This window comes from Varanus komodoensis, unplaced genomic scaffold (assembly GCF_004798865.1).
Source record: "Varanus komodoensis strain SLA01 unplaced genomic scaffold, ASM479886v1 scaffold42, whole genome shotgun sequence".
NCBI lineage: Eukaryota > Metazoa > Chordata > Lepidosauria > Squamata > Varanidae > Varanus > Varanus komodoensis.
In genome coordinates this window covers 1,352,337-1,479,757 of record NW_025335972.1, presented here as the reverse complement: position 1 = coordinate 1,479,757, position 127,421 = coordinate 1,352,337, and the positions used below count along the sequence as shown (strand labels likewise).

General features: G+C 47.7%; 3 protein-coding genes across 3 annotated transcripts in view; all 3 read left to right on the top strand.

The window, feature by feature from the left end:
* The window catches only part of FAM50A (family with sequence similarity 50 member A), an 11,159-nt gene extending 5,117 nt beyond the window's left edge, over positions 1-6,042 (top strand). The window contains exons 5-14 of the mRNA XM_044443766.1: positions 175-320; positions 484-560; positions 733-799; positions 958-1,019; positions 1,701-1,777; positions 2,570-2,624; positions 3,890-3,938; positions 4,614-4,684; positions 4,943-5,053; positions 5,864-6,042. Of these exons, the coding sequence (XP_044299701.1) occupies positions 175-320; positions 484-560; positions 733-799; positions 958-1,019; positions 1,701-1,777; positions 2,570-2,624; positions 3,890-3,938; positions 4,614-4,684; positions 4,943-5,053; positions 5,864-5,872 (724 nt within the window). The 3' untranslated portion in view covers positions 5,873-6,042. The remainder of the gene's footprint in view (positions 1-174; positions 321-483; positions 561-732; positions 800-957; positions 1,020-1,700; positions 1,778-2,569; positions 2,625-3,889; positions 3,939-4,613; positions 4,685-4,942; positions 5,054-5,863) is intronic.
* A 6,304-nt stretch (positions 6,043-12,346) lies between these two features.
* Positions 12,347-95,239, top strand: PLXNA3 (plexin A3). The gene is made up of 33 exons (XM_044443756.1): positions 12,347-12,402; positions 13,502-13,627; positions 17,387-18,625; positions 18,981-19,163; positions 31,722-31,850; positions 33,877-33,977; positions 35,549-35,672; positions 37,582-37,732; positions 39,133-39,232; positions 40,712-40,826; positions 43,089-43,289; positions 51,582-51,678; positions 52,543-52,733; positions 53,799-53,944; positions 68,286-68,406; positions 68,658-68,794; positions 69,343-69,516; positions 70,373-70,466; positions 71,919-72,158; positions 72,754-72,897; positions 73,775-74,009; positions 76,147-76,289; positions 77,339-77,595; positions 78,460-78,526; positions 78,891-79,037; positions 79,821-79,980; positions 80,100-80,203; positions 80,976-81,072; positions 82,590-82,783; positions 89,999-90,168; positions 91,321-91,533; positions 93,039-93,189; positions 94,277-95,239. Exons 3-33 carry the CDS (start codon positions 17,444-17,446, stop codon positions 94,370-94,372), a joined length of 5,664 nt encoding a protein of 1,887 aa, XP_044299691.1. The 5' UTR covers positions 12,347-12,402; positions 13,502-13,627; positions 17,387-17,443; the 3' UTR covers positions 94,373-95,239.
* On the top strand, positions 60,623-70,713 carry LOC123030127 (pollen-specific leucine-rich repeat extensin-like protein 2). Its single transcript, XM_044443765.1, has 2 exons — positions 60,623-62,958; positions 70,703-70,713. Exon 1 carries the CDS (start codon positions 61,804-61,806, stop codon positions 62,860-62,862), a length of 1,059 nt encoding a protein of 352 aa, XP_044299700.1. The 5' UTR covers positions 60,623-61,803; the 3' UTR covers positions 62,863-62,958; positions 70,703-70,713.
* Positions 95,240-127,421: the final 32,182 nt, after the last annotated feature.

Genomic DNA, 127,421 nt, shown 5'->3' with positions numbered 1-127,421 from the left:
TCTGCCATTGTATTTGCTGGCTGAAGCTGATGGGAGGTACAGGCCAAAATATCTGAGGGCCACACGTTGACCACCCTTGTTGTTTTCCAGTTCCCTGCCTTCCTGAAGAGATCTTGGAGTAGTTTATTTCCCTTTCCGCAAGTGTGCTGTGTAACTTTGCTTCACCCCTCACAGGAAGCTGGAGCGGATGCGAGAACGGGAGCGCAAGCAGGAGCAGAAGCGTAAGATCTCAAGCTTGTCCTTCACTCTGGAAGAGGAGGAGGAGGAGGAAGATGATGGGGAAGAGGAGGAAGACGAGGAGGCAGAGTTGGAGCGAGAAGGTGAGGAGCAAATGTAGAGGGAAAACTGGGGAGGCCTGAAATGGTGATGGGGCAGCGGCAGGAGCACAAGGGGCAGCCATGAAGGACATGAGGGTGGCTTTGAAGGTCTAGTAGGGTGTCGAGGTAGTTCTTCATTCATGCCTCCTTCTCCCGTCTCCCTCAGAACTGCCCCCCAAGAAGAAGAAGCTGGGGAAGAATCCAGATGTGGACACCAGCTTCCTGCCTGACCGTGACCGAGAGGTACGTGTTGTCCTGCCCTCTGGGCAAGGGCCAGTCAGGAATCAGGTGCCATTGTTCCCAGGCTTCCCAGCCACACTGCTCCCTCCTTTTGCCACCTGCATAGCTCCATTTTGCACTAAAATATCTGACCACTTTTGCCTCTCCTTCTCACGTCCGCCTTGCTGGCATTCAGGAAGAAGAAAACCGCCTGCGAGAAGAGCTTCGGCAGGAGTGGGAGGCCAAGCAGGAGAAAATCAAAAGTGAGAATGGGCCGGGATGCTTCTCTGGCCTTTACAATGGGGAGTGAGGGGGAGAGGGAAGGTTACCGGAAGATGCTGGAAGTGTTCCCACAGGTTGAGGTTCAAGGGATTTTGCCTCTGCTGTTCTCTTAACTGTTCTCCATCCTCTCTCTGGGTAGGTGAAGAAATTGAAATCACCTTCAGCTACTGGGATGGCTCTGGGCACCGCCGAACTGTCAAGGTGAGCTTTGCTCTCTGCCAAAGTAGGCTCTGGTTGCAGCTTTGGAGAAGCAGCTGATGGCTTGATGGGTGGGCTTCCGAGAGCTTGGCTTGCTGTCTTTTTCCATTCAGTACAGCAGCTGCTTTGAGGCATTTTGGGTCCTAGACAATTTCTGAAGGCTGCTGCTCTACCACTGCCTATTCCCCTACTGCTCCCTTTGATGATGTTAGTCCAAAATCTTGTATGTGAAATATACATTTATCTGTATCTATAGACAGGAGGAGAGCAAGCCAATGCAGTACACTGATTAAAACAGCTTTCTTCAACCCGGTGCCCTGCAGGTATGTTGGACTGCAACTCCCATCATTTCCAACTTATTTGCAGTCCAGCACATCTGGAGAGCTGGCCTAGAACTGGGATGTGCCAGATTCAAACCCCTTCTTGGCCATGAAACTTTCTGACCTCGCACCTGTCACTCTTTTATCCTAACCTGCCTCACAGAATAAAAGGTGTGTGTGATTTTGCTGTGGGGAGGTGGGAGAGAACCAAGTACACTGGTTTCAACTTCTGGGAGAAAAGGTGGGTTATGAATGTAATATACATGCAGACACAATCTTTGAAGATTAGGCAGGTGATATTTTGGGTTGGGTGCAAGTGAGAGAAACCCACTTCAGACTGATTCTTGTTCTCCCCGCAGTGCAGATGAAGAAGGGCAACACCATTCAGCAGTTTCTGCAAAAGGCCCTGGAGATCTTGCGTAAGGACTTCAGTGAACTCCGGTAAAGATCTTGGCAAAGTCGGGTTTGTTCCCGAAGGGTGAGGTGGTAAGGAGATTAGTGGCAGGCCTGCACAGCTACACATCTTCCTCTCTTACATTGTGGCCCTTTCAAAGTGTGAGCTGCTGCATTCTGGGCATCCCTGGTAGACCTGAGTCCCATTTTTGGCCTTGTGCAAAGCTGCTGCATCTGCCGTCTCCCGTCGTCATCTCTAAAATAGGAAAGACTGTCCTACATTAGGTACATCACATAAGGTCATTGAAAGCCAGCAGCACTGACTTGTAATCGAATTGACCTATGTAAATTGTAATAGCAAGGAGCCTCATGGCATGTTCTAGGCAAACTCATGTATCTTGACATAAGCTTTTTTGGATCCACTCCACTTCATTAGATGGCACAGGGTTATCCACAGTTGGCAGAGATATATGCATGTGTTTGTTGGAGGGCTACTTAAGAGTGAGGCAGTGATAACTATCTTATTAACAGAGGCCATTCGCAAAGCAGATGCCGAGTTGTAGTATAGGCATCCTTACACTGACGAACTGCTGAATGCTTGCGGTAGGATAGCTAGATGGTGACACTATTCAAGCTGCATGAGATAGAGTTGAATCTCTTGATGAATTCTTGTTAAGCCATTTCACTGCACTGGAATCTGTCAGATTGTGACAGTAAGCAAACCTCTGGTGAAGCAAATGGGATTCTCGATGACGTTCTGTTTGAGGTTTGCAGGGTGCTGGGACATGAGATGTGTGAAAAAGTGGAGATGCTGGGTTCAGTAAGTGTCTCCCCCTGCAGGTCAGCTGGTGTGGAGCAGCTTATGTACATCAAGGAGGATCTGATCATCCCACACGTGAGCAGATATCCTGGCCCACTGTGTTACCGCCTCTGCTACTCAATAGCCCTGTCTTTCCTTTATGTAGGGGACCCCCCTTACCTCGGGCAGATAATCACCATCTCTGTCCTAGTGGTCCAGGAGCCAGGAGTTCTGAATCTTCCTACCTTGCCAGTCCTAGAGCATTAGTGGGGAAGGGGAAACAAGACCATTCCCTAAGCCCTCAAGATAAGTTTAAATTAAAATGAGGTGAAAACAGCCAACTTGGCTGTACATTTGCTCTGAATACTCCACCAATTCTCTCATTGGATAGGGTCAGGGCCATAGGGGAGAGAATTGGGGACTTCATTAAAAACAGCAAATGATCAGTTAACGCATTCTTACATTCTTACTGCTATAGGTGCTATCTAGATTTTTTTTTTAATCCCTGCTTTGCTCTCACAGTCTGGGTGCTGCTGGACACATTTTCAGTCTAGCTGGGATGGGGAGCATGCAAACAACCTGCTGTTCTCATAGAAACAGGACATGCATTGAACATTTCCAGACAACCTAGAGTGTGTGTGAGAGAGAGAGACATGTACATACATACCCCACACACATGTTTATATATATATATATATATATATATGTATGTATGTATGTATGTATATATAAAAAAATACAATTTCACAGAGAAATCGTACAGAGTGAATTTTTCAGAGGTAGACAGATAAAAGGAAGGCTGTTTTTGTTCACTGATGCTCCTGGAAAATGGCTGTCACTCTTTGCAGTCAAGCAACATGGAAAGTGTGGAGGGGTGTGGTCTTGGCTAAACATTCCGCCTCTTGAACTAGTCAACAGCCAGACATGGACTGGGTTGTGGAAAGGATGGGACTTGAGTGAGGCAGATGCTGCTTCTCACAGTTCCTTTTAGGGCAACTCACCACCCACTCTAAGAAGAATGCATTTCAGGGGAGCAGACCCCAACATCCATTCTGACCCTGATTCCCTGCATTGCTGTGTGATCATCCTTTGGCCAACCTGATGCCTGGGCAGAGGGGGCGGGTGTGTTAGGCCAGGCTCAGTCACATCCACCGGAAAGGAAATAGGACAGTGTTCCACACACTCCCAGACCACTTGGAGTACTGGACTCATACGCGGATTCCCGTGTCCTTGGTGCCCTCCATCTCAGCACCTGTTGCAGCTATTGCCACTGACCTGAGGCTCTCCCCTGGCCTCTTGGTGTGGGTTGGGAAATACTTTGGAGCACTTCTCCTACTAATTTTTTCTCTTCTGCCCACCAGCATCACAGCTTCTATGACTTCATTGTCACCAAGGCTCGGGGGAAAAGCGGTGAGACTTCTTTGCCCTTCCCCCATTTCTGTCCCTAGCCCTCGTTGCATCAGAGCCCACTTGGGGAGGGTCCAGGGTAGCTGTCCTAAGGGAGTCGTGGTCTCTGGGCTGTGACTGCATGTTGACTGAGAAAAAGGGTGCAAGGGTAGATGAGTGATGGGGGCAATTTGCATAGACTCTGACCTGTGATAGGCTGAAAACTTGCAAGTGCGGTGCACAGATGCAGAACCTCAGGTTCAGCGTGTCTTTGTTCCCAGGGAGACACACCCCTTTCTTCTGCCTGGCTACCTCTGATACAGTGGTTTCCTAGCATTTGTATCCCCCCACTCATTCTGAAAGGATGACATGGCCCTCCTAAGCCCTTAGTTACTGGCAATACAAGGGTAAAGCTAATATATGCTGATTTGGCCACACTCACCTCTGGAATGTGGCCCCCAGGAGCTCCTCTGAAATAGAAACCAGCCTCTCAGCTGAAGGGATTTTGCACTTCAAGTGTAGTGACTGGAGCAGTGGTGGAGAGGGAAAAGCTAACAACTCATCTAGATTGAACTGTGAGCGATGATGCACTGGCTAATCGGTGAAAGTTGGAGAGAAGGGGTCAGTGGGGCGGGGGGGTAGGCAGCACACATTGTGCTGTGAGTCCCCCTGTTCTCATGTGCACACTTCCTAATTCAGGGCCACTCTTCAATTTTGATGTACATGATGATGTTCGGCTTTTGAGTGATGCCACAGTGGAGAAAGATGAGGTAAGCAGAAGGACGTCTGACTTTGCCAAGTCTCTGGACTGTATAGGCCTACCTTGAAAAATCCTCCTATCCAGCAAACGAATAGAGCTATTCACTGTAATGCTATTAAATCCAGGCAGTCCATCTGTCCCTCCGCACTTTCCCCAGACTCTTTGAGAGTAGGCTTCCAGCTGCCTTCTCCATTCAGAACTGGTTGGGAAATGATTTCTTGGCTGTGGTACTTCGCAGACTGACTCCTCTCTTGTCTACCTTTCCCAGTCACATGCTGGTAAGGTGGTGCTTCGTAGCTGGTATGAGAAGAACAAGCACATTTTCCCTGCAAGCCGATGGGAGCCATACGATCCGGAGAAGAAATGGGACAAGTATACGGTAGGAAATGAAGCAAGTTGGCTGGGCTGGGAGGCTTCTGATGAGAATGGGATGCTCTGGAGGAGGCATGTTGACAGCAGGCAGGTGCCAACTTTTCTTTGGTTTTTTTATACTAGCTGAAGACATTTTTATTTAAAGAAGCCTTCCCTGACTAACCAGCCATGGTCGCATTAGCACAGTGTGATTTGAAAGGTCCTAATTTATCCTCTTCATCACTGAATTTCCTTTTTATTGTGCAGTGCTCAGATATTGTATCTATGTGGAGCAGTATATACTTAATGTAAATGAATAAATATACCCAAAGCACAGGGGGAGAAAATGGGGAGCTGATCTGGGCTGTATCACTTGCTCTTAAAACTTTCTGTCATCCTTCCATCAGATGGCCTTGACAGTCCACTTCCTCCTGTTGCAGCTTCATTTGATGGGTGTCTTGTAACTAGCTTGTGATTATGCAGGGCCCTGTGATTGCTTTCCTTCTGTGTTGCTTCCCCAGTCGTTACCAGAAATGATGATTCTTAACCCACAAACTTGTGGCCTTGTCCTCTGCATCATTACATTTCCTTCTCTGTATTGTTTTTTGTGGTCCATGAGGTCATCCACATTCTTTTATAAACGATGCAGCCATTTGCTGCTCTGGAGTCAGCCTAGGCACAGACAGGTACCTTGAGGTTGAACTGGGTGAGGGCGATGCCCAGGGATGAGGAGTGCCACACCCCTTCATTCAGATTGCCCAAGGGATTCATGGCAGACGGAGCTTCCTACGATGGCCTGGTGAAGGAATAGCTCTTACCCTCTTCTCCCTTCTCGCAGATCCGCTGAGCCACCAGTGGAGCTGGTGGTGTGCTGTCTGTGTTGTTCGTGATTTGTGCTGCCGACCCGAGCCTGCTGCAGGATCTCCTTTTTACCGAAGTCCTTCCCCCAAACTCTGCAGCTGTACCTCATCCTTAACTTTATCATCCTTTGGTGAAATAAACATGGCCTTGCCCAAACTGGAAGTGTGTTTTGTTGTGCCTCATGGTAAGCTTGCCTGAACTCCTGCTCCAGTTCTTAATCTGCTGAGTCAGAACTTGATTTGGGACGCCATTTAGCACTGGCATCCACTTTCAGGGCTTAGGTTTTAAGGTGCTTGTAGAATTAGAACAAGTAAGGTCTTTTTTGTTTTAGTAGGTCTACTCTAAGTAGTACTAACGTTAGATAAAGCACTGCAATCTTGTTGTCACTCACTTGGGAGCGATTCTAATTGAAGTCAGTTGGATTTACTTCTGAGTAGACATATATAGGATTGCCCTTGTATCTAAGTAGCTGGATTTGAGGAAAGGATATTAGGATACATTTTAGTTTCCTACATTTCCATTATAAAATTAAGCACTATGTGTAATTTAGCACAAAATCTGACAAATGGCTTAATAACCAATATGTTGCTAAAGGCCAAGAAGGCTCAGTTTGCATTGCGGCATTTTTTTCCTGAATAGATTGGCTATCATCTGCTCTCCTAACTTCTCTCTACCACTTAGGGCAACCATGCAAATAAGTCAACAGTAATTATTAGCTTGCAAATATTTATGCTACTGCCCCATCCATATAAGTTAGTTATTTGTGACACAAGGCCATGCTGGGGACAGAAAACTCCTAATTTTCTTGCCTATCACATGTGACCAGGCAATTGCCTATTTTTAACTTTGAGTACAACTCTATTAGAAAGGTAAACCTAATCAAGGCTGATAGGGCACTGGTGCAGGACCTTAGGCTCAGGTCAAATCTAGCATGCCAGGCTTCTCCAGAAAGTGATATACACTCCCTCCCACCATGAACTGCTTAGGGGTTTCCTGACAGTTGTACAGTTTTTCCCATTCTGCTAGACTGAAATGCCTCTTCCTAGGCAAAAATTAAAGCTAAAATACCCTGGTGTTTTTGGCTTCACCCCATTTCTTGGTTCCCATCCACCATTGCAGTGCAATTCCACTCTGTAAAATGGAATTTGGCCCTTGGAGTGAAAGTTCTGCACCCATGTAAGGTTTTGCCTCAAGGAATGGTCTATTAACATTTAGATTCCTTGATGAAAAATTGCCCCCAAGACAGCTAGTGAAATACAATCAGTTTAAAAATATGTACATGAAGTAAAAACGAAGAACAGGTGCAGTGGGGGAGCTGGAGAAATGGACAGTTCCACAGAATGTTTGCATAAGATAATGCTGAGGATTTCTTTAAAAATAGCACAGGCCTTATAGGACCCAACACAAATACTGTTTATCCCTGTGAAGTAAATCACTCTTCCCCACTGCACACCATTTCACAGATGTTCGACAGACTCCTGTGCATCTTTACTCAGAAGTAAGGCCTTTGGAGTTTAATGGGGTTTGCAAGCTAATGTTTAGGATTGCCAATGAAGATGTAATGAAGAGCCAAGTTACACCTCAGAAAATCAAGTGGGACCACTTGATTGACCAAGTTGCAGCTTTGCTTTTGTCCTCTGGAAGTTCTAAAGATATAATCTGTGGACCTCTACAGTTAGATTCTATTCCTATGCCTAGAGTCAGATGGATTGGAGAGCTTCTAGAGTAGACCAGAGGTGAGGAGAGACAAGAATATTGGATTCCTAAGAAATGCAGTGGATTATCATTTCATCAGCAGCACTTCCCACCGCCCAACGGGCACAAGGTGGTGCTGTAATCCCATTGCAGGGTAGCTCAGTCTCTCTCTGTTCTATGTAAACAGGAGTAAAATGCATACCTCCATAGTAAAGCATTTGGGCATTTCACCCACAGTGATGCCATGCATCACATTAAAGGAAATAGAGATTTCCCTGCCCAAATAATTGTGCTTTTGCTTAGGCCAGGCACTTTTCATTTTGAATACTTCAGAACTCACTCCTTAGTTAGTTTTGAGTGCTCCCACTTAGGTTTGAATTATGCCCTATGTTCTTTTGCATGCATGTAACTGAGCATGGCTACATACATTTGTGTAGAGTGTGTGCAACACACACAGCACCATTTTGCTTGTACCTATTTGTGAATATCTTGTACACGTATCATTGTTGCCCCTGTATTTCTGCTAGCATTTTTGCAAATACCAAAACTGTACCCACCCTGTACCCACCTATGTATGTACACTCTTTGCAAACATAGTTCACCTTTACAACATGGGCAGTCCCTATATTCTATTTAAATGGTATTCAGTACTTGAGAGCAGGTCATTTTAAGATGATACATTATTTGGAAGTCTCTAGATCTAAAGTGCAGATGAGGAACATGTGTCCCTCCAAGTGTTGTTGGATTCTATCTATCTTTAGGCCCAACCATGTCCAATGGAAGGTGATGATGGGAACTGTAGTCCAATATCATCTGAAGAATCACAGGTGCAACCTGACCTAAACCAGGTATGGGCAAAAGGAAGATTTGATGTAGTTGTTTCAAAGTGCAGAGATACTGGGCCAGGGTTCTATATTATATATGCCAGAAACAGGAAGATTGTGGCCATCCAGATGTTGTTGGACTCCCATCAGCCCCAGCATGGCCAGTGCTCATGGATGATGGGAACTGCCATTCAACGCTATTTGGAAGATTGTAAGTTCATCACTCAAATATAGAAACAAAAGCTCATAAAAAACTCCTCATGGATACCAACAATTCTTGCCAAATAAAACAAAGTAATGAACAGCACCTGTCTCAATGCGTTCTCATCGAGATGGTAAACATGTATGTGGGCTGTGCCCTAACAGACTGCAGGTACGAGGAAATAACTGGATGTTCCATACAATGTGTGGCATAATGGTGAGAATGTTGAACTGGGACTTGGGAGAGCCAAAGTCCTCATTCAGCCATGAAATTCACAGGGTGCATTTGGGTCCATCACTGGCTCTCAGTCTAGCCTACTGCACAGGGCTGTTTGAGGATAAAATGGAAAAGAAGACTGCTTTGGATCCTTTGCAGGAAAAAGGTGGGACATAAATATATTCAATAAACTCCCTTTGTACATTTAAAAGAATATTAAATTTATTTAAAAGCCACTTGTTAGGAACATGCAGAAGCCAGTGCTAGATCTTGTCCTAACATGTCACTTCCCACATGTAACTTCAAGTGATACAGCTAACGTGACCAGATGTGAACAAGGAAAGGGCTTCTGTACCTATACCTCCCATTCAGGAGAGGGAATTTCAGCAGGTGTAGCTTGCATTTCAGGCTATACCTACTGAAGTTCTCTCTTCTTTACGACAGTTACAGATGTGGGAGCCTTGTATCCAGAGGCAGCCCAAAACATTTTGCTGCCTGAGGTGAAGAACAAGAGGGTGTCCCTCCCATTCCATGCACAGAAGCCGACTGGGCTGGCAGTGCGACAGTGTCACCCATCACAGGTGAGGTGGCAGGCTGGGTCAAGAGTGTAGGAAAGGCCCTTCTCTCTCCTCTGGCAACTTGCTGTCCCCTTCCAGCATCCACCTCACCCTGCCTCTGGTACAGCAAGTGCTACTTGTCTTCTTTTGCAACTGGCCACCTTAGGCACAGCCCAGACAGAAGTTTACTCTTGCTTGGAAAATAAAACTTTTGAGAACAGAGCTTCTACCAGTACTGTTGATTGCAGGAAAATTTCAGCTTGATAGTGCAATGGAAAAATAAGAGACTTCCATCTAATCATAGTTGATTTGGGGCCTTTTGATCATGGTCAAAATTGCTTCCCAAACTAGGAATATAACAAACAACTCTAGATCAAACCACTATTGAGAGAGATGATTCCCATTTTTGTGGTATATGAAGGATAAAACAAACTTTTACCAAAAACACAAAACAACAACAAAAACCCACCAAGACTTTCATTTACGTCAGTATATTGAACATCTATCTCCCGTTGTACAGGAAAAAATGACTATGCTGCTATTATGTACTTATTTCTATAAGGTCCATGACAAATTGTCTTCTATACACATGCCAATTTTGAACTCTAAGAATTTTCTCATATAAAACATTCCTTTTCTCCAATTATTTAGAGAGTCTCTCTGATTTCCATCTTCTTTCATTTGATGTACTCTACTTAATCCTGTGCTGAATTATAAGTTGTGGGGGGGGGGGGCATTCTTTTTCTTGAAGTGACATACTCAACTCACCTTTTCTTCTTCCCTCACTGTCCCCCATTAATATCTAGAACTTCTGCTATGCCACAGCACCATGCAGTTGCACTGTAGCTATCAATCACCAAGAGGAGCACAAGGGCAGTGCTAACATGTACAGAGGTACTTCTCAGTGAATGATCCATGTGTTATGATGCATGAGCTGAGCCCCAGTATGGGAACAAACAGCCTCTAGCATGACTTTGGTTCAAACACTCACAGGCACTGCTGCCCCCCCCCCCCACTTCCTTGCTCAGTCACTGCTATGAGTTTACATAACTCAGTATTCTTCTATTGCCTGCCTGCGGTGACCTCCTCCTCCTCACACAGAGTTGTTGGATCCCCTCACTGGCACACCCACAACCCCTGTTTGCTCCCTTACCACATGCACGCACACCCAGCCTTGCACACCCAGCACACGTGGCCCTTGCCAGGCTCAGTAGCTGCGCTGACATCTGGTTTCCATCAGAGGCCTCGGGCGTGTTGAGTTTCAGTGGTTTCTGTGCATTCGCAGTGCCAGGCAGCATCCAGGCCAGAGCTCCCCCTCCCCGCCCCGGTTTCTCTTTCCTTCCTGGATCGCAGCCCAGGACGGGACGGGACGGGACGGGACGGGACGAGCCCTCCTCCCTTGTTTCTTCTCAGTCAGGGCAGCCGCACAGCTCCTCCCCCAAGTCCTGGTTTATGACTCACTGGGAGCGAATAAATGCACAGGAAGGAGCCCAAGGAGGAGAAAGAGAGTCCCAGATGGGATCTAGCATATATTTCTGTGCGGCAAAGAGAAATACTGTATAGCCTATGCTCCCATCCTGTTCTTCTTCCCAGCATACCTGCACTGGACCCAGCCCCACCCACGCTCTGACCTCGCCCAGCCTTTTGACCCATCCCACCGCTCTGCATCTTCATCTTCATCTTCTCTCCCGCCCCGCCACCCCTGGGGCGTCCATCATCTCTCATCTCCTGACTCCCGTTGCCATGACAACGTGCCCTGGATGGTACAGCGACAGCTACAGCAAGGGGTGGGGATGGGGCGGGGATCTGTGGCGGGGAAAGGCCACTTGCAGCTTGAGAGAGAGTGGGATGTGGAGGCGAGAGGATGGGGAGTAGGGTGGGGAGTTGTTAGGCGCAAGTGTGGGTGCAAAAACTGATTTCCGCGTGCGCAACTAGTGTCTTGCTAATAAATAAACAAACAAACAAACGACTATTTCAAGGAGCATCGTTCCTCCTCTTTTTCCGCTAGGGGGCGCCTTGCGCATGGCAACGTAGACCAGGGCCGGAAAAGTGAGTGTGAGTCGTCGTAAGACGTGAAACTGGGAATTTATAAACTAGGGAGCAGACCCCTTTGCTTTCACCCAGCACTTTCCCGGTTTTCTTCACGAGATTCGGGGATGGCAGCTTCCAGGTCTCTTTTTCTTAGAACCCCTCATACACGTGTGCGAGCAGACAGACAGACAGACAGACAGACAGACAGAGGACGCTGGAGTTCCGGCAGAGAGAAAGAAAATTGGATCATTTATGATCATATAATCTTCTTCCCGTGAATAAGCCATCGCCTTGCACGCTCAGGCTGTTTGTTGACGTCTTATCCCTCTCAAGTGAAATTAGTTCCTTGTAAGCAAAAAGGCACACACATATTTATTTACAAAACAAATGGATGAGAGGCCCGTGTGTGTGTGTGTGCGCGCGCGTGCAAAGACGGGAAGGTTTATCTTGCACGCTTAGCCAGAGTGAGGGTGAATTTTCAGCCCGGTTGCCACTTGCACTCCCGAGATCCGCCAGTGTTCCCGCCTACTTCCTCCAGGCTCTGTACTTTAAAACACAACACAACCGATGAAGCCTATGCGGGAGTAAATGTCGTTTGCAACACACCCCGAGTCTTACAACCGGCCCCTGCTCAAGGGTCTCGATGAATGAGTTCCCGGGCAGTACCATTTCAGGGGCCGGGTGTGCAAGTACTTGCGCATGGCGAGTGTTCGGTGGGGAGGAGAGGCTCCTACCCTTTGCCAAAAAGGGGGCTGGGCATTTAAGCTAGGACTAACAAGGAGAAGAGAGAGAGTTTTAAGAACCGGGTAGAGAAAGGGAGGGAGTGTTACTTTCCCTACCCTCCTAATCTCTTGCCTCTCCCCCCCCCATGTCTCCAATGGTTCTGGCCGCGTTTAAAGGGCTCAGACCGATTGGGGCGGGAGCAGACGCCGAGCAACAGCGGCGGCTGGAGACGGAGCGAGGGGCGGCAGCGCAAAGCTAGGAGCGGCAGGTAGAGCCCGTATCCGTGCAAACTGCAAAGGGTTTGGGAGATCGGAGGTGATAGAAGAATGGAGAAATACGCCACACGCACCCCCATCACCTCCTCGATGCTAGGCAGGAGGGTTTTAATGCCACGAGAAATATTGTGGCTGCGTGTGAGGAAGAGCTGATGGTCTTGCTAGACAGGGCGGGGAGCCCGTGCCTGATTCTGTGCCAGAGTAGACAACCCATCTGTTTCCCCCTCCTTTGTGGATGCGGCTCTTGCAATGCTCCCCCCCCTTTTTTTTTAAAGCCTACCATTCTGGGAGGTTTTTGCCCCCCCCTTTTTTTTTCGTCTCTGGATTGGGAAAGAGGGCTTGTGTGCGGCCGTCACAGGAAGGAAATAGAGCCGGGGGGGACGTGGGGGGAGCGGCGAGGCGAACAGGTAATGTATGTGAGAACGCAAAGTGAGGGAAAATGTAGGATTTTGAGAGTGTATCAGTCTGGATGGCGAGCGGGGTGGGGGGGAGAGAATGTGCGCGCGATGAAATATCAACTCTTTCCTTCCTCCTTTCCCACAATGGCTTGGTTCCTTAACCCTCGAACAGGGGTGGGGAAGGCTGGCTAACGCCCATCATACTCCAGCTGGGGTTGATTTGTTGGTGGGGGGGTAGTAGATAACATACATCACCATGCTGCCCCTTCACCCTGCGGAATTTGTCAATTGGTACCTTTGTTTGTCTGTGTCTGGTGCTTTGCTTTTGTAAATTAAAAAAAAAAATGATATCCTCGTTCCTGGAACCCAAAATCTACCATTTCTCTTGGAGGAATTTCCAAACACCTTATCTTTATGGGAATGTGGCTTGTGCTGGAAGCCAGAATTCTTCATGCTATGCTGTTGTTATAGCTGTTTGGGGCTCAAGGGAGGGGGATCTAAGCATTTGGGGAGGAGGGGTCTTTGAGCTCTGGGAATTGGGTCAACTTGATTGATGCTGGTGTGTTCTGGAAAGGAGGGATTCTCGGTTCTCTCCTTACCTTGAATTTAATTTATTCCTCAGAATTTTTCCTTGTTTCATCTGTCCCTGTGATCACTATTTTGTGAGTCAAATTAGTTTGTTCCCATTTTGCAGGCTGGAAATACTGAGGGCAATCTCATCCTGGACGATCTGTGGCTGTGGTGCAGTTTTGAACTTGGATCTCAGCAGCCAGGGACAGTGTTGTGTTTGATGGACAACTCAGGAATGTGTGTGTAACAGGTTGGTCACTTTCTCTATTACCAGGAACATTTGTGTATCCCAGGCTATTTCCCTCCTGCATGCCACTCTCCCCAAGCCACTTGGGACCTTAACCCGTTGGGTGTTGTGGAGAATGGCCCTGCCTGCCATCCTGTTCAGGATTTCTGTTTTTCTTCCAGGCCTTTCTGGGAGGGGTCTGTTGATATCTCTTGTCCTCTTAGGAGCATTAAACAGATATAAAGGAAGTGGGATGCAGAGCATGGGGTTTTTTTCTATGAGGTGGTTGATGGGGAGGCTAGACTTTGGGGTGTTTTGGGGAGAATGAAATGATGACTCTGCCTTGTAAGGATGCATTCGGTGGTCGCTCTGAATGGGTGGATGTGAGGTTCCATTGAATAAAAAGCGGAGATCTGTGTATGGTGGCCAGCTTATATTTGCGTGAAGGGAAGAAGTTGACAGGCTTGTGCATGCCAGTGTCATCGTTTATCAGGCGTTACTGCGGGGCATCCTAGTGGGTGTGGAAGACTATTCAGTGCTTTGGTGTGGTGGAAAGGGACAGGAAGGCAGTGGAGAAAGATGTGTTAGTGCACTGAGAGAGCATGAGAGGGAGAATATTGTAGGGTTGGTGTTTGTTTCTATATTTGCTCTGGTTTAACTGTAGAGCGGAAGTGAGGTGGCTGAACAGCCCGTATTTTTAAAAACCTTTCCTCATTCTGCTTCCCAGGAACCATCAAACATTCTTTCTTGTTTTTAAATAAAGCCTGCAGCTCCATCTCTGTTGAATGTCCGAGCATGAGTCCCTTGCACCTCTGGACTAGAGATCTAGTTCGGCGTAGCTATGTAGAGCCAGAGTGGCATAGTGGTTAGGCTGCTGCACTGGCACGCTGGTGACCTGGGATCTAGTCCCCACTTGGCCATGACGAAGCTCCCTGGGTGACTTCGGGCCAGGCACTGACTCTCAGCCTAACCTACCCCACAGGGCTGTTGTTTTGAGGATAAAATGGAGACGGGAAGGACCACATAAGCTGCCTCAGGCTCTTTGAAGGAAAAGGCTAGGCATATGTGTCAGAAACAAAAAATAAATGGGGACTCTCGGGGGTTGAAGCTGGTCGGAGGGGCATGTGTGCAACTGCTCATCAGAAGAGACAATGCTCTGACTGAGTTCGCTCATTCATTCTGTGGCTGTCGCAAACTGGATAGGTGAGAGGGTCAAACACTGGGTGGGTGTTTGTGTGCACACATGCACACTGAATGTTAAGGCTTTACCTGTGTGATTTTAATAAGAAGTCCAGAAAGTAGATTTGGGGTTCTGTGTGTGTCTGCTTTGGTATTCTCCCCAGCTGCTCTGTTCACCTGGTGACCCTTCATGATAAAATCTGCAAGCACTTTACGCAGCTTTCTTCAAGTGATGGCCATGCAGAAGCCTTCCCCAATCTCATGCCCTCCAGCTGTTTTGAACTTCTGTGCCCATCAGCCCTAGTCAATGTGGCCAGTTAGGAGATGTAGTCCAAAAAATCCAAAACATCTGAAGGTTGGGGAAACCTGAATTAGGGCATTATGTCAACAGAATCATAACATTAAAATGTAAAATGTTGGTTTTATTTCTAAAAACATTATTTTCTTATGAGAAGCTGAGCACATATGACACCTTGAGTCACATTTGACAGGGCTTTCAGGAGGCAGAGAAATTGCTTTCATTAGCTGGTTCTGGCCTAGGGCTACCCCCCCCCCCCCCCGCTTTAGTACATACTTTAACCCTCAATGTGTACTTGCAATCAGTGGTGAAAGGATAAATGCCCCCTCCCCATTTTACCACTCCACATCTCCATTATTTACTAACGATCATTCTTTGCTTCTATACCACATCCATGGGCCTGAGGAAAGTATGTATTAATTTTCTTGAAGTTTAGAAGGTGTAACCTTGCAAATGCCGGCTGGGAAACAATAGCTTTCCAAATGTTTGTGGAGATCAATTTTGGGACTGTGGCATTGTTGTCTTGGGGAAAGGGGTGAAGAAAAGGAATGGTGTGGAACGCTTTTGAGTTATATGTGGTGTGCAGTGTGCAATAGCAGGCTGCATAGATAAGGGCTGATCTGCACTTGCATGTGCATTGCTTGACTTTGAATTATTTGGTTTTCTAGCTGAAAATGTGGTGAGCTTGGTAGAAAGACTTGTGTTTGTGGTGGGTATGAGTAGGTGGGATTTAACGTCCATTGGCTTTTTCACACATGCAAAATATTCCCTTGTTGATGGAGTCCTAAAGTGATGGGCATATTTGCATGAAACAGCCCTTCTGGCCCAATCTAAAAACGGGCAGCCTGAACTAACTTTCCATTCCAGCCCCTCAATGAAGCTGGGCTCTGAGCCCTCGTGTGTTCATGCCAGGGATCCGTTGCCCCGTGTGGCCACCGCATTGATATGCTAACATTGTACAGGTAGCACTTGAGGGCCCGGTTGCAATAAGTCTCCTGGGGATATACATTGTGTGCAGGAGTGCCTCTGCCTGTATGAACCCACCCAAGCATTATGTCAGCATCAGGGGAACTGTTTGCTGGCCCACCAGCAAGAGCCATTAAGCTAGAAGGTAGCAGGGCTTTCTCAGTGGTTGCCCCACGCTTTGGAACTCACTCTCCAAGGAGTTGCACCAGGGCTGGCTTTTAAAATAAAACTAGCCCTAAAAGACCCCTTTATTCCAATCTGCTTTTGGTGCTTAAAAATTGTGTTCTGTTCTATATGCATGTTCAATTGCAACATAAATGTTCACACTTCTGAAATATGAGGGCAACGCACCCAGGAAAGCAGGTTAAAAATCTATGAAAATGAAGAAATAAATAAACAAGCCATTATTACCGACTCATGTTCAGTGGGGCCTGCGGTTTTTGGATTGAGGCACCATTGTCATGAGGAATGCTTGGTAGATATTTGGGTGAGGGAGGAGCCTTGCATGTGAGAAGGAAGCAATGGCTTGCATGCGCCGTCTTTGCTCATTTTGTGTGGCAGGTGGCATTGCTGCTTTTGGCTTTTTTGAGTTGTTGCAGGTGTGTGCGTGCATGCAATGAGACACGGCTGTACCTTTGCTTCTCAGTCCTGCAGGTGTTGCTTCTTGCTGTTTGGTGGGTGCTAATGAGAAACTGGGAAGGCTGTTGGAAATGCAAAGTGAAAACGGGGGTCCTCCCAGGGGCTTTTTTAATGTGCTTATTTTTGGAGAAGCGTGACTTCTCATCTAGGGCATTGGTGGAAATGTTGCTCATTCAGAAATTTTTAGGTTCCACCAGGGCCAACATGGGGCCCATTGAGAGGACTGCCTGGACTTGCTCCTCAGCCGTTGCGAGCTGCCCATTCCCCTGCCTCAGCCTGTCAAGCAAGCAGAGAGGACTAGCAGGGGGATGAGGAGCAATGGCAGCGGGTAGCAGTGGCAATGAGCAGCTCCCTCCCGGAGGGACAGGCTCCATTAAGAGTGGCTCGCCGAGGGTCCCCCCAAAACCTTGCACTGCACGCAGCTTTGCAAGAATGTGGCCCTACAAGGGACCGTAATCATTATACCAGAAATTGCCTGTGCTGGATTTTCACAAGCTCAAGAAGCGCTGCGCAGACTGACTGTGCAGTTGTGTCCTCTGTATGCTTTCTGGACCTTGATAGGGATGACGCTCAACGCACTTATACCTAGGCTGGTAGTCTTGACTGTCTTTCCCTTGTTCTCTGCTGCAGAATTGCATTGCCTTCTTACCTTGTAATGCAAGGCTAGCCTGGTCGGTAATCACGCTCTCTCCCCCTTGCAGGCTGGATGAGCTGCCCGTGCCTGGCCCTGCCTGACCCCAGGCAACTCCCTGGAGATCATGTGGTGGCTGCTGCTTCCCGCCACCACCATGGCTGCTGTCCTGCTCTCCGCGCGGCCTCCTGTCTTGGGCATCCTGCCCACACGTGCTATCTTCACCACCTCTGACATGGCCCTCACGCACCTGGCTGTCCACCATGACACAGGCGAGGTCTACCTTGGGGCCATCAACCACATCTACAAACTTTCGGCCAACCTGACCCAGCTGCGGGTTCACACCACGGGCCCGGTGCCCGATGACCCCCGCTGCTACCCGCCTCCTGGAGTGCGGCTCTGTGCCCACCACCTGGCTCCTGCCAACAACATCAACAAGCTGCTGCTGATCGACTATGTGGGCGGTCGCCTCGTGGCCTGCGGCAGCGTTTGGCAAGGGGTGTGCCAGCTCCTGCGCCTGGACGACTTGGCAAAGCTGGGCGAGCCACACCAGCGCAAGGAGCACTACCTCTCTGGAGGGCGAGAGCCGGATGCCATGGTTGGTGTGATCGTGGAGCAGCAGAGGGAGCCCACCCAGTTCTTTGTGGGGACATCCATCGGGGGCCGCTCAGAGTACTTCCCTACCCTGTCCAGCCGCCGCTTGACCCCTGACGCTAACAGTCCTGAGATGTTCAGCCTCGTTTACCAGGATGAGTTTGTCTCCTCCCAAATCAAGGTCCCTTCGGACACGCTGTCGCTGTATCCAGCCTTCGATATCTACTACGTGTCAGCTTTCGTGTCTGGTGGTTTTGTCTATTTCCTCACCTTGCAACTTGATACCGCCCAGACACCCCTAGAGCCAGCAGGAGGACCAGTGGGCCCCGGTGCGCCTGGCGGTGAGCGCTTTTTTTCATCCAAGATCGTGCGTCTGTGCGCCAATGACACAGACTTCTACTCTTACGTGGAGTTCCCCCTGGGCTGCTCCAAGGATGGTGTGGAGTACCGCCTTGTGCAGGCCGCCCAGCTGGCCAAAGCAGGCCGGCAGCTGGCCCGGTCGCTGGGCATTGCTGAGGGACAGGACGTGCTCTACGCTGCCTTCTCCCAAGGCCAGAAAAACCGGGCCGCACCACCCCGGGAGAGCCTGCTCTGCCTTTTCACGCTGGAAGAGGTTAACCAACGCATCCGCGAGCGCATCCAGTCATGCTACCGTGGCGAAGGCCGCCTGTCACTTCCATGGCTTCTCAACAAAGAACTGCCCTGCATCAACACGGTACTTTGTGGTCAAGCAATCTTGGCTTTCTGTCCCCTCTCATTTCCTACCTGCTGGCTTCTGTTCCCCCTGGTAGGGACAGAGCCCACAAAGTCTTGGCATGTGAAGCCCTCCTGACCCTTTCCTCCATTCTCTTAATTCATTTGATCCTATTTTGTCCCAGAGCTGCAAACAAGACCTAGGAGCTCTTGTTTTGGCTCTTAGGGCACTGTGTTACTCTCTTTCCTTTGCAACTGGGACACAAATGCACAGTGGGATATATTGGGGGTGGTGCTGGTGTTAGAATATCCCTGCAAAAGAGGGCAGGGTCCCACAGGATGCTGACCCTTACATCCCCTTCTCTCCTTCCTTCCAGCCCATGCAAATCAATGGAAATTTCTGTGGGCTGGTGCTGAACCAGCCCCTAGGGGGACTGCAGGTCATCGAGGGGCGCCCCCTGCTGGAGGAGAAGATTGAGGGCATGGCCAGCGTTGCCGCCTATACCTATCACGGCCATTCAGTTGTCTTTATTGGAACCCGTGCTGGTAACCTCAAGAAGGTGAGAGGTACTCCTTGGGGGTGTTGGAAAGGACAAGGAGTTGGTGGGAGGGTGCAGGCTGTTGCTTAGGGGCTGCTTATATACAAGCGTTACAAGCTTTCCAGTTTATTCCATTATCTCCCCAGGTTGGGAATTAAATAGCCTTTGTGCTTCCTCTGTGGCTGGGGATGCATCAGCCTCTGATGTTCCAGGGTTGAGCAGAAGTGGTTTTTTGTGTGGGGGCAAAGTAGATTCATGGACTGGGAAGCTCTGACTCCTCTTTGTGAGTTATTAACTGAAAGCAAACCAAAAGCTTTTTCTTTGTTGAGAAGCTGAGTTTCTAGCCATGGTAGGCTGAAAACACCAGCATGGGGTGAGATGGCAAAAATTGGCCTCACATCTCCCCCAGTAAGCTCCACACGTGCCTACATATGCATCTGCTTTTCATGCCCACTTCATATGTTTCTCAGCAAAGGGAAACACACGGTCAGTACAGCAAGGCCCTGGCTCTCTCTGGAATGCACAGGTAGGACTGAGAGGGAAACCCCACGAAACCTTGGAAAGCTGGGCCACCCCCTGTCAACAAGTGTGAGCTAGACAGTCTAATGCTGAAACTTGGTATATTGTGACCTAATTTATGTCAAGGCTCTGAGAATTAACATTTCCTGAGAAGTGTCCCCTAGCAGGGATTTGCCTCCTCAGCATGGCCACCATTTTTCTAGGAAACACTTTCTATTACTATTGATTGTGTTCCTGTACTGCTCCTTAGCCAAAGCTCTCTGGGCAAGTCACAAAAGTCCAAACCACAAAATGCAACAAATAATATAAAATGTTTAAATGTTTAAAGCAGAAGAAAACCAAAGTTAAAAAGCAGAACAAGAGCCAGCAGCATGGTAAAAAGGTAAAGGTTTTCCCTTGACATTAAGTCCAGTCATGCCTGACTCTAGGGGGCGGTGCTCATCTCCGTTTCCTAGCCAAGGGAGCCAGCGTTTGTCCGCAGACAGTCTCTGTGGTCATGTGGCCAGCATGACTAAACACCGAAGTGCACGGAACGCTGTTCCCTGCCCTCCGAAGTGGTACCTTTTTATCTACTTGCATTTGCATGCTTTTGAACTGCAAGGTTGGCAGGAGCTGGGACAGAGTAGGAGAGCTCACCCCATTGTGCAGATTCGAACCAGCGACCTTTCGATCAACCAGCCCAGTGGCTCAGCCGTTTAAACCACTGCTCCACCTGCAGTTCCAGCAGCATGGTAGAGACCTAAAATACAACACCATGTTTAAAATACAAAACGTAAGTGCAGGACTAAAGAGCCTGAGAAAATAATTTTTTAAAAAGCTTCCATGTTTTTGGCACTAAATGAAACCCTCAGGTGAGGAGAGTATCTCATAACCTGGGTGCCACCACTGAAGAGAAAGTCCTCTCTTTACTAGCCAGTTGCTTCACCTCTTCACTAGGGTAATATATTACTCCTGGATCTTCATTTAGAGAAATAAAAGCACCTCTTCCTAAGTTTATGTGGCTACATCACCTTTTCCAGAACAAAAGGGCAAGTTTGTGTGTTTCATGTCAGCCGGAATTTCTAGAATAGCCAAGCTCAGGCACTGTAGAACATGTTATGAATCAGTGTCAGACTGTAAGATCAGCAGCTTCAGCAAGCCTCATTTTCTGGGGCTGCATTTTTCCTGCATATTTGGGCAATGCAACTGAGTGTCCCTTTCTGAGTGCCTTTCCCTCATTACTGATTTTCCATAGCAGAGGCTCCACACACCTGGGCTGGTGAAGGCAGGAAGAGTTTCCAGGAAATCTCAAGCTCTGGCCCATTTTTCTTCCCTAATGAGTATCAGACTTCTGTACTCGCATCCTCTGGTTGCCACGCTGAGCTGAGGCTTGGGCAGCAGAGGCCTAAGAGGATATATTTTATGCTTGGAACTGTATGCTCTGGAATTGGGCCATGCCCCATGGGAAGCAAGGCAGCTTCCAAGCTGCCTCAGCCCTCTGCCTGTTGCACTCGAGGGGAGGAGGGAGTCTGGAATGGGCACCCCCTTGTTGACACACTGGGGGCGGGCAGGCATTGCTAGTCCTCACCAGCGCTTCTGTCCCCACCGTCCCTGCCAACCATATGCAGCACTCAATATGCTAGGCCTAGGAATATTGAGCAGGGATGGGAGACCCGTTCTCTCTCCCATTCCACAGACATCTCTTAGCGTGTGCCCCAAGCATTGCCTGCTGAGAGGCGGGGGTGGGAGAGAAGTTGTGGTTCCTGGCAGCCCCCCACCGCAGCGCCATTAGTTCCCACTTCGCAGAGGCCTGTGCCCAACAGGCTCGTTGCATTAAATATTAACTGGGCCACCAGTGAGTTAGCGCACCTCTTTTCCGTCTAACTGGACAAGGGCTGGGGGGCAGCACTGTGACTGTGGGTCTGGAGGGCTGGTGTGAATCCAGATAGGCGGGCTGTAGCGGCTGAAGCCGAGGGTCATGAATAAGGTTGACTAGAGATGCCTATGCTCCAGGGTCTGGTTTTGTTTTGTTTTTTTAAAGGCCTCTTCCCAGACATATTTTGTTCTGAACTCAGCATTTTCGGACCTGATTTTGCTGCCTTTTGAAGTATACGAGTGACTGTGTATGTGTGTGTTATGGGGGGCGGGGGGGAGAAACTGCTTTGGAAGGTGAGACAGTGATAGATAGGTACTGTTGCTGCTGGGTGGGAAGGATATGCCCTAAAGCTGAGGTAGACATTATCCAAAAATCTCATATTTAGGGTTCAGTTAGTTTCCACCCCCAGGACTTACTTAGTATAAGATACTGCATTACTGGAGCACAGAGAGCAATAGAGCATCATGTCACATAGATGGAATGCTTTCCCCCTCATCCAAGTTTAGTTTGTGCACGATAACACGACTCTACGAATGCACAGGGTGCCATTTTGCCTAATCCAGCTCAGCCTGCCCTGAGGTGTGCCTGTGAGAGCCCCCTGTGCCTTCCACTTAGAAATTTAGCACTGGTTTCGCTGTTTGTCAGTCCTGGGTTCTAGTTAGCTTTTCCAGCAGTTTGAATTGCCATTTTTAAATATGCCCAGGTCGCACCCTTTGGAGGTGAGGCTCTTATGGGGGTACGTGTTTGGCCTCCTAACTAAAGCTGATTCTGGGGGGAAAGCAGCCCAGCTTTCTCTTTTCCTTCTCACCCCTGCCCCCGCCCCAAGTTGTGAAGTCAATTTTGAAGTGGAAAGCAAAGGAGTCCTCTTGGAGGCTGTGGCATCTGGTCCTTGGCTGATCATACAAAATTGAGTTAGAGCTCGCTCTGTGTGCACGGGGTGGAGGGGATTGAGCCATAGAAGAGAAATGCTGTTTAAACTCTTGAACCCCTGGCAGGGGGCATGAGGGGAGGTCACGACCCCCTTCTGTTCCTCCTGAAAACGGTGGAGATTCAATTAGGATGGCAGGAGGCAGGGTGGTAGCCCATCCGTCTGTCTTTTTGCCATTCGCAGATCTCCCTCTGCTGGCATTAGGGACACTAATTGCCTTGTTGCTGCATAGCCCGAAGCCTCACCCTTGGGGTGACCTGCCTGTTCCTCCTTGGTCGAGTCTGAAAAGGACCATTATCCTACTCCTTGGGGGGCAGGGAGAGGGACTTGTCTCTGAATCCCCAGCACTCCAACTGCACTGACCCCAACGGTCTGGTTGATGTGTGTGGGGCTTTGTTGGCCAGGAAGAAAGATCCTTTGTGCTTGCTCCTTTGGCCAAGTAATCGTGCGGGTGAGCCCATGTGTGTCCTTGGGACCTTTCCACCATAGGTACCTTTTTCAGCTATGGGAAGGACATGGAATGCCTTAGTTTTCCACCTTCGCCTGTGAAGATGTGATATTACTTAGGGGTGACTTCAGGCTCTGGAGTAATAGTTCCTCCCAGTCATCTGCCTTCTGTCTTAGGGAGAACAAGTCTCTCTCCAAACCACTCCCCTGGGACTTTTAATATGACTGTGAGGTATGCAGACAGGCAGAATCTTGAGGGTATGAAACCATAGGAAGTATCCAGTGAGGTGTTATCACTAACGTAAATGAATGTAAATTTCCCAGATGCCAGGAAAATGCTATAGGTGTGGCTTGCCTTAGTGCAACATCATTGACATTAATGTTGGTGTTGTATTGGATCTTGTCTTGTTGTATGCATCCAGGAGCAGGAGGATTACAACAAAAAAAATTAAAGTGCATATTTCAAGGAATGGTGTTTCCCGCCTGTCACATTTGTCCTCCATTTGCTGAAAGAGGACAACTGCCCAGCCTTCCCCAACCTGGTGCCCACCAGATTTATTTGGAAGGCCACTCCCATCATTCCCAGGAAGGACACCAGGTCGGGAAAAGCTAGCCTAGGAGCTGCTCCTCTTACCTTCTGCTTCCCTGGCTCCTCCTCTGCAATGGGGGGGGGGGGGAGTGCTTCTTGCAATCAAAGAAACATATACTCTAAACTGCCCCCATGTTTTTTTTAAACTAGGAGCAGACCTTTGTTTTTGATGCTTGCCTCTGTTAAATCAATGCTTGGCCTTTCTGGAGATGCCTGGTTAAAATGCTGCAAATAGGTGTTCAAGTCTGTCAGATTTCAGCCCTCTACCCAAGGTGTCCAGAACTTGAATAAGACTCACCTTGCTCTTTGCTGTGAGCAGTATGTGCATGTGGACACTCAAAGCCAGCAAGCTGCTATTCTGCCTCTTACACCCTAAAACTGCCTCTTCAGTTCCTGAATGTTGCTGAAAGTGATTAGGTTATAGCTATTCCATCATGAGGTGGACTGGTTCTCTTGCATGACTGCACTTTATTCTGAGCTGGAGATAAGAGAGACTGCCATGTTCCCGTTATTAAGTCAGGCCTAAGTCTATTTATGTAGGCTAGTTCTAGATGACTTTTCAGTTTGGCTGGACTCCAAAAGTTGGGTAGCCATTAATGCATGCCCTCTTTTTTTTTTTTTTTTTTTTTTGATGATCCATCACTCCCCAGAAAGGGTGAAAGTTGGTGCCAGTTTGCATAAAATGTGCATATGCTTATATTTTTGTTGTTCTGTTGTTATGTGCTATCAAGTTGTCTCCAACTTATGGCAACCCTATGAATGGAAGCCATCCAAAATGTCTCATCCATGACAGCTCCATTCAGCTCTTCCAAGTTCAAGGCTGTGGCCTCCTTTATGAGTTCAATCCATCTCATACTTGGTCTTCCCTTTTGACTTCTGCCTTCGACTTTCCCTAACATGATTGTCTTCTCCAGTGAGTCTTGCTTTCTTGTGATATGTCTAAAGTATGACAGCCTCAGTTTTGTCATTTTGTCACATGCTTGTATATAGATGCAAATTTAACATGTAATTTTATAATTTAAATTGAACTACATTTGACCTAGTTCACATGACATGTTGGGGTAACCCCTGATCACTAGTTGTTGTGTCATGCAAACCCTCCGTTTGGAGTTATGTGAAGTTTAAACAACTAACCAAAGGTTATGTCAGAGTGGTTTAGCCCTCACATAACCCCTAATGGCCATGAGCAGATGACATGGCATCCCCCTGATTGGTGGCTGCATATTGTGATGCACACCATGATTCAGTGAAGTTAAATAATTTTCCAGAAGCTGTTGTATCATGCAAACTAGCCCAGTATATCTCACTATGTAGTGCGACAGAGTGTGCCCGTGTGACCTGCATGCCTATCTGTTCAGTCTGCACCTGGTTGCTAACCTGATAAACAGTCATTCTTACTGTTCTTTATGTTGAAACTGCACTTGGGCTGGGTAGCCCTTCAGATAGTGGATGGTATTCTGGCAGCCCTTCGGGAACTTTTTAAAGAAGGATGCACAGACAGCCCATGGGGTACATTTTAAAGGTTTAATGTTACAAAATTACAAACATAGCCCCAGAATGAAACTGCCCAGTATAAAACTACCTGGTTAAGAGCAAAGCTGATACCTTGACCAGGCAGGTAGCAAAATATCCATGGAAGATTGGAGGAAAGAAGGCAGCTTGAAATCAATCCGTACCCAGTTCTTCAGGCACTTTTGGAACCTCTGGCACAGGCTTTGGAAAGCCTAGCACAAGAATTCTTGAATGGGGCAAATTAATTCTTGTCAGCCATGAAGCTCCTTTAGTGTTGAATCCTGTCACAGAAGGCCTCATTTGTTAGTAATATGGATAGATGGGTCAGTCTTTTTCTAGTCTCTGTCAGTTTTAAATAAATTGAATCATAAATCCATTCCATCCCTCTTTCTGTGAATTAAAGTAAAAAAGGGAAATTTGCATTTGAGTATTACACATTTCCCCCATTAAGGGATAGATCCTAAGAGATACATCTCAGGCCATGAACATTTATTTCTCAAATATTTGATTTTCTCTTTTGGTGGTAGAATGGCAAAAGATAAGGAGAAATACATTATTTTATTTCGACCTTCCCCAGGCTGGTGTCTTCCAGAGATATGGGACCTCAAGTCCCATGAGCACCAGCTAGCATGGCCAATGGTCAGGAAAGCTGAGAGTTGTAGACCAAGCTGTCTGAAGGGCTCCAGATGGGGGAAGGCTGCTGTGCAAAATTTAATGGTATGACACTTGAAAGCATTTTAGTATTTTTTGGTCAATTATATAATCTGAAACGAGCTTCCCCTCTCTTCAACTGCCCTGCCCTCCAAAGGCTAACATCCCATGGTGCTGCAATAATAACTGATTTAAAAAAAATCCTTGACAATAATGTGAATTCAGGTCTTCTGAACCTTGGTACAGAGAGTCCCTGAGGACAGGGAGCATGGGACCACACCTCCCTTATTATGTGCTTTCGTTGAGGGTAGCTTTATAAGGAGGACACACTCTTCAATCTATGGAAATTCTCCATGTGACTTTGACAGCTGATTTCTACTGTGATATGAAATCAGTAGCTGGAAGTGAAATATATCTGTTGCAGCAGGTACAACCCTGCACTAACCGATAGCTCCTTGCACTATAACTACCTACAAAGGGCCACTTTTGATCAGACCAAGGATCCGACTAGTTCAATATTCAGTCCCCACAGTGGCTAAGCAGACATCTCTGGGGAGCCCGCACATGGGACATGAGTGCAGTAGCACCCTGCCGACCATGTTCCCCAGCATGAAACGTGTGCCCATGGGTGTGCTGCCTCTGATATTGGGAGTAGCATACAGCCATCAGGATTAGTAGCCCTTAATAGCCTTATCCTCCATGAATTGCTGTAATCCCTTTTTCAAGCCGGTCAAGTGGGTAGCCTTCACTGCGTCTTGCAGTAGCAAATTCCACAGTTAACTATGTATTATGTGAAGAAATATTTCCTTTTATCTGTCTTGCATCTCCCACCAATCAACTTCATGGGAAGACCCAGGGTTCTAGTAATATGAGAGAGGGAGAAGAATGTCTCCTTTTCCACTGCGGCCATTCTAGACAGCTAAATGGACCTATATTGTGGTCTGTTGGTTTTGCAAGAAGCTCTGAAGGAATGTTTGAGACGCAACTGTTTGGATTTCCAAAAATGCTGGAAAGTTATAGATCTTAGAAATTATCTAGGTTCTACTTCAGGTGGCCTCTTGAATTTACCACCGTAACTATACCAAGAATTCTGGCTGGCTAAGTTTTACTTAAAATTTGAAAGATCAAATAACAGTCAGGATAGCAGTCTGTGTTTTTAACTTGCCAAAGCAATACTTCTCTTCAGACAGCAGCACACCACAAAGACATAGGGATATTAATCACAGACGCTTTTGCACAGAAATCATTTCGATTAACTTTTGAAGTTCTCGTGTGTCTAAATGTTATGCCTATTTTTAATTTGCAAAGCGAAGCAGAAATGCAGCGATGCAAATAGCAAGTTTTCATAGCATAAGATTGCTGGTCTTAACTAAATCTCACTAACAAATACAAAACATGCAAAAATAGATAAGTTGCTCCACTCAGCACCTCACATCTACCAGTATGGCTAATATTAAGTCCTGTTGCCATGACCACCATTCTTGCCGCACACCCATCTTATGTCTGCATTGGCAAGTAGTGGCCACTGGTATGCCTCAGAGGGATGGTTTTGGCCCTGCAGATTTCAGGTGCCAATCCTTATTCCATGTGTGTGGTGCTCATGCCAAAGGCAGCCAGCTCTGCTTTAAAAACGGGATTGAGTTGAAATTTAAAACACCTTTTATTCCATTAAAAAAAACAAAAAAACAAGCCAGCATCGTACTCTTAAAATCCATGCCGTTTTATTGCAACATAACCTGGAAGGTATCCTAGAGTGTGGCTTTTGAATCTCTTGCCCATCTGGCAATTCTCTTTCTACCACTGTGAAGACAATCGTATAGGTTAGAGCTGACTCATAATTTTCAATAGTCACAAATGTCCAATTCTTGTGATTCCCAAATGCAGAATGCTTGGCATGTTGCACAGATTCTTAGCTTCTGAGCAGTTCAGGCTTCTCTAAAGCATAACCCCAAAACAATAAAAATAAAAACCAGCCTTGTGGTGATTATACCTGGTTTACAAAGAACTGTTGAGTTATGAAAGACACACAAATGCATATGTTCTCCCTTTCATACCAAAGCAGGAATGGTGGGGGAGACTGACTCTTCGCTTCTTGCATGTAACAGTATTTAGAAGGGGAAAGTTGTAATGTTAAATGAGTATGTTTTCATAACTCACAGGGCAATAAGGGAAAGATATACCTTGGGCATCAGATTCAGTGGACAGCAGGCCATAAATGCAGCAAACCTGGGACAGTGCTTTGCTCAATGAGGGTGTGTCAGAAATTTAAACAGATTCAGTGCTCTGTCAGCTGGCTACATACGTGTGGAGAAACAGTCTACCATCAGAGGCACAGAGCATGTCTGTGTCATAAGTGGAAGCCAGTTGTCCTCTCGTGGGCTCCCATCGTGCTATTCCTTCCATCGCACCAGCTTATAGCTTCTCTGGAGATGAGATATCCCACCATTTACAATATTATTTCACCATCGCTTCCCTAGCACTTCATGGTACAAAGCTCATCATCATCTTTGCCTAGCATGAAGCACGTCTGTGAGGCATCTCCATTTTAAGATAAGTAAGGATATGTAAAGATCTATACTCCATAGGAACCTGGAATGTAAGATCCATGAATCAAGGCAAGCTGGATGTGGTCAAACAAGAGATGACAAGACAGAACATCCACATCTTAGGAATCAGTGAACTAAAATGGACAGGAATGGGTGAATTTAATTCAGATGACCATCAGGTATACTACTGCGGGCAAGAATCCTTCAGAAGAAATGGAGTAGCCTTCATAGTCAATAAAAGAGTAGGAAAAGCAGTACTGGGATACAGTCTCCAAAATGACAGAATGATCTCAGTTCGCATCCAAGGCAAAACATTCAACATCACAGTAGTCCAAGTCTGTGTCCCAACCACTGGTGCTGAAGGGGCTGAAGTTGACCGGTTCTATGAAGGCCTACAACACCTTCTAGAATTAACACCCAAAATGATGTCCTTATCATCATGGGGGATTGGAATGCTGAAGTAGGAAACCAAAAGATAAATGGAATAACAGGCAAGTTTGGCCTTGGAGTACAAAATGAAGCAGGGCACAGGCTGGTAGAATTTTGTCAAGAGAATACGATGGTCATAGCAAACAACTCTTTCCCAACAACCCAAGAGACGACTCTACACATGGACATCACCAGACAGTCAACACAGAAATCAGATTGACTATGTGCTCTGCAGCCAAAGATGGAGCAGCTCTATACAGTCAGTAAAAACTAGACCAGGAGCTGACTGTGGCTAAGATCATGAGCTTCTTGTTGCAAAATTTAGGCTTAAATTGAAGAAAGTAGGGGAAAGCACTAGGCCACCCAGGTATGACCTAAATCATATTCCTGATGAATATACAGTAGAGGTGACAAATAGATTTATTAGATCTGATAGACAGAGTGCCTGAAGAACTATGGATGGAGGTTCACAACATTGTACAAGAGGCAGCGACTAAAGCCATCCCAAAGAAAAAGAAATGCAAGAAAGCAAAATGGCTGTCTGAGGAAGCTTTACAAATAGCTGAGGAAAGAAGGGAAGCAAAAGGCAAGGGAGAAAGAGAAAGATAAACCCAATTGAATGCAGAATTCCAGAGAATAGCTAGAAGAGATAAGAATGCCTTCTTAAATGAACAGTGCAAAGAAATAGAAGAAAACAGTAGAATAGGGAGGACCAGAGATCTCTTCAAGAAAATTGGGGATATGAAGGGAATGTTTCATGCAAAGATGGGCATGATAAAGGACTAAAATGGCAGGGACCTAACAGAGGCAGAAGAGATTAAGAAGAGGTGGCAAGATTACACAGAGGAACTATACAAGAAAGAGCTTAACATCCCTGATAACCACGATGGGGTAGTCACTGATCTCGAGCCAGACATCCTGGAATGTGAAGTCAAATGGGCCTTAGGAAGTCTGAGCAACAACAAAGCTAGTGGAGGTGACAGCATTCCAGCTGAGCTATTCAAAATCTTAAAAGACGATGCAGTAAAAGTGCTACATTCAATATGCCAGCAAATTTGGAAAACTCAACAGTGGCCGCAGGATTGGAAAAGGTCAGTTTACATTTCGATCGCAAAGAAGGGCAATGAGAAGAATGTTCAAACTACCGCACCATTGCACTCATTTCACATGCTAGCAAAGTTATGCTCAAAATCCTACAAGCTAGACTCCAGCAGTATGTGGACTGAAAACTACCAGAAGTACAGGCAGGATTTTGAAGAGGGAGAGGAACTAGAGATCAAATTGTCAACATACGCTGGATCATGGAGAAAGCTAGGAAGTTCCAGAAAAACATCTAGTTCTGTTTCATTGACTATGCTAAAGCCTTTGATTGTGTGGATCGCAACAAATTGTGGCAAGTTCTTAAAGAGATGGGAGTACTAGACCATCTTATTTGTCTCTTGAGAAACCTATATGCGGGTCAAGAAGCAACAGTGAGAACTGGACATGGAACCACTGATTGGTTCAAAATTGAGAAAGGAGTTCAGCAAGGCTGCATACTGTCGCCCTGCCTATTTAACTTATGTGCAGAGCACATCATGAGAAAGGCGGGGCTAGATGAATCACCAGTTGGAATTAAGATTGCTGGGAGAAATATCAACAACCTCAGATAGAGCCAGTGTGGTGTAGTGGTTAAGAGCATGGGACTGGGACTCAGACGATCTGGGTTCTAGTCCCCACTCAGCCATGGAGCCAACTGGGTGACTTTGGGCCAGTCACAGACTCTCAGCCCAACCTACCTCACAGGGTTGCTGTTGTGGGGATAAGATGGAGGAGGAGATGTAAGCTGCCTTGAGCCCTTTGTAGGAAAAAGGCAGGATATAAATTGAAAAATAAATAAATAAATAAATATGCAGATGATACCATTCTCATGGCAGAAAGTGAAGAGGCACTAAAGAGCCTCTTGATGCAGGTGAAGGAGGAGAGTGCAAAAGTTGGCTTGAAACTCATCATTAAGAAAACTAAGATCATGGCATCCGGTCCTCTCACTTCCTGGCAAATAGATGGGAAAGAAATGGAGGTAGTGACAGATTTTATTTTCCTGGGCTCCAAAATCACCACAGATGGGTACTGCAGCCAAGAAGTTAAAAGACACTTGCTCCTGGGGAGGAAAGCTATGGCAAATCTAGACAGCATACTAAAAAGCAGAGACATCACCCAGCCAACAAAAGTGCATATAGTCAAGGCTATGGTTTTCCCAGTTGCAATGTATGGCTGTGAAAGCTGGACCATAAGGAAGGCTGAGCGCCAAAGAATTGAGGCCTTTGAATTGTGGTGCTGGAGGAGACTCCTGCGAGTGCCCTGGGCTGCAAGGCTATCAAACCGGTCAGTCCTAGAGGAGATCAACCCTGACTGCTCTTTAGAAGGCCAGATACTGAAGATGAAACTCAAGTACTTTGGCCACCTAATGAGAAGGAAGGACTCCCTGGAGAAGAGTCTAATACTGGGAACAATAGATGGCAAAAGAAGAAGGGGACGGCAGAGAATGGGGTGGCTAGATGGAGCCACTGAAGCAGTCGGTGTGAGCTTGAGTGGACTCTGGGGGATGGTGGAGGATAGGAAGGCCTGGAGGAATGTTGTCCATGAGGTCGCGATGGGTCGGACATGACTTTGCGACTAACAGCAACAACAAAAGGATATGCAGTGGAGAAAACTTGTGCTGCAGTGCCCCCAAGATCATTGAACAGCTGAGCTGCAAAATGAAATCAGATTCAAGTTTTTGCACTCTTTCCGTTGAATTTTCAGTCCTGTACATCAGGGCTAGGGAACCTCAGATTCTGTTGGACTCCAAGTCTCATCAGCCCTGTCCACCTGGGCTGGGGGTGATTAAAGCTGGAGTCTAACAACTTCTGGAGATCCATTGTTTCCTACCTCTGTTCTACACCCACTCCTGCCCTTCCACTTGTAAATACTTCTGCAATTCAAACCTTTCCAAGGGAAACCCTCTAGAAATACTCAAGCAAGTTTCTGGTGTAGGTGGGGAGAGGAGAAAGGGCCCCTTGTTAGAATCATATCCCCATTCGAGTGTGGGATAAGTAAAGCTGTTCATGCGATCATCCCACAGGTCCGTGTGGACAACCCAAACGAGGCCCATCTCTATGAATCTGTGCCTGTGATGCCCGGAGAGCCCTTGCTGCGTGACATGATCCTGAGTCCTGACCAGCGCTACCTTTACATGCTCAGCCAGAGACAGGTGAGCCTTGGGGAGTAAAAGCCAGGCAGCAAAACTGGGTGGTTTTGGTTGTGCTTTGGTTGGGATGCCGGGATTGCAGAAGGAAAAATTGCTGGATCATGAATCTTGGAAACAGAAGGAAAAGGCAGTTAATGTTACTTATTGAATGATTGACATTTATATATAACCTTATCTTCTGAGAAGCTATCAAGCAGTTGTAGAACCATTTAAAATAATAAAACCTTGCAATGATAAAAACAAATACATTTTTAAAAGTTAAACATTAAAAGCTACACATTTTAAAAGGCTAGATTAAAAAAGCAACTTTACATCCTTTCTAAAGGCCAAGACAATGGCGGTCAATTGTAATTCTTGGAGGAACACATTGTATAGTTTGGGGGCAGTCTAGGAGAATACTTTATACTTACCCTGTCTAATGGGGCTTGTACTGCTCTTCACTCTGTGCCAAGCCTGAACCCTGTGATATGGGGTGAAAATGTCAGTAAGCATATGAAGAGTTTGTTTCCCTCAGAGTCACCCCAGAGTATTTGCTGGCACCAGCACTGAGGCTGGCCCAAGGCATCTCTCAGCTCAAGGCAGAGCCGCACATTCTGTCTTGCTGCCTCACGGAGGTCAAGGTACAGAGTGCCAAAACCCTATAAAGTTATTTTGACTCCTGAGGCAGAGAATGCAGTAAGGGCCTCTCTGACTGTAAACATGCAATAACAACGAAATAATTCATGATTGCTGCCTTTTCTGAACGCACAAAATGTGCGTCAGTGAGCTCCTCCACTCTGCCTGATGCCAGAACTGGCCCTGACCAGTGCCCAGCAACTCTGTGGGTAGGAAAAGGGTTTCCCACAAACAGGAGCCACAAATTCCAGACAAGCTTAAGCCCTAGCAAAGCTCCCTCTTTCTCTTTTTGAGAAGTTAAGCAGTAATCCAGTGCCTGAACTTAAACCCTGCTTCCAGTGGGTCTGGCAATTGCAATTATGTTGCAACCCAAGTGCTTTTTTTCCCTTTTGGAAGAGGTGTGTGCACTTTATATCAGTATTAGGGATGGGGGGAATATGGCTCTGCATGCATTTTGATGTACTTAAAATGTGAAAAATTCCAAGTAGCTCAGATGTATTATGCAGGGAAGCAAGCTCTCTATCCCTGTTTGGGATGACTGGAGGGGATACAGGCAGAGGGGATGAATGTTTAGGTCAGGAATGGCCATGCTGCTCCAGGGTTTTGCAGAGAACAAGGGGCCTGGGTCTGTGAGGAGGATGGAAACGGATGCATCTTTCTTTTGTGCATCGATTGTGCAGATGAAATAGCAAGCCTGTATGTGAAATGGAATCAAATGTTAACACTGAGGATATTGTTCCTGTGAAGCAGGGATGCCGGAACCAGCTGACCAGGGGACAGATATAGCCCATCTGGAGCCAGTCTGGCCTTCCGAGGTTCCACAGACAGCCATGTCCCTTCCACCTGGCCACACACAGATCTTCAGTGGTTTCTCAGTCTCTATGCAGTCCTGGCCCTTTTCTAAAAGGATGAGATGGCCTTTCCTAAGACTTAGGTTCCAGGAAACAGCTTTAACTGACAATGTGTGGTTAATTTTTGTAGTTTTAGCTCTGTCTCCTCTGGCCCTGCTCATTCCTCCCAAGGGCTTCTCTGAAACAGCATTTGGCCCTTGGGCTGAAAGAGATGCAGTAGGCTTCTTGAAAAGGAAAGAAGGTTGCATGAAGTTGGGCAAGACTTTTAAGGGTTGCTCAGAAGATGGGTGCCCTGTAGGGCTGTCCCCTGTTTTCCCCTCTTACCGACAGGTCTCCTGAGCTTTTTAACAGGTGCCTAGGAAGCAGAAATCCAACAGGGGCCTTCCCCTACACCAGGAATCTGTACCTGTTGCAGATGTTTCTGTGAAAGGCCCAGATGTTTTTGTAGGTTTTTGTAGGCAGGAGCAACAACCTAATGGGATATGGGACACACCAGGATTGCGGGGAGGGGGGTGCCAGGTCTTGTAGTCTTTGTGTGTATGACAGTCTTGCCCTTCCCTCAGGTGGTGCGGCTTCCAGTGGAGAACTGCGAACAGTACTCATCTTGTGCCGAGTGCCTGGGCTCAAGAGATCCACACTGTGGCTGGTGTGTCCTGCACAACAGGTGAGAATCCCCCGCTAGCTGCGTCCCCACGAATACGCAGGCTGGTGGGGAAAGACTCCCTGCCACAAGACTTGCCTCCTTCCCCTTTCCCCTCCCATCCCATGGCCAGGGGTCAGGCAGGTAAGGAGGAAGCAGCCAAGCACAATTTTCCACCAATCCCTTCCCTCTCACTGTGCCCTCCTCCCCACTCTGCCCCTTATCTAGACTCTGCAGGAGCCTTAATCCTATTAAATCTGTCAGCATTGAGCTGACTAGAAGGGAGAAGAGTTAGAGGGGGCAGGGGTGCAAGGAAGGCGATGGAAGCTGTTGGCCCTGAGTGGGGAAGGGGGTAGCAGATAGTCCCTTTCTCTCTCTCCTTCCTCACCTCACTTCCTGGTGGTGATCTCCTGCTGGATATAATACGGTAGGTGGGCAAATGAGAAATTGCTGAATCCCCATGGCCAGCACACCTAAAATCTTCCACCCCACACAGCTATGGTTCTGTGCATTTGTTTTTCTGCCCTTCAGGAGGCAGGATGAAGCTGTTGCAGGGAGAAGAAGAGACTGGTCACAGAATTGCCTCCTTCCTCTCCACCCAGCCGGCAGCTGGCTCCCTGTATCTCTGCAAGCAGATGTTCCACCCCACCGCCTTTCCTTTCCTTTCCCCCTCCCCATCCCTTTTCACTGTCTCAGCACCTGGCACAGCAACTCACACCTCCTAACTTAATATAGAACTATGTGATAATGCTTGGGGAGGGGAGGGGAGGGGAGGTGAGAGTGGAGGTGACGCTCCCCCCTGCCACCCACCCAGCAGGGTGGGGGAACAAGAAGAGTGAGAGAGAGAGAGAAGTGAGAGCTGATTAATTCCTTTCAAGAGCTCCTCCAGTCCTGAGCCCTGGCTTTTCCTCCTGTTGCAGCTCCAAGCGCTCGGCATCTGTCTCTCAGTCCGGAGCTCAGGCCTTTTTCTACCCTGATGTGGTCTCTGATTTTGCCCCCTTTTCCTTGACTGCCAATATTAGGGTTGTTCACTTCCTGCCTGACACACACCCCTTTTGGGGTCCCTGTGTACAGCTGCTGTTCATTCTTCCTCAAGGCAGGCCTCTCCATCCCCAACTCCCCAAGCACCCTTGGCTGCAGTGCTAATGAGCCTCCTGGGCCCTGGAGCGGAAGCAGCAGGTCTGCGTTACAGTCCCCAGACTGACTTTCTCTGTTCACCCGCCCTGCTCCTTTGTGAGCACATTCATTCTCACACGCCCACCTTATTGGCCCCCTGGTGGCTTCTGCTTCCCACCTCACCTGCCTTGACCTCTGCTCTGCCGACTTTCCCATGCAAGCTCCTTCCTGGTGTCTCTGTTTAATTTACCAAATCAGGTGGCAGTCTCCCCACTCACCACCACTTCTGCCCCAAATCATGAGCTTTCTCCGGTGGTGACTCTGGTGCAAGAGCTGTTGTCCAATCGCCACCCCTTGCTTGTGAGCTGCAATGAACTTTTGTGTCCTGTTGGAAGCAGGGTGGCTGTGGAGAGGGGCAGGTTGCCAGGCACTGGAAGGTTTGCCTCTCACACCAGCCCCTTCCTGGTTCTGTGCCTCAGGTGCTGTAGAGAAAGTGAGTGCCCCCGTGCTGCAGAGCCTCATCGCTTCACCACGGTGCTGATGCAGTGTGTGTGGCTGCTTGTCGAGCCCAATAATGTCTCGGTGACAGAGCCCAGCATTGTGGTAAGTCCTGCTTCCCTCCGATGCCTCACAGGATTTCTGGCTGCTGATCCCCCTGTCAAATGGGCAAGGAACTTCTCTCTAGGTAGTGAGGGAGGAGATTGCTGCTGCTTTTTCAGAAAGAGGCACTTCTCTCAATTCTGCTGCATTCCCTTGGGAATATAGGTTACCTTTTTCCTATTTATCCAGGGATGCAGAATAACAGGCTCAGGGTGCCAGATCCAGCCCTTTGCAGTTCCCTGGATGTTCACAGTCCCTTCCAACCACTAATCATGCGTTGGTTTCCTATCATTTGTGTGCTTCCTCCCCACCAGTGCAATTACTAGCACTAAGAGCTTTACGTTAATATATGTGGCTGTTTTTAGTCCCACCCATCATTGGAATCTACGCCCTGAGAGCTTGAACTTAAAGGGATTTGAACTTAAAGAAGATTGACCACCCTGGCTTCACCTACAGGGTCTCTGTTTTATTCTTCTTCCTGTTCTTTGCCACCTGAATGTCTGCACTCCCAAGATAAAACTTTGCAAATGGCAATTTGACCCTAAATGGCCCAAAACACACTATTTGTTTTGACAAAACAGAAAGGAGAGAGAAGTTGAATACTCTTCTTTTTAGAGAGTTTCCAGCTGCATCAAGACCATGACTTATAACTTTGATCAACTACAATAAGTTTTATTTTTCTGCATCTATATCTGAAAACATTTTTCATGGCTATCCTGGCAGTCACAGCCATCCTATAAGAACGTCTAACGGTGATATCTGCTTGGGTATGAATACAGAATTCAGTGGTTATAGAAACCTGACTGGAATATTGTTACAATGGCATATGTGTCTTGACTCTGCTTTTTGGCATTGGGTGAAGTTAGATTAGAAGATGAATTACAATTAAATTATGTAAATATCACACTAAGTTGCTTTGTCTGTCCTGGAGCTGTGTTTGCATGAACCTTCAAAGACACCATTAGGGTTGTCAGATATCTCTAGAGGGTCCCTGAAAGGCAAGACAGACCAAAATCCTTTGTCAACTAGCTTAATTAGTTTAGCAGTATCCATTGTGTTGAGAGCACTGGTAACGCAGGCATGCTAGACTCCTGCTGGATATTCTCTCATGCTCTACCCCTCTTTTTTTCCAGGCAATTTTGTGAATTTTCCAGAGATCTTTTGGGTTTTGGATCTATAAAAATGAAACAAATTAATGGTTAGGGCCATGACAGTGCACATGTTTGGCTATGGTTGCAGAATATAGTATGGAGTACAGAATTCATGTTCATAGAAATCACAACTTTAAGGTGTAATCCTATGCATGTTTAGATAGAAGACAGCCTTAAACTCACCATGTCTGGGTAAGAAATGATCAAAGCTGGTAGGACTTTCTCTTTTCTAAGCCTGCATAGGATTGCACCCTTGATTTATGTAGTTTGCAAAATGTGTTTCTAGCCCATACACTTGCCAAGATATGCTTGAAAGGGAATGAGGTAATGCTTGGTGGAATCTCAGATGCCGAAGGAACCACTGGGAGAGATGCTAAAAAGAGCAAAGCTTCAGCACCTTGCAGAGTTTCTTGCACATATATGTATGTACACACACACACACACACACACACACACACACACAGAGAGCTGCTACTTGAAACCAAATGAATGTTGTGACATAGTAACAATGGCAGAATAAATAAGAGAAGCTGTATCCATTCATTTTGAATTTCCTCTATTGTTATATGGTACAGTGTTGGGGCTATCTTGTGTCACAGAATGGAAGCAGGGTGTGTCTGCATCTGTGTGAGCATCCAGGTACACTCACATCTTCACAAGTGCTCATGCACACAGGTGTGCACCCCTCACTTACCTTCCCTTGGTACCATCTCAAGCATGCTGCTGTCAAGTGACTTCCCTCTCTTGCACTATGTCTCCAGCTTCAGCTCACTGTTCACAACGTCCCAGACCTGAGTGCTGGTGTCACGTGTTCCTTTGAGAGCCTTGGAGAGAGTGAGGGGCAACTCCAGAAGGATGGTGGGATCCGCTGCCTTTCTCCTACCTTGAGGGATGAGCCCCCTGGAGAGTATGGTGAGTATTGGAAAGCGGGCAGAGAAGGCTGGTGCAGCCCAGCAGCTCCAAAACACTGAGCTAGTCCTCAGTTCAAATGTTACCTCTGTCACACCCATCCTTGGTGTTTTCAGGAAAGCTACCTTCAGCCTCTGATCCCTCCTCGCTAGCTGTGAAATGGGAACAAGGACATAGTGCTGAAATAAGGAATGCCACTGGAGAATATGTTCACCTTTCCATAGCACATTCACCTTTCCAAAGCACACTGTATTCATGTTTCCCCTTTTATTAGGGTGGAATAAGGCACATACAAGCAAATCTGGAGGAATGGTGGAGCGTTGGTAAGCCTGGACTGGGGAGACTGGTTTCAGATCTCCACTCAGCTGTGAAATTCGCTGGGTAGCCCTTAGGCCAGTCACTGTCTCTCAACCTCTCAGTCTCTCAGCCTAACCTATCTTCTCACAGGGTTGTTACAAGGGAGTGGCTGTGCTGCTGTCACCTCCTAGGAATAAAGCTTGGAATATAATGTAAGAGAAAAATGCCATGTAGTCCACAATATATTTTTAGGCAGGAATCCAGGATTTGTTTCTTGTGTCTCACATGTTATGCTCCCAGAACCACTCAATGCCCTTTGCTTAAGAATGTAAGAGCATAAGAAAAGCCATGCTGGATCAGACCCAGGGTCTGTCTAGTCCAGCACTCCATATACATGGTGTCAAACCAGCTGCCCACAGGATCCCTCAAGCAGGATGGGTGCAAGACCACCTCTTGGCCAGGCTCCTCAGCAACTGGTGCATGGAGGTAAGCTACTCTGGTAAAGGGGGTTGCACACAGCCAGCAAGGCTAGTAGCCACTGACAGCCTCCTCCCCCATGAATCTGTCCAATCCCCTTTTAAAGCCATCCGGATTGGCAGTCATCACTACTTCTCTGGGCAGCGAACTGCATAGTTTAATTATATGCTGCATGACGAAGTACTTCCTTTTATTTGTCCTAAACCTCCCACTAATCATCTTCATGGGAGGTTTGAGTGTTATGGGAGAGGGAGAAAAATGTCTCCCTCTCTACTTTCTATATGCCATGCATTATTTTAAACACCTCTATCATGTTTTGCCTTTTTTCTAAGCCAAACATAGTCACTTCTGATAGGGGAGCTGCTCCCGTCCCCTGATCATTTTTGTTGCTTCCCTTCATGCTTACAATTGGGATGTTGAAAAGGTAGTAAATGAATGGTTCTCTTCCTCTCTCTCCCTCTCTCTCCCTCTCTCTCTCTCTCTGCAAGTGTATGCTCATGTGCAAATATAGAATTTTACCCTGGTTTACTACTTATGAGTGTGAAAGTGGATTAATTCTAGAATATGACTATATAAATACCTGCATTATGACACCCATGTCTTTTATTCTCTCCCCTTTATAATTTCAGGTGATGTTCGTACTGTCAGGCTCCGCCTTCTCTCCATGGAGACTGGTGTGGAATTTGCCAGCACCAATTTTGTCTTCTATGATTGCAGCCTTCTGCACACGTAAGTTTAAGCTGAGGGGAGCAAGAAAGGAATACTTTCTGAGTCCAGCTTCAGTCCAGTTTGCTCCCATTTTCAGGAGCTGGTGTCCCCCATCATTCTCTCTTCCTTTTGATTATAATTCAACTTTATTAACATCATGATCCTGCCCAACTATGTGGAGAAGAAGGATCCTTTCCTAAGCAATATGGTAGGAGCAGGCCAAAGGGGCTGGTGCCAGCATAATCATACGAAGTGCACAGAAGGAAGCCTAGAATAACAGTGTTGAACTTAGATTGGGGAAATGAGTTCAAATCAGCCATGGAACTCCCTGGGAAACCCAGGTTAGCCACTGTCTTTCAGCCTAACTTACCTCATTGGGTTGCTATGAGGGTAGCTGGGAGGTGGGGGAGGTGATTTCCTAGGAGTAAAAGTTTGGATATAAATTTAATAGATTAAAAATAAGTGAGTTAGTAGCTTGAGTAGCTGGTATTCCTCCCCTCTTTGGAAGGCAGGTTTCTAGAGGCTCACTTTCATGGTTGTTTATTTAGTGCTGGGATGGATAAGGTGTGTCCCTTCAGATATTGTTAGATAGCAACTCCCATCGTCCCTGACTACTGGCTATACTGACTGGGACTGATGGAAGCTGCAGTCCAACTACTCATACCCTGCCCTTCCTCACATCCTTGCATGGTGCTGGACAGTGTAACATCAGCAGAAACAAAGCAAAAGAGAAAGGACAGGCCCCTGCCCCAAGAAGATCACAATTTCAAGCATTTCTGTAAGGGAGACAATGGAGAGCAAGGGGAAGGGATTCTAGCCATCAGCCTGGAACACATCTTGAATGCTGGAGTTTTGATCATCTGAACTAGCGGTAAGGGCAGCTGAGCATGGAGAAGAGTGCTTTCCTTTTAGCCCGGTACAGAACCAGCTTGGAGGCGAAGGGTGTGAGGGCCGTGCACTGGCTGGACAAGCCTATGCTGGGCTGCCTCTCACCAGAGACAAAGCACTGAGGTGCCCTCGCAGCCTGACAGTGCTAGCTCTGCTGCCTTGCTTTTTTTCCCTCAGGCCTTGGCACTAGTCCCCTCCCTCCTCTGCCTGCCGTTTTGTTTTTTTCTTGCTTTAGCTAGAAAATTGCCCACAATCTCTGAGATGTAACTCTGAAGGGGAGTGCCCTGCCCTCTCAGGTCTGGGGCACCCAGGCTTACCCCCAGTCGGTCCAGCTCGTCTGTGGCTTCAGCCAACATTCCCTCAGGGCTCGTCTCCACAGCCAGCAGATGGCTTTGGCAGGGCTTTGAGGTGATTCATCCGAGTCCCTCTCCTTTCCTCCTGCTTCCTCCCTTCCCAAGAGTTCCTTATCCTCAAGCAGAACAACAGTAAGGAGGGATAAAGGTTCCGGAAAGTGGGGCCGGGGGGGGGGGGGGATTTGCCAGGCAATGGCTGCCTGTTTTTGTTGTTCCCGTTTCCCCTTATTGACTGCTCTCATTTCCCTCACCCCTACAGGTGCCTGTCTTGTGTCAGCAGTCACTACCCCTGCCACTGGTGTAAATACAGACACACTTGCACTCACAATGTCGCCAAGTGCTTCTTCCTGGAAGGACGGGTCAACACCACTGAGGTGAGAAGAGTCCTTACCACATAGATGGCCCTTTCTTCTCCCTGCAGCCTGAGGAGAGTATCCCTGGACAGCCCCTTGAGAAAATGTCTGTGTTTCAGGGATAATTATAACCCAAATCCTCTAGTCAACTGTTCAAGCTCCCATCAACCTTCACCACTAAACTCAGTCCCCAGTAGGGGATCTCCAGCCATGTGGCTTGAATGCAGAAAAACACTTCCCTTGTGTGCTCTCTCTCTCTCTCTCTGGCTCTAAATTTCTGCTTAATAGCAGAAATGACTTCAGTGCTCCCCGCCATCTACTTGAACAGAACATGGGAGTGTGGGTAAAAATTGCAATTCTGCTTTGCAAATTTATGTAGATTGTGCAACTTAACTAGAACTTAAATTAAAAAACCCTGTGACAATAATTTGGTATTTTGCAGACTTCTGACCAGTTCATGAAATGTGAAAGTGGAAGGAGTAAGTGGGCAGGGGATAAGAAATGTGAGGAAGGACAGAGAGCTCTGCAAGGCATAGCGATTCTCCTTAAGCTTGGTCATGGGAAGTTCCATGTATATCTTCATAATCATGAGGTCTAGAAACTTTGTTCCAAAATAAGCTGCAAGTTGAGATTTGTAGAAGGCGCACTGTGTTTAGGTTTTCTCCTCTGTAGAGGTCAGGGTTAGTGGTATAAATGTATGTCCCCAGGCCAGGGAAATCCCATAGCATCAGAAAAAAGTCAGCAGGTGGCAGATCAAGGACATTGGCAGCCGGTAATAGCACTAAAATGCCCATGTTGGGGAGGGGGGACTGGATCAATATGGGGTAGGCCAGGGTCTTTTCTGGTAATGGGGCCAGTCTTTCGCAATCAATTGTCTGGCCCAGGCAGCGGGATCAATAGACCTAGAGACGCCCGGGGCTCTTTGTGGGTAGGTAATTGATAGCAGCTCCCTTTGGAGGGGCCAGCGTTTGGGTTGCGGTCAGATGTGGTGGCTGGAGGTGGGAGGGGTCTGGACAGCCATCCTGGAGGCTCTGAGAAGCAAGTCATTCCCTCTAACTGCTCGGGTTGAGTGACACTGGTGCAATAAGCAAAGGACAGAGAGACGTGGGGGGGGGGCGTGTGCATGTATGCGTATGATGAGGAGTGAGTGAGAACGCTGGAGAAGGAACTTGGCGCCTCCAGGCCTTGCTTCCCCTGCAGGGCCTGTCTTTTGTCTTGACCCCATTGTCTTGGCTCTGGAGAGGAAGTTGCACCCAGGGCTTGATTGTTCTGCAGGTCAGGACCATATTTCCTCTATTGCTTCCCAGTGTCAGGGCCACCCCGCCTCCTTGCTAGCCATGTAAACAGAGCAGCCAGCCCAGCGCGCCTCCCCCCTCACCTTCCCTTTGGTACCAAGGAGCAATTAACCAGGATCTGGTTTCCATGGTAACTCTGAGCGCCCAGCAGGCTCTTTCATCTCCATCTCTCTCATGCGGCTGCTCCAGGCAAGAGGAAGAGCTGGGAAAAGGCTCCTGGGTTTTATCCCCTTGCTCCGTATGGAGCCTTTGGGGTAGGGAAGGTCATGTGGCTGTTTGCTGTGGGGCAGAAAGAGCCTGAGTTCTCCTGGGGCAGATGGGCAGGGCCCACAGCTTATGCCAATGCCCAGCAATGGCTTTCTTCACAGCAAGAGCTAAGATGATAGAATATGTGAAGATCAGTACAATTTGAGTCCATGGGGTATTTACTGAGTAAGCATGGATAGAGGCAGGGTATTGGGAAGGCGTTTTTTCTGTGCCTGTTCATTTGAAGGCAAGGAGGGGCTGTAGCTCAGGGCAAAGCTCGCGTTTTGCATGCAGAAGGTCCTGGGTTCAGGCCCTGGCATCCCCAGGTGGGCAAGGAGAGAATCTTGCCTGACACCCTGGAGGGCTGTTTGCACCCAGGGCAAGATGGACCCCTAGCCTGATCTGTATAGCCTGAAATGTCTGATCCTGCCTAATCTTGGAAGCTAAGCAGGGTCGGGCCTGGTTGAAATCTGGATGGGTGACTTGATTCCTGCATTGTGCAGACAGCTGGACCTGATGGCCTTCTCGGCCCTTCCAACTGTATGATTCTATGATGAGCTTAAGGAAGCCCTGATGATCCAAAGGTAATACCTACATGAGTCAGAATTTAGAACTAGCTCTCTTTGGCTTCCTTTCCTGCACACACAACATTCATGCATGCATGTAAACAACATAAGGGGGAGGGCATGTCTGCACGACAAATATGCTTTAGGTGCTATGTGTGCAAATGCCTTTCCCATAGGGGTGCCCAGAGCTGCTTCCTGGTGGGGAGATCTTAATCCCAGTGGGAGTGTTACAGCCCATCACCCTGCGCGCCAAGAACCTGCCGCAGCCTCAGTCTGGCCAGAAGAACTACGAGTGTGTCCTGGGCATCCAAGGCCGGCAACAGCGGGTCCCAGCCGTGCGCTTCAACTCCAGCAGTGTCCAGTGCCAGAACACCTCGGTGAGAGCTGTGCCTATTTGCTTAGATTTTAGTCTCCTCCTTACTTGCTCCCACAATCTGCAACCTTGAGGGCGGAAACTTTGTTGGAAAAAGAATGCTGCTTTTCAGTCCACTGCTGCTACTACCAGATTTTTCTTCCTTGTGCTTTGCTTCATTTATTTCTTAGAGTTGTGAAGTGGCTCCTTGCTCATTCATGGTGGAGGGAGGCAGGGAGAGAGAGAGAGAGAGACTGAGAGAGAGAGAGTTCAAGGCAAGGATCAAGACTGGTCAGCCCACTCCGTGATGCTGCGGGGGCTAGCGTGCTGCATTCAGGCTTTAAACTTTTGACTTCCTTCAGTAGCTATTGGTTACTATTATTTCAATTGCCTCTCTGTAAAATGGGCACAGTGACCTAATTTACAGTACTCCTGAAAGAATAAATGAAAGAAGACTTGTAAAGCACTCTGTACATTGAATAGTAGACTTTGTTTTTTGCATCAGAGCTTTAGCATATTTACCAGAAATATAAGAAGCTAAATACTTTTCCCCTTTTGGAACCAACATAAGCACTTATTTGTTTAGTTTATTTCTAGCCCAATACTATAAAATATAAAATAATTAAGTAATAAAAAACATTCTCTCTCTCCCCTGTCTCCATATATATATATATATGACATAGGACAATGGTAACAGATAAAACCTCAGTTAATCCTGAAGTTAACCAAATGAAGATTGGAATAAATATGTTCGTATAAGGTAGCTTTCTTATACTATTTCATGAGAGATAAATAGTCCCAATGGCATATTTATTGCCATTTATGCCATGACGAAATAGACGGCATATACGTAAATGTTTAAATAAAACCGTTGTGCCCTAAGTTAGAGCTGGGCTGGGGTTTGGCATCCGGATTCTAGAGGCATCTGCTTGGCCACTGTGGGAACAGAATGATTCGCCAGATAAGCCATTGGCCTGATCCAGTACAGCTGTTCTGAGGACTTTGCTTCTCTAGGAAACAGTTTTGCAATCACAGTAGGAAAATTCATTGAATGTGTCAACTTGATGTACAGCAGCAGTGGGGAATAAAGGTTCAATGTTAGGAATTGGTAAAACGAGTGCAATTGAAACTAAACCAGCAACTATTGTAAGACTGTTCTGTAAATAACACTGGAATTCAGGGTCATCCAATGAAATCATTTGGTGGTTGATTCAATATACAAGGAAAAGCACATAATTTATGGCATTTGCAGCTGCAAGATGTCATGATAACCAGGGACCTAGACTGGGGTGGGCAATTGTGGGCCACTGGTGATGGGGGTGAAATGCAGCGATTTTGCAGTAGAATAAGGCCCATGTGCCTTGTTTTCACACAGAAAAATGTTCATGGGTGGCTTTCAGAAGAATGAGTTTCCTTGTAAATCATGTGACTGCTACTGTGCTGCTGCTTTCCTTGCAAAATCACCATGATTGTTGCCAACGCAATGATGGCAGCAAGTTCAGTAGTCATTTCAGTGCTGGCAACAATTTCATTACCTGTGGAGGGAAGGGGTAGATGAGTTTGGAGGGGGAAATGTAAACATCCAATGCATAGAGGTTGCCCCCTTTTTAAAAATATTTGCAAATACAACAATGTAATCACCAAAAAAGAAAAAAAGAGTGAGAAACAGCAGGAGAGAGGTGGTCGTAGAAAAAGGAAGAACATAGTTAACATATAATAAAACATAGACACACACAACAATCACTCTTAATATCAGACACAAAAGGGGGAAATAGAAGGATTTCACATTTCCATTTCAAGTTGCCCACCCCTGGCTTAGATAGCTTTGAAGGTGGATCAGTTATGATGACTTTATACAGAGTCTCCCATTCCCAGGGGCAATAGGCCTCTTCGTACCAGTGGTTGGGTAGTCTGTATGCCTTGCTGGCAGACTTTCCAGGGGCATCTGACTGTCTACTACAGGGATCGAGAAGCTGGGTGAGATGGACCTTTGTTCTAACCCATCAAGGTTCTTGCCTCCGAATAGCCAATGCCTGGGACACAGGGTTGTATCCGATGCCAGTCCTGTGTTGAATAGGCCTGTTGAAACAGCTGGGACTTGAGCTAAACTAATGTTGGATACAGCCCACAGAAAAATGGGAGAGGTGGTGCCTGGCTTATAAATGGCCAGAGACATTCAGGTAGCCTTTAATCTTGGCTTGATCCAGTGAACTGGTTCCTGGAACAGTAAATCTAAAGCAGCCTTCCCCAGTCTGGTGCCCTCCAGAGGTGTTGGACTGCAACTCCCATCCTCCCCAGCTCACATTGGGGAAGACTGGGGAAGACTGGGTTCTGAAGGATTAATACTAGAATTAAATTCGCTTAGAACAAAGCAGCACAAAGGCGGGACTTCATGTGGCCCCAGCTGTGTAGAGCCCACGTCCTGAACTTGCCCGACAGTTTCAGTCCTGCATCCTTTCCTCAAGCGTCGGTTGTGAGCTTACTGTGTGAGGCTTTCACTGGACGCTTGCTTATGGCTGCCCTCTGCTGTTCACACCTAGGATTGCACCCTGTGATCCATCCACAGGGTTATGTATTAACCCATGAGTCCTCAAACTACGCAGATGGCAGATCCGGCCCACCATGGCCATCCTTCTGGTCTGCGCGTGCGCTTGCTGCGCAGGTGGGGAGGTGGTGGCTCACTTGCTCAGAGATGGTCTCCGAGCAAGCAAGCCACCGCCTGCAATCCCGTATGCGAGTGCCCGGGAGGTGGTGGCTTGCTCACTAGGAGATGGTTTTGGACTCGCTGAAAGGTCTCCAAGCGAGCAAGCCACCGCCGCATGCGCCAGATGCCACCTCGCGTGTGCCCGACGGCAGCTCACTGGCCCACGCCCCCAGGCACCCCCACCTCACCCACCACGACAACTGGCCCCCTATTCAAAAAGTTTGAGGACCCTTGTATTAACCCTTTCATGCAGCAAACTCAATATTTGAGTAGCCAGGCATGGGCAGTAGGGCTAAGAACAATTCCGGATGTGGGGCAGTTTGTTGGCTTGGCATCTTTCCCTTTTTGCTGTTACTCCTTCACCTTTGCCACTTCTCATTTCCCAGCTGGCAGAGCTCTTCCAGCAAGGCCTTCCTCATGAGAGGCCACCCTGGACACTGCCTGCTGGATGAGGAGCCCAGCCTGGTGGTATGAAGCAGCTTAGGTTAGCCTGTCCCCACATTGTCCTCCCTGGTTCTCAATCCAGCATCAGCCCAGTTTCGATAGTCTAGGGCAGCCTTCCCAAGCAAACATTTTGGACTTCAACTTCCATCAGCCCCATCCAGCATGGCCACTAGTCATGAATGCTGGGAGTTGTAGTCCAAAATGTCTGGAGGACTCCGAGTTGGAGAAAGCTGCTGTAGAAGAAGTTCCAGCTCCCTTTTTTAGTCCTCTGACTTTTGCCTGCACCTGGTGCTGTGCTCATGGGACAGAACAAAGTTTTGGTCATTATACTGAATAATAGTTTCCTTCCCAATAGTTTCCCTTCTCTGAGTTGGCAGTGGTGATCTTGGGTTTGGTGTCTGTGGATTGTTAGACTTTCAGTTGCAGGCGACTTCAGCATCCACACCAAGACGTGTTTGTGCAGTGCAGCTTAAGCTTCATAACTACCATGAGGCTATCCCAGTTGTTTAAACCCGACACAGGAGGCCCTGTGCTTGATTTGGTTTCTCTGATGGGTGGACCAAGAGTTATCATGGGGTGGGGGAATTTTTAACTGCTACCTTGCTATGGGCAGATTATTCTTTGGTGAGGTATAACTTCTGCTGACCCCAGTCTTCCGTAAAGGTGGAGGACAGTTTGGTTGATCAAACCCAAAGGGTATGGATCCTAGTGGCTTCTGGACCATTCATCCCAGAGTTTTCAGTTGACACAGCATGCAGTTCTCTTGAAGTTGTGGTTGATCTCTTGACAGGGAAGAGGCTGTAGCTCAGTGGTAAGGCACTGGTTTGTACGCTAACAGTGCCAGGTTCTATCCTCAGCATCTGCAGAATCTTGCCCCAAATCCCAGAGACTGTCTGCTATTTGGTGTCAATAATATTGAGCCATGTGGACCAAAGACCTGACTCAGTGGTCATGTGGCGCTATTGCCTCCAGCCACTCTCTTCCATCAATTTACAGGTTGGTCAGCTGGGTAGTATACTAGGATGATAAGAAACTGCAGATAGGCCAACTTGAATGGAAGTAGAGAAAAACTTGGACCAAACACTGGCTCAGGCTCCTTTTAGATGCCACTTCTGCAGCTGTGATGGCAGCAAAACAAGAACTGCCTTCCTGCCACTGTTGTGTCTGTGCTGAACCATCCTGCAGAACTGTTTTGAGTGGCGAGGAATCTGCTGCACATACATCCCCAGGGGGTTCATAATGAACCTCTGGTAGCCTACTGTAATTTCTCTGCCAAGGCCTTTAACAATAAAAATCACTCTCATCCTCTCTGACTTAGATGCCACTTTGGAAATGGTACAAGTACCAGATGTCGGGCTTTTAGGTTTGAACTTCTAGCAAAATGTGATGATGTATCTTAATCCCTGACCATTTGGAGAAATATTTTCTATGCATTTGTGGAAGAGAAGAATTTTTGCTCTTGATTGCTTTCCCAATGGGTTGCTTCTGTGCGCTCTGGCATTTTTTCCTCGTAACTTCTGTTTCTATTAATTTCAGTACTTGGCAGGAATCTAACTTGCTTCTGCACATTTTGTTGTAGTGAGGTTAGACTGTCATTTTTTGGGTGAGGTTTTACAGTCATCTTTGTGGTGACTCATACATTTCTGCTGTAGTTGCTGATGTAGCATTTCCAGCCTGAAGAATGACTATCAAAAGGAGAGGGCTCAGATGTGTTTTGCATTTGGGGTTAGATTTTGATCCCGCGGTGCTTTGCAGTAAGGGGAACGCGGCTGGTTTAGTGCCAGGCTTTGAGTATTGGTGGGAAACGGACTTACTTCTGGCAGGTCGCCACTTCTGTTGGGGGCAGGGTGTGTGCGTGTAGATACAGAGTTTCAGGAGAAGCGGTTTTTGATTCAAAAGTTTGTGAAACAGTCTGGTACCAGATCTTGTCTACTGTCTGTAAATGTGTTGAAGCATTTGCAAGAAGTCACAGACGCTAAAAAAAGGTCAGGTTTTAAATAAATTGGCAGAGCTGAGTTAACATTTCTCAGGATACATTTTTGCAGAACTTTCGACATACCTAGTCTGTACATTTGGCTGTGTGCATTTCTCATTAATTGCAGCAGGTTGGTAGTTGTGTCTGTCCTCCCTGTAAAACTTTCCCCAATAACTGTGAGCACAGGAGCTTGTTCCACATGCACTAACTATGGGTGCTTCCAAATGAGGCTTTTATTGTGCCATCATCCTGCCTCATGGACTGGGGGTCCATATTGGTAGCCTTCCTATTTTTTTCTGTCTGTTGCCTCACTGAGGAAAATCTGTTAAGGATGGAATAGGTACACAGTGTCTTCTGATAGACTGCCCTAGGATCTTGTTGTCTAGAAGCATCTTGCCTCAATGACAGTAGCACATGTCTTAGCTTGCTTGCTTGCTTACTGGAGCTAACTTGAGTTCTGCAACTACCTCACCAGGGTTGACTTGTTCTCAACCTGTGTCACAATTCAAGTCTGGACTTTCGTGGGTAGTGGGCAGGGGTATGGCCTTTCCTTTTGCTTCATGTTAGATAAAGAGTTCTGTAATCTAAAGCAAAGGTAGGCAGACAGTAGATCTCTGGATGCTTGGGAGATCAGCTCCCAGTTTTCCTAAACCTTGCCTATGCAGACATGGGCTTATGAGGGTTGGCTCTAAACATCTGGAGACCTACCTTCTGCTTGCCCTGGTCTGTGACAGCCTTGCTCTATCTGGTGTCCTCTATATATTTTGAACTTCAGCTCACAGCATTTCTGAGCCATGCAGGGTAGGGCTGATGGGTGTTGCATTCCAAAACATCTGGAGGCCACTAGGTTGGGGAAAGCTGGCAGCCAAGTGGTTTTCTTCCTTCCCACCTCCCCAGCAATTTAGCTAACACTGTTGCACTTGTATATGTTAATTTGTGCTGAAATACTGATGGAATGTAGAATTTTATGTTGCTTTACATAAGAAGTAAAGGGCCCCTTCTGAAACGGGATAGAAATACTTGTAAATGCTGCAGATCTGTCTTGGCACTTGTTCTGTTTACTTTCTAGCTTGTGTTAACAATGTGATTGAGGATGGATGAACTCTGATGGGGTTCAGATGTTTTGCAAACATACAAAATTATTCCAGCTGACAATGGTCAAAGAAAAGTCAAGTCTGGTGGCTGAATAACCGAATGAGTGGCACTATAGGTGCAAAGTAATATGCAAAGTGATATGAAGGAAAGGGGCCAAGTGCTGTTTGTGTCTGTGTATGTATCTTGAAAGAAAAGCGGAGAGTGGCTTTTTAGTAAGCCCTCTCCCAGAGTCGCCTCCTCTGCCACAGTTTCCATTGCAGCCCCCCCCCCCCGCCCCGGTTAAGGCAGCCATGTGCACATCAGCAAGAAGGACAGTGAAAGCAGGTGCCAGTTTGTATAGCATTTGCATATGCACCTATGTGTGTGTGAGAGAAAAAATAGAAATGATCATTATTATATGAATAAAATAGAAATGCAAGAGCCTAACGGAGAGGTTGACTAGTTGTCCCTCATACCTGCTTAGTTTGTCATCCAGGTTCTAATTCCAAGGCTCCTCTCTGCCCTCCCTCCTGACAGTTTTTTGAGTGGAGACCAAGCTTGGACTGAACAGCCCATCAGATAGAGGACACCTTCAAATAGTGGATTGTCCTCTGCCAGCTCTACAAAACAGAAGATTGCAAAGTAGGATACCTGGCCACCCCAGTCTAAGCAATGGAGAGAGGGTGCTTTTGGCCCAGGGGACACCAGAAACTCCCTGTTGTTCAGGAAGAACATGTGTTGAGTTGTTTTCTTGTACTCACGATTTCCAGTTAAGGAAAGCAGAGGCCCTGTGTCACTTGCATACTGCAAAGTATCCATTGAACAAGTCACACATGTCAAAGAAATACTGGACAAGTGATAGGACAGCGATTATGATTACTGTAGAGGTTGATTAGCGTGTATTTACATTGTGGCCCATATCTCTGGTGGTTGGTTTGAGATGGCCACTGAGGGGTACAGCCGCTCATTTAGTTGAATTGCATTTTCCATTCTGATTCTTGGCACTTATTGTTGGGCAGGAAGCAGTATAGCCTGCCCCACCTTTGGGGCCCTCCAGATTTGCTGGGGTGCCATTCCTATCATTCCCTGACAGCATGCCCAACCATGCTGCCTAGGAATGTTGGGAGGTGCAGCCCAGCACCCCTGGAGGGCCCCAAAGGTGGGGAAGAGTGAACTAGGAGAAGCCAGCCTTAGTTCTTAGAAGTTTTCAGCCCTGCGTGTTGTGGATTTCTGCCTACTAAATGCTAAAAAGTAAGCACATACTTTCATATGGAGGCCCTGTGAAAGCAATATTCCCACCTTTTCAGGTCAAGACCACCATGCTTGCACGCCACTCCAAAGCAGATTGTACTCTCCTGTCTGGAGCCCAGAAAAAAATGGTCAAAAATAAGGGTGGCAGTAAACAGGAGTAACGGTGCTACAGAGAACTAGGGGGTGGGCCCTGGGATAGCAGTAAACTCTCAGTTAAATTGTGGCCCATCTCACTGGCAGTCTGTTTGGCACCTGGCCCAGTCATGACAACATGCAATCTATTTATAAAACTACTGCGCTTCTCCCTCTTTATCACTGTCACTCTTCCCACCCCTTGGCCCATGTGGTAACACTCTAGATGACGCCAGCCCCATTGCCTAGATGGGATGTGTGTGTAGTGTGTGTGTGTGTGTGTGTGTGTGTGTGTGTGTGTGTGTATAATGGGGGTCACGGAAGAGTGTGACTCTTGGTTACTGTTGATGAATCCCTGTGGAGGCACCTCACATGCTGCGAGATGCCAAAGATGCAAGAAATGGTGCAATGATGACGAAATCCATAATAATGAAGGCATTTATTCAGTTCCAGTTTGAGCCAAGAGCAAGTCGTTCCTTTCCATCCATGATCCTCATGAGCAGGAGGTTAAAACCAAGCGTCATGGGCAGACTTTAGGCTGCCAAAGGCTGGGCAGATCATAGCTCCTAGGGATCTGGCCACCAAGCGTCCTCTCGCCTTCTGGGAAAGTGCCCAGTAAATCTCTTTACTCTCTCTTAGTTTGTCCTGATGTGTGTTGCATTGCAGAGTTACCCATTGCTGCAGAGCAATATTCATACCTGGTGTTTTCATAATTTGCAATCCACCTCTTTCCTCAGTATTGGTACGATGGTGAAGAACTTGGGGAGCTGCCCCTGGACTTTGATGTTATCTGGGATGGAGACTTTGCCATTGACAAGCCACCAGGGTTCAAAGGTACCTGTTATACAATGCCTGTCTTCAGCAGGGGCCTGATTTCTCATCTTTTTACCATGAGAATGAAGCAAAGGCTAAAACTCCATGCATCCCCAGCCCACTTAAGCCAGCACTTGAAAAGTCTTGCTGCACCATTAAGACACCAGTTCCTGCCACCTTTTAGCTCCCCCTGTTCCATCAACCCCACCCTAAGGGTGCCTCCTGAAGCATGGCCCTCCACCTTTCTGTGTGCCAGGGTGAGCTTGCTGGAGTTTGCCCTGAATAGATCCGGATTTTACCACATGGAACAGTAATGTGAAAACTGAAACTTGTTTAAGATTGCAGAAAGGGAACTTAATTCCAGCTTCCCATCTAAGGTAACTTTCTCCAACCTGGTGCCCTCCAGATGTTTTGGATTAAGATTCCAAGCATTCCACTGAACCTTGACCATATTGGGAAAAGCTAGTCTATTAAGGGGCTGAGGTCTCATTGCAGGGCCTCAGGCCCATGGGCCAAATCCACCCTATCTGGGATTCCTACTAAGCCCTCTGTGGTTGCCTGGCATGTTTGGTTTCCTGTTTCTCTGCCCCTCCCCTCCTGACACTTGAAATGCCCCTTCGAAGGCTTAGCTACTGATAGTAAGAAGATTAAGCTAAAAAACGCTGGAATTCTGTCCAACTTGGACACATCCTGTTTTGTCTTCAGCCCTGCTCACCACAGGAATGCTACCCCTGAGTTGTCTCTCTGGTATTGAATTTAGCCCTCAGGTTGAAAGAGACTTAACGGCCTTCTCTTATAGGACAAATAGCAGAGGGCAAGCCTGTCCTGAGGGGAACAGGAGAGCCCCCTTCCTTTTAGCCATGCTCTGTTTGTTTCCTCCTTCAGCTCTGCTGTACAAGTGTTCGGCCCAACGCTCCAGCTGTGGGCTCTGCCTCAAGTCAGACCCGCGTTACGAGTGTGGTTGGTGTGTCCCTGAACGCCGTTGCCTCCTGCGCCCACACTGCCCCGCTTCCCGGCAGAACTGGGTCCCGTCTGGCCGTCGTGGGGTCCGCTGTGCCCATCCCCGCATCACCCAGGTAAAGCAAACATGGGCACACACATAACCATATCCCTGCACTGTATACTTGTCTTTGCTTACTCATGTATTGGCAATGTATTGTCCAGCTTTGGGCTCTAATGCATGAGAGGAAGAAATACATTTCCCTGCCCACTTTTTCTACGCCATGCTTCATTCTGTACACCTGTCCTGCAGCTGCTCTGACATCACTTACCTCATCACTGGACACTGCATTTGCACAAAGCTTTGAATGTGGAGCCTTGCACTCATGCCATGGTGCACAGAATCACATGGGTCAGCCTTGCGCATGTTGCAGCCTTGAGTACGTCCTGGCCTGCCTGTTTGGAGACCCCTCAATAGCCCTCCTCCCTCAACGAGCCTCCCTTCTACCACCATTCTTGCCAGCTAGTCTGGCTTCTCCTCCTCCCCTTTCTCATGATTGCTGCCATGTTGGCTTTGCCTCCCCAGCACCACCGTGCTCAGGGCCAGAGTGAAAGGGAGGTGAACAAGCAAGTGGCAGCAGCCGAGAGGAGCAATTCCAAGCCCCTGTCCATGGGCCTCTCTTGGGGTGTGGGCCCTCAACAGTTGCCCAGCCACGCCAAGCATTGACGCTGGTCCTACTTATGTATGTAGCCCCCTACTCAAAAATGAAACCTGTGAGGCTTGGGTCAGGGTTTCACTTTATCCTGGCCTGGAGGTGGAGCCTCCTGCTGTGGTCAGAAGAGCTTGGCCACTTCTCATGGTGTCTATCGACTTGCTCGTGCTTTCAGACATTGCTTGTGTGAGTGTGGGGCTTTTCTCAAAACTTCAACCCTACCACTAGCGTGGAGTATCTTCAGGTTCCAGGGTCAGGTGCAGGGATGCTATGTGCCATAGAGTTTCTCTCCTCATGAGCAAACTAAGGAGTCCTGTCACAGCAGGGCAGGATTGTATGTCCAGCAAGATAACTAAAGGCTTAACTGCTTGTGCTTTTGAGGAGAAATGCTTGTCCCTCTTTGGGGAATGAACACCTTGCCTTGTGGAAGCCTCCTAGGCTATTTCCAATGAGTCCCCCCTGCTCTTTTCTCTCCCCCTTGCTCTGTAGGTATTGCCACTGACTGGCCCCAAAGAAGGTGGGACGCTGGTGACAGTTTGGGGTGAGAACTTGGGTCTTTATTTCAATGAAGTGGGGGTACGTGTAGCTGGAGTGCGCTGCAGTTCTCTTCCTGCGGAATACATCAGCGCTGAAAGGTGGGTGAAGACTTACTATTTTTTTAAGCAGGAGTGTTGGCTATGGGGAGCCATGAAAGTGCAGAGCAAAGGAGTCTGAGCTTGACCAGGGAGAACAAAAGCAACTGTGCAACACAGTTTGTAGGTTCTAAATAGGCCTGACTTGGCTAAACCAAAATAATGAACAGCATAGCATGTGAAAAATAATCCTTCCCCTAAACCATTTCCCATCTTCCTTCCTACTTTGGAGATGGAGTTCCACTAGATATTAGTACATTCTACCCAGGTGTTAAGAACCTGCTCCTGCTAACTGGCTTTCCACATCATTATTTCAGTTCGCCCTGGAGTCTGTTGGCACAGATTGCTTCACTCCAGGACAGATCTGTTGCTTTTGCAAGGAGGGTCTTCTGGTGAAGAATTGCACAGACACCTGTCCCAGGTGCTACTGGAGCCCTGCCCAAGCTTTTGCCTTCAAGGGATGTTGGACCATGACCCCCATCATCCCAGTCAGCATTGGCCATGCCTATTGGGGATCATAGAGGCTGTTGTTCATCACTTCTGAGAAGGGAAGTTTGGGAAGCCTGCAACTAACTAACACAGGGAAATACTGGAATGTCAAAAACAATTGTTACTAATAATATTTAGCATTTGTTTAGAGCGCTTCATGTGCATTAGGTTAGGACCAAACAAGACATTATCTGCAGATGTGTGTCATATTCCTCTGAAGTTATTTTTGGTTCTTTATTTTAAAGAAAACAGCTTGGGAGGCTGACACTGGAAGCAGGTATTGAGCGATGCAGGGAGAACCTGCATTCTTCGTTATGGCCTCTGTGCATCACATATATGGGTGCTGTGCCTACGCAGTGCCTTTGGCCGGAAGATTGATAGCTAACGGTTTTGGTGGGAAGCTCCCCTCCCCGCCCCATAGCTTATATAGAGCGGAGCATCTGCCATTGTGTTCAGTCTTTGCGACAGCCATTTGTTGTGCCTTGTGCCGCTTTCGCTCTTGCTCTGACCGTTCCTCGTTCTCACTATTGCGATTATTCTTCTCTCCAAGTTTATTATCCCTGTTTTCCAGTAGTTCTTGTTGTTTCTCTTGTTCTTCTTTTTCTTACTTCTTTCTTTAAAAAAAAAAAAAGCAAAAATATATTATTACCCGCTGCACTGTCTTCTCTTTTTTCCTTTTCTACAATGGCTCAATGAGCGGCTTTCCACAAGTGCACGGAGTGCGGGTCTAAAATGTCTCCTGCAGACCCGCATGACCTATGCCTTCTCTGCTTGGGGGAAGGGCATAGGACGGATAAGTGTTCTCACTACCTGGACTTCTCCAAGCAGGCCAGGAAGAACCGTGAGAACAGCCTCCGGAGACTTCTGTGGGACCATGCACTCCTTCAGTTGGACCCACTAGTATCTGCTCCAAAACTGGGCTCTTCTTCTGTGGTTCCACCCTCACGCCCTTCGGACGAAGGTGATCGTGGGCGATCAGCCTGCTTCTTCACCTAAGAAGAAGCATGAAAAACGGAAGCACACTGGTTCCAACAAGCCGTCTGACCACAAGAAGGCTAAAAAGGATAAGACCAGGAAGCCACCTCAGAAGACCAAGAACCCTGAGCGCCCCAAGCACCGAGACTCGGATTTGTCAGCCCCTTCGGTCCCGACGGCTGTCCCAGTACCGACATCACTGGGCCCAGCGCTTCAGGCGGCTATGAGGGTTACATCTCTGGGGTCCCCTCGACACATGGACGAGCTTACGTCGGAGCCTCTTCCAGTTCCACCGAGAGAATCGATCTCCAATGGGGAGATTCGGGATTCCCCAGCTAGGACTAGGTCCCCCACGCCTATGACCCTAGCTACACTGGAAGCGGACGTGGAGATGTCTCCTCCCAGGAGCCGCAGAAGACATTCGTTTGAGAGGAGATCAGAGGGATGGTACCCTCCTCACCACTCGTACTACCATGGATGGGGGGACTCCTGTTCCGTTGGGCACTATCCAGCCCCAAGGGGACGTTCCTCTCCACCAGCACCAATACCTTCAGTCCCGAGGCGTGCCTCGCCGATACCGACTAGGGAAAGCAGCCGGTCCTTATCACCGGCAGAGTCTTCCTCCTCGGCTCCTCCATATTATGGCATGGACTCCGACGACTCTGACGTCGACTCCACCTCCCCGGACGCAGTAACTTCCCAGGGACCTGGGTCGCCTGACGAATCCCACATCTTTTTTGCGGTGTTAATGTCGCGTCTTGTCCAGTCCCTTGAAATTGATGCTATACAACGGCCTAGCCCCAGTACAGACAAATTTTACGACGTCGTCCGCGGGGAACAGTCGACGTCGATCGTGCTGCTGCTCATCACCACCTTGCGGCAGGCTATGACCCAACCGTGGGACCTGCCCGCCCATCCCCAGCCAACTTCACGGAGGTACGAATCCATGTACCAAGTTCGGGAGGAGGATATCCCCTTCCTCCTCTGCCACCCTAATCCAAACTCGGTCGTGGTGGAGTCCTCCCAGGGCAGAGAGGCAAGAGGTCATACCATGCCTTGAGACAAAGAAGGAAGAAAGATCGATTCCCTGGCCCGACGAGTATACGCTGCCTCTAGTCTCAGGCTTAGAATATCTAATTATGAGGCGACACTGGTGAGGTACCAGTATTTCATTATGCAGAGCCTCAAAAATGTCGTCTCGGCTCTTTCAGATAACCAGGGTGATCTAGCAAAAGTTTTTATAAAGGAGGCCATGCAAGTCGTGGTCCAGCAGCTGTCCACTGCTCGACACCACGTGGACACGGACCCGAGGGCCTTGGTCAGTGCCATCTCCCTCTGGAGGCATGCGTGGCTGCGCAACTGCAATTTTCTGGAGGAGATGAAGAGGCAGATAGAGGAAATGCCCTTTGATGGGTCCAGGCTCTTCCATTCAAGAACCGACCACAAACTCAAAAAAAATCCACGAGTCCCATATGATGGCCCGGCGGATGGAGCTCCAACCTCAGACCAGACGTAAGTGGTCTTGGACCCGACCCTCCTACAGGCAGCCGTACCAAACCAGACAGCAGCCCCAACACCGGCAGCAGCAGCAACAACGCCGCCGTCAACAGCCCCCGCAACGTTACCAACAAGGCCGTCGTCGCTTCAACAGAGATAGAAGGCAACGTTGACAGGATGGGCGAACCATTCCTCTCTTTCCTACTCTACCCACCCCCCTCTCATCTGGGGACCGGCTGAGAAGCCGACTCCCCATTTGGGAGTCCATCACATCTGATCAGTGGGTATTGTCCATCATTCAGCACTGATATCGGATAGAATTTGACATCATTCCTCCATCGAGCCCGATCCGATTCACCTCATGCTCGCCGGTATTGCTCGATGAAGTTCGACAGCTTCTTCGTAAAGGAGCGATTCGTCAATTAACTCAGACAGACGAACTTCACGGATTCTATTCGAGATATTTTATGGTCCCGAAGCGGGATGGTGGTCTTCGTCCAATCTTGGATTTACGAAATATTGATCGGTTTATCACAACGAAAAAATTCAGGATGACCACCCTTCATAATATCCTACTGTTGCTGAGGAAAGAGGATTGGTTCGCCTCATTGGACTTGAAGGACACTTATTTCCACATTTCCATTCACCCTTGTCATAGGCATTTCCTTCGTTTTGCTGTCGCATCCCAACTATTTGAGTTCACAGTGTTGCCCTTCGGACTGGCTACTGCTCCGAGAGTATTTACCAAGTGTATGGCTCCTGTTTGTGCCTTTCTATGGCTCGGGGGTGTGCAAATTTACCCTTACTTTGATGACTGCTTGCCAGTCTCCCAAACCAGAGAGAGACTTCTTGCCTTGATACATATGACCTGTGCCCTGCTAGAGGATCTTGGACTATGTATTAATAATGAGAAATCTTCTCTTCTCCCGGTACAAACGATTACTTTCATCGGAGCCCGTCTAGATTCTACGGTGGCAAAAGCCTTCCTTCCTCCGGACAGACAACAGACTCTTGCTCAGCACATCCATCGAATGCGACGAGACATGACAGTTCCTGCCCGGTCCATCCAGAGACTTTTGGGGCATATGGCTGCGTCAGTTGCCGTGGTCCCACATGCCAGACTTCGCCTTCGTCCTCTGCAGCTTTTATTCAACAAAATGTTTCAGCCGCAAAGGGATCTACCGACAAAGTTGATTCGGATTCCATCCTCTGTTCTCCACTCTCTGCTCTGGTGGTCAGTTCCAGCCAACCTAACCGTGGGGGTTCCATTCTGACCACGATGCCCTTCAGTGACCCTCGGTACCGATGCATCCCTACTGGAATGGGGAGCAGTGTGTTCCGATCTATGCGCTCAAGGCGCTTGGAATCGCCGAAAATCCAAGAATCATGTCAACTTCTTGGAACTCCTGGCTGTATTCAAGGCTCTACGTTTGTTCGAAGATGTTCCTTGACATCGAGTCATTCGGATAACCTCAGACAACGTTGCTACGGTCCGTTATCTGAACAAGCAAGGTGGGACAAAGTCTCCAACTCTGGCCAGACTATTGATGAAAATCTGGGAATGGTGCATCCCAAGAGACATTACTCTGGTGGCAGTACACCTTGCTGGCACAGACAATGTGGAAGCCGATCTTCTGAGCAGACACATGTCCACATCCCACGAATGGGAACTAGGCTCCCAGACATGCAACCACCTCTTCCATCGATGGGGTTTCCCAGACATAGACTTATTCACCACCCGACAGAACAGGGTATGCGAGAATTTTTGCTCGAGAGCGGGAATCGGACAGGGATCATTAGGGGATGCCTTCATGATCCCTTGGAACAATCTGAATTTTTACGCTTTTCCTCCGATTCCCCTCATTATGAGAGTGATACCGAAGATAATCCACGATGGGACCACGGGACTGCTCATAACACCTTGGTGGCCACATCAGGCCTGGTTCTCAACGCTTCTTCACATCTCTCAAGCAGAATATCTTCATCTTCCACTCATTCCGTATCTCATAACCCAGCGAGAAGGCACAATTCGCCATCCAGATTTAACGTCGCTGAAATTGAAAGCTTGGCGAATCCGATAACAGCTAACTCAGTACCAATGGTATTTACACATGATTCGGATCCTGTCCTCGGATCCGACATGATGCTCCATGCTTCAAATCCATTTGTCCTCCCCCCGTCATCGGATTCAGCGAACGTTCCATCGGATTCGACAACTTTTCCTCCGGACATTCAGCACATTCTTGATTCTGTGTTAAAACCATCAACACGGAAATCATGCGCAGCTAAGTGGTGGCGATTTTCTACTTTTGCCGAGTCTCGTTCGTTTCTTCCACTCTCAGCATCCATAAATCAAATCCTTCAGTTCCTATTAGAACTTCACCATTCCGGACTGAAGTCATCTTCTATTAAAGTGCATATGGCAGCAATTTCCTATTACCGTGGCATAGTTCAAAGCTTGCCCATTTTCTCTCAACCACTTATAAAGAGATTCCTTAAGGGACTTTATAACCTTAACCCGACGGTTAGACTAGTGATGCCTACGTGGAGTCTTTCCGTGGTCTTACAAGCGCTTACAAGGGCTCCTTTCGAACCCTTGGTGACAATCGATTTACGTCTTGTCTCTTGGAAAACGGCATTCCTTGTTGCAGTAACATCAGCTCGAAGAGCTAGTGAGCTCTGTGAGTAGATCCTCCATATTTAAATTTCCACAGGGAAAAAGTTGTCTTATTCATGGATCCATCCTTTCTTCCTAAGGTGGTCACCTCTTTTCACATGGGACAAGACATTGTCTTACCTGCCTTCTTTCCATCTCCCACGAATCCGCTAGAGAGATCCTTACTCACACTTGATGTATGGCGCTGCCTGGCCTTCTACAGATCAAGGACTGAGTCTATTCGACATTCCAACAGGCTCTTTCTCAAATACTCTGAACAAAATCAGGGCCTTCCAGTTACCCCTCAAAGACTCTCCAAGTGGATAGTCCATACAATTACTCCCTCCTATCAGCTGGCTAGGATTGACTTGCCTACAATGCCAAGGGGTCATTCTGCTAGAGCTGTTGCTACGTCTTCTGCTTTCGCGTCAGGAGTTCCAATTGATGATGTCTGTAGAGCTGCCACTTGGGCTACTCCATGTACATTTGCTATGCATTATCGGCTGGATGTTCGTACCAGACGACTGCTCCTTCGGCAGAGCCGTTCTCTTACCTATTCTTCGCTAAGGACACCTTCCCTCCTTCACTAAGGGTAAGCTTGCTAATCTACCCATATGTGTGATGCACAGAGACCACGACGAAGAAAAGCAGGTTGCTTACCTGTAACTGATGTTCTTCGAGTGGTCATCTGTGCAGTCACACAACCCACCCGCCGTCCCCGCTCGGTGTCGGTGAGTGGAAATATTTTCATTGGTACTGTACCATTTTTTCTTTCATGGTACCGATATTATCTATAGTAGAAACTCCTTTTTTCCACATGGGGGCGAACATCCAGTCTTCAAAGACGGAACAAAATGGCGGACGCTCCGCTCTATATAAGCGATAGGGCGGGAGGAGCGGAGCTTTCTGCAAAAACCGCTAGCTATCAATCTTCCGGCCAAAGGCACTGCGCAGGTGCAGCACCCATATGTGTGACTGCACAGATGGCCACTCAAAGAACATCAGTTACAGGTAAGCAACCTGCTTTTTTCCCCTGCCCAGCCTGCCCTTAAATTTCTCCACTCAGCTGCTTTTTCTCCCATGATGGAAAATTAGAGTACAGATCCCCTTCTCTTTGCAGCTCTTCTGCTCCAGATGAGAACCTCCAAAGCTGGCATACAAAGGCGGGGGGAATGTTAAGTGCAGCTGTATGTGATCCTTCTAGGGCCCCTTGAAAGGCATATCAGAAGAGGAGCAGCCAAGATGCGCACCATGTGCACACAGCCCCATTACTGCTCCCTTAGCAGAGCACAGGAATGGAAGCAGGAAATTTTTAGGCATTCTGACTCAGCCAGGAACCATTGTTTCCCAGTTTGAACAAAATAAGATACTATGGCTGATGAGGCTCCCTGATCATGGCTCATGTGAGGGGAGGGGAGAAGGGGCTGCATGCACAGGGAAGGCCTCTTGCCAGATCATCTGAACTTAGCCTGTGAACTCCTTGGCTTGTCCAAAGCCACCAGTGAGTTTGTAGAGGTGAAAAGGTTTGAACCGAGGATTTTCTGTCCGGCACTCCTGCAGAACCAACCTATACAGCTTTGCTCAGAGGTGCGTCTGCTATGTTCAAAGGGCTTACTCCCGGACGAGTGTGCATAGGGTTGCCACTGAAGCCACTGTACCTGCTCTCACCTAGAAGTCTCTGTGGGCTGCATTGCAGCAGGGAAACATGATGCCCTGGCAGCAATTATATAACTAGTTTAATTCCTTGACATCTGCTTGTGGCTGTTTCAGGTTAGCTCCCAAGGCTTACCTCAGAAGCCAGTGTTGCATCTTGGAATGCATGAAGCTTGTTAACTGAGCATGTGCAGAGTGCTTTTCAGTTGCAACACCCAGTTCTTCTTCATGGTCTCTGTACATCACACATAATGGGTACTGTGCCTGCATAGTGCCTGTTGCTGGCCAGAATACCGAAGCGGCAACGGTTTTTGGTGGGAACTCTGCACCCTTCCCCCTTGGTGCTATATAAGGGGGAGCACCCGCCATTTTCCTCAGTCTTCTTTCGACTGCCGATCACATTGCCTCGAGCCATTACCTTGTCTTCTCGTATCTGGTAATTCTTAATCATTTTCCCCTAGTTGAATCCAAGTTATTTCTCCTTGTTTCCTGATTACTTCTTTCCTTCTTACTGTTCTATTAAAAAACAAACAAACATATAGTTAGTATTTTCTTCTTTTTCTTCTCCTTATCTTTGCTATTCCCTTCGGCAATGGCTCAGTGTGTGGCTTTTCGAAAGTGTTCAAAATGTGGGGCTAAAATGTCCCCAGCTGACCCACACGAGCTCTGCCTCCTTTGTCTAGGAGAAGGGCATCGCACAGATAAGTGCAGGCGTTGTCTAGCCTTTACCAAACAGGCCAGAAGAAATCGAGAGAATAGGCTGAGGAAGATCCTTTGGGATCAGGCCTTGCTAGCTTCTGACGAGCTCGCCGCTCAGCCTATGTCGGCCGGGCCTTCTATGGTAACCTCCCCTCGACCATCCAAGGGAGCTGCTTCCAAGGAGATCTCTCGCTCCTCCCATTCCTTGCGCAAACAAAAGGAAAAGCGGAAGCATTCTGACCACGGGGATCCATTGGTCCTGAAGAAGGCTGAAAAGGATAAGTTGGGCAAGGCTGCTAAGAAACGCAGGCCCACTCCGGAACCACGAAGGGATTCGGATTCAACCGTTTTGTCGGTCCCGACAGCACCATTGGTCCCGACAGCTTCGGCACCGACACCGAGGGAGATGATGCAAGTCACACCTCCAGGATCCTCACAGAGAGTTGAGCCGGTGGACCTGATTATGCTACATCCACCCGAACCAATCGTTCATGGGTCGATGTCGGAGGGGGAGATTCGTGACTCTCCCCCAAGGTCCTTGCCGTGCCATCAACCAGCCCGTTTGCCGACTCCAGTGCCATCCTCCCCGGAGGCTTCCAGGAGGACTATGGCAGTCGAGCCTGTCCAGCAGTGCCGCTCATTGGGACAGTCCACTAGAGCATGGATACCGATGCTGTATGAAGGACCGGAGGCATCTCAACCTCAATACTGGGGACCACCTCCATTCGGTTACTACATGCCTAGGGATGACAGCCATCAATCCCATCAATCCAGGATGGAAGCTCCATCTACTTCGGCCCCAACAACCTCCCGCCATCCTTCTCCTCTGGCTCATTCATCTTCCAGCCCACCTTACCCATATGATTCGGTATCGGAGGACTCGGATGACTGCTCTACATCCCCTGCAGCAGTCATCTCCACCCAGGGACCTGGGTTGCCCGAAGAGTCCTAAGCCACCTTTGGTGAGCTTATGGGCTGACTGACAAGAGCCTTGGAGATCGAGGTTGAGCATCAGCCCAATACAAATAAGGACAACTTCTATGATATTGTCCATAAGGAGCAATCATCCACAATTACCATCCCACTGATTACAACCTTACAGGAGGCTATGGAAGATACATGGACTTCCCCTGATCAAACTCAATCGACATCGCGGAGGTACGAGTCCATGTATAAAGTCAAAGAACAGGACATTCCCTTTCTTCTATGGCACCCGAAGCCCAATTCAATCGTGGTCGAATCATTCCAAGCGCGAGATAATAGAGACCACTCGTCCCCAGGGATAGAGAAGGGAGAAAAATCGACCTCATGGCAAGGCAAATTTATGCGGCAATGGGATGGGGCTCGAGAATTTCTAATTACGAGCAGACGATGGAGAGGTATCAGTATTTTCTGATGCAGCGACTGGACTTGATTACCTCGTCCATCCCAGAGCAACAACGTGATCTCGCCCGTGTCTTCATAAGAGAGCCGATGCAGCTGGCGATTCAGCAGCTCACCACAGCCCGCCATCATGTCGACTGCGATTCCCGCGCTCTAGTTGGCTCAGTTGCTCTCCGAAGACATGCTTGGCTGCGCTCATGCAACTTCCCAGAAGAGACCAAGAAACGGATCAAGGGGATGCCATTCGATGGGCCTCTTCCATGATCGGATGGATCACAAGCTCGAGCATATCTATAATGCTCGAGCCACCGCCAGAAAGATGGAAATCCCCATCTTGAACCGCCGTAAGTGGCAACAATCCCAATACCCTAGATATCAGCCTTAGCATCGATACCAGCCACGTCAACAACAGTTCCCCCAGCAGCAACAGCGGAACTATTCCCAACTGGCTGCCCAGTATCAACAGGGCCGCCGCCAACCTGCCGATAAGAGGCAATGTTGACAGACACTGCGAACCAATCTTCTCCATCCCACTATACCCCTCCCCCCTCCCTATGGGGGCCGGCTACAAAGCCGACTCCCTCTTTGGGAGACCATCACATCTGACAAATGGGTCCTTTCTATAGTTGAGTTTGGATACAGAATCGAGATCGATATTGTTCCTTCTTCGGGACCGATGTTATACACCGCCCCATGGGAAATCCTTAGAGAAGAAGTATCTCAATTACTTCAGAAGGGAGCAATCCGCCAAATCTCCTACTCAGATGAACTTTGCAGTTTCTACTCGAGATATTTCACGGTACTGAAGAAAGATGGCGGCTCACGCCCCATACTTGATCTAAGAGGCGTCAATGCCTTTATCACGACTAAAACATTCCGTATGACCACCCTACAAATCATCCTTCCTCTGCTAGAGAGAGATGATTGGTTCGTTTCCACTGACTTGAAGGATGCCTATTTTCATATCAGCATCCACCCGTTTTATAGGAGGTTCCTCCAGTTTACAGTCGGTTCCGACATTTTTGAATATAATGTACTCCCTTTCGGACTTCCTACAGCCCCTAGGGCATTTACGAAGTGTATGGCTCCAATATGTGCTTACCTTCGCCAGTGAGGAGTTCAGCTTTATCCATATTTGGACGATTGGCTTATCGTCTCTTCTTCTTGGGACCAACTTGTTGCAGATGTTAACACTACATGCACTCTTCTGGGGAACTTGGGGCTCCTTATTAACACCGAAAAATCCTGTCTCACTCCTTCACAGGTCATCGAATTTATAGGAGCGCAATTCGATTCGGTTCAAGCACAGGCATACTTGCCATGGACCCATATGGACAGACTCTCTCAGTAGCCCATCAGGTCCAGAGAAGTAGTCGGATCCGGGCGCTGCTCATACAAAAACTGTTGGGCCACATGGCTTCCACAATCGTTGTAGTCTTGAATGCCAGACTACAAATGCAGCCACTCCAATTGTGGTTCAGTGTGGCTTTCCAGCCCCTCCGCGATTCCCCAAGACAGCTTCTCCCCTACTTCAGTTCGCCAGACGCTGACTTGGTGGATGAACCCAGACAATCTCACAGTCAGTGTTCCATTTCACCAGCAACAGCCTTCCATCTCGCTCCACACCGATGCATCTCTCATGGGATGGGGAGCACACTGTTCCAACCTACGAACACAAGGCACCTGGCAAGCACACGAGAGTTTCAATCACATCAACATTCTCGAGCTGCTGGCAGTTTTCAAAGCACTCCGATCTTTCGAACCTGTACTACGAAACCGATTGGTACAGGTAGCCTCCGACAACACGGTTACTGTGTTTTACCTGAACAAACAGGGCGGCACGGAATTGGTACCATTGGCTCAGCTATCCATACAGATCTGGGACTGGTGTATCCCCAGAGGGATCTCACTAACGGCAATCCATCTGGTGGGAATACACAACCAAGAAGCAGACACCCTGAGCAGGAAAATGTTGTCTACCTACGAGTGGGAACTGGACGATCAAGTGTGCAGAGACTTATTTACCCGATGGGGTACCCCAACACTAGATCTGTTTGCGACAGCGTCAAACTCAAAATGTGTGACCTATTGTTCCAGGGCAGGAACAGGTCCGAACTCATTAGGGGATGCCTTGATGGTGAGTTGGTCAGATTCATTCCTGTACGCCTTTCCACCGATCCCGCTGATCACTCACACTTTAGAGAAGGCTGCTCGGGACCGAGCACACCTGATTCTCATTACTCCTTGGTGGCCCCACCAACCTTGGTTCTCCACCGCTCTCAGGCTGTCAAAACACATGTTCTTTCATCTACCACGGATCCCCACCTGATTACACAAGGGAAAGGGACAATACTTCACCCTGACCTCAACACTCTCAACCTTACCGCGTGGCTCCTGCACTAACTGCCTCTGTCGACTCCAACGTACTTCAACAGGATTCCTCGGTCCCGACGCCAGAATGTCATTCAGTACCAGAAGAACCTACCCGAATATCTTCCGAAGCTACATCACAGCAGGAAATCGACTTTATCTTACAATCTGCCCTTCGACCGCCCACTCACCGATCCTATGAGGAGAAATGGAGAGATTTCACCACGTTTGCGAAAGCCAATTATTTTACTCCGGAATTAGCTTCCGTCGATAATATCCTCTCCTTCTTGCTCTCCCTGCATCAGTCTGGACTTAAACCCACGTCGATCAAGGTCTATATTGCAGCCATATCGCACTTCCGCGGTCTCCTCTTGGGTTCATCCGTGTTTTCCCACGCACTCATGGCGGGCGCTCTGCCTTATATAGCACCAGAGGGGAGGGGTACGGAGTTCCCGCCAAAAACCATTGCAGCTTGGGTATTCTGGTTGGCAACAGGCACTGTGCAGGCACAGCACCCATTATGTGTGACTGCACAGATGACCACTCAAAGAACAACAGTTACAGGTAAGCAACCTGACTTTCTCTTACATCTGGGAGATTTACCATTAACAATGTTATTTATTATTAACAAAATTACAAAAGAAATGTAAGAAGAGAGACTACAAGTCTTCCTTACCCTTCTGCCTTCCAGAAGTTTTGGATGTTAATTCCCGGCCATTGGGCATGCTGTCTGGGGCTGATGGAGGCTGAGGTCCAAAACATCTGGAGGGTACCAGATTGGGCTACAGGACTGGAAAATATATTCAATAGAATGAGTTTAAGGCCATGCAGTTGATTCTTTATGAAAAGATATACTTTCATCTGCACAGTTGTATGTTCAGAATATATGTTTAAATTGCATAGAAGGTCAACAAATTATGTTTCTGTCTCTTAAAATAGGACCTGTTGTCTCTGCTTGCCCTGTTTGTCTGAATTCACATATATGTGGCGTATTTCCCACTTAAACCCTGCTTGAGAAATAGGTTTCCCACTCCCAATTATTCTCTTTCTCTCAGGTAAACCCTGACATAAAGCTCCAAGAACTAACATGTCAAACTGGGCTTGAGTTTCTGATAGCTTAAAGCAGGGGTCCTCAACCTTTTTCACCAGGGATCAGTTGAAAGGTGCCGGTGGGGCGCGCGGGCTGGTGCGGTGAGGCAAGGCGAGGCAAAGTGGGGGTGGGCACATGCTGCAATTCAACAGTGGTGCGCGCGCGATGCAGCAGCTTGCTCGCTTGGAGATCGTTTTCTTCGAGTGAGTCCAAAACGATCTCCGAACGAGCAAGCCGCCGCCTCCCCATGCGAGTGCGCGCACGGCGCATTGAAAACCTCTGAGGCAGACCGGATAAATGGCAGGTTGGATCCAGCCTCCGGGCCATAGTTTGAGGACTCATGGCTTAAAGCTCTGAAGTATTTGTATGTGTAAGCAAGATCCACATTGTGCTAAGCTCATTGCAACTTGTCTGAAGACAATTTGGGCATCCAGACTTGGGGAAAGTGCCCTCCTAGTCTAAATCAAAGTTGATGTGCCAGCCTCCCCCGCAATTGGAGAAACCTATCTATACTTCTTTTTTTGTGCTGGGAGGCAGGCATTCTGGTCCTGTCTTTGGCAAAGAGACTTGAGGAGGAGAGGTTAGGCCATGCCAAAAGTATTCCTGGTATCCTGGCAAAGTTAGAGGATGTGCTGAAGACCTTTCTGAAAACAGTAATGCTGAGGAGACAGAAGACATCTCTCAGGACTTGAGAAAATACTTCTGAGGGAGGGGTGCTAGCTGTATTCAGAAGATTAGAGGTGGCAGGAAGATGAGGGAGAGAGCATGTGGACTGGCAGCCTGGTGTGTACCCCCTAAACTAGCCTGTTGCCTTCAGGTGCAGTAGAGCAGTGGTTCTCAATGGGGGCCAAATGCACCCCCAGGGGGCCATGCCATATTTCTAGGGGGCCACATTAGGTGCCATATTTCTGTGGGGCAAGCCAGTCTTAACCTCCAGGCATACAATCAGTTTGTCTTAATCCTCACATCTCATTCTCTGTGCTAACTGCTGCAGCATAAACATTGAAAACTACTACAATTTACAGTAACTACCTTAATGAAAAAGTCAGTTTGTAATGTAATTTTAAACATTAAATTTTATCTGCATTAGAAACCAGTTTAGACTAATAAACAGTGCAGATGGTAATGTACCTTTTTTCCAGCTAACAACAGTTACAAGGAGGTTCACTGAGGTAAATGAAGCTCAGAGGGGACCCATGAGCAAAAAAAAAGACTAGGGACCCCTCTAGCGGGGGATGCGGCACATTTGCTAGTGCTGAAGAAAGAGTTGGCTTTTGTTTGTGGAATGGGAGGGGCTGCCATCTTGTCCTTTGCCTCAGGCAGCAGAATGTCTTGGGCTGGTCCTGCCTAACAGACGAACCAACTCAGGAAGAAGTTCTGGCCAGACCTCAAGTCCTTCCTGCATGGAGCAGGAGAGGCAAATGGTGGGATGGTGTGGGGATACTACAAGGGCAAGAGGGAGATAGGCCTGGGGGCATTTGTGGGGAAAAGGGAGCTCTGATCTCCTGACAAATCTCACTGCCTCTCCTCAGGCTGGTTTGTGAACTGGAACCCTCGCTCTTGCCTGACCCCCCTCCTGGGCCTGTAGAACTCTGTGTGGGTGACTGCAGTGCTGACTACCGGACCCAGTCAGATACTCCCTTCACCTTTGTGGTAAGCAAGGTCTGGGCTGGGAGGCTATACTCAGTTTAATTTAGATAATAGGCATTAAAGTACCAAAGAAATTGTTCGCTTGCATTTTAAATATCAGAGTGCATTTGTGGGCAGAGGGAGGCATAATCTTCTGGGTCCAGGATCCCAGAAGTAGTTATTTCAGTCTTGAAAAGGAAACAACTTGGGAAAGGGGGAATTATTTGATTGGTGAAGTTCAGAAGGCAATTTGTTACCAATTTCTACCCATGTAGACACCAAGCTTTTATGGAGTGGACCCAGAACAAGGTCCCACCTCAGGTGGGACAAAAATCAGTCTCTTGGGGACCCATCTGGATGCTGGGAGCAATGTCAGTGTTGCAATCCGTGGCGCACCATGTCGGTTGATCAGGTACTTACTATCAGATATTCATGTTTCGGTAGCTAGGTTCAAGATAGTATTGCAGAAAGAGAAAAGAACATGTTCTGTGTGTTTGATGTTATAAAGCTTTTTCTGTAACTGTTCCAGTGTGATCAATGCAGGTCATTCAGGTACCCTTATTTTGTTTAATCCTCTGGACCACATTAATTGTTTGCAGCAGCTATTTTCTAGGTAGAACCAATAAATGGAGAATTACTTGATTAAATGAGTGGGTTATCAGACTAGGCCTTGATTCAAATCTGCACTCGGTCATTTAGGTCCCTTGGTGACTCTGTACCAGATATCCCCTCAGTTTGTTTATGGATATAAAGAAAATAAAATAATTGAAAGACCTGAGATCTAAGTTATATGATGGGAGGGGCACAATCTGTATACACTCAGAGGGTACAGAGAGGATGAGGGAGGGGAATGGAAGGTGGGAGTTTATCTTTAAGGCTAATTTATTTGTGATGGGGGCGCTTTTCAAGATGGTGACTAACTCTCTCCCCATCCCTCTCCCCTGCACTTATTCTGCCCAGGCGTAGCGCAGGGGAGATTGTCTGCCTGTCTCCCCACTCAGCACTAGGCCCAGGCCTTGCCAATCTTAGCCTGCGCATCGATCGTGCAAACATCAGTGCAAACGGCACCGTCTCCTTCCGGTACAGTCCTGACCCAGTAGTCACAGCAATAGAGCCCACCTGGAGCATTGCCAAGTAAGTGATAAGAGTGCCATGTGAAGTTGCCATAATAAACTAGCCAATACTTCCTTGCTGAGCTCCTCCCTCAGCTGTTCCTACTGGGGAAGATCCTGAGGCTTCCTCCCAGCCCCTGACTCTTAACAGGAAGATAGGGCTTCCCTCCCTCCTCTTATAAAAATGTTTTCTGACCCTTCGCTCCAGACACTAATGCTTCATCCAACATTTCAGGGTAGTTGGGGTGGGAGATGATGTAGTCTGTTTCCATCTTCCTGTTTGTTTTGATTGGAGTGTGTGCCTGTGTAAAAGCACATATGCTGTGACTCTCCTTTCTTCTTTTCCTTTTTCTTGTTCTCTCTCCCCTTTATATTATTCCAAAGGCGAGTATTATATTGCAATTATTAAAAACAGATTTCTGAATTATAGACATATATTTCAAGTTTAAAGGCATTGAGAGGACAAAATGTAGATGGTAGGGTCATTCATCAGGTGAAAAAACATATATGTGTATGTGTGATATAATTTGTACAGGCACACAAACTTGCACACAAACCTCTGTCTCATGGACATGTCAAAATTCTTAGGATTGCTTTTACACTACCAAGAAACATGAAGTTTCAAAGAAAGTAAGAAGCACTGGATAGCTGAACTATAAAAGGGAGTAGAGAGCACAAGTTTTTCACTTTATTGTATGAAAACTTTCCTCTATTTGCTTGCATAGGACTGCACTTGTGCAAACTGTGTTCCTGATTCAGTAAGTTGCTCTTATGAAGGTGGGAACAGAAAGTGGGGTGCTCTCAAAGCCATGGATTTCCTGTCCTTTGCATCATCGTATTTGAATCCATGTCTTCCTTTCCTGCCCTTCTCCTTGCAGTGGTAGTACCAGTCTCACAGTGAGCGGGACCCATCTGCTGACAATCCAAGAACCACGGGTTCGAGCCGCTTACGGTGGAATAGAAACCATTAATGTGAGTCTTGAAAGTCTTAACAAGTGGAAAGCGAACAGGGTGGGAGAGAAGGAGAAATTGCTGCCCAAAGTAGAGGAGTAATTAGTTCAGTTTGAGTGATCTTGACCTCAGCTGATGAGACTTCCTGTAGGTCATCCATTCAGACTTGTAGCAAGAGCAGTTTGTTCCTCTGTTGACAGCCTTCTGGAGGGAGATGGCAGAGGGCGCGACTTGTCCAAGCCGTTTTGCTGCCTGAGGCAAAGAACAGGACAGCACTCACCCACTCCGTATACACAAGCCCACTTGATTGGCAGCTGATCCTTATTTCCATACTATTGACGGGACAATGTTCCCATCCCATGGCACACACAACATTCCCCTCTGGCAGTTGTGGCCAGGTCACCTGCTGCTCTGCCCCAGCATTTGTCGCTGGAAGTGTTTGTTTCATTCTATCTGCTGTGGCAGTGAGTGGAAAAGGGCGGTGGGATCCATGCAGTGTCCCACCCTCCCCACCTTGAGCTTCACCTCACCAGTGCCAGCATGTGGGCCCCTTCAGGTTATCTCAGGAGGGTATTTGGCTTGACAGAAAAAGTAGATCCCTGCTCCTGCTGTGCCATGTATTAATTCTGGGTATATTCCAATTAAAGCAACTGATTAATCAAAGTATGAATGACTAGTAGGAGGTGGTTGTAAAGAGAAAATGAGAAAACCCCAGCTATTCTCTCTGATCTCTCCTGGAGAAGGACAGAATGCAAAAATTACAAGCAATATATAAAATACCTCCATGCTTCACTTTTGGCAATCTCTGGCCCCAGAGGAAAGGAAAGTATCCCAAAAAAGATATTTGTGGGTAGGGAAGGAATGTTGTGATGCGTTTGGGTTCAGTTGCAAGCTGAGGACTTGATCAGAACTGCCTGGCACAGGTCTTTGGACTATATTATATCAAGTTGGTGTGGGAGTGCCATGTGTGATTATTCTCTTGTATAATAATAACACCAACAACAACAATAGCCCACTTCCTGTGGTGTCGGAGCAAAAGGTTCTAGCCTGAGGATGCATTCAAACATCTGATCACCCAGTTTGCAGTCTCACTGGTAATGTTCAGAAGAGGCCCCCCCACCCCCCAGCCACCATATGCTTTTTCCTGATTACATATTTCTGATGCTGGCCTCCGTAAGTACAGTGTCCTTAAACATACTTATCATTGTGCCAAGCCCAGAATAAAAATAGGAGACCTGGAGCAGTGTGGGGAGTGAGGGTGGAATTCTTCTTCCTACCAAGCCCTTGAAATGATACTTTTCCTTAGAATGGAAATGGATGCAAAGACTGCAGGTCAGGAATATTAATCTTTCATAAATCAGAAAGGGGATGAGGGCAGGTGTAAAATAAAAGTCATTTCAGAGCACTGTTCTGTATTGCCCTCAATTGTGGTTCTCATACTCTTTGTTTGTTTGGTTTTTTGCCTCCCTGCAGAGTTGCCAGGTGGTAAATGACTCGGTAATGTTGTGCAAAGCCCCAGGCATTGTGCCTGGGGAGCAGGCGCTGCCCCTTGGGGGAGCTCACCCTGATGAGTTTGGCTTCCTCTTGGACGATGTGGCTGCCACCCGTACTCTGAACCGCTCAGCCTTTACCTATTACCCCAACCCCAGCTTTGAGCCATTTGGCACCAGCGGCATCCTGGAAATTAAACCTGGATCTCATGTAGTTCTCAAGGTACCTGACCCTGTTTGTGTCTCAAAACAGAATTGTAACAAGCCTTCCCCCAGTCAAGAAAATGACAGCCTCCCCAAAGTCTACAGAAAGTCAAAATCACAGCGGACAATTTTGTCCAACATGACATCTCCTTTTGGTTAGAGATGAGCATGCCAAAAAAGAAAGAAGGGCATGTGAGCTGGGCTGCTTGTCTTTTGTGATTGTATAATGGAAAGGCACAGTTTTGATCAGGAACTCAGGAATTTATTTTGAGCAACTTATATTTTTGGTTGCTGTTGTTTTCAGAAAAAAGCAAATTTCTAGGCCTTATAGAAGCAAAGACTGGCTGTGTGTGTTTGGGTACTACTTGGTGAAAGGAGAAGGGCATGGAACTTCTCCCCAGTCCTCCCCATCACTGGTTTGACTCAATCGTTTTGTCATTTGACCTCGCATTTTTGCCAGCTTGGTTGGGAATGCAGAGGTGCTGTGACAAAACCGACATCTTCCCTGGCAAGCATATCTGAGCCAAGGGGTGCCCTCTTAGGCCTGGGTTTAAACACAGAGTCATGTGATGGGATGGCCCCATTTCTTTCTCTCATATCCCCGTCTCTCTCAGGGCAGGAACCTGATCCCAGCTGTGTCAGGCAGCACAAGGCTCAACTATACAGTGCTGATTGGTGGGGAGCCCTGCACCTTGACCGTCTCTGAAACCCAGTTGCTGTGTGACTCGCCCAGCCAGACCGGGGAGCAGCCTGTCACGGTACACCTGACTTAAGGAGGTTGGGGGTGGGGGTGCGCTTGAACAAATGGGATCTCATGCTGGAATACCTTGCCAATGCCACATAGTCTGGTCAGGGCTGGTCTGGAGGGGGCCTTTTGCAGGCAGTTGGGTGCAAGTGGAACCTGTGCAATGCCCGAAAGGAAGTCTGCTCCTTCTATTTCTCCCAAGAACTGTTCAAGGGCATGATTAGCAATGGAGCTCAGCATGTCTGCTCAGCTGTTCTAATTTGGTGTCCTCCAGATATGTTAGCCTCTAGCTCCCAATGGCCCCAACTTATACTATTTATTTATTTAGGACATTTCTATGCCGCCCCATTCACAAAAAGCCTCAGGGCGACTTACAAAACAAATAAACAATTATACAATTACCTTAAAAATCCGGAGACATCTCGGCACAGATATAAAATCAATAAATACAATCAACAATTAAAATAACATTACTAACTGATTATGGGAGTTGAAGTCCAAAACATCTGTAGGGCACAAGGATGAAGGAGGCTACAGTAGACTAACAAAATGTTTGTACACTGGAGCACCCAAAATACCTGGAATGTTGAAGTCACTTGGGTTCTAAGAACACTGTGGACAAATCCAAAGTGGCTTTGAGGGTTCTAACTGAACTGTGCTGCTACCTGGACCTCTGTGTGGAGATCATATACCTCTTGAGTTGCTGGGTATTGGCTGAAGGGCAAATGAGAAAGTAGGGGCAGTTGCCTTAATGCTTTAGTTGTGGGCTCAGAAGGCCATCTAATGGACTGCAGTTAGAAACCAAATGATGGCCTATAAGATGAGTGCTTGGTCAGGTCTGGCAGGGTGGTTCTCATGACCAGCTTAACCTGAAGCTCTTCTCCTTGCAGATCCTGGTAGGGGGGCTGTCATTTTCCCCGGGGATCCTGCACATCTACCCTGAAGCTGCCCTGCCTCTGCCAGCTCTCGTTGGGTTAGGTGCAGGAGGAAGCCTGCTTCTGGGAGCCATCATTGGGGTGCTGGTGGCCTATAAGCGGAAGACACGGGATGCTGACCGTACACTGAAACGTCTGCAGCTTCAGATGGACAACCTGGAGTCACGTGTGGCCCTGGAGTGCAAAGAAGGTATTGAGGGAGTGGGGAAAGAAAGACTCCCTCAAGCCATGAAGCTTCTGGGAAGTGAATGGAGGAGGGAGAAGGGATGTTGCCTTCCTACCCAGGGCTGATGATTGTTTCTTCAGTGCATCAGCATCTGCACTGGCATCTCCTCTTTGAGCAGTCCTTAGGAGAAAAGGTGCCCTTCTCTGCTAGTTCTGTGTAGTGCCCAAGCAGAAGCGTGAGCAGTGGCCTGGCAGATGTTGCTTCAGAGTGCAGCTTTTGGCAGAAGCACTCCTGCTCCTGGAGTGTGGGATAGCTCCTTTCAGATAGAAAAGACAGGTAGTCCTCTCAGGCACCCCATTTTAATGAAACAACTAATCTGTGGCAGTCGCCAGTTCCTATCACGCTGAGGCTTTCCCTCCAGGTATCCCTGTGTCATCTTTTATGGAGATACTGGGGGTGTCTGCTTTTTTGCACAGTCTTTAGTACATGTCCAAGTACAAAGAGCCCTTCGGGTTTAGTCCCCCACTAGGTCTCTATGTATGTATGTATGTATTTCATTCCAATTCTATGCTGCTTAATATTTATGCACAGGCACATTGCCAATGCATTCACTGCACTATCGCGTAAAATGAATGCAGCAGACGTGACTTACAAGGGGATGAACCCAGCACTGTTCCTCTGCAGCATGGCAGGGCCTTACTGAGTTCACTAATGAGCAATTCAGGAAAAGCTCCGCCATCATCTTGTATGCCAGTCTTCTCCAACCCTGTACAGACAGGCACTTAATGTGTCTCTTACTGAAGGAATAAATGCTCTGATGAAGCTTTCTCTTTGAAAACAGTTGCTTGGTTGGGCATAATACAACCTGAGTTTGTGAGGAGATAAGAATAATAGTTACATTTTTATTTTTTTTTAGCTGAAAAATAGAAACTGCTTGACATTTTAAAAAAACCACCAAAATACCAATGCACTGCTTTCCTTTTGTTCTCCTCCACCCATACCATAACTGCCTATGCAGCAAGAATAATTTCACAAAGCTGGTCCAAGACACTTTAGTACCAGAAGCAAGACAGCAAGTAGGCAACCCTTTGTCTTCATCTCTGTGGTCAAGATACAAAGAACCCAAAGCCAGCCAGCCAGCCAGCCAGTTCTGCCACTTGCAGCAGAAAATCTTTAAGCATATCTCCCCACTCCTTGGCTGCAAATCTAGTAATACAATCATCACATTACTGGCAATTTGCTGTCCTTTTGGACTGCCCAGAAACAGCTGCCTAAGGCAGCCCCTTCACTTTACCAAATGGTAGGGTCAACTCTGCCTGTTTCAGAAATCTGTTCAGGCCAGGCTGTTTCAGAGCAAAGCAAAAGAGCAGGCATAGAGTCTTTAGGAGTACATGATAGTGTCCCACCTTGTCACACACAGTATCAGGCAGTTATTGCTGCTGTGAAACTGGGGGCCTTAAAAAGCCACAAAAGTGTCCCCATTATCTGTGTTAAATATTGGAAGGTATTCCTGGGGTATGCATGTGTGGGGCCAGAGGAAGAGCAAAGGTTTGCAAGTTCTGATGTAGGCATAATGGCCATGGATTATGTTTTACAGTCTCTGATGAGAAATGCACTCACTTCAAGAGGATGCTGAGAGTCTAGCGTCCTCTACAGCAGTGATTCTCAAAATGGGCAGTACCATCCACCTGGGGGTGGTGGAAAGATCCGGGAGGTGCAGTGATTGGTTGTTTTAAATTTGCAGTATAACAATAGATCTAATACAAAGAAAGAGGCATGGGGGTGCTTGGTTTGTCACCCAAGAGGAAAGAGAGTGGCAGCTCAAAGAGGTTTGGGGACCACTGCTCTACAGCAAGGTGGGTCTTGGCCAGAGCTGCTTTTGGCCATCTGCCACATGTGCGCCTTTCCAAAATACATGTATGGCATGCAATCACCAGACATGATGATTGGAAGCCTGTTCCCACACAGGAGAGCCTTGGTTGGTTGCTGCTAAACCAGGCATGTTCAGAGAGGCGAGCACTATTGGGAGAAGGTGTGGTTTGTGTGCCTCATATTTTGGCTCCCTTGGGGGTCAAAAGCCTGGCGGGGAGGGAAGAAATAGAGAGGATCGCCACGCTGTGCCTGCGTCCCAAGGCTTTTGACAGTCTTCTGCCTTCTTCAGCTTTTGCTGAGCTGCAGACAGACATTAATGAGCTAACAAATAACATGGATGGAGTGAAGATTCCTTTCTTGGACTATCGGACATATGCAAGACGTGTGCTCTTCCCAGGGGTGGATGATCACCCGGCACTGCAGGAAACCAGTGTGAGTACCAGACTTTATTTATTTATTTGCTTGTTTGTTAAATTGGTTTAAACGCTGCCTATTAGCATCATGCTCTCAGAGCAGCATGAGAGGTGGGACCAGGGATGGGTTTTTCCCTTAACAAGTGGGAAAAGAGGAAGGTGAGAGATGAGAAGTTAAATCTGCAGATCTCCCTTTGATATTTGTCCTGGGTTCTTGCAAATTGTAGATTTTCGGTGTCAATCCCCTCCTCCTTTCATGCACCCCTTAGTCAGATGCTTTTTCATGAACTTGGGGCTCAGTTAGGATGCTTTCCTGCAAGGCTTTGATTGTGTAGGCACCCTGCTTCATTTATGAGATTCTGCAGGGGTTCATACCTCCATTTATAGTTGTCCCATGTTTTTCCAGTGCTGCTTCCACCTTTCATCCTACCAGAAGAAAATACGTTCATACTCATGCAGTGCTTCATAACTGATAATGCTAGGAGATGTCTGTCTAAAAGTGTTTTTAGGTTCTGTTCCTGCTTTGGTGGGGCTGGGTTGCTCTGCTCCACACAGGACAGTGCTCAAACTCTCTTAGTGTGTGGGTGATGGCTGCTCAGACACTGAGGCAAAGAAGGGAAGGCTCTGGCACCTTCATCGTGTCCTGCTTGTGAGTGCCCAGAGGCATCTGCCATACTGCTGTCAGAAACTGAATGGTGGAGTAGATGAGGAACAGGCTGGAAATAGACAGCCAGGCATTTTGGACTTTGGCTCCCAGCATTCTTGGCAATTGGCTGTGCTGCCAGAGGGTTCTGGGGGTTGAACTTCAAACACCAGGAGATCTTCCTCTTGCCCACCCCTAGACTTGATCCAACAAAGCTGGCTGTGTCCCCTGATGATGATGATGAAGACATTTGGAATCAAGTGCTTCAAAGGCCCTTCCTTCTTTTGTTGTCCACTTTTGTGAGTGGCAGCTACTCCGGCACATGTAAAGCTATTGTGTGTCTTGTAATTTCTGCTTGCCTTTTTGAATACTGGCCCCAGCTCCCCCATTGGCTTATGGGGTTTTCTATTTCCTTACCTCTGCAGACCCCGCCGAGCACAGAGAAGGGGCTCCGTCTGTTTGGGCAGCTGCTGCACACACGGCCATTCCTGCTGACTTTCATCCACACACTGGAGGGCCAGCGTGGCTTCTCCATGCGGGACCGTGGGGCTGTTGCTTCTCTGACCATGGTGGCCCTGCAGGGCAGGCTTGACTACGCAACTGGAGTGTTAAAGCAGCTGCTAGCTGACCTCATTGAGAAGAACCTACAGAATCGTGCCCATCCCAAGCTCTTGCTCCGCCGGTGAGCAGCTACTTTCATCATCCCTAGCTCAAGCAACAGCTATTTTAGCACCTACTCTGGCACCAAGGAAGTGCCGTAGTGCCCTTCGTTGCTTCTCCAAATTCTTCACTGAAGATACCAGAATAACTAAGGCCAAGAATCATGTGGCAATGTCTTGATCTAGCCTATTGCTGCAGATGGCGCTTCCTCGTCCTTTGCTCCACCCAGATCTACTACTAGTTTCCAACCCTGCTCACCGTATCATCTTTTCTCCCTCTGACTCTGCACTATCATCACCATGACTTAGGCTCCCCACATTTCTTCCTTTTTTTCAGATAAGAGGTTGGAATTGTTACCATTCCTCTCCTGATACTTTTCAAATGTGTTCATTATCTTAGCAGGTACCTTTAGTGAGGGTCTCCAGTGTGGTGTCAATACTATCTTGTGTTTCTGTTTTGATGCACAAACCCCACCTCTTCCTTGTACTTTAGCTCTGGGGCAAGCTGCTGTTCTTTTAGTCTTATCAGTTGCCTTCTGGGAAATGGGTGTTTTGTGACTGGTCTTGCTACCATGGCAGCCATTTTTTCAGTGGGCAAATCCTTCCCATGGTAGCCATTTTGTGAGAGTGCTCACAGTGCTCATTACTTGAAAATTCCAAGTATTCTCATGTATGCAAAGAGTTTGAAGTCCCTTGGGGTCTGCACTGTGAAAACAGGGCAGAGAGGGTGGGCAGGGTTCTTGTACACTTGACAGGGACTTCCAAATGTCTCCATTTTTTCCTTTTATGGGGCTGGATGTTCAGAACTTAATTTTTCACAAAATAGTAAGTGTTCTCTCTCTCTCTCCCTTTTTCTCTCTTCCTCTCTCCCTTCCCCTACCCCTCAGGACGGAGTCGGTGGCTGAAAAGATGTTGACCAATTGGTTTACGTTCCTGCTACACCGGTTCCTCAAGGTGAGAGCATGTGGGAACAAGGCCTCAGACATCTGTGTGCTAGACCTCCTTCTGCCAGAGATCAGGAAATGTAAGAGGGCTGAGGAAGCCTTTGAAACCTGACAAATTCTAATCATCGTATCTGCCCCACTGGTAGGGAAGGGAAGAGAAAATGCCATATTTTGGGAAGGGGCAGTAGCTCGGTGCATTGCATGCAGAAGGTCGTAGATTCAGACTCCAGGATCTCCAGTGAGAAGACTGGGTGAGCAGCTGATGCGAAAGGTGTCAGAGCTGAGCATGTGGGCCTAGTTGGGACAATTGTCTGACTTGGAGTGAGGGAACTTCTTGCATTCCCTGTCTGTGATCCTGTCTCTTCACCCCACAGGAGTGTGCTGGAGAGCCACTCTTCATGCTGTTCTGTGCCATTAAGCAGCAGATGGAGAAAGGTCCAATAGATGCCATCACAGGCGAGGCTCGCTACTCGCTGAGTGAAGACAAGCTCATCCGCCAGCAGATTGATTACAAGACCTTGGTGAGCTCAGAGGATGAGGAGCAGCACCCTTTGCTTCCTCACCAGGGACAGCTCCTTCCTCTCCCATGCCAGCGTGAGGGACAATGGGCCTTCTGCGTAAGCTATTCTGCACTTTAGGCCTTGGTGGCATGGAGGACTCCGTGTCCCACAAGCAACCTCACTTTCTAAAGACTCAAAGCCTTACTCCATAGGAGGATTTATTGAAACCCAAAATGGGACTAGCCTGGAGAAAGCAGGGCTGTGAATACAGCTGGGATGGTGGGACATGCACCATGGAGGATGAGACATGCAAAGCAGAGTGGAGTGTGGGGTGGCTGGGGGGAGAATGGGAGGATGAAGTTGGCAGTGGTACCAGCAGTTGCTGGCTGTGTGTGAGGTGCAAACTGGGCTCTAGCAGAGAGCAAGAGGTGCTGCTTGTAGGCACCTACAGGGAACAAACAGCAGAGTGGCCCAGGAAGAATATTTTTTGTACTTTTTCCAGACGGAAATGGATGAGCCTTTGCCTGTTTGCATGTTGGCAGAGGCAGGATGCAGCCTTCTCTGCTACTTCCATGTTTGTTTTACAGTAATGGGATATCCAATATGCAAAATGTCTTCAAGTCCACTTCCAGGGATAAATCAAAATATAGGATTATAGAAGCATGCTTGTCATCTTTTTCTCAGACACTGAAGCGGACAAAAGCGGGATGAAGTCTATTGTTTTCCCACACCCTAAGTGCTTATAAATGTAGGGATATGTGGGCCTCAAAGCTATGAAAACTGAAACATTTTTCCCCCTCCTAGACATTATTATGTACCCCTCTTGAGCCCCCTGGGGGCCCTTCCGTGCCTGTCAAGGTATTAAATTGTGACTCAGTGATGCAAGTGAAGGAGAAGCTGCTGGATGCTGTGTACCGAGGGGTGCCCTATTCGCAGCGTCCGCGTGCGGAGGACATGGAGCTGGGTAAGAAGTTAGAAACATGGGGGAAAGCGGGTGGGGCTGGGAGGATGGAGTGGGCCTGGAGAACTGGGCCTTGCTTCAGCTGGATAAAGCCCCCTGTCTCTTCCTCTTGTGCATCCTAGAGTGGTGTCAGGGTAGTGGGGGCCGGATCATCCTGCAGGACGAGGATGCCACAAGCAAGATTGAGGGAGACTGGAAACATCTCAACACGTTAGCCCATTATCAGGTAACTGCCTTCCCTGTCTATCCCAGAATTGAATTAACTGTACAAAGAGGAATGCTACAGCTCGAGGCCCCACCTAAAAATGGAAAATCCTGTAGAATTTGGGAACGAGCAGTTTCTGTTGCCTTCCAGTGATCGGGTGGCTTGACATATGAAAGCAGCTCCACATTTCTTAGTAGCATTGCCTGCAGTCAGTGTGAAGTAAATAATGATTTGGACACCACTGCAGATTTGAGGGGTAGCAGAGAGCGGGTGGAGGGGCTGTACGCATGTGTTTGTGCTGGCCAAGAGAGAACGTTGGGCCTCAGCATGTGGCTTGGCACAGGATCTTGTCCTCTGAAGTTTCGGATGCTTCCATGATCAGCTGCCTCCTGGGGGATTATCTTAGTTCTTTTATTCTGTGACAGGAGCTGCTATATCCTAGTGGCTACATTTAAGAGCTGGGAAAACCCCTGTTCAACTCCTGCCTCCCTCATGACTTTGCTTAGGTGGCCTTCAGTCAAACCACTGCTCTTACAATCTTGCCTATAAATTTGGCATTTCCACTCTCCCTGCCCTAGCCTACTTTAGAGAGCCATGCTAAAGATTACTGGGATAATATATGCAAAATGTCATGTATGCATGAAATGTTACATTGGTGGTGGTATTACTATTGTCCGTTATCGTTAGCATTGTTGTTGTTATCATTATTCAGTCTTTGTTCTCTTCTTCCACTCCATATTCACACCCATATTTTCCTCTTCTGTTCCTGCCGTCCTTGCAATTCAATATGCAGGTATCAGATGGCTCTGCAGTGGCACTGGTTCCTAGGCAGGCATCGGGCTATAATATTGCCAGCTCCTTCACTTTCACCCATTCACTGAGCCGTTACGGTAAGGAATGGCAAAACCCTTTGCACACACCCTACCCCCTCTTTTTTCTCTGGTGCAAATACTTGGCTGCACAGAACGACCCATCTGCCCTGCCTTTTACTCCTAAACCATGCAAAACAACATCTTGCAAAGAAGTGCCAGTCAGTTTAATGGGTCGAGTTATCTCTTCCATTGCCCTGAAAGCAGAGGCTCTTTGAGTGTGCATTCTTCTGCATGTGCACTTTCAAAGGGCAGCCCTTCCTGGGCAGGGATGAAATACCCTCATTCTGCCCAGGGAAGGAGAGAAGAGCAGGTGTGAAGGATTGAGAGTGTGTCTATGAACATGGGAGATCCCAGCCACAGGCAGATAATGCACCAAGGGGACACGGTCTTTGTTGATGCAATGGCTGGCAACTGCTGCCCTAAATGGAAAGAAGATAGTTAAGCACCCTCCATCCTTGTGTGTACTCTCTAGTGATAACATAAATGAATGCATCCTGTGCTTGACAAGTCCACATTCTATGCAAAATAGCTGAATTCTCTGACCCATATAACTTATGCAATTTTTATTTCTCATATTTTCTCCTTTTTGTAACTTCTGCTCACTACTCAGGGGAGGTATTGTCCCCACTGGAAATCTTAATCAGGTAATATCCTTAGAGCTAGAAGGAAGAAAGAGAGAAAGGATGCATGCAAACTGAGATTCTCAGGAGCTGGTTGCCTGTACACAGTCTCACAATCGATGCTTCCTTTATGCTGAACTGCAGCACACACCTAGCTCATGAGGTTGGGATTAACGCATGTACAGTGGTATGACCTTAACATTTCAGAGTCCCTCAAGGCTTTCCTGACTCTTCTGATGCCATCTGTCAAAAGTCCACCTTGTGTCTGAGCCCCACTGGGAAAGTAGCCTTGTGCAGACAGGAGTTCTGTCTTGTCCATATATGTGCCTCGCTCCCGGCAGAGTTTGGCCCTGAGCCAATGCATAAGGAAATTTCCCCTTCATATGCGAAGGGTCCATTCTTTACTCTTTACAGAAGTGAGCACACGTGTACTAAATGCCCTGGTGCAGCAGACCTGCTGTGGTGTTCCTTTTGTGGCTTGCTCTGTTGTCTCTTAACCAACATGGTGTTTTAGTACTGCTGTATTAAGTCCTTTGAAGAGGTTTCTTGCCATGTTCAAACATCTCATCCCTGAGCTTTCTCTCTTCCCCGCCCTGTCCTGGTTGCAATTATCATTGCTATTCCAGGCACAGAATGCCTGTAATTTTACCGTCACTCCTTTTCTGTGGTTGGAAGGGAAGAGGACATGCTTGGCTTGGCCTGTGAAGGGTGGCAATAGTGGTAAGCTTCAGTATTCCTGGTGCTCGGATGGGTTCAGGCACTAGGTGTTCTTGAAAGCAGCCCAACTACATCCCTACCGTGACTGAGCAAAAGCAAGTCTGAGAGGGCGGGATCCCTCCTGGCTTCTTGGGATCAAGCTCAAGCTCTCTCTCTCCTCTCCTCTCCTCCCCCCCCCCCCACCCCCAACCTGCACAGAGAGTTTGCTGCGGACCTCCAGCAGCCCTGAGAGCTTGCGTTCACGAGCCCCCATCCTCACCCCAGATCAGGATTCAGGCACCCGTCTCTGGCATCTGGTCAAGAACCACGAGCACCTTGGAGATCCCAAGGAAGGGGAGCGGGGAAGCAAGATGGTGTCTGAGATCTACCTCACCCGGCTCCTTGCCACCAAGGTAGGGCAGCAGTAAGGGAAGGAGCTGAATGCTAAACCTTTGCCTGGCACAAACCAGCTTTGGTTCCTTAATGCCTAACCAAAAGGTGCCTTCCAGGGGCACAGGTGGGGGTGGGGTGCGAAATTCATTCCTGCTTCAGTGGACAGCCTAACTAATTTTCTGAATATGCCTTTAACTACTGGGGTATTACAATCTTTTTTTTCCTCTCCTGCGTTTACATTTTTCTCTTGCATAGATTAAATCTGGTGAGCTTCCTCCATCCTTTCGTGCCTTCCCAGTTCCTTCAGCTGCACCGTAAGGCCATCCTTGAACAAACCTCCCTGGGGAGGTTTCTCCTGAGTCCTACTCCTTGTTTCTGCCCTTCCTGGATCTGCCTGTCCAGCCCGTCCTGAAGGTGGCCTGAATCTCTCTCCTGAGCAAGGCATGGTTCAGGCCACATCCCGATGGGGTGGTTGCTGGGATCCTATGATCTGGGCCCTACAGTTAACCCACCCTATCTTCCAGTGCTTGTCGAATGACAGTTAAATTAACTTCAGATACTTTATTGACATCATGAAAAATGCCATGTCATCAAAACCTCTGGCAAAGTTGGAGTCATAAATTATCTGTCAACAAGGAAGAAATGGAGGTGTCACTTAGTGTTTGAGAATCCTACTTCTTATGCATGTTTGCATTCTGTCACCCTCCGTGATTGATATAATCACAAAGGTGCAGTCCCGTACTTTGCTGTAATATATTTTAATAGTGTTTGCTTTATTTTAGCAGCATTCTTGCAAAACTGCCATTCCTAGGGTTTCTTAGCAACCATTTAAATTGGTGTACAACTGCCCTTCATTGAGGTATACATGTGTCCTTATTTAAATATATATTTGAAGAACTTGATCTTACATTCCTAAATCAGAAAGAAATTGGTGGAGACAGTTAAGGAGGCTATTCTAGTAAGACAGGGGTCCTCAAACTTTTCCACCAGGGGGCCAGTTGAAAGGTGCTGGTGCTGGGTGCGGGCTGGAAAGGTGGTGCTGGTGGGGCGCGTGGGCCAGCGTGGGAGTGGGGCATGCGGGTGCTGAGGCGGAGTGCGTGGACGCAGCAAGGCAGGGGAGGGCGGGCACAGCGAGGGAAGGTGAGGGGAGGCGAGGCGGAAGCGGGCACATGCCGCGATGCAGCGGCTTGCTCGCTTGGAGATCATTTTCTTCAAGCGAGTCCAAAATGATCTCTGAGCGAGCAAGTTGCTGCCTCCCTGTGCTGGTGCACGCACAGTGCATTGAAAAACCTCTGAGGCAGGCCGGATCTGGCCCCCGGGCTGTAGTTTGAGGGCCCATGTAGTAAGAGAATGCAAGGGGAGCTAGAACAGCATGTCTGAAGCAAAATATTTTGTGGAAAAGGAGGTGCTGGGGTCTGCGTTCAGATGCATGAATGAGGGTTATTTTCTGAGGGGATGCTCAGTTTGATCTGGTCTCCTCCCACTTATAATGGCAACAAGACTTGTCTAGTATCCTTAAGCATGCAGAAGTAATTGCCAAAGTGTCTAGATTATTTCCTCTCTATGACTATCAGGCTGAAAAATTTGCTAGCAGTTTCCACCTTTTAATGAAGGCTGAGATTTTCAAAATTCTGAAAGAGAGTTCAGATTGCAACCTCTACAGCAGGGCTGGATAAGGTGTAGCCCTCCAGATCTTGCTGGACTGCAATCTCATCATCCCTCACCATTAGTTACACTGCCTCGTGCTGATGGAGTCCAACATCATCTGCAGAGCCACAAGTTGCCCAGCTCTGCTGCATGACAGGAAAGCTGTAAAATTTACTAGACCTCTTGAACCATACTTTGATGCCAGCTTTCCAAACTTCCACCATCACCTACTAATTTTTTGGAGGACAGGAATGTCGGTGTGGTGGAGTGCCACTGTTCTTACATGTTCTATCTCTAGGGCTTGGTTCTTCTTGGCATGATGGGGATGAGGTTAGGAAAGGCAGCCATGATCTCCAAATTCTAACTGACTGTTGTTCTTCATGGTCTCTGTGCATCCCACATACGGATTTTGTGCCTGGGCCCAAAATTGTCAGGAAGATTCTATAGCTGCGAGTTCCTTTGGGCAGGAGCTCCTCTGTTCTTGGGAAGCAGCAGGGAGGCTCCTGCTTCCTCAGTTCCTTCTCAAACACCATCATGCCTAGATTGGAGATCTCTTTGCTCTCCTCTACCTAAGTATACTGTGTTCTATCCTCTCGTTTTCCCCTCTTTTGCTTAGAACAATCCACTGTCCACTCCTTTCTCTTCAACCACCTGTTTTCACACTTTTTCTATATTCTACACAAAATAAATCTTTCTACCGCTTTCCTTGCCCCTGTCCAACTTGCCTATGCCTCTCTCTATGTTTTTTCTTATTTCCACCTTTTCCCATCTTTCTCAATGGTGTCTTCAGTGTCCTTATTGTGAGAGCAAGCCACTCCATCTAGATCAGGGGTCTCAAACTCGCGGCCCGCGGGTCAATTGCCGGGACGGGCGGGGCACGGGGGAGGGGCCCTGCGGCCTTCAAAGCACCGGTGGCGCCCGGGCCGGCCTCCAGGAGCGACGCGGGATGAGCGGCCCACCACCACCGCTTGATGCGGCCCAGCCTCACCCAGACTCTATTTCCAGTGGCACCCAGGTAAGTTGAGTTTGAGACCACTGGTCTAAAGGGCACTCCCACTGCCTCCTTTGTCAGGGTAAGGGACGTGTTGTGAAGGCCTGTGCACATTGCCAGGCCTTCACAAAGAAGACCGAGGAACACTGGGCTGATTGGCTCAAGGCCAAACTCTGGAAGAAGACCCTGCAAGTAGCTGGAAAAGATAAGTCTTCCAGCTCTACAGCAAGAGACACCCAGCACCACACCTGAGCCGTGCCAACCACAATGGAGCCATTCACCAGGCAACTGTGCAGCAAGGAAGGCAGCAAAACACTAAAAAATGGTTGCCACTGCCACACCCAAACAAAAGAAGAGGCGTGGGTGTCCCTGGACAACCAGTAATCCTGACCATCAAGTCCGCACCACTGCTGATTGCTCCCAGTCCCCGGAGGCAAGGGAGACCCCACTACTATGCTGGGTGGAGAACTGGGATCTCAGCCCGCCATGTTGCTGGACAGCACTTGGCCCTGATCCCCATGTCCAGAAGATTGTGCTCTCGGGAGCTGACCCAATGCCACTCATCTTGCCTACGGGACACTCCCCAGGTACTGCCACAAGACCAACAACAGCACTCCCGGAAAATGGCTCCGTGCCGGAGCACCCTGCCATGCCAGCCTTGACACCATGCTTGGAGGCCAGAAGGCACCAGGACCAATCCTGTTCTCCCTGCATTGAATGGGGCTGCACCTCTGACTGGTCCCCAACATCCTTCTGCTCTGGAGATGGGACTGGCTATTTTGACAGCAAAGACTGCAAATCTCAGTACCAAGCCTTGGTACCAAGACGACCAATGCTGAGCACTGCCAACACCAGGAATGCATAGAGAGACATGAAGACAAGCCATCCACCAGCCACCATCCCTTGACATTTAGCTGACGTCACCCCTCAACTGTCGGTTGACTCCAGGCCCTGGTGCCAAGCCCTCAGCAGCCCTTGGTACTGAGCCGCTGCCAGGCCCCAAATCCTGAACAACACTGAGCCTCAGTACTGGGGCAATCCCAGCCATCAGTAGCAGATCAACACCTGGCCCTAGTACTTGGCTGACACCATTCCCCAGCACCATCAACACTGCAGCACAAGCGATCATGAAGCCTGTCTCTGTGCTCCAGCCTGGAAGATTACATCTCGGACTCGGAATTGGTGATCCCACCACCCCCATTGGAGCGGTCCTCAGATGCAGCTATGTCCACCCAGGACTCAATGTCCCCGTTTGAAGAGAGGGGGCACTTCTTGGAGCAGCTGCTCAGGATGGCCTTGGACCTGGGACCAGGGGCTGAGCAGCAGCAGAACCAGGTTGCTGACTCAGTTTTTGATGCTCCAGGTTCTGAGAACTCAACACTAGTGGCCATCCCCTTCCTGCCAACCCCGCTGCAGACAGTAAAATAGTCTCCCTCTTCCTCCTTCAACACATCAAGGAGGATGGAGTTGATGTACCAGGTGCTGGGTAAGGATGTCCCATTGCCGTTTTTTGCAGCACCCGAAGCTGAACTCTGTCATCATCGACTCAGCACACAGGACATTGCAATGGGAGCGCTCAGCTCTGGGCAGCCGCAAGGGGCACAGATTGATGAGGTGCATCTGCATAGCATCTTCCCTGGGCCTCCAGTTCTTGGATGATGCAGCCACTATGGCTGGATATCAACTTTTATTATGGGACAAGATTGGTGCCATGAGTGAGTCTCTCCAAAATGAGCTCAGGGATATGTCACACCTCCTTCAAATGGAAGCCTCCAAGCTGGCAAGATACCAAAGTGCCTCAGCCAGGCACCACATGGACTGCCATGCCAAGGCCAAGGTGAGTGCTGTGGCCATCCACAGCCATGCTCAGCTGGCCTCCCACAGGAGATCACTCCCACATTCAGGACCTTCCCTTTGATGAGGAGGGTCTCTTCAATGGCCAATAGGATGGACTCCATCCAAGAAGTGAGGCCCACAGCCAGGCAGATGGAGTTCCAGCAGCCAGCTTCTAGACCACGCAAGGGCTTTGGGACCTCTTTCTCCCAGCAACAGAAGTGCCCATACATAGACAGCCTTCACAGGTGCCTTGAGAAAAGAGGCACAAACTTCCCAACCCACTTCTGGCAGACCCAGAACTGCCCAGAAGCGAACAAGCACTGGTGCTGACTGCCCCTACTGATGGCTCTTACCACCCCTCCCCACTACGCAAACTTTGACAGGTGCCTTGCCCAGTTCCACTCTGCCTGGGAAGTAATAACATCAGATTTGGGTGTCTTGTCCATGGTGGAAAGAGGCCCTGTGCAATTAAAGGTACACCCTCATCCCTGGCACTACTGTTGGAGGTTGACACATTACTCTCCAAGGTAGCTATCAAGAGAGTCCACTCCAGCTTCTTGTAGGGGGTTTTACTCTTGATACTTTACAGTCCTGAAGCAGGATGGGAGACTCAGGCAGATCTTAGACCTCAGAAGCACCAACTGGGTCATCAGACCCTGGAAATTCAGAGTGATCGCTCTGCAGGGCATCCTCCTGCTGTTGCAGCAGGGAGACTGGTTCACCTCCATTGACCTTAAAGATGCCTATTTCCATGTCACCACAGACCAGGTTTACAGACATTTTCTATGCTTCCAAACTGGGAAGTAAACATTCCAATTCTCAGTTCTTCATTCAAGCTCTTGAAGCCCCAGAGTCTTCACCAAATGCATGGTGGTGGTCTGCGCACACCACCAGCTCTGGTTGAAGGACTCTGCTTCACTTCTTTCCTCCATTCCCACAAAACTCCACAGTGATTGCCAAGATCAGGAAGGATGGAACGGACTATGTCCTCATCACCCCATGGTGGCTGAGGCTCCTGCAGCCCTCCCAGGGCTCCTGCCTCCCAAATGCCCAGGATCTCATCTCACAGGGCTAGAGCCAAGTTGTTGTTGTTGTTACATTTCTGTACATTTCTGTAATGGGTGACATTTAAGTCACCCATCCAGATTTCAGGCAGGCCTGACCCTGCTTAGCTTTCAAGATTAGGCACGATCAAGCACCCAGATGATTATTCACCCAGATTATTCACCCATTATTCACCCAGATTATTCACCCAGATGATGGAACCCTGCACCTTATGGCCTGGAGGGTCACCCCCTGGAGCAGTGGGGAGCACCTCTGCTGCCCAAGGTGTCATCCACACAAAGGCCCACGTGGCAAAGTAGAATACCATCACAACCTTTGCACACCAGGAAAGTTTTGACCCACAGTGAACCACCACCATCCATGCTTCCCGCAGGCCTGTTTCTGAAAAGGCCTCAGCCCCATGCATTGTTCCACACATGCCTGGCAGCCATCTTCTTCTTTCCCCCAGCCATTGAGGGGGTGTCAGTCTTCCCGCATCCACTGTCACATGGATTCCTGAAGGGACTGTGAAACCTCATTTCCCCCACTCAACCTTGTAGCTCAGCATGGAGCCTGTCAGTGGAACCACGTGCCCTCACCCAAAGACCCTCGAGCTTCTGGCTACAACTGACTTGCATCTCCTACCCTGAAAAGTAGCCTTCCTAGTGGTCATCACATCAGCCCATCCTACTAGTGAACCCTGTGCCTTAAGAGTTGACCCACTGCCTTTAACCTTTCATAGGGACTAGGCCATCCTCCTTCTGGAGCCAGCCTTCTTCCCCAAAGTCACCTTGCTATTTCATCTGTCAGGACATCATCCTCCCTGCTTTTTTCTCTGCCCCATGCACCCCAGTAGACCCCACCCCGCACCTGCTTGACATCAGGAGGGCCCTTGCCTTCTACAAATCCATAACTGAGCCATTCTGCTGCTCACCCAGGTGCTTATCTGCTATAGCAGACAGAGAAAAGGAGATCCGCTCTCCTCTGACTGTCCAACCAGGTCTCAAATGCCATTTGCCAGGTATACGAGTTGGCAGGCCTCTGCCTAGCAATGCAGCTGAAGGCCCACTGGGCTCCCCCACAGACATTTGCAGAGCAGCCATGTGATCCATGCCCTCCATGTTCATCCTGGCTGGCCGCTTGTGTGAGGGCAGACTGTTCTTTCAGCAGAACAGTCCTCTCCTCTATCCTCCAGTGATGGCAGCAGCCCTCCATCTTTCACAAGGTAAGCTCGCTAGTCACCTATATGTGGGATGCACAGAGACCACAAAGAAGAAGGGCAGGTTGCTTACCTGTAACTGTCGTCCTTCGAGTGGTCATCTCTGCATTTATACAACCTGCCCTTCAAGTCATCCCTTCAAAAATCGCCCCTTTACTCTCCAGGGATGTTTGGGACTGGACCAGACCAGGTCAGTGCTCCTTTTTCCTCTTCTTAGTCCCGAGATCCATGACAGTCTCCATAGGACCTGGTGGGGGACTGGCAGGAGCCTCTCCTCATGCTTCCTGGGAAAAAGGAGGGGAGAGGCTCTTGCCCAAATGATTACTTCACTAGAGATACCTCTTGACAATAGGCTCTGATCAGGCATAAAGCCAGAATGTGTGAATGCACAGAGGACCACTCAGGGAATGACAGCAACAGGTACGCAACCTGCCTTTCTCTCTCTCTCTCCATCCCCAAAGACATTTTTTAGAGAATTTTCTCTTCCCCTTTCCCCAGGGCACATTGCAGAAGTTTGTGGATGACCTATTTGAGACCGTGTTCAGCACTGCACACCGGGCCAGTGCCCTCCCCCTGCCCATCAAGTACATGTTTGACTTTCTGGACGAGCAGGCAGAGCGGAGGCAGATAGGTGACCCTGATGTTCGACATACCTGGAAAAGCAATTGGTGAGACCGCTGTCTTTTAGCCCTTTGCCCATGTTTGTTTGTTTGTTTATATTTATTATGAATGTTTCTGTGTTGTCTTTCCAGGAAAAATACAATCAACATCTTTAACAAAAAGGAAATTTAAAAGCCAAACTGACAAATGCAGGCAGAGTAAAATCTTTTAAGCAACCTTCAGAAATGTAGCAATGCAAAAAGGCAAATTAAAAAGATGTGTTGGATTCAGTTTCTGAATGCAGAGAAAGAGAGAGCTGATTGTAGTTTCAGCAGGAGTTGCAGCTTTACTTTGAGAGCATCTTCTCATGTGCCCAGCAGGTGTGCTTTGGTAACCAGGGCTGTCTTCTGAAGGGCCTGTCCTTTTGATCCCAGGAACTGAGCAGGGTCATGGTGCAACAGGCAGTTGCCCAGATAACCATACCCTAAGCTGTTAGAGCTTAAGCCATTTAGAACCTCAAAGGTTAAAACCCACACCTTGAACTTTTAGCCCCAGCTTCTTTTATCTACCAGATGTGTTTTAGGTTCTGTTCCCACCTCCACAGCTTTCCCCTGAAGCATGGGTCTTTTTGCTACTATTAGTTGCCTTAGGGACAAGAAACAATTAGCTCCTATGCCTCTGTCCTCTGCTCCGGGCCACCCCGCAGCTGATTGGTTTGCCTGGCGTCACTCTGCACTGGTTGAATAAACTTCTCCTAGGAATACATTTCGATCCTAGAGAAGCCAGCACTCTTAACCCCCAAGTGCTAGATGCCAGATCAGCTCCCTACATCCTGAGCCCAGGGACTTTGCCAGCCCCTCTGTTCTTCTCCTTCAGGGATGAAGGCATGCAGTAACAGCTCCTGGAGGTTACCTTCCCAGGGGATACTCTGCTAAAAAGAGGCACTATCTTCAGGAACAGGCTGTGCTCCATAGAGACATGTGACTTAAGGGTCCTCTCAAGAACTTAGATCTCTGATAGGTTCAGCAATTTTGAGCTTGTTTCCCTGACCTGGTGCCTTTCAAATGTGTGGGCCAGTAGCCATGCTCTTGGGTAAGGGTGTCTCATCACCTCAGTGTCCTTTTCCTCTGAAGAGTGAACCTCTGCACTGCTGGGCTAGTGGGGCTTTAAAAACTAATCTCTCTCCTATCTTGCCTTTTTCTCCCTCCCCCCAATTCCAGCCTGCCCCTGCGGTTTTGGGTGAATGTCATCAAGAACCCACAATTTGTCTTCGATATCCACAAGAGCAGCATCACGGATGCCTGCCTCTCTGTGGTGGCCCAGACCTTCATGGACTCATGCTCCACCTCTGAGCACCGCCTGGGCAAAGATTCCCCTTCGACTAAGCTGCTGTATGCCAAGGACATTCCTGTGTATAAAGGCTGGGTGGAGAGGTGAGTTGCTGAAAGAGAGGGGAGGTATAAGTGACGTTGCCTCTGCACCTCACCTGGCAGGTCACAAGGATTGTGGGCAACTTTAGCAAATATCTCCAGTGCTTTACTTCATCTGTAGCTCTGACTGTGCGCTGGGGTGTTGAACCTCTTTCAGCCCAAAGGCTAAATTCAAATTCAGAGAGGCTCCGCAGGGACTAATTTCCAGGGGTGGGTGTGGCCAAAGGTGAGAAGATGCCCAGAATACCAGCACAGTTTGGCTTAAAGCTCTTATGGCCAGTAACTAAGCCCCAAGGAAAGACTTTTCAAGTTTTAGAAGGGGGCAGGGCGGGGGATGGAGAAAAGCTGGGAAACAACCAAACTGTTGATGACTGCGGGGAGCAGCAGAAGCTGGGATAAACAGCAGGGTTGCCTTGGAAAACCCAGAGGGTTGGATTGGCACCCCTTGTGTGCCAGAGCCTTGGGCTTGTGGTTCAACACCCCTGCTGTACATGAATATCAAGATTCTGTTGTCTGAAACTTGGGTCCTCAAAGAAGGAATTCGTGGAAGGGATTAGAAGAAGAAAGGAGCTCTCAATGCCTTCTGTGTCCAGGTAGTCAACTGGGCAGGAGAGCCTTTGTAGGCCTGGCCTATGGCTTTGTGCCCCCACCAAGCATTTTGTACAGGAGAAACAGCACTGCCTATGCTCCAAACTAGACTTTCCCCAGCAGCACTGGTCTCCTTTTCTAAGGGTGTTGCTGATCTGCCCAACTCAACCAAGGAGAGTTCTTCTGGAGGGAACAAGGGCCTAGCGGTAGCCAAGAATGAATTGGCGTGAGTGGTAATGGCTGCCCCTTTCTTTCCTGAGAGCACTTTTACTTAAGATTCTGGAACCAGAGGAAGGATTGTGTGTGAACCCTGTGTCCTCCAAATCCTTTCCCATCAACTGTTGCTCTTGCCCCCTGCTGGCTGTGGGAGATGGGATTTGTAGTCAAACATCTGGAAGTCAACAGATTGAGGAAGCCTTGCATGTGCATCTGTGCGTTTGGCTCTATGATTGTCATTATAGCCGCTACACCCATCTTGTCTCCCTGATGTCTCTCCTGCTCTATCAACTTTGGCCCCCTCTTCTCCTCCTCTCACCTTCCATACCCCAGCCCAAGTTTTGCAAGCAGAATTGTTACAATAAAAAGTTCTGTAAATGTGCCCAATGTGCAGTAGTTTGGTATTGCAGCAAAGAGTGCACCCAATTTTAAGGAACAAGAAGTGGGGAGAGCACATAAAATGAATGACCTGTCTGTCCGCTAGCATGCTCAAAGCGCCTCATGAACTGAAATCACTGTTGCAGTAAACAATTGCAGTTAATCAATAAAAATAGAATTATGCTTTATGCAAAGAGTGAATTTAATGTAAACAGTTGGCGGTCTGGACTTTGTCCCTCCGTCTCCTGAGACAAGTGTGTTGATTGAGTTACCTTTTCTCCAGACATATGACATCACAAGGCAATCTCTCTTTCCCTCTTTGCTAGGTACTATCGAGACATCACCAAGATGGCTTCCATCAGTGACCAGGACATGGATGCCTATCTAGTGGAGCAATCACGGCAGCATGCTGGTGAATTTAACACATTAGGTGCACTGGGGGAGCTCTACAGCTATGTGGGAAAGTACCGTGATGAGGTGAGACTCCCTCACAACTCTTTCTTCCACTCCCCGCAACCACTTCTCATCCAATCTGCAATCCAACCATGCCTGAGGAGCATTTACATTTAGATGGTAGAACCTTAGAAGGACCCTGCTGCAGAATCCTATCCTCTACACACACCAGTTTTCCCTGCTCCGAAGGAAATTTTAAAGTGGTTGCTGCGTATGTCCACATATGTGCTTTTGCGTGTATCTGAGCCTGTTCACACAGTGGTGTGCCCACTGCATGCCACTGCCCTTTTAAATATGCAGTCTCCAATTGGAGGTCATTTTGTGATGGTCTAAGTATGGGTTGAGCCTGTGATTAGTTCTTAGGGTGATAAGTCCTTGGGTTGTTTAACCCTCAATGAACCCATAGCATGTCAGATCACACATTATTATGCTTTGTTTCCACTTGCAAGGAACTCAGGGCAGCTTATATAGCTCCATTTTATCCTCACAAGAACAACCCTGTGAGGTAGGTTCAGTTGAGAGTACATGACTGGCCCAAAGTCATACAGTGAGCTTCATGGCAAAATGAGGACTAGAGGGACCCAGAGGACTGGTTCTCCCAGGTCCCCAGTCCAGTACATTAAACCACCATGCCATACCGGCTCTCAGGTTACAAATAACCTCAGACTGGAAGTTGCACATTTGGGATGGCAGTGGCAGATCACCCAGCAAAACGTGGGTCAGTAGACCTGTTGTTAGATGCAGGTATGTGAGACCTTGGTCTCTGTGTATACACTTACCACATTTTGCCTCCCAGGCACAGGTTTATGAGCTTTCTGGGGGAGGAGGTTTGTTCAAAACTGTGTCTAGAAGTGGTGGTCCATGTATGGGTCCATCATGGGCAGCTAAGTCTCTCTCAAGCTACATTTCAGTACCTTAAAAACTCCCCTGCCCCTGGACATACCTTTCCAATTTTACCAGGTATTTTTCCATCCTAGAGCCCAGATGTGATTCCCTGTTTGCACCTGGAACTTGGGGTTCACCCTTCCTGACCTCTTTCACCTTTCTCTTTTCCTCTCCTTGCTCCGGACCCTTGTTTCCAACCCATTGGCTCCCCCTCCCTACCCCCCAGATCCTGACTGCGCTGGAACGTGATGCCGCCTGCCGGAAACACAAATTGAGACCGAAGCTTGAACAAGTCATCACTCTCGTTTCTGGAAATAGCTGAGAGTGCTGGGGGGGCAGGGGGGGCAAAGGGGAGAGGGGCACGCAGCCAGCATAGGCGGATGGATGCATCAGAAAGGACCTACCTCCAACCTTGACTTGTGGCCCTGCCAAGGGCAACAGACTTGACATTTTTAAATTCCCTGTGGGCAAGAGACGTGTGACCTTTTGCCCTGTAAGGCTGAAATCCTGGGGATGCAGAAAGAGGTTGTGGTGCCCCCTCCCCTGACCTTCAGCCCAGAAGCAATAACAAGCACCCTTCTCTGTGTGTCTATCTTGGGAGGGGCAACTCAGAATGAGCCATGAGGTCGGGGTGCAGCCAGATGATGTCCCCTCCCCCTCACACTGGCAGCTAAGTGGAGATCCCTCACCCCAAATGTTTGTGGACCCTCCTTTTAATCATACAGACTATTTCCTAGTCCCCCACTCCTTGTTGGTAGCTGGTGGAATTTGCCCTTGTTCTGTTTTTGGTAATCATGACAATTGGGTATTTTTAATCCTTACCTGACAACACCCCCCACCCCGCTTGCCCCCACCCCACCTGTTGTGCCCTCACTGGGTGCAGTGCCTTACTCATTAATTTATTATTGCATCTTGTTAAGATTATTGGCTGTAAATGATTCCATTCCCTGGGTGTAGAGATTTCACTGTAAAAAGTCCTCCATGTCCCCCTCATTCTTGGAGTCTGTGTAAATATTTGCACTGCAGCCTGGAGGGCTTCAATAACCCACTCCTCCCCAAAATAAAATAATTAAAATTCCCTACCAGGGGTTAAGGAATTGGGATGGGAGTGTCCCTGCAGCTGCACGGGCTTTTTATTGGTTCATTTTATAATTAATTTTTCTTTTGCTAAATAAAAGCCTGGAAAAACGGTTGTTTTGATATCATATTGGGAGGGGCACTTGGGGGAAATGTGTGAGAAATAAATTCTGGGGAAAGGGGTCCCATCCCCTTGCATTCCAACTTGGCATGGAGGTTTTTGGTCTGCATGCTCTCCCTCCCATATGCAATCCGCTGTCCATCTGCAGGATCTGTCCTTCTGACTGTGACTCATTTCCTTTTGAAATGCACCTGAAATTTGGGATGATGCTGTCCTTTCTCATTTAGGCTTAAGACTGTTTTGCTTTTCTTTTTTCTGCCTTTTCATTTAAACAGTGCACCCCCTGGTCTTCTAACAGATCCGTCTGTCTGCAGCATATTTTTATTTCCTCTCAGGAGCTCCATTCTTTACCAGCATTCATGTTAGCTGCTGAAAACACTGCTTGTACGTGTAGCAAATGTGAAACATCTCCACGAGAAGATGCACACCCTGAAGTGCCTGTTGGGAGGGCAGAATGTGTAGGACTCCTGGGCACATGCCCGGGCTGTTAAGGATGAACAGATGTCACTCACAGGTTGCATGGGTTGCTAGAGGGAATGCAGGTGTAACCCTAATTTTTCTGGCCTCCCCTTGGAACAGCGTGCCTCATGTCTGGTCTACATAAACCAGAATGAGGTGGTAGAATGGGCTCGGACAGGACAAACATGCAGTCTTTGAGCTGCCTTCCACACAAATCCTGATGGTATAAAAACCAACATGACAAGGAGAACGTTCTGTACCAGCCTTTGCCTAATCTGCTGGCGTTTCGTCTGCCAGGAGTGTTGTTAATTATCTGAGCTATAGAGAAGGATTCAAAACTGTGATCCCCTACCTCAAGTCTATCCTGGTGTTTCAGTTTCTTTTCTTACCTTTCAGTTTGAATTTGCCATACGTTGTTCACTCATGTTTTATGGAAACCTAAATAATGTAATTGTCACCCCATTTGATTTCAATACATCTTGTACTGTCCTCCCACCATTTTTTTAAAAAAAGACATGGTGATGATCTTATAAAAGACCATTGTAGCTGTAGATTGGCAAAATACTAGCGCATGGGTCCTCAAACGACAGCCTGCGCTGTCGTTTAAGGAGGTGGTGGCTCGCTCGCTCAGAGATGGTTTTGGACTCGCTGGGAGATCTCTGAGCGAGCCACCGCCGCGTGTGCCTGATGTCGCCTCGTGCGTGCTGATGGCACCTCACCGACCTGCACCCCCAGGGACCCCCACCTAACTGGCCCGTGACGGTCACTGCAGCCTTTCAACTGGCTTCCTGTTCAAAAGGTTTGAGGACCCCTGTACGAGTGTGATTTTTCAGGGCTCTTGTACCTTTGAATAATAGCTTCTTCCTTATAGCTTCTGCCCCTGTAATTTCATCATGGCAGCAGCATTACATAATAACAGCCTGTTAATTGGCCCATAATTACTCAGTTCCTGTTCTTTCCAAAAAGGGGTGGGGGTTTTAAAGACTGACTCCCTCTTGTTATTTTTTATTTTGATTTGTTCATTGTAAAGTAGTTTTTGTATTAAAAAAATAAGAGAAAACCATGTATTAAAGTACTTTTTTCTCCCAAACATGAACTGACAATGGGCCAATAAAGAGGCAATTCATCAGTAGAATACTACTTGCACTGGACAGATAACAAGAACAGGTAAAAACTTCAAGAACACATCTTACTATATTAGGAAGTGGCACTGCTGGGTAATATAACACTACATTAGATGCCATCTGCAGCCCCTGTCCTTACTCTGTTTTCAGCTAATTGCAGAAAATCAGTTCCTTGGCTGCACTAAAGAACTCTAGAAGCAACCTGGGTCTTTTAAGGTGCAATCCTATGGAGGTTTGGGGGGGGGGGGGCTGTGCTGGGGCATGCTGTGAGTTGCAGCCCTTTTAATTATGTAAGCTTACATAGGATTGTGTTCTTTATTATTAAAGGTATCCACTTGAGACATGAAGCTGCTGCTTCATTTGGTCTGGAGCAGCTTCTGGACTAGCTGCTTGTCTTGGCATTCTCTGAATCTAAACTTCTCACAGAGCAGTTTTAGGTCTGCCTCTAGGACATTTTGGTGAAAAGTTCTTCACCCTGCTTTATTTATTTATTTATTTATTTATTTATTTAAAACATGTATATGCCGTCCTATTGCAGCAGCCTCAGGACAGCTTACAAAAATATATTTGCTTATTAGATTTATATCTCACTTTTATCCAGTGTGGAACTCAGGATGCCTGTATGCATATAGCCACCAGCCCTCTTGTGGCATGAGCCTTGTTCTGTTTGGCCAGAATCAGGGATTTAGGTGAAGCAAAGCGCAGTCTCGTCTAGCTTTGACTGTCGCAGCAAGAGATGGCCAGGAGTGGCTCACTGCTCAGGGCAACGGAGTGAGTTGGAAAAGGACTCCCTGCAACAGCTAGCCTTATCTGGAGTCCCATCCTATGTGTGGCCAAGATCAGGAGTTTCATCCTGCATCCCAGCAGTTAACCAAAGAGTCGTCCCAATGAGGCTTTTATTTTGCAGTCTATAGAATTTTGCAGAGGATCTAGACGATGACACTTTCTGTTACAATCCTGTGTTTTCTTACTGCTGCTTCCATCTTTCCTTCCACACACAAAATCCATAAGGAGGAAATATGGAAAAGCTCCACAATGTCTTTTGATGAGTAGAGCCAAGAGCTGGATGGGCAGAGCCCAGATATATACTTATTTGTGCAAAAAATTTCAGCCACAGGGCCAAATTCCATTTTGGAGCAGGTTCCAGGCCTCCATTCCAGTTGAGGGCAGGACCAATGGCAAAAGCAGCAGGGCCACATAGCAAACTTAGGAAAGAATTTCAGTTAAAAGTTCTTTTGGATTTTTTTCCAGGAAGCAAGCTTTAGAAGAATTACTTCAACTTTTTATGATGCAGAAAAAATAATCCAAAAGCCAAGAACCCACCAAACGATTGGTAAGAGGGTGAGGAAAGAGGTCATGGCCTGGGGAGACCAGAGGGCTGGATTTGGTCCCTGGGCCTGAAGATGAGCATTGCCAAAAAGGGGGGGGGGGGAGACCTGGCTGTGCTTTTCCTCAATGTTATCACCCCCCCAGCCCAAGTAAGGTGGCAGCCTTTTGTATGAAGCTTATTCTGTCATAGCTTCTGCCTTTTGTTTCCATATTTGCAGCTACGTAGACTACTTTGATCAAATCTGAACATTTTGAAATAGAGTGGTGGGGAGAACGGAATCTCGCTTTCTGCTATTCTTCAAGCATCCTGACGGCATGCCAAAAAGGGGGATGGTGTTAAAATGTTTTTAAGGGTGGCGATGAATCTGAGTAAGGTGTGTGTTCTGCATTTGGTTTAGCATCCTTGCAGTAGTGAAGGAGGGAGCATTTTGGAGTACTTGTTTTAGCCTTAGGTTTGTTTTTAATAAGCTCTGGTGTTTTAGGAAGGGGCCCTGGGGCAATACCAAAGAATTCATCATGGGCTCCCTCTCATTTGTGGCTCTCTGATGATGGGCAGGGGCTGCTGATCCTGTGTGTGTGTGTGAGAGAGGGAGGAAGGGTGGGAGGCAAGCCGGCAGCACCCAGGAGGGGAGGCAGCAACAAGATAAAAGGAAAAATTTGGTGGCAGCTTTATGAATAAGTCATGGACACATCAGGGGCCTCATTAGCAGAAGCTCCAGGGTGCTGGGTAGGTGTGTAGGGGGGAGATTGTTTGTGCCTCCTAAGCATAAATGGGGTTTATGCTCCCCGTTATGGAGTTAACGGGGTTTTAACTCTCAGGCAAAACTAGGGAAGTGAGAGGAGAACACAGGTCGATCCAAAGTTCGCAACAGTCTGTCCCCTTCTTAAATGTATACTGGGCAGGGAAGTGTAGCAACTTCGTGCCTAATACATAGGATAAGTTAAAACTTATGCACACTACTGCTACAGATGTATCAGGGATAACCCCAATTTTGGTGTCTTTCCTTGAGAAATCACCAATCCCTAATTTAGCTTTTTTAGCTTGAAGGGTGGAAAGATTTTCGGTGGTGGTGGTGGTGGTGGTGGTGGTGGTGGTGGTGGTGGTGGTGGTGTGTGTGTGTGTGTGTGTGTGAGAGAGAGAGAGAGAGAGAGAGAGAGAGAGAGAGAGAGAGAGAGGCAGGCAGGCAAGGGACACATTCCCTTGGGGTGGGAGTAATCTTTATTTATGCACATATTTATATGCTGCCTATAACTGCCAAAAGGCATTCCTAGGCAGCTTATAACAACATATTAAACATATTAAAACAATATATTAAACATATGTATAAATAATATGTTAAAACCTATTAAACAATCAAAAGATTAAAATATCAATATAATAATATAAAAAGGCCACCAACATTCATGGGGTTAAGTTTTTTTTTTTTTTTTTTTTAAGGTACGCTTTTGCCTGGTGCAGAAAAGAAAATAAAGATAGTGCCAGGCAAATTTCCCTAGAGAGGGAGTTCCAGAGATGGGGAGCAGCAATAGAAAAGGCCCTTTGCCTATTTCCTGGGGGCCACTAGCTGGTGATTGGTGGAGCAAAGCCAGGTAGGCAGGCCAGAGTCAAGCATGAGCAAGACTGACTTCTTTTCTCTTTCTGTCACTCCTTTTTGCTCTTTTTGTCTCCATCCCCAGCTAGCAGGCCAAGAGGAGGATGGTTCCTGCAAGAGGTCCGGACTTATCAGTTGCAGAACACTTTTGAAATCAGGCTGAGGAACTGACTTGCCCACTAGTTTGCTAAACCCTGGCTTACTTGGAGGTTCATGAAACTTACCATACTCCACATTTCAGTGCCCCTCTGCTCCATAGAGCTCTAGTAAACATGCAAATTATAGCTCATGCATAGCTGTGCCATTTCACACCATGCATTTGCGAAGGTTAATTCTGAACTGTTGATAACCTATTCTAGGACACTTACATCATCAAATTAACATATCTTTTCACTAAAGTGGAGGAGAGATCTCTCCTTACTTTTTGATTCAGTGTGACAAAAGCAGCAGCCTTGGCAGAGTAAAAGTAATCAGCAAGTGGAGAAGCACCTTCAGCAAAGTTTTTAAGGCCAGTGGGGTATCATGTTCCACATTCAGTGGTGTGAGAATCCAAGTGTTACATGTAGGTAGGTGTGTCCTTGTTTTTCTGTTAAAGGATGAAGGCTATAGAAACTGTGTGTGAGATGGAGAGTGCTTTTTAGAGCTGTTAAGGTAAGAAACACTGAATTTGAGCTTGAGCCAATGTTTAATTCAGTTCGTTTCTATCCCACCCAATAGCCGAAGATTTCTAATGGGAATTTTGAGAATACATCCATTCTCTAAATTAAGGCTTTGTTTTTAATCCAGAATCTGCCTTGAACACCATTTTTTGGCAGGGAGGCAGGGTTGTGTGTGTGTGTGTGTGTGTGTGTGTGAGAGAGAGAGAGAGAGAGAGAGAGAGAGAGAGAGAGAGAGAGAGAGAGCGAGCGAGAGCAAGAGCACAAGCTATTTTTTCCTCACACCATCACTCCAGCCCCCAGCTAAATCAAGCAAACAATGGATCAAGCACTAATGGTTGCTCTGCTGCATCTGACCCTCTGTGGCAGGGGTCCTCAAACTTTCACCAGGGGGCCAGTTGAAAGGTGCTGGTGCTGGGTACGGGGCCTGAAAGGTGATGCCGGTGGGGCGTGCGGGTCAGCGCGGGAGTGGGGCATGTGGGCACTGAGGCGGGGGAGGGCGGGTGCAGCAAGGCGAGGCAGTGGCAGGCACGTGCTGCAATGCAGCGGAGGGCGCGTGGTGCAGTGGCTTGCTTGCTTGCTTGCTTGGAGATCATTTTCTCCAAGTGAGTCCAAAATGATCTCCAAGTGAGCAAGTCGCTGCCTCCCCGTGCAGGTGCGCATGCAACGCATTGAAAAACCTCTGAGGCAGGCCAGCTAGATGGCCATGGTGGGCCAGATTTGCCCCCCGGGCCATAGTTTGAGGACCCATGCTCTGCAGAGTGGCATCTCTCTCTCCCCAGGCCACTTGCCCTATCCTAAGGCCAAATAAGGTGGTAGTTCACAGCAAACTATTTGCTGTAGGGGGGATGAAAGAGGTTCAGGGTGGCTGCAGGGCTGACTATCTTCTAGGCACAGAGTTGCAGGGAGGGGTCATGGGGATCTCCCCCCAGCACACACCCTCGCACACCATGCAGAGACTGAGCCAAGAAGTGGTGCTTCTTATCCTGGGGCTTTAAAAGAGGAAGCTGTGAACACCACAGGCAGATCCCATCCCCTGCTAATTCAATCTGGATCCATCAGCCTTGACAGCACAGCCCACAAAGGGCCACTCAGGGAAATGAAATGCCCAGTCCCATTAAAGTCACTGTTCTGACAGACCACAGCTGGTTCCTGCTCCTGCATGGCATGTACCCTTCCCATTTCAGCCCTTCTCCCCAAATATCGCTCTGACCCTCCATGTGAATCTGTCCTCAGTGTTCTCTCTGCTGCCTTGTTCAAGGTCTCTTTCTCTCTCTCCTCCAGCCCCCTTCATCTACGATATAATCCTTAGAGCTGGGAGAATTTAAATTCTTCTGCTTTCTTTGTCATTTGCAGCCTGTCAGTGACAGCCCCCCACCCTTTCATCTCTCCACCACTGCATCCTCTCTCAAGATTATCCCTTATAATGGAAAAGCAGCGGCTCTGCCTTTAATCCCATGGGAGCTGTCTAAATCCAGCCTCTTTTAAGTTATTTTCTATGCAGCCTGTGAACCCTTTTGCCCCTGGCAGGCAAAAACCATGACTTACCCAGAGAGAAGGGATGAGCACCGGGGCCTTGTTTCCAATGTCATGCTTTGGCCCTGGAAAAAGGAGATTGCCTGAAGCATGTGCAGAGTGTGCTTCCCCCCTCTGCTACATGGCTACAGCCATCCACCCTACATTTTGGATTAAGAGGCAAGAGATGAGGCCTGGCGTGTCTCCCTAGGAATTAACTATGTAAGGAGCTATTAATGTCATACATTCAAACACTTCTACAAATAAAAAGAGGGGCATACTCCTCTCCACAGCAAGGAGCACTGCCTGCTGCCCTCCACCACAACACTGACCATAGGTATTTACTCCAAGAAATACTCTAATAATAGATTATGGGAGAGTCTGCTTTTAGCATAGCTGCAATCCAAACCCACAGCAATGTTTATGATATGTATTTTTTCCCATACATATAAACTGTGAAAGAAGCTGTGCTGGTCTGTACACAGCCTTCCCCAACTTGGTGCCCTCCAGATGTGTTGGACCACTGCTCCCACAGATGCCGGAAAACAGAGTTGCAGTGTATCTGGAGGGCAGCAAGTCGGGGAAGGGTGATCTCTTCAGAAGTGCAAAATGAATGTCAAATGGAAGCAAGGTTTGTGTGAGAGAAGCATATTTTGTCCATGTGTGTGTGCACATGAACACTTGTACACAACCAGAGTCAAGACCCATCTTCACAGTTTACCACTCCTGACTTTGCTGCCAGAGATCTGACATTTGCTCTGAAGACAAATGGGGACAACAGCTTTGACAGCAGAAATGAGTAACTGTCCCCTGGTAAATGGCAGGGAGCTTCAATTAGAAGAGTGATGTGCAAAGAGCTACCTTCATTTTTAGCCTTGTAGTTCTTTGCCCCAGGCCCAAGCCATGTGTTCCTTAAGATTCAGAAGGACTTGCCTTCCCTGGGGCACTGAGGAGCACTCTCCTCTGCTGTGGAGAGTGCCAAACATGCCTCTCCCTGCGATACCAATGGCTCGATACCAGCACTGTGCCTGACCTGACTGTTTAGCAATGGTTTATGTGGGAATCCCACAGGTGAGGGAATCCCACAGCTGACTTCATCCATTAACCTTATGTCTGCTGCTGGCCTACAGGGGTAGGGCGGGGAGCGGATGAATAATGAATAACCCACCTGGGCAGGCGACAGCCAGGGCCGAGGGAGCGCACACGCGGCTGCCTCCTTCCATCTGCTGGGGTCATGTGCAGGAGGAGGAGACGGACCGGGATGAGCATGCCCCAGGAATCCAGCGCATGGCAACTGGTGCATGGAAGCTAAAGCTGGGGCTGGGGCCACTGGCAAGCAAGTGACCGGGAGGCTCGGGACACTGGCTTGCAACAGAGCGGGCTGTGTCTGAGTCCCAGGAAAAGCAGTGGGGATTCAGTGAGCTGCTAGTGCCCCCCCCCCCGCACAACGCTGCAGTGTTCTGTTTGTTCTGCAGCATTCCTGTTTCGAGCTCCAACGAGCCCACCATGCCCTTTCCCAAGGCACTCGATTAAGGAGAAGGCAACCTAGCATTCCCTGAGTATTTCAGACTGCAGCTCTCACGGGGCTCACACAGCACAGCCATGGCCAAGGATTATGGGAGGTGTTATCCAAAAGACATGGAGGACACCAAGTCACCTAAATCTGTAGCAGAATATATTGGGAAATGGAATGGCGGGTTTGCTTTAACCCTGCTCCTCTTGGGGGGATTTGCCATTTCCCTTCTCACAGCTAGCATTCTGTGGCCACGGGGCTGTTTTTGAGGTTCTTGCAGTCTTCATCCAAGGAATGTTTGTACTTCTGCCAATGCTGGGGTTTTCCAAATCCTGCTGGTACCTCCCACTTGTGTGAGAGCAATGCCACTTCCGATATTTCGCTTGATAGTCATACAGAGCAGAAACAGACAGTATGAGACCTGCAGGTACCTTTCCAACCCTATACAGCTTTCTTGGTGCTCTTTGAGATGCTTTACTCTCCGTGCACACACTTGGGGGTTTTTTAAATGCATTTCCTTTTCAGCAGCCAGATTCCTGTTTTGTTTTGCTTTGGGGTTTTTTGGAAAATTGAAGGTTCACCAGATCTGTCTGGTGTTTCAGGACTCAGCCACCACCCTTTTCTGCCATGTATTCAGGGCAGGTTACTTATCCTTTGCCACAGCTACCATTTTTGTTGGTGCCACAACTGTGCCCCATCTCATTAGAAATCCAACTAGGGCTCCTGTGATGCCCCCTGCCACCAGGCAGGAGTCTATTACATCTACCTGCCCTATTTGCATGGTGGAAAACCCCAAGCACCAACAAGCCAGTGGAGCCAGGCTGAAGGTTTTCATGCACTGCCTTCCTTTGGAGTACGGATGAGAACCCCCTTTCAGCCTGAAGGCCAAAGGCAGGTTTGGAGAAGACTTTGGGGTTGTGGTCTGAAGGGGGGGTGGGTAAAACTCCAAAATACCAGCACATATAATTTACAGCTCTTACTGTCAGTAAATGAACCATGAGGGGGGGATTGCAACCTATGCAATGTGAGGGTGAAGGGCTGCACAAAAGCTGGGAAACCACCCACTGATTGGCAGTTGGGTGGGAGGCATAGGGCAAGAGAAGGCGCTTTGGCTGTCTGAGGCACCCTGGAGAGGCCAAGGTTTTGCACGCCTGCTTGAAGAAAATCCTGCATGTTAATATGAACACCCTGATAGGGAGTGATGAGTCTTCCTACATGTTTACACTAACAGTATATTTTAGACTTTTGACTGCACTCTCTTTCTCTGTATATATGGTTCATTCAGGATAGAAAATGTGAAGCAGCCATTTTAAAATTGAACACATGTTCTGCAGTTGACATAAGATTTACAATTGCATTACAGACTTTGACAATGTAAAATGTGCATTAATATATGACAGTGCCCTGTTGCAATATTTATATGCCATTTTCCTTGATGAGTCTTGGCTCAAGGTAGTTTAGTAGCCAACTTTTTTAAAAAATCAAAAGCACATAATTTAAAAATGTAAAACCACTTAGGTTAAATGATATAACCAGACAATATATAAAGAAGGCTTCCGGAGGAAGGTGATTGCTTCCTTTCTCAAGGTGGTAGGACTGGGCATAGAAGCTGTCCAGGAGATCAACAGACATGGGGGCTGGGCTGCAGTTCAGCAGGCCCCTACATGAGGCAAGGGTGGGCAGCCTTACTTCAGCAGCCTTCTGTGCGACCAGGTCAGTCTGCTGGCAAGAACAACGGGTCCCTACCTCATCAGCCTGCTGGGCAGCAAGGGGCAGGGAGAACGAGTTGTAACCCTTCACCCTTTGCATCTGGCAGCTGCCACCAACATGCACTCACTGAAAGATTCTCTCCTTCCCTCGGTTCTGCACCCTCCACATGCTGCTAGACCACAGCTCCCCACATCCCTAACCATTGGCCATGCTGGCTAGGGCTGAGGAGAGATGGAGCTCTGCAACATTGCAGAGCCTCACCCCTCTACTAACGCAGCAGGGCTTGGCTCTGCAGTGAACCAACGGGCCATACTGGACCTGCTGCCAGTCAGAGCACTGAGTTAGACAGGCCAGTGGCCTGACATGACATAAGGCAAGTTGTGCTAACTTCTGAACCGGCCAGAATTTTGCCAACATGACTAGCATTGCAACTGCCTGAGGATACAAGGCCAGAATGCAACATTTTAGAGCCATTTTTGTGTAAGTTGTTTTCGTGCTCACACTCTTCCAGGGAGGTGCCCCACAGGCGTGGTGCCTGGATGAGTGCAGCATGCAAGCCTACACTGGCAAAGCAGACTGATGTGCCGGGGTGGAACTTACTCCCTTTGAATTGGAGGTGGGTCACTGATCTAGCAAATGTACCGCCAAAGAAATGTGCACAACGCTTGTGTACTGCCAACTGAAAGATGCAAATTTATGACTTGCTATATTTCAAATAGAAATGCAATCCCTCTTGTCATAGAGGGGAAGGCTGGCCAGTGCCTTTCCGGCTAGCTCAACCTGCTGTCCATTTGAGGACTGCTGAGGAGCAACTCCACAGGCCCCTTTGTTCCCACAACTTCCTGTCCTTCCTCATTAAAGCTAACTTGGCCTAGACAGCTCTCAACATGTAGGAGTTTCAAACTGGGGACTGTCCTCTGTAAACTAGGGCTCTAGGCCACCCTAAGCGGTATGACCAGCCTCCTTTCTGGAAGATGAGGAAATGGTCACTTCAACAAGGGCATGCCCAATCCCTTCCTGAACGCAACAACAAAACCACTGTGCCCACTCTGAGGAGGTGGAGTTCTGTGCATGCTCAGAGGTACCAGGTCAGCCAGACTGTGGGCAAATGACATAACTGCAAGCCTAGCAGAGGTCTGCTGGTGAAAAGGAGGGCGGGGGGATGCTTTCAGGTTTGGCTGCAGCTGCAGGCATTGGTCTGCTCACATAGCCACATTTAGTAACATGCAGCAAATGCTGCAGGACATATATTTGTTCTCACACCTTGGTAATCCTATCACTGCCCCTGTGGAGTCAGGCCTGGTGACTGTCCTGAAAGCACGGCTGCTGCCTGAGAGAAAGGGCTGCAGCAGCGGGTTGTGGTAAACTTTGAAAGACAGGTGCTCATCATGGAAGTCCACACAAGAATGGGGCCATGGCGGGTCCACGCCAGTCTTAACTGCCTGTTCCCCACCAAGGCACCCTGAACATTTTGCATTACAGCAGGGAGCAAGATACCGTGGCTGGGGAAATATTTCCCACCCAATGGAATGTCATTCCACACAGAGGGAGCCGGGGATCCTGAGGCAGGTGTGTAGCGGTGCCATCTCCATCCCTGCTAAAAAAAGAGCCACTGCTGCATCCCTCCAGGCCAGGGGTCCTCAAATTTTTTGAATAGGGGGCCAGTTGAAAGGCTGCAGTGACGGTCGCGGGCCGGTGAGGTGGGGGTGCCTGTTCTATCTTCTGGACTGATGTTGTCGTAAACTCGCATCCCCGTCGCCTGCCTGTGCACCCGGTCCTTTGCGGCGGGGGTGGGGTGGGTGGTGCGCTGCACTTACAGCATTTCCCAGTCCGCCCGGATGTGTGATTCATGCCATCACCAGTTGCTGGTGTCCATTAGTGGCTGGCAGCACCACACAGAATTTTATCAGGAGCAGAAAGTGGCGCGGAGGGGGAGGGAGCGTCCATCCCACCCAGGGCCTGTCACAGCCACCCTTCTTCCCCCACCGCTACCTCCAGTTGGTGATTTCACCCGCCAGCCGCCGCTAATGGCCTCATAAATGAAATTTTATTGTTTCTGTCTCAAAAAAGTCCAGAGAGAAAAAGAGCCAAGATATAAATCCTGAGCAGGGGGAGGGGTGATGATCTCAGAATAAGACTGGGGAGAGGGAGGGCAGGGGAAGAAAGAAAAGGGGAAGAGAAGGGAAGGGTTGCTTCTCCCATCCTTCATGGCTGGCTCGTTTGAGAAGAAGTATTAAGAACTCCCTCCATTCAGCAAGAGGACAGGAGTCCAATTTGTGGGAGCGAAGAGGGTGAAACTGGCTCAGAGTGGAAACATTATTTTCTTTCTGGGCAAAGCTCAGGAGGCTTAAAGTCAGCCCCAAGTGGAAACAGCCGACCTTGCAACATCCTTGCTCCTTGGCCTGCAAACAGCCGCCAACCAGCAGAGCAGGGATCCAAATGGAAAGCTCAGAGTACTGCATCCTCAGCACAATAAAAGAAAAAGAAAAGCCCAATCCTTGCAATCCAGTGGGAAGTGCAAGTTTAAGCCAGAGAGTCAGCAAGACACTCTAGATAAATGGAATATTTGAATGTTTCACCACAGTGAGATGCGCAAAACAAAGGTGGACTCTATTATATAATGCAAGAGGCACTGAGGGTGAACAGAGAAATGCAGAGAGCAAAAAAACCTAGAGGGGAAATTCTCACCATGGGCTGGAGAGAAATAACACACAATGATTTCTGATTTGTCAGTGCTAGCCAAACAGATGGTGAGACTTGGATGGCTCCCTGGTTCTATAGGCTCCTACTGTGCAGGTGGCAGAAGGTAAAACAAGATCTTCTGGAAGATTTGGGGGATATTTGCAGTAGGAAAGCCAGGATTTTGGTCTCCCACTTGTCAACAACTCAAAACTTTTTGCTCTGAAATTAGGCTGAGATAGGAAGAAGCACTGGGTAGAAAGTTCACATGCAAGGACCATGAGACAGCATGGGCAGCAAAGGAAATGGCACGTGAATCAGAGCTGCAGAGATGAGCAGAACTCTGATTTGAAACAACCAGCCAAGTGCTCTGCTATTTTGTTTTCCAGGATCCACCTGAGGAAAAAGGATTAGCAAGATGTAAAAAGACAACCAACTGCTTTAGAGGAGATGCTACCAAGTATTTTGAAAAATAACTAAAATGTTCTGTTTTCCTCTTTGGTGATTTTCATATAATTCATGTTAAAATTGGGGCCTGTCCAAATTTTATCTCATGTTCACACAGGGAAGGGAGGAATTGTTAGCAGTAATGTTTATGCTTCCTTTTCAGCCAGAAAAGAACTCTCACAAAGTGGCATGCAAAAGTTAACATATAAAGAAATATCAATGACAAATTGCATCAAACAAGTATATATATATATATAAACTACAGAAGCACAAAACATGGAGACTGAGCCATTTGATTCAGCTGTTAAAACATCACTGCATATGTGTGCTACTGTTGTGAGCAGTCCTGGGTGTGTCATAGCTTTGGTTCACACTTGCACATGAGTTTATCACCAACTATAGCTGTTGGAAGATCACTATCACAAGACTGCAGATCCCCCAACACTGCAACAAATGTTAAATGTTGGACCTCATTTGGAAAAATTCAGTGAAATACCATAAAGTGAGCAGAATTTAGGGAAGGTTCTTGACAACCTTAGCCTTCCCCTATACAGGTATGATTCAAAAACAAAACCATTCTAAACTTGAGGAGCACAAGCATTTTGGACACCTCACCTTGAGAGAAGGATGCCTATGTGGAAAAGAGATATTGGGGGTAAGCCTCAAGTCAGTTCTCTGAACCCAGATTTGTCCCAACAGTAAGCTTCCGCCAATGCTGATTATTTAGAGAGCATACCTGTTTGATACATGAGTATCTGAAGAAAAATGTGTGGGTGTGCGGGCAAGACAGATGCATATGTAGCTGCCATCAGAGAACACAACTACCCAAGGAAGGAACTGTAGCAAAGTTAGTGAAGAACATTTTGCAGGATTCAAGAATGTCCCCGATTCAATCCTGATACCTCCAGGTAGGAAAAGCAAAGAATCCACCAGAAATGGAGCACAGGATGCTTCCATGTGCTGAGTCAGATCCTCAGTCCATGTAGCTCCAAATTATTGACACTGACTGGAAGCCCCTGCCTGCCCATCAGCTACAGATAACCCATCATCCTCTGCCAGTATGGCAAATGGTGAGGCTGGCTGGGGATGGGAGTTATAGTCTGACGCCTGTGGAGGGCACCAGGTTGAAGAAGGCTAATCTTTGACTAAGCGATGGCATGGCATGGGAGTCAGGTCTACAGAAGTGGACAGCCCTAGCCTAAGTGAAATTTGTATCCTTTGTTTCTCAATACACAAACCTGAAGTTAAGGGAATTCACTTAAGGCCTGAACCCCTCAGTTCTTCCCCCTCCTCTCTGCAACCCTTCTAACCCTTATTTAATATTGCTGCAACAATCAACTTAATCTTACTAGTTAATCCGGCCTCTAATGTTGCTGCCCATCTCATAACTAAGTCTTTTACACCCCCTACAAGAAGTTTTAGAGTATTCTAATGGAATTGATGGCAGCTGGAAAGGATCGACATGGGGATCTCAAAGTTATAGCGGTAGAAAGTTTGATAGGCCCAGTAATATAAGCATTTGTTGGAAAAAGAAGCCCCATAGATAGGATTGCCCAGTGAAAGAACAGTACCTCCATAGGTGGTACAGAGCACCGGAGGGGAAATCTGCCATCTGATAGCATTTCCCCGCCCCTAGAAAAAGATATATTAGGAAACTGAATAATGCCGCTAGATTACACTGAAGGGTTGTACTGCCTCCCCCAGCAACATTGTGATTCACTGGACTGGCATAACCCACACACTCTCAGTCACAGTGCCGCCCTTGCAAAATGTATAAAATAAGGATGGGTTTTAGCAACAGTGGGATTGACATGGTTCTGTTTTTAAAGTTTATCAACATAGGCAAAACAAACAAACAAAAAATCCCCCTATGAAATATAATCTGAGTTAGAAAAGTTACAAATTTGAGTAGACATGGTTTTGTCCAGTCATGGCTACACTGAAATTCCTACTTTTTTACATTTAATTTTACAAGGCAAGTAATCACTGCTACACCTTGGAAGATCAAAAGACAGACCCCAAAAGCTAACCAGGAAATTCTTTCTCCAGATAATCATTGTTGTGTTTTCATTCATTGACTAAAATGCTTAAAAATGGAAGAAGACTTGTTTCTCACAAAACAAATGGACAGAACTGTGCCTGAACTTTTTGCCTTGTGTCTTGGGTTCCATGAGGACTAGAGACCTGCTTGAAGGGAAGGGAAGGGAAGGGAGGCTTATGGCTAATATCTGGAGGGGGACCAACTGCCCTTGCACCCCCATGGACCTCCACGATTTCATACATGTGTTGTTACAGTCAAACATTACATTTTTAAAACTTGAAACATTTTAGGGCTAATTCATTCATGGAATTATCATCTTTCATGAGAGTTCAGTGCTGAGTGTGTGAACTGTCTGATGCACTGGAAATTGTGCACTGATATCAAAGTTCTGCCTGTGAAGGAGTTTGCTTGATGCAGAGTAGTTCATTTCATGCAACATTCATCTACTACGAAGCAACCCTGAGGACGGAGAAGCACAACAAATAGGCTGCACATGGCCCCCAGACACTTGCTATGTGGCCTCCACGCCCCCCGCCCTCGATGTCGTCTCTCACCATCAAATGCTTTCCCCTCCTACCCATGGGCACTGCTGTTTCTACGCCACTAATGGGGTTGAGGTCCCTGGGAGGGTGGGGAGGGGGCTAGTTTCCACATCCCTCAGCCCCTGCCCTGAAGCAACCTTCCCCACCTCAGAATGTGCTCCCGTCGCTCCCCCAGCATTGTGCACGCCTGCCTCAGGACCAGGGCTTAAGTATAAGCTTGAGAAAGGCGATGTGTTAAAGGTGGGAGCTGGGCAGGGGTCAAGCAGTGGGGCCCCAGCATCTGCCCTAGCATGCCACGTACTGATCCTAGGCCTGTTTGGTCTTGGCCTCAAGGGATGAAAGTGGATTCCTCTGCTAAGGGCGGCAAGAGACCATGGATCCTCGGCCCAAACTCTGGATGACCTTCTGCGGTCAGGAGTCTTGCAGACTGGCAGCGAAAACCCACTGCCAGCCCATGGGGCCACTGCTGCCGCTGAACCACGAGCGCTGCTGCCGGACTTCCCTGCTTCATTAGGCCTCACCTTGTGGGCTCCTAGCAGCATTAATAAAGCCTTTAACATTGTTAATTGCTTCCCTGTCTGGGGAGAGGCTCGGGGCAGTGGTGAGAGCGAAGCGAGTGGCTGTTAATAATTCTGCCTGGAACTGGCTTGTTGCCTGCACGGCTGCTGAGGAGAGATGGGGCCACGGGGGCAGCAGCGTTGCTGGGTCCAATCCGGGAGGGGTAGTGGGACACAGAAGGTTAAACCAAGAAGTGCTGCCGTGGCCATCAGGAAAGGATGCTGGGTTCAGCTGCCACCTGCCCACAAACATGCAACTCAGCACTTAAAAGCCTTGAGCCGCAGGGGTACAGAAAACTCTCAAACAGGGCTGTATTTTGATCGGGATGACCTGGAAATTACTAGGGGAAAAACCCTTTCCCATATATCTGTGCTGATATTTCTGTGATGGTTCAGCTGAAACAGCTGCCCCCTAGGTTTGTGCTTTTACAACCACCGATGTGGTTTAGAATCCCCCTCCTCAAAATAATAAAAAAGCATTGAAATAATTGGGAGTGGGGAAGAGTATCCAATAAGGAAAACTGCAGTTCTTCATTCTGTATGAATAAGTGCAGACAGATATGCAAGTTAGAGGAAATGGGTCTCATGCTGTGGCATTTTGTATGTGTGAAACCTTCCCCACAACCCCTGGACACACATACAAAATCCAGCATCTGGCTAGTAACTTTCTTAGTAACCCATTTAGAAACAAGCCGTCCCTCTCCCTTCGTGTGCTTCCTTGTTCAGTCACCTCAATGGCTCTATAGGATTAAAGGGGAAACTGTGGTCGAATCTTGAACTCCTATCATTGCAGCAGGCAAGTGGAAGTAACTCCCCACAAATCCAAGGGCAAAGCTACTTGCATGCAGTAAAGGCAAACATCAAGGAGACAGGCTTAGCCCAAACCTCTCCCCGTTCTGCTGGTGATGCTTTATGAGTGAGGCCATTCCAAAAAACACACCACATGCAGTAAGTTCAGACAGAAAAACAGCCGCTGCACAATCTGGCATCCAGAGGGAGGTTCCCATGTGCGCTGAAAGAATTCACCAGGGGGGCTTTGGGGCCAAGCCTCACCACCAACCGTTTCTGTGGCCACCTTCTCCACCGCCACATGTTCAGCTGGACTGGGAAGAGAAGAGGCTCAGCTGACACGTGCGTGCGTGCGTGCATGTGTGTGTGTGGGGGGGGGGGGGGGGGGGGCACAGGCCCGGGGGGGGGGGGGGGGGGGGGGGGCGCTTCACAGCCTTCTCACATTCTAGGCTGCATGAGGCATGGCTTACAAGAAGCCAAATGAAAGCAGAAGATCCTGAGGTGATGGAGTTAACAGAATCTAGGTTGCAGCTAGTGGGGACAGACAAAGCTTTTAATAGTTTCAGATAGATCGGGGTACAGAACATCTTTCAGCCCAAGGGGCAAATTCCACCTTAGAGAAGCTCCACCTTAAATGTATCTGCTTGCCATTTGTGCAGTCTTCTGAGGTTGCTTTCTCTTCCTAGGTCAAGGCTACTTCTGCTACCACCCCTTTCCTTTATCTTGAAGGATAGCTTTCCTTTGTCCTTCAGTCATAAAGCTGGATTTCATTGCAGAGCGGCTTTCTCGGGCCAGAAAAGAAGGAAGAAAAAGACCCACACCGTTTAGCTTGAAACCGTCACTGCTGGTAACTAACTAAGCCTTAGGGGAAGCATTTCAGACTTTTAGAATTGGGGTGGGGAGACTGTGCAAAAGGCCCAGAAACCTCCAAGCAATCAGTGCTTGGGGAAAATGGGGTGGAGCCAGTAGAAGGGGGTTGTCCTTCTGGATAACTGCACACGGTCAGAGTGAGGCTCCTGGTGGGCCAAGTTTGGAGACTAAACCTGAGGATCTGCACCAGAGAGACACAGAGAGAGACAGACAGACAGACAGACAGAAACTCAAATCTCTCGCTGTTGATCTTGCTTTCTGCCTGCAGGGAGATTTATACATTTTTAACATAGTGGAGTACTGAAAAATATGATCAACCCTTCATCTGAAGGCTGAAATGGTTCTCTGCCACCCGTTCTATCGCCTCAGACATCTCCTGTTCCATTCTTCTGCATCTGTGGATTGATCAATGACAGTAAACTGATGCTAAGCAAAGAAAGGGAGTGGAAGGGACCCTATGCATGTCCCTTCCCATAAGAAAGGCACTTCCCCACTACTCTTCTCAGCATCCTCCGCCTGGGTGTGGTCCACAGGGAGCATAGCGTGGGGTTTAACACTCCTTGCTAATTGGAAACCAGTCAGGAACTGGGGCACAGACAGCTGTACTCCACCCAGCCTGCTTCTGCCTGCCTGTAAATCTTCAACCTCAACAGACACGCACCTCCCGCCTCTGGATGGAGAGAGGGGAGATTATAATGCGAATCAGATAGAAGTTCAGAGCAGCCTCATAAAGATTAATTACGATCAAGGGGCTTTTAGCACATTAATCGCATGCGGCCCTGGCATTTGATGCCAACTGTGCCTTCCGCTGGGGAGAGAGGTGGAAAGGGAGGGGGGGCTGTCTAGATACATGAGGGGTCTACTCTTCAGGTCTAGAAAGAAGTGAAGTGAGCAAGGGGTGGAGGAGAGGATGCAATGCTAGGACTCCTGGATTGGATCTCCTGCTCTGGAAGACCAGAATCATTTTGGTTATGCTAAAGTGCAGGAGGGGATAGAAGTCAGGCATACTCAGTAGAATAACACATCAAGGAAACAAGAAGGCAATCCTGAATTTTTATCTCCCCTTCCCACTTAGCTCCCCAAGAGAAACTCATATTTTAATACAATGCAGGCCTATCTACTCCCATCCCAAACTAATTAGCAGCTCTGGGTCCATCTGACAGTTTCTTAGGCCAAGATGATGTAGTTGCGATCACCCCCTGGATTCTGAGGTTTTTGTTTGTTTGTTGAATTATTTTTGTCCTGAAAGCTGAAGAAGTGTGAACTAACAGTAGCCCTCAGTAACCAGGATCAAGTGTCTATACGGCAGCCTTGCACACCAGGGGTAGTGAGCGGAGACTGATTTATGCTGAGGGTCCTGTGAGTGTTTCCTCCATTGCAAACTTTCCTCCCCCAGCCCCACCACTGGGATTTCTGAATTCTTATCGGAGCTTGGGGTGAGTGAGGGGCAATCTGGTGGATTAGAGCAAGGAAGAGGATAAGAGCTAAATTCTATCACCCCAGCCAGCCCTCCTTATCAGAGATCTTGGCCTGAGTGAGTAAATGGGCTGCAGATGATGTCTAGAAGTGCACTGGGGATCCCTTCCTGCTGCTTCCAGAGACACGTGCTCCCTGACCTGGCCTCCACACCTCCCCAGAGAGTAATAAAGAGCCACTCAGGGTGAGGTGTTGCAGAGCCCAGATGTGATTGATTCTGCCCCTTAAAAAGGAGGGGAGAAGAAGAAAAGAGAAAGAAAAGCAGAAAAGAAGAGCGTGTTCATGGATCCCCGGGGGCGCGCAAGAGCTTCAACAGCTGCTTAGAACTGGGGCAGAGGGGTTGAGTGTGGGGATCACCTTTCTACTGATGCTGAACTGCAGCTGCTTCTAGGGGACGGAGAGATGCTGCCAGCCATCCTCAGAGGAACGGCGTCCAAGCGCCGGATGTGGGGGGCGGGCGAGAATTAGCCCCGTTTACAAGGAAATGTGCGTTTAGGGACGGATTCTGTGTCCGGACATTTCTTTAAAATGGGGCTTTGGCTGGAAGAGGCAGGCTCAGTCTATATGGTAGGGAAGAGCGCCATCTGGTGGCTGCCAGCCTGCGGCACACGAGCGGCGAAGTGCTCTGAGCTAATGTTGCTCGCTCCCCCCCCCCCCACGAACCACCCCCCCCCCCCTTCCCTCTCCCCTGAAAAACCCCTCCACCCCCCCCCCCCCCCCCCCAGCGCACTCCTTTAATAGTAAGGAAGCTCTTGAATCCCTGCCTCAGTTCTAATCCCCTTCTCGACGATTTTCACCCCTTCCAAGAACTGGGGACAGGCCCCAGGAATCCTGCCTCCCCCAGAGACGATCGGTATGAATGGATAATTAATGAGGGTGCAAAAAGGGATGCTTCCCTCACCCGCGCAAAAATGCCTCTTCCGCTCATGTAGCAGTGCCAGAATCCGAAGGCATAAACAAGGCAAAATAGGGAAATCTCATTGGTAAGCTAAAAATGTTTTTTAAAAGAACCCTTTAAAAACTGAAAATGAGAGACCTGGTGAAAAATGATTCACACGGCTGGAATTTCGAGATCTCGGCATAAAACCTTTTTAGGAATGGACAAAAATGTTTCGCGGTGGGTGGCGGGGGGAAGCCAAAGGGAGGATGGGAGGAGGCAGACCAGAGAAGAACCATCTCCGAGGGACCTTGGCAACCCAGAACTGTGCATTTTCCCCAGCAAAATACCATAATCGGTCTCCTCCTGACGGACAGGGCTTATGTCATCTCGGATGCGTATTATCTTGAAGGCATTTAAACATGTTCTGCAGCCCCATGATATTGAGTGCTTTAGGGTCTTTTAACTTCAACCTGAAAGGTGGTCAGAGTGGGCCATTTTGACACATTACCAAGCAACAGATCCAGCTTGGAAAACAGATGCACTCCAGAGGGGGCTGAACCTAACTGAAGCTCCAAGATGAGTGTCCCTGTGAAGAGAAATATGTTTGCACAGGTGGGGTATGCAATGTTATATTTTTGGGTGCATAACAGAAAGAAGACAACTGTGAAAGGTGGCAATGTTTATGCCCATTTTAGAGAGAGAGAGAGAGAAACATGAAACTGAAGCAGTGATTTGCTCAAGAACAGATACTTTGAGCCGATCGCAGACTCTCAGCCCAGCCTACCTCACAGAATTGTTGTGAGGATAAGATTGAGAGGAGGAGGAGAATTATGTAATCTACCCTGAGTTCCTTGAAAGGAAAATCAGGGGTACAAACATAATAAATAAATAAATAAATAAACACTTGTCAAAAGCCATCAGATATGAGGAACAGATATAATAGCTTTGGTTGCTCTTGGCTGTGAAGACATTGAAGCATCACAAGTCACAGGTATGCTTACAGTCACTACTGGCAGTGGCAGCATCCAGAAACATCTTTGCTTTCACTCTCCTTCCTGCAAATTGTTGCATTCTCCCCACCATCCTGGAAGAGCAGTCATTCTCACTTTCAAGACTGAATGCAAATCAGGAAAGTTATATGGAGCAATAAGTTCAGGACTTGCAGAGTTGCAGCATGTAAATGTTTTGATTAGTAGGAAAACACACAGACTTCTAAAGAGGAAAAATTTCCCTATAACAATATATTGCTACCTCTTGTGAAGCACCGTATTTTGCAGTGGTTTGGGTTTGAATCGACAATTAAAACTCATTCACTTTACAAAGATCTGCTCCTTATGGAGGGTGAAAACAGTTAGATCTGGTTTGTTGGTATGATTCCGCACAGCTGCCTGAATTTCTGGATTCTATTTGGCAGCATGGCTATTGGGACTCTCATGAAGTGGCTGTATTCCAACATTGACCACTCCATCAATGGAGCTCCATTGCTGCCATATGGAAGCTAGTGCATTTTCAGTTTTATTTGATGCAAGTTAAATTGCAAACTTCAGAAGGCAACTTTAACAGGCTGTGCAAGGAGCAAACACTGAGCTGCTAGTACTTTCTCCAGAATGCAAAAGTGATGAAAAGGAAAGTGTCACTTGTTGAATTTCCACATCATTAGACTGTTAAAAGGCCCAGCAGCCTGCCAGGAAGGAAACTTAATGGTAATTATTCCTCTCCAAATGGAGGCCAAGGTCCTATCAGCTTGGCTGAGTTCCGCTTTCATTTGGCCTCTCCTCTTCCTCAAGTGGCATGGATGAGCAGCCATTCCACCTGGCTGCTGAAGCAGGAGATGGTGCATCGTCAGCTCATCAGACAAGAGATGGGATAACGTGATCCACTCCATCAGCCTGGAAGACTTTCTCTTTCACCCTGGCCCTCCCTGGTTTAGGTTTTACTCAGCTTTTCTGGGTTGTAGCTTGCAGTTGTGATGTAAGCATTTAGTATTATTGAGGCCAGATGTTTTATGCTGCAGTTTATTGTTTTTATAAACATTGGCTGTCTTTATTACTGTACCTGATTTTTAGTATACCAGAACTGCCATTCGGCACCTCCTGGTCTCCATTCTAGTTGGTGATAAGGACAATGAAGAAATATTAAGAATTGGTGTGTGAATTTGCTTCTTTCCCCTTTTCCTCCCAATTCCTTATTCCATTTGGGTTGTGACCATAAGCCTATGAGCAGGCCTGTCTGGTTTTTAATTTGATTGCATACAGTACTTCTTGTGATTTTTAAGTCGACCCAATAAAGGGATTACACTAATATGGATTTTAGTAAATTCATAAATAATAAAGCTAAGCAGTAGTGGAATACAACTATGATTATGAGCTGATAGAAAAAAACAACAGCTCAATGTTTCAGACCAATCAGTGTGCCTTGGCTTGCTCTCCCTGAAAAACCAAACTATTTTGTAAGGCTGCCTTGAACTGCTCCCTTGTCTTCCAAGAGAAATGAAAGGGTCAGGATGAAAGTGACAGTGAGAAGTGGAGGATGGATGAAAATGCCCAAACATGAAGGAGCTGGGTGGGAGAGGAAGTGGCCAAGACACAGCAAAGAAGACGGAGTCAGGCAGAAGTGGCTGACATGTCCCCTAAGCCCAGGGGCAGTGCTAGCTACAGAACAGATCTGAGAGCCAGTGTGTTAGAATGGAGAGCTGGGAGATCCGTGTTCTAGTTCCTACTCATCCATGAAGCTCACTGGGTGAATTTTGGCTGGTCACTCACTCTCAATTTAACCTACCTCACAGACTAGTTGTTGTGAGGATGAAATGGAACTATGTAAGCTGCCTTGGGTTCCTCACAATGCAATGTGATAGTATTAGTAATAACAACAACCACTTTTTCAGTTAGGCCACCTGGGAGTACTGTAGTATTTTGCAGTGTGCAGTTCCTGCAGGAGGAGTGATCCAGTCCTGTACTCCCATCTTAGTCTAAAGTGGTCCAGCCCAGGTGCAGATTGACAGGTGAAAACTAGACCAAAGATTTACACTGCACTGAACTAATTTAAAGCAGCTTTCCCCATCCTGGGACCCTCCAGATGTGCTGGGCTATAACCCCCATCATCCTTAGCCAGGCTTTTTCAACTGCCTCTTGCTGCAGCCCAGTTGGCAGCATGGCTTGCCAGGAGAGGAGCCAAAGATGGTCCTGCTGCTCCCTCCCTGCCAGTCTGGCAGCAATGAGAGGGAAAGAAGCAGGAGCAGCTGGTGGCTGAGCAGACAGACTCCCTGAGGGACAGAGACCATCAAGCGCCCCTTTCCCAAAAGCTCTGGAAAACCTGAGCTGGCATTCCTTGGGTAGGCTGAAGGAGCTGCCATGGGAGGGCAGGGGAGCCCAATTCTGCCAGGGTAGTCACTTGTGATTAACCCTGTATGTGTAAAGTTATAACTGGCATTGAATCAATTCATGTTGCAGGAGGCAGCCTTACTGAAATCCAGTTCCATCTGTAGCAGCATGCTTGTCTGTTATTGCAAGCCCCTTTCTTTTTCTAAGGGGAAAAAACCTGTTTACACTAACTTGCTGTTCAGCACAAGTTGCAAATACAGCTTTAAGAGCACACTCTATTGCTCTTGCAGCAGATGCTCATTAACCTCCAAAGCTATGAGCATCCAGTGTAAGGCACAGTGGTGGTGATTTCCACATGTCCTGCATTTTACCTAGAAACCTGTTTTTGGCCACCTGGATTTTGTACCAGGGAAGATGAAAAAGTCACCTAGGAAGGCCTCAGCAGTTATAGGTGGCTTATAAATACATGTATAAACCAACCAACCAACCAATAAATAAAAAGGGGTGGGGTGCCAATTGGAAACAGCACACCTCTGCAACCCCAGCTGCCTCCCACCATGGCTCTTTCCCCCCTTCTGAAGATTCAACGGCAGGGGGAGGGAACCTGTGTGGTTCTTTCCACACTGGCTGTGAGCAGGTGGATGCTTGGCCTGCACAGCCAAGGCCAGAAGGACTCAAAAAAAATTCTATAGTTTCTCAGATGCTGTCGGAAGGCCATATGGCTGTACCATGAGACTATGAATTCCACGCTGATGTGTGGTTTGCAGCAAGTGTGCAAGCACAGCGGTGCTCTGGTTGCATTTCTTTGCAAGTCTGCCTGGGGTTTGGTGCCACTGAACACAACAGGAATTACTTGTGTGAAGCATGCATATGATTTTGATACATATGTTTATTCATCTTCAAAATAGGAAATCTCATAGCATGGCTATGAGTAAGCCCCTATCCAAGCAAACGACTAGTGGGAAAATACAGAATGAATGTACCCAACCAATTCTGAGCTGAGCCTGGATCTTCCAATGAGGACACATCACTCGGATCTGGAAAAACTGATCAGATGACACATTTCTTATGGGCACTTCAAATGAGACCTATAATGCCAGCTGAACAGAAATGTAGCTCTATCAGCCTCATGTACCTCAAAAGTCATCAGTCATAAACTCACAAGCCTCCAAGCACTGCATGCTTGACAAATCTGATGCAAAGATTAGATGGTTTTCTTGCTTCTATTTTGAGACAACAGATGGCTTCCCTTTTCCCAAACAAAGAAGTTTCTCATCCCATGCGGCATAATCATCTTAACTCGGAAGCCTAAAGAAGTGCTTTTATTAAGATTTTGCTAACGTACATATAATTGATCATGTAATATAGATTGTTGGCTGAAACATCAATCAGTGAACACGTGCCAAGTATACGCTTACTGGATATTACAATTCCAGATTCTGCATACTTGGACAGTTCCAACCTTGCCTGCTTCTTAGTACTCAAGGTCGATCAATGTTCGTGAGCATTAGGGGTGAGCCACATGTCCCCTGCATCATCTGGTTTCCAAGGGGCTTCTTGTGCCTGCTTTGACACCAGCAACTAGTGAGCTAGCCCAGTGACCCACCAAGCCCACCGCTTTCCATTGTGTAGGTCATACAATCTCTCAAACTGCAGGAGCTCCAAACAGGTCCATTGTCTCTACCACCAAGGAAAGATGTTCCAGAAAGGAACTAATGGAAACGCGCAGGATCCGGGCCTCATCTGCTCTCCACTTCCTGCAAATAATAACAGCAGGTAAACATACCAATCACAAAACAACTCTCTCCCACATAATCACTGTATTTCCTCCAGCATCAAGTGCCAAAAACACTTTTCATATTCTAGTCCAGCACTTCAGTTCTCACTGTCAGGACTGCCAGAGTTCTTTATCTCTGACCCACAGCATCGTGTGATTCCTAAGGCTGACCCCAAACCTCCCTTTGCTCTTGGGAACCACAGGGGCAAATTTGGCACAAAACATTTTTGTGGCACAGATAAAAATATCTTATCAGCTTATCTGCCTGTCACCATAACTGTGCTTAACAGAGTGCAAGAGGGCAGTTACTCTGCCCCAAGGAGCTTACAATGTAAAATCTGACAGAGGGTTGATGGAGGAAAGGCAGAAAAGTGAAGACAATGGAAAACAGGGAAACAATAAACAGTCGTTTCAGTGACACTTAAGTTTAAAGCAGCTTTTCTTCAGATGTTGTCCTCCAGAAGTTTTAGACTATAAAGTCCACCAGCTCCAGCCAGCATGGTCAGAAATGATGGGAGTTGTAGTCAAAGGCTCTTGTGCCTTGCCTCTGTGGAAGGGTCCAAATAAGGCTTCGGCGAATGTGGCGGCATAAAAATGTTTTAATAAATAATAATAAATAAATAAATAATAAATAATACTCACACATGCAAGATGTCATCTGTCACAGTCAGTTCCTTGCTAATCCCTCCTTTTCGGGGTTCTGGGTCTGGGGCCAGGGAGCCCAGTGCAATCCAAGCAAATGAGGATGATGGGAAAGGAATGCTCAGCTCACTAATGTTGGAAGTAGCCATAAGGAACATAAAATGTACAAGGGGGAAGGTAATACTTCCTTGCCACAGACTTGTCGCCCTTCTCACAACACCCTCTCTCTACTTTTAAAATAATCTTAAAGGACAGAAGAACACCTTTGTGGTCAAAGATTGATTAATCTGGGAGAGTTTCTGTTTCAGTTTTTGCATATGACAGTCACAGATGTGAATAAAGATCCTCCTTTTATTCTTTATCATGCATGCAGAAAGCTGAAGACTGAGTTCATAATACAGGACAGGGGACCCCTGACGTTTTGGGCCAGCTCCTGCAGCAACTGGGTTAGATGGCTACTGCAGGGTAGTGATGGGTGGGGGGATGTCAGAGGCCTGGGTTCATGAACATCCCCTATCACTTCCCCTATAAATTGGCTATTGCTGAAGACACTCTATTTTCTAACCATATTAAGTGCTGGTATAACACTGTGCCCACAAACCATTAAAGGCTTAACCATTCACATAAAATGAGGTTCTAATATTTGTCTAGACAGATTTTAGTCCATTGGACTGACAACTTATTCTTCCAGAATGTGCTTTTCATTCCAAGATGGATTTAAAAAAAAAAAAATTATATAATCAGGTGAGTCTCCTTCCTACTTTTCCAGCACCAGTTGTAAAAGAAAACAGGACTTCTGTATGTTTAGCAAATCAAACGTTTGGATATTGGGGTTGACAGGTACTGCAAATGAACTTCAACTTACAATGCCATCTCCTAGCACAAACTGTGCTTTCTTTTTTCTGGCTTCTATCATTTCTGGTGGCTGCTAGGGGCATAAAGCACTCAAGCAGTGACAGATATGCCCTTTCCAGCTGATACCTAGTGTCTATCTCTCCCCTGCCACTCGTGGATAAGCAACACCCTATTCTGGGAAATTTTGTCCTAAGATACTCGTTAGTGCATCACTTAATCCAGGAAAAGAACAGGGCAAAATTTCCTCCTTTTCCACCAAAACCGTCCTCCCGCTTGCAAACAAACTGCCATCTCCCGCCCCGCAGGTATTTCTGCTGTCTTCTTTTTGAAGAAAAGGGCCTCCGGTAATTTGGTTTTAATGTTTTTGAAACTCCGGAAGTTTCTATCAATGGGGAGGAACAGAAATGTAATACATCAATTTTACTCCGCCCCAGACTCATTTCCCACCCACCCCTACCGCGGGCACATCATGTTCCCGCCCTTCCACCTCTTCTCACGACCCCTTGTCCCGTGTCTGGATACAACGTGAGGCCCGACGCTAGCCCAGTGGACTCTCCTACCCCTGCAGATACTTCCATCGCGGCTACCTCATCCTCCCACGTGGGCAAGGGACGGCCGCTGACGTCAACGGGGAGGCGTGGCTAAGGGAAATCACGCCCACTGGGGGATGGGGCGGGAGAGAGAAAAAGAGACGCGCTCTTTGTACTTGCCGCGCGTTTATACCGAAGCACGAATGTTTTTACGTTCATTCCCTCCCGCCGCCACGGGAGACTCCTGACCGTATGAGTCGGGGAGATAATTAACTGCCGGTCAAGTAGTGTCACAAAGCGTCTGGTTGCAGAGGGACTGACACCAGAGAAAGGACTTTAATGTCACCTCGGGTGCAATACTTTTCCACGGAATCCAGCTACACAAGACCTGTTTGCTTGCTTACCTGGTTATGGCTTTTATGTTCTGAACCTTTGGTAAAGGAACTTGATTTGTCTAGAAATGTGGTACAGAAATACTATACATAAAATAATTTCCCCTCTTCCTTTCCTATTCCTCCAGTTTTTTTTAGAGACAACCATTCTTTTCCATTGTAAATCTAAGGTTTTCTCATATTTGTGCAGCACCTAGAAAAGTATAGGCTCCTTTATAAATAAAACAACGACAGCTATCACTTGATTTCTCCATAGCTGATTACTGTGCAAAAGTAACTCCATTGGTGTGTGTGTTGCTCTGACATGGTTATGGGCAGTTTGTGCTTTTTCCAAAGTTTGTTTTGTATTTTGCATCTTTAAATTAAAAAGAAAAGAAAAAACTGCCCTGAAACCTTAGGATAGGATGGGATATAAATAAAACACTCTCAGTTTACACAGCAACATGTTATCTTTGCCTTTAACCGGAAAGCGCCTTCTTCAAATGCCATCTGTCATTTCTCCCTCTGAGACCAAACTATCTTTGACTCTGTGCCTCAGAGTTTTTCCATTTTCGAGAAGCACTTCCCAGCATTTTCGGAGGTGTGCCAACTTCCTTCTCATCAACTGACTTTTCAAGCCAACAGGGATGACAACAGCGTTGTCACGTCCTGTGCTTTTAACAGCCGCACAGCAGGCAGGAGTCCAACAAGAGCAACTTCTGCTGGCAAGGTGGAGGTGGTGTCTGCCCAACTCGTGTGGATTTGTCAAGGGAGGGGAGGGCTGGCTGCGTGGGGGTTCAAAATTGCCAGAATTGCTTCAGGTCAGTGTCAGAATCAGAAACAAGACTGTCATATTTATGCTTTATCCCTGCATGTCAGGCCCAATCATATATGCTTGGGGACTATTTACAGGGACATACATAACTCAAGTTCTCCATATTGGATTATTGTATTCTTGATGAGTTTCAACCAAAGAGATCAACCCCTATCCTCCCACTGGAAAAAATGTGCTGAAGGCAATATTCAAGCTAACTGGATTGTCAGTTCTTAAATGATGGTGCAATCCTGAAATGATGAGCATGCAGGTGTGAATCAGCTCTTGATGACTGCTAGTACATATGAATGACTTGCATTACAGCACTTTCCTTCTGTTGCTCTTCAGCAACTGATATTCAGTATACTGCCCCTGAATATGGAAGCTCTATTAAGTAACCATGCCTACTTTTTATTATGGGGTTGGGTAAAATGCTGTTCCATCAATAGATCCTGCTATCTGCAGTGATAGCATTCCAATTTTAAAAAATTATATATTGTAGCTTTACCAACATGGCTTAAATTCTGAATGTAAGATGTATGATTCTCTCCCCCACTGAATATTGTAATCCTTGAACTGAAAAAAGAGTGTGTGCTCCCCCAAATGTAAGCATCACATTTTCATCTTTGCTGTACATAAAAATGACTGTATACCGATCTCAAAACTGGACAATGAAGATTAGCACAAAAATATTCTGAATCATATCCCTATTATTGTTACATTTCTATCCCACTTTTTTCCTTTTGTGAAGAACCCAGGGTGGCTTACATGGACCTCTTTCTCTTCATTTTATCTTCACAACAATCCTGTGAGGTAGGCTAGGCCTCAGTGACTGGCCCAAAGTCAGTGAGTAAGCTTCACGGCTGAGCTTAGGGAATAGAACCCGGATCCTGCAAGTCCCAGTATCATTTTCTAACTATTATGCCAAAGTAACACTGTAAGACAAGAAATTCTTACCTGTGCTCATTTTCATTTCACAGATGGCAAAGTCAACCAATTAATTTCTCATCAAAATCACACCAAAGAAAACAAATTCTTTCATTAATTTGCACCCAACCCACAAGTTTCTAAATCAGTAGCTCCTTTTCAGTTTCTCTCTCTGAGCACAGGTGTGAAAAAACGCATGAGAGCATCTGGGAAAGGTGTTTTTTAAAATGGGCCCTTTCAACAGCTTCTATTGGCACCCATGGAAGATGTTTTTCTAAGCTTAATTGCTAAATTGCTATGTTGGGTGGTGGTATTGCAGCATGTGGGGGAAAGGAGGCTGGGTTAGGGCTTCCCTCCCCATTTGCAATCTCCCTTGAAAATTGCCCCTGACATGGCAATTAAAGATGCGATCCTATGTATGCTTATACAGAAAATAATTCCTGGAATGCTGGAAGTTATGGGACTTTTTCTATGTAAACATGCATGCGATCATGCCCTAAGACAAGGGGCGGGGGAACACTTCCCTATAGAAATGCTCAGTGCTGGGAAAAGATCTAAGGTCCTAGTAAATACATTCAGGGCTGGGCTCCCAGGGGTTCAGGCCTTGCAACAGCTCTGCAGGGCACAGAACCACCATATCAGCTCAACAGCTGGTTGTTTTGTTTTGAAAGGTAAGAGCTGGCAGCCAAGAGACCCAAGCTGGTCCCTAGCGAAAACCCTCAGCACCCACCTTCTCTGCCTTTATGATACCTGCCAACTGCTTTCTCCCAAACATATTGGCAAGGGGCTTTTTATCTCAGCAGTCCAGATGAGACAGTGACAGCAACAGCAGCCAGTCTCGAGTTTTCCCCTTGTGCAGTTCAGCTGCTCTTTCCTGTACCGAAGGCAAAACAACACAAATTGGATTGAAGCGAGAGAAGGTGCGGAAGGGCACGGTGCAAGGACACTGTGGCTCGCACTGGGGAGAAAGGGGTTAAAAAGGGCCCTCCCCCAGCTTTGTCACTCTCTTGGCAGTGCATTTGCACTTACTGCGTCTCCAAGCCTCTATTTCAGGGCAAATATAACTCCTGTTCCAAACAGTCGCTGTGTGAGAGGTCCATAAAAAATTGCAGCTAGCCTGTTGCCCTCCAGCAGTCTGGAACTATACCTCCCATCAACCACAGTCAGCATGGTCAACAAACAGATAATGAGACCTTTAACTATGTGTGCCTGCTCTGTAGCTAAACTGTTTTTCTATTATGCATAACACTTTTTCTAAGATTTTTATCTTTGTAAATGACCCCGATTTCTTTGGCTTTGGGACAGTATAGAAAGGTAATTAATGAAATGTAGTTCAAATCCCTTGTGGGGGTGGGGGGCAGGTTGTAGAAGGCTCAAATAGGCTATTCCCCCCTCCCCCCATCATTAGCTGCCTTGCTTCGCCTGACCTTGTGCCTGGAACTTGATTGCTTTCCGGGAAGTTTATGATAGTCTACATTTCTGGTATGGTAAATCACCCCTGCCCTAAGAAAACAAACTTCAGCTTATGCCTTTTTATTCCACAAAGGCTATTCTCATGAATATCCAACAAGAGCCCAGCCTGGGTCCAGTGTTTAAATTGCCAAGTGCAGATTAATAGTATTTCACAAGCTCTGTCTCTGGGGTTCGTTACAGAGCCAAAGACATCTTGACATTGATACTGCCATGCACAAGCAACACACTTTTAAATTAGGTGAATCTATTGGGGCTGTTGATGGACAGCCATGGCCAGATCTACCATTGCATTTCCTCCCACATATAAAATCAGAACTGCAAGGAGAAGTGGCAAGTTTTCATCTTGTCTCCTGTACTGTTTTTCAAATCTAAATCCTATCTCCCCCGCCCCAGCCGCACACACAAAAGGCAAGGTTGCTTCAATCCAAGCAACAAGACATGATAAAGTGCTTCATATTTTTCTTCCTGGAAGACTCAAAAGGATTTGTGAGGAAGGGAAATTCAAATATGATAAGTGTTGTAAGCAGCACAGAGTCTCCACCTGGAGTAGGGGACGGCATACAAGTGTAAAACTAAATATACAAAATATGGAGATGTCAGAATGGGCTGCACACTGCCCTCCCCCATAACTGCTGCTCATATCACAGGCAGAGCCCCTGTAGCTGTGCTTAAGTTTGGGAAACAAAATGATAGTGGATAGTACTGGGGAATTCCAGCATCACACTCCTCTTTTGGCTGTGCTGTTCTGAGCACTGCCCACAATTACCAGTTTCTCTTTGTACACATGAAGACGATTACAGCACTGTGGAAAACACTTTTGGTCCCTTGCCATGATGTGGGCCCAGGTTTCTCAGCTATATATATCTGGCCACCCCTTGCAAACAACATACAAGGCAAGATTGGCTGTTGCTTACTAAAAGGGCCCATTTGTATCAGAATGCCCTTTCCCAACTTTTTCCACTTCAGATGTTTTGAACTTTGGCATTAGCTTCAGCCAGCATGGCCAATAGCCAGGAATGCTGAGATCTGCATCCAAAAAAACTGGAGAGCATCAAGTTGGGGAAGGTTGTATTAGAGGGGAGCAATAAAAAAACAACCATCTCCAAAGATTTTGTGTTTGTGATGCCCCAAAGAAGCAACATCTACCACACTGTCTGAATGTTCCTGTTATTGTGTAAAAAAATATCTTGCATGCTTTGAACAAAATGAGTCCCTGAAGCATTGATCGGAGAGAACTGCATCCACTTGGAAAGCTACAAATCACTTTGTAACTCATCCTTTCTGC

Excerpts from the sequence above, each read along its gene's own strand:
- PLXNA3 (XM_044443756.1), top strand. The coding sequence starts at position 17,444 with ATGTGGTGGCTGCTGCTTCCCGCCACCACCATGGCTGCTGTCCTGCTC. Across the intron at positions 40,827-43,088 it reads GACGGGTCAACACCACTGAG|GGGTGCCCAGAGCTGCTTCC; the intron begins GTGAGAAGAGTC and ends CCTTTCCCATAG. Across the intron at positions 70,467-71,918 it reads GTGGAATAGAAACCATTAAT|AGTTGCCAGGTGGTAAATGA; the intron begins GTGAGTCTTGAA and ends GCCTCCCTGCAG.
- LOC123030127 (XM_044443765.1), top strand. The coding sequence starts at position 61,804 with ATGGCTCAGTGTGTGGCTTTTCGAAAGTGTTCAAAATGTGGGGCTAAA.